The sequence below is a fragment of the Anarhichas minor genome, unplaced genomic scaffold (genome assembly GCF_050575085.1).
Source record: "Anarhichas minor isolate MPS153535 unplaced genomic scaffold, ASM5057508v1 ptg000067l, whole genome shotgun sequence".
Lineage (NCBI taxonomy): Eukaryota > Metazoa > Chordata > Actinopteri > Perciformes > Anarhichadidae > Anarhichas > Anarhichas minor.
The window spans coordinates 1,321,143-1,465,321 of NW_027466513.1; the positions used below are offsets into that span (position 1 = coordinate 1,321,143).

Genomic DNA, 144,179 nt, shown 5'->3' on the forward strand with positions numbered 1-144,179 from the left:
CTTTAGGGGCCGCAGGGATTTGGACTCTTTTGCATCAGGAGCAAAGCAGGAAGTCGAGTGACGTTGTTATAGAGCAACAAGGTCGGGGTGGATGGATGGGTCAAAAAAACGCCTGTTTCCTACCAGCAGTGAACCATAATTGCGACAAAGTTCCCTTAACTTTAACAAAGTTAATTAATCTTAAAAGTAATTGTAACCCAAACCATTATCCTTCCCTAAACCTAACCATGTCATGTTTGTGCCTAAACCTAACCGTAACCAAAGAGTCAGATCATGAAAATGTATTTTTCCGATAGTGAATTGTAACTGTTTTGGAAGGCAAGAGACAAACAATGTCCTGTCAATAGTGGGGTATCTAAAAAACCTTCTGAGGTTTATCCTAACTTATTTTACGAGTTCATATCATGTTGAGTGGAAAGTTTGAATCTCCAGAGTAACAACTAAAGCCAACACGTTTTATACAATATATGCTGAAATGCAGGAAAATTCAGTCTCCCAAAATGTAAAGTAAAGCACAAATACATCAAAACTGTGTTACAGGATTTGGTAACTTAGTAAATATATCTAATAACTTCCCTCCTCTTATCAGTCAGAATGAATTAGCCTGTTCGTCCTATTGTGTCAATAAGTGTCGGATGGATTCTTTCTGCCACCAGGAAACTGCTGACAGGAGCCACGACAGTGCTAACTAGGGCCTTTATAGATGCAGGCTAATGGTTAGCTTGCCCTGATAACATCGCCGTTTCAGCATCTTTCATGTGTCGACAGGAAAGAAGACGACTGACAGAGCGCAGCACTTCTGTTTCCTGCCACTGCTCATCCTGATCAGCTGTCAAACTTTAAAGGAGTTTAAAGAGTGTGCTGGCAATCAGACGTGAATATTTCATGATTTATGTAATCATTTATCAGCTTTCTCTGTTCATATTGCTGTTGTATTTCTCTGCTAACAAAATGCCACTTTCCACAAATATCGAATTTGGGATTATTGATACTTCCTGTAAAGTTTAAAAAAGCATTCAGAGGTAAATTAACCCTAACGGTGTTTTGATTCGTCATGAATATCCAAATAGCAGCGTTGTGCCTACAATGGTCAATATGGAAATGTTGACTGTCCATTTTGTGAGGCATGAACATTTGTGAGCATGAAAAGGTTGAGAGAAAGGCAAAGACTTTTTTTTTTCTGGAGAAGTGTGGAAGACTTTCGGGAGGGAGGAGGGACGGAGGGGCTTGTGCTCAAATCCCCAGAAAATTCAAAGTGAGAGAGCAGAGGGGGTGGATCTGCTAGAGGAGGAGGGTGGAGGGGAGGTGGAGGGTGATGTATGGAAGCGTAAGAGTAAGAGTTTATTCACTGGTGTCTGAGGGAGCCTTTCAGAGCCACTGAGTGAGTCTCTATAGCGGGGCAATCAACCATAGGACTAGGAGGCTTTATCTCAAAAATACAACCCCACCTCCACCCCGCTCCACCCTTCAAATGCACACACACACACACACACACACACACACACACATGCTCTCTCTCTCTCTCTCTCTCTCTCTCTCTCTCTCTCTCTCTCTCTCTCTCTCACACACACACACACACTCTCTGGTACCTGTGAGAGCCTCTCATGTGCGGCTAAGGGTGTCATTGAGGGAGACAGGAGGGAGAATGGTCCGAGAGGGACAAACAATCCTGAGGAGTCTATCATTCTGTGTGGTGTTGTCTTAGGGCCTGAATGGAGCCAGTGTGACCTGCCCACATCCACCACCACCGCCTCCTCCTCCTCCTCCTCCGCCTCCTCCTCTCTTCTCCATCAACCCCTCCTGCTCGCTGCCAACTACTCCACCACTACCACCACCCAGCACCCCGCGCCGTCCTGCAGATAAGTGCCTTATCGTCAAATGCTCTTTTACAAACAAGCGACTATCTCTTCCAGCCAGGGTTCTCATTTTTATGCAACCAAAACAAATCACTAATCCAACATATTTTCAACTAGAGATGTTTAGATCAAGTCCTTTTGGCCCCAATCCCGTCCAGAGTCCCTTTATGTGTGTTTGTGTTTGTGTGTGTGTGTGTGTGTGTGTGGGGGGGGGGTATCTGTATAGTCCCATTTAAATGTTGATTAAAAGAAAGTATGCAAAGGTGTCAACGTGTGACACTGGAGCTAATTTCAAATAATAAAACATGACAAATAGCAATTTTTTAGATTATTTTTCGTTTGTGTGTTACATTGTTTTCCAAGACACCATCTTTCTCCCTTAAACTATCTGTGAGTAGATCTTCCATTTAAAGAATTAAGGTAAAGCCTAATCTCTGAATGGGGTAAATATAAATTCAGTTTTACAACTTCTTCTGTGCATCAGATTCCGTAGATGTTAGGAAGTTGACAATATTGAGTTTCTACATTTAAAAATAGAACAGACCTTTCAATCAGTACTCAAATACACAAGAGTTAAGAAGACTTGTACTCACAGTCGATGATGCCAAACATCACATAATCACATAATCATCAAGGACAGTATATCTAAATGCTCATTAGAAGCTTGACTGCAATTACAAAGAAACCACATTTAAGGACTTCAGAGGATAAACAGATATTAGGCTCCTTACTACCAGACTTGTATAGGCATTAATCATTTGCTATAATAAAGTGGAACTAAAAGGAACATTTTCTCTTCTTTATTTTTTTTATTTTTTATTTTTTACAATAACCATGATATTTACATAACCTAAGTTGCCTAAACTAGTGAGTGAACAGTGAGTAAGTTGTTTTCAGAGCCGTCATGCGAGTCATTTTGAAAGGCACTGACGGAGACTTCTCAAAGAAAACAGATTATAAAGTTGCATTTTTGACGCCATTTCTGATCAAGTCTGAACAAATTTTGGCCCCAAAAGTCAAAAATTTCCATCGGGCAGAGACTCCTCAATCAAGCTCCCCTGTGTGGGAAAGACCGGAGATCCATGACTCATCCAAACACATGGTCCTCTGATTCCCTCTGACTCCCTCTGGCTGATCTGTCTGCAGCATCTGTTGGTAAGTGCACCACACAGACAGGCACTGTGACCGACAGCATTGTGTAGATGTGTGTGTTAGTGTAAATGACACCAGAAGAGAATGCGGGGGGGGGGGGGCACCAAGGGTTGGGTAAAGGGGTACAGGGAGGGAACGGGGCTGGTGGCCGATGGGGTAAGGTGGGGGGGTACGAGGGCACCAGAAGGGCGTAAAGAGAAAGGCAGAGAATACAGTCATTACCCACCCAGGGCTATTCCTCTCTGGCCCATTAGTTGCTGGCGGCCGTGACCAATTGGGTTTTGTCGCTCCTAGCAGGGTCATCCAGTGGTGGTCTGGGCCTTTTCTATAATGGACGCTCACTCAGCCGTCCTCACACAAAACCTTTAAGACGGAGAGAAATTCTCTCCCTGACTCTCTCTCCTCTCCCTCTCATTTTAAAAAGACCCAGTCAGGCAAGAAAGAGAAAGAGTGAAAAGTGATCATGAAAAGAGATTTGTTGCGATGTGAGGCGCGCAAGGGAAGTGATCGTTTAGCCACACGTGGGGTGAAGGGACTCCATGGCGGTGGGTCTTGTTAACCCTCTTGACTCGTATGCCAGGAACCAAATCAAATTGTTCCGTGCCTCAAAGTCTGAGGACGTGGTTCCTTGTGGGAAAAGCTCACAACTTCACAACTGGCGGCGTGTGTAATTTTCAAAGTGGAAAGGAGGAATTTGAATAGGCCACAGCAGATTATCCAGTGTGTATGAACACTGATCCTTGAACTCAGATGGTTAAAACGGTGCCGCTGAAACAGGAAAGCTGTTTCTCTGCATTTGATTCCATGTGGTGGCTCAACAGAAACAGGTGTGAGAGAGGTGGCAAAGGCTGGAGGTTAATCTTTAAAGAAGCTGAGAAGTATTCATTTCATTTACCAGATTCTCAAAATGAACTAAAGCTCTTTCTTCCATGCTGATTTTTCCACCATATTGTCCTTTGAAATCCTCCGACATCTAGTCCATCGAGAAATGTAACGTTCCTCTAGCAGCTGAAAGACACTCATCTTCATCTTCTGGCTCAAAAACACACCGCCCCGCATTTTGGAGATTTGATGTTTCCATGCAGGGATTTGTACCGTTACAACACAAATGATTGCGTGTACATATATGCATATTCCATCAAGTTGTGTATGTCTGCTTGTGTGTGTGTGTGTGTGTGTGTGTGTGTGTGTGTGTGTGTCTGTGGGTGTGTTTTTTTGTCCAGTCCGAAGCTGAATAAAAGGCCAGTTAGCCACCTAGCGGGCTACTAATTCTCCATGTCAAATACAATGGCTGCAATTATATGGTAATCAGTGTTGGTGGCTCATACCTTTCTGCTGCTTTCTGTGAGTGTGTGTCTGGCCAAGCTGCTCCTCAGGGAGACGGTTAGTCACGGCTTATTATTGACCCATTAGACACCCGTCCCACTGCCAGAAAGAAACCAGTCGGCTCACAGGCCGCGCTGCATTCACTGAACAACAACAACGAGAGGGAGACTGAGAATGAAGTTAATCATTTTGTTATCTATGGGCGAAATGAATGAACTCATCTGTGCCAAAACTGTGATTCAGATTGTTATCTTTAAAGAACCATGCCAGTGGGTTTGCATTTATACAACGTAGCTAACCGTAGCTTAACTGTTCCAGACATCCATTTATTTATCCACTAGACATGAGAATCAATGTGCAAACTGTTTAAACACTTGAACTTGTGCAAACCTTGAAAGTCAACATCAAGTCTAAATTAATTTTAAATGAAAATTAAATTATTAAAAAGAGATAACAGTGAAGGCCTGTTCAAATTATAATGCACGTTAAGCGCATTGCCACTCGTCCAATTGAAAGTCAAAGTGTAAAGGAAAAGTAAAGGAAAAGATTTTCTCGGATAATAGATAATATGGTTGTTTTGATTATAAATCTAATGGAAATTGATTTGAACCAGGATGTTTTTTTTTTTGCTTGCTCGTTTTTTTCTTGTTTTGCACTTGATTTTGTTGTGATGAAGAACTCTGTCAATTCTAATTAAAATAATAATAATAAAAAAACAACTCCATTAAAGCTCATTGATGATGTAACTTTGACGGAAATAAAGAGACTTCACAATGGCGGCTTACCCAACTCGAACAAGTTTTAAGAGTGTGCTGATTTATTTTCATACAGAAATGCATGAATACCAACGGCTGCCTGGAACTGCAGAAAATGTGCATCTAAAAAATATGACGAAATGCAAACTACAGAGTTAAAACTTAAGGAGCTAAAATGTGCGTACACACTGGCCCTTCCACTGGCGCTGCAGCTGCAAATAAAAATCAACTTTGCCAGATTTTGTTTTTGTGTTTAAACAGTCTTTGTTTGTGTTACGGTTTACACTGCAGAACGAAGCGTTTACTACAAGTTAGAAGTAGATTATCATGCAAAGCACATTCATAACATGACGCAAGCCTGTGAAGATATTCTCTTTCAAAACATGCCCTCTCTTTGTCGCCTCCTCTCTTCGTCATATAATCGACAAATGTGTTGTTTTGATATAATCCCCCAGATCTGTCAACTCTGAAGCTTGCCCTCTGGTCCCCCATCCCTCCGCCCGAACCCCCCCCCCCACCACACACCCACACAGACCCCTCTGCCACCTCCTCTCCAGTCCCCACCCCTACAAAGCAAAGCTCTCTTTGTTAACCTAATGTGCTTTTACCAGTTGCTTTCTGCCAGGGAGACATCTGCTGTGTGCAACCAGTCAATATTGTGAGGACAGTTCAAAGCGGCCAGTTCATTATCTGTGTCAGCTTAACAACCCAAAGGTAGCGGTCTAAGGGACACAGGGAGGAGGAGGGGGGGGGGGGGGGGGGAGGAGAGGAGGGGGACACAATGTGTGAGGATACAATAGACTCCTCATTAACCAGTGATTTATCATGATAGGATGCCCGGTTCAACCTTTGCCCCCCCATCCCTCTGCCCCCACACACACCTCTAGAAAAAGATCTTATTGTTGGAGAAAAGAAGAGAAGACTGTGAAAGTGGAGTTGAAAGTGGAATGATATAGTTAAAATGTCAAATGAAAAGTAAAAGTGAAAGAAATTCATCCTCAGCTGAAGTGTGTCCTTGAGAGTGTGTGAGAATGAAGGTCGGTGAGGAGCAACACACACAAGCATCTGTGCTTTTCAGTTTTTTAATGGTGAAACTAATAAAAAACTGAAAAAAGCTGGTAACTTTCTCTAATTGTCACTTTTGCCGCTTTCATTCCATTTTGCTTCTCTCTTATAGTTTGTAACAATTTACCATGAAAGACTTGGATGCAGTTTTTGACTTCTCGGATCAACAAATTCTCACCCTTCTACTATTTTGTGAGAAAAGCCAGCTGCCCCTAAAAAGTCAACTTTATTAAACATTACAGACAATCTGATTCACAGCGTAAAAATTAGCCTCGCAATAGACACACCCTCCCTTTCCTGCGAGGCTTTGTGAAAGTCAAATCCCTCGGTCATGATGATATCATACATGTCAGAAAGCCTCTAAAAGATGCTCCATGCATGCATATGCAGGGAGATCATAGTCCATCCTCAGCCGCTCTGCCCTCACAGAGACAGAGCCTCCTCTTGCACATAAAGGCTGTATAATGAGCGTTTAATGTATGGCTTCTCAAAACGCAAGAGAAAAGGGAATATTCAACGTGGCCCATGTGGTGGTTTTGTAAAGCTGCTGCAGGAACACACCTCTTTTCAATTTCTCCTTTTCCATCCTTTCCATGCAATCCCCCCCCCACCCCCCCCCCCCCACCCCCCCACCCCCCCCTCCCTCCTCCTCTCCATCCCTCCCTCCCTTTCTGAATCCATTTGCTTAAATCAATCTCACAGGAGGCGGTCGTGGATAATGTACCAGCCAGGGTTTGTAAACCGTTTTGTTAACAATGCATTCTGAAAAGAAAAGAAAAGAGGAGGAGAGGAGAGAGATAAAGCGAGACAGGGAGAGTGAGAGAAGGAGAGAGGCAGAAACGGGCAGAAGGGTGCTGAAAGAGGAACAGTTGGGTGGGTGTGGTGCGCGGCGCTGTTTGGGACAGGCCCCGTCGACTGGTGACACCCCTGTCCCATCTCCTCCTCCCTCGGCTAAAGCCTGCATCCGCCCAATTCGGTCCAGTCCTTGCTTTAGTCACACCACCTGCCTTCACCATTCTTCACCATACACCCACCCGTTCGCTGACAGGACGAACAGACGGCATAAACCCCCGTAACTCAGCCTAAACGCCCCGCTCACATACACACACACACACACACACATTTAAGTATACACAGTGACAGGATAGTGTTCCCTTTATAGGATTATAGTGATCAATAATGAGCAATGAGAGAAGATCATGGTCAATTTCTCAATCATGTCAATATTCTGCTCAGTGGAGACAGAGAGGGACACATGTGACTACTCTGAACAGATCCATGTAGGAGTCATACGGACAGTACATTCGTATTATTTGTTTTTACCTTTACTTACAACTCACAAAGGAGTGTGAGCGCTGCCATAAAACTCAGCTTGCTTCTGTGACTTAAACTGCCAAGAGATTTCACATCCTAATAGCCATGACACCAGATCAGGATAGCCTTTAAAGTTCCTCATATCCACTGAACTTGATTTCTTTATGAATTTAAAAGCACAGCAGCTGAAAAGAGCATCTTGACACAAAAGTCCCAGAGGATAGACCTGACAAGCATTACTAAAAAAATTACTTCGAAAGTGGTTCTCAATGGAAATAATAAACAATAAAGGGAAACAAACAAATGACATCATAAACGTACTAGTCCTTCTTGCACCATAAACCTGAAACAAAACAATTGAAGTTTGAGACTGTCATTCCACTGAGGACTTTTCGTGTAGAAGTACTTGCTTGCTGATATTCCTAATGATTTGAGCTTGCTTTAGTTTGTGCGTGTGTGTGAAGGCCGTTTTGAAGTTTCTCTTGCAAAAGAGATCTTGATCTCTATGAGATTTATTCATGACTTAATGAATACATATGATAAATACAAGGATGCAAAGTTGCAGCCTTTGTGGAAGTTTGTATTGTTTATTGTTAGCTTTCCATCTATTTGTTTTCATCAGTGCAAGAAAATACAATGTGGATGCAACATTATAGTAGCAAACTTGGCAGACCTTTGTGTTGGACCTTCCAAACATTTAAGACTGAAGACTCACAACCTTTGAAATGCAAAACATCTCAATTTCAGATCAGAATCAAAATCTAAGATCAGCCGATAATTAGGTTGAGGATGATCTGCCATCCGCCAAATCCCAAAACAGACAAAAAAACTGTCAGATCATACAGAAAACATGGCACACACACACACACAGACACACTCCAGAGGTCTGTGTGTTGTAGAGTTGTACCAGTTACGTACTGTTGGCAGGAGCGGTGTTACCTTGGTGATGCTGCTGAGACTTTTTATTCTCTTCTCACTTCAATTTGGATAGTTAAAGATTGAAAAAAACTTAAAATGTGTCTAAATATACTACAAAGCAAGATGATCAGTGTTAATTCACCTCACTCACATTTAACACAACAAAAACATTCATGATCACTGAAAAATCTAACAAAAAAGTTTGTCTGTTCATGCTTTATATATGAAAAGGGTCAACTGCTAATGTACAAGTTAGGAGTGACACATCCTATTAGCAGGGACCTGTTCCTCCATGTTCTCTGTGCCGAGCTGCTTTGCCTATCAAAGCCCCTTTTAGCCTGAGGAAGCCTGGGCCAGTTTGACACCATATTCCCATGGGTCCCTCTCAGATCTCCACCAAAGCACCCATTACTGGATCATAAGCTCCAGAATCAGGCCATACTGGACAGGAATCCCCAGTAGAGTCTCGCAGATCGGGGCTGATTTGCAACATAAGCCCCCCTGTGATTGCCCATTAGCCCCTGTCCCCACTGACGGCGGCTAGCAGGGTAGCATGTGTAGCTCTAACCGGCTCCTGTGCATTGCCATTGAAGGTTCGCTGCCACTACTTTCCCTAATTGGCTGTGAGGGGTATTAGGAGAGGTCGTGGCTTCAGGGAATTGATAGTGACATCTGATCTGATGTCCACTTAAAATGAAGACGATGTTGAGTCATAGTGTGCTGACAGAAGAGGATCCCCCTGGGATGCAGCTTAAGATCTGATGATTGATGGGTTATTATAATACAATAATACAAGCCCCCTGTGTCAGGACTGATTTTACTTTACGTTCATTTTCTTTGGTCCGCGCCACAGTTGAAATTTGCACTGTACTGCAGTTTAACATTTGGTTTCTGACCAATTAAAAGCGAGTCAGCGCCTGTAAATGAACTTGGACTGATTCAAAATGAACCTACTCCTTAGACAGCATTTCTGGTAACCTGTCATTCTGTCACAAAAAATATACAAAATCTGATTCCAGCTCCTCTTTAAGGATATTTGAAGAAATAGCTGAATATTAGCGTTAGTCTGAAGCATATTGCCACGTCACCATTTCTCTGTAAGGAAATACGTTATGTAGAAATCAGTTAAATTGTTGTAAGAGAGAAGCATGGCCCCTCAAGCAAAAAAAACAAAAGAATTTCATGACTGAACTACATGTGCGCAAATTCATGGCACTAGAAATTGATGGTAGAAGCCAAACATTACAGACCAAGTCAATAAAAACAATGAAAACCAAAACAGTTACATTTAAATATGGATATTCTCTTACATACTCTACTAGGATTGGGACACTCAGAGGATGACAATGCATCAATTTCATAGCAATCTAATACATTTGGCCCATGTATTAGTAAATTAGCAGTTTCAAATACACCCTCCCCCTCAGGTAAAACCTGTGTCAGCACTTTTGCCGTAGTCTGCAAGCTGCCAACTCAGCTGTATCCATGTTGACAGCCGGTGAGAAGCCAGTGAAATGCTTCCAATCTCGTATATGGCAACTTTAAAAGGCCGGTGTTTACATTAAGACAGCTCAATGTGTTCACAGAGAAAGAAAAAATTCAGGTAAGAAAATATTGATGACTCGCTGATTTGGGCATGAAACGTTTGTACGCACCCAGCGTTGAAAAGTACACACTGTTTGTGAATGAGGCCTATTGTGCACACATTTTTACTTTTAATTAATAAACTGGCATCTCCTCATTCATTTCCTGTAGCTTGGTATATTTTGTTGTCGCTGCATCAAAGTCTTGGGAAGAAGTAGAAACTCACATTTGAAAGCAATCTGGGAGAGTTTTTCCAGAGTTAAAATAGCACTGTTTTGTGCTTCCCTCACAGGTATTAAACAAAGACACAAGACAGAAAACAAGACAGAAAACATCAGCAATTATACAATACGGTCATTAAAGGACTTTTTTTTACTTGTTGTAAAAACGCAAACCAAAATAAGACCATCCATCGAAATGAGAGTGATTTATTTCAAGGAGGTGTGCCTGTATCATCTTGCACGGAGAAAGTTTAGCTGACCCGTGAATCTATGTAACTGAACAGCTGTCTGCTTCAGATTTCTTAAAAGTCATCTGAACAAGAACACTGAATCCTTGGTCGTGTAGACAGAAAGCATGACTGGGTTTATCAGCTTTTTGAATGTATAGAAATATAAGACAGATCAACGTATTGCTGTGACAACTGCGCGGGGGATGAAAGGAAAGATCTTGCATCCTCGTATTCTAAATGATTTAATTCTGCTGACTGTGTGAAAAATGTAACACATTCGTGCTGTGAGGAAAAACGGTGTTTCTCTTAATACAGAGCCTGTGCTCTTCTGGTGTTGCTGTGCATGTAAACTCATCTGATTTCTCTGAGTAACGTTTCTTCTCTCAGCTTTTGGTCCAAGACAAGTCGGCCACTACAGAACTTTCATCAGTTGTCAATCAGATATCTATGTTTCTTTATTTTAATAAATGCTTAGTTTCCTCCCCAGCTTCTATAAGAAAGACTCCAGGAAAAAGCATCTGAGAAACGTTGCATGTAGCAAGTGCTGCAGACACTGGGAAGGTCATACAATGCAGGATTCGGAAAAAAAGACTGCAAGAAGACTACTTATCGTACCTGTTATTTTGTGTCTGGCACTATTGAAGCAGCAAGAAAGACTTCATGTATCTGTTAAAAACTGTACAGGTCCACCACAGACCACAGAAGATCCACTCTGAGCCCTTCTAGTCACAGTCAGTCAGAACAGAGCGACGCATGAGCCGAGCTGCTCACAGTTTGCCTGCATGAGGTCTGCAGATCAGAGCCAGCAGACACCGAGTGTGGTCCATCGGCGGCTCTTCCTAATCAACCCCAGAGACCCCGGCCTTTTAGCCGCCAGCCCTCAACATGTCTCACTGTGTTTACACACACTGATTAGTTTCGTAAGTGTGCAGAATGTCCCGAGGACGGTGATCTCTGAATCAATGTGCCCCTCAGTCCCATCCTTTATCCTCCCCGTCCCTCCGTCACAAAAGCCAGAGATCCTCTTGGAATCGGTGAGAGAAATTAGAGGATCAGAGTCGGCCAACTCCTGAGCAAACAGACTGAGCTAATGGACCAGCCGCTTTCTCCTCCCCTCAAATTATTAGCAGAGCGAGGGAATGTAGCCAGTCCAGTCATGATGTTAATGCCAAAGCTCGCTAATCCCTTACACACACACTGGCCTCGCACTTGCCTTGATACACACACGGCTACTGGGTAATCACTCCACCACCCAGGCAGTGGGAGAGGATGGGAGAGCAAAGGAATGAGACGGAAAGTGAACACATACACATGGCCGAGTTCCCAGGGGCCTGGCAAATGTTGTAGGTGTGCAATATGTGAGGAAAAATTACAAAGGAGAGGATCCAGGACATTGTTCGGCGTCTGAAACTTTTCTCACAGATATTTTCATTTGTCATGGTTGTCCTCATGTGAGCTTGTCCGCAGGTTTCAAACTCTAATTGTTGTGGGATTTCAGAGGTTTGGTTCTTCTATTCTGGTAGTTTGCTGTGTTGATTCCAAATATGTCAACTTTGAGCCCCTTGAATTTCACAAAGTTAGAGCTTTGAAGCAATCGAAAAAGCCTTTGGACTCTTTAGTGGGAACGTGACGAACACACAGGTAACTCAAGACAAACTCTTCCTCCTCCTCTCCATCAATACATCACTGTGGAAGCCTGTCTCCTCCAGGTTTAGGTTGGCAACAGCTGGCTAAAGAAGAATATGCTAATGCCAGTTCTTGGGAGGAGTACTTTGGGCTTATGAGGGATTAACGCTTGTTGGCCAGCCCTGACTCCCTGCTGAGCGAGCACGCTAATACAGGTGTTAGTAAACTGGCATTAGACTCCAGCTAATTAGCTTCCATTCACGGAGTGATTGTCCAGCCAGCTCTGCCATTTGTAGTGGTGTTTGCTCATCGGCAGGGAGGTCTCCGTGCTGTGGTGGGTCCGTTATGATCCGACATGATCTCCCTTCTTCCGTCTTTCACTCTCCCTGTAGGCCACTGGACAGCAGGGCCCATCCGAGAGACAAACTCAGTTTTAGAAGAGCCAGAGAAACAGAGGGGAGCAACACACTGAGACAGTGTCCATCACAAAGTATAATGATATGAGAATGCAACTTTGTTTTGGCCTTCCACCCTAAACCAACATTTCCCAACATTTGAAACAGTCTTGTAATGTAAGTCAGTAACACAATAACATCATTATTACACCTAAAGTCCATATACGATGATATTAAATTACTGCCAAGCCCTGAGTTTAACCAAAGTCTATGAGATGAACACTTAAGGTGTTAGTAGTGCTATTTTTCTATTAACTTGGTATGCCATCGTAGACAGCAAATTTTAGGCGAATTATCACTTTTAGATTTACAGACACTTATTGTGGCTTGTGACGATCAGCTGCTTAAATCTAACCTTTGATCCGTGTCTCTATCTGACACTATTTCAGTTAGTCTTGTCACTAAAAAGACATTTTCAAAGGGTGCTACAGGGCTCAACATCCTACGTTTCCTAACACAACGGTTTGTATGATATCTTACGAAAAGTTGTTCCTCATTTGTAATGCATTGAATGCTTAGCAACACCTGTAAATAATGCTAATTACATCCATACAGTATTTTCAAAAATAAACTACCGTCTTCACAGGAAACCACTTTGTTAGGTCGAGTAGAAGATTGTGGTCTGGGTTCAAATAACTGCGGAGGGGGCTTTACTGTAGTATGGAAATTACGTGACAAATAAATCAACGATGACTTCTGGTTTCATAGAGGACATGACCAGCGGTCTCCTGGGTCCCCTCTTTATACTCATTGGTCCACGATTACGTGGATTACATACAAATAGATTTTGTGGGATATATACAAATTACAGTGCATTCGTTTTTGTAGGTATAGCCACGAACAATGTATGAGAACCGCCTGCAAAAGACTACAGGGTCAGAAACTGTCCTTAACACATACGAAGCATCATAACTGCAGTTATTATGAGGATTTCTGCATTTTGTCTTCCAGAGAAACAGAGTAGCATGTTTTCTGCAAAACAGGAAAAATGGGGTAGGTCTGTGATCCATGCGTATTATGCCATTGCCGTTTATTACGACAATTGTTCCCTGTTTGCATGCGTGATGGTCAAAATGAATATGGGAATTGAAAGATGGGTATTACGTGCCCTACACTGTTGCTGGATGTGGGAAAGAGACTAAAGGTTAGTTGGTTGACATTCTCGAAGCCATTCCGCCGGGGATATCGGCAGTTCAAAGGAGTCATTAAGCTTCACCGGTCCTGCCACAAAGGGGAGATTTAAGACAGCAAATAGATCTGATAGTGAAAACTCAAAGCCAAACACAAATATCCACTAAGAGGCTTTATGCCATTATTACCTCATACAAGACCGTACAGATTTAACTGTTTCAAGTAAAATTTTCTCCTGGGAAACTCTTCATAACTAATAATCTGTCCTTTTCATGTTCCCCATCGAGATAAATGATGAGCGTAAATGAAATGCAGAAAACAACCAATCATAAATATTGACATTTCATTAAGCCTTGGTGGTCCTGAACTCATGTGATAAAACAGTTTTGACTGAAAGAACATATCGGGTAACTATACTTCTGAAATATATCTAACATTGAGAAACGGGCTAGTAAACCCTGACTAATGTTAGCATAACCTCCAACGACTGAGAAAAAGAAATCGCCAGTCAATTAGTCGACTGACTCTAACAAAGGCATACTGATGAAAAGGACTCAGGGGCCAATACACATCCATTCAGACAAAGGTTTGCAGCTCAGCAGCAGAACAAAGTCTGTGTTACACTTTCAGTGCCTGTGACACAAGTGCATATTGGTGGGAAAAGAATGCACGACTTTGGTGTCAGAGTCGCCCAACATCAGAGTACATGATTTCAGCAGACGCTTACGGACACAAAGACATATTTGTAAGAAAGCAAAGCATTAGCTGGTCAAAGTATGGTGTGATTGTCTACAATTTGTCTAAAATTTCACTAGACTGTCATGTCCTCGCAGGATAGAATCTAATTTTCTGGTTTCTTTCCCCCCCCCAGCCTACATGCTCGCATATAGCTTATTGATCAATATGCTTATTGATGGCCAATATCAGTCAAACAAGCTTGGTATCATCAGACTGGTTTTACAGCCTCAGATTTATTCTTTAATTTTTGTGTGTATAGTAATAATATATAGGATAGTAATAATGTATTTTCACTTTCTTAAGATTGTGCAAGTAAACAAGAAATATAGAGGTGTAGTCAGGTGACATGGCAATATTCTTATTCAGGTAACTTGCACTTTGATGTTCGTCTGACTCTACAGATTTGTATAGCGTTACAATTAGCCTCCCATTGGCCATCTATTGTTCAGCGTCAGTTTGTAGCCCCATGTCACTGACTTCCATTGGAAATGACTTGTTGCTATATCGCTCAAGGTGTGAACAGTATATAACGGAAGAAAGCTCGGACAGTGGATGTGCAAGTGGCTCTGTTTAAACTAAGATACAGTGAATGCAGTAAAGTGTTCACACGTTTGTTGGCACAGACCCTCACAGGCAGGGAGAAAGCATCATTTGAGGAGCATTCTCTCCTTTCCACTCTTCACATATTCTGGACAGCCAGCATATTTGCAGATGATGTATAAAGGCTTGGATTCTTCCTTCTACTTGGATTTTAAAAAAAGGAAAAAAAGAACAAAATGTGTCTGTTTTCATTTGATGTTGTACCTCATGAACAACAACTTAATCACAGTGAACTTACAGCATTCTTTTGGTTGATCAACAGAAGTCTCCACAAGAAAGTAATCCTTCAAAAACATCTCATCTCACAAACCTCTGCCTTCCTTCATTTGTTGTTGAAAAAGCAGTTTATTTCAAGGTGCTTCATACGGTAAAGTTTGTGTTTTTCAAAATGAAATGTTGTCTGCACACATGAGGGAAACAAACTAAATCCAGAGTCATTAAGACATTTATATACTAAAATAGACAGATATGCAGATAGACTGACAGACGTAGTTAGTAGTTAGCAGCAGGTTGGCCAGATGTGCAAGTGTAGTCTTATCTCTACCTGCTGGGAGCTGCCATGGCCCCCAGACTCTTTTCAGCACCATCTATTGAAAAACAGTGATAATCTGTTTGCTCCTTTAATGAGCCCATTGTTCCTCAGAGGAGGGAAAGCAGGTCTCATTGCTGCTTAGCTGCGGCTCTTTGAGCAGGAAAGCTCCTCTGAGCACCAGTGATACTCCGCTTCGCCTCGAAACATATTGGGAAGGTCTGAGCCTCAAGTCTGAGCCTGCAGCAAAGCCAAACCTGAGGAAGACTCTGAGCCTCTGTCCCACTGTGGAGTCACTTTATTGTACTGCTTTTTTTTCACCGCTGATCACGGGATCTGGCAGCTGGTATGGTCCTTTTAACCCCTTTAACTTTTGAAGTTTCCTTTAAATTGAGACAAAACTGCTCCCACTGTAAGACAGTATTTTGTAATTATATATGATAATATTTAAAAGGTACCATGACTCGATTTTTGTATGTTATTGTATAACAAAACATACATTTTACTGTAGATAAAAACGATGATACAATATTACAATTTGCAACAAGACCACTACAGTTTACTTGGTTCTATTTTTTTCAATTCTTGCTGAATTCAATTCTAACTTTCTAATAACAGTACACTTTTTTAAACTGTGTTTTACTGTAAACTACATCAGTGTCTTTTTAGAGGGGGAAACAAATACATTTTAGTGCACGTGGACATGGTATCCAGGTGGAAATGAATTAAAAATTTAAAGATTTTAAATTTAATTAAACTGACAATCTGTATATTTTTCCAGAGAAAACCTGTAAAAATTAATTTAAAAATGAGCCTCGTGTATATTCTGTATCTGCTTGTTCCAACAATTCATTGAACGCACATACCCTAACTGTAAATCCTGTAAAAAAAAGTGAAAACCTAAAACTTGAAGTTTACAATCTTATTAGTGACAAATTATGAACTATGCTTAGCAAAATAAATGACAAAAAAAGAACGTTCTTGTTGCTATTTTACTGATAAAACTTGACCCGTAACAAGTTGACAAGAAGCACACTATGAAATATTCATGGTTCTGTTATCATTTGGACGATAAAACACATTGGAGATTAATTACCATTGAAATGCATGACGATAAATGGATATCTCAGCAGAAGGTCATCATCTTGACTATTGTGCGCAGCAGCTGCATCAGTAGACACAGCAACAAATAATGGCAACAGTCGGCTCTAATGATGGAGACTCCTCTCATAACACACGCACACACATCATAGGTACGAACCCTGCATCTTGATCAGACAGTGCCTGTCTAATTGAGCTAATCCCCACTTCAGGATCAGCTCTGTCCCCTGAGGTCTGAACCTACACCCTGCCAGTCTCCTGCTCTCCCCGTCTCAGCTTAAACCTCCTGTCCCCTCTGTGGCTCATGTGGACTGCAAAGCTGTTTATTGGGAGACAATGGGCAGCAGATTGTGCTGTCAGGCTCCATTAATTTCCATCATTAGCATCACACTCCAGAGTCTGTGGAATCAGGGTCCAAAGCCTTAAGCCAAGTTTGTGTACAGCATGCATGTGTGTGTGTGTGTGTGTGTGATATTTATATACAGGCATTCATGTGTATTCATGTGTTTCATTTGGATATATCCTTAAAATTCCAATCATATCAGTCGGTTTTACAAATAAAAATAACATTCAATAAATCATGTGGCACGATATATATCAAGAACACAAAAATGTGTCCATATAGATATGAAGCCGCAGAACAAATGATGGGAATACTAACTAAATCTGATGAGTTGTGACTCCTGATAAATGCTCATTTTAGTTAAATGCCAGAGAGCGCAATCAAATGTCATGGATTAACACGCTGACCTGTCAGAGGTCTCGACTGCTGCCTGAAAATGCTAACAAGCTTAAAACAATGCCCTACAGCAGAAATATAGAATTGTTTTTTTGTGTAAAGATGTAAACAAATCGGAGTTTGTGGCTGACTGAAGCGTTTGGAGACCCCAAGCTAGTTCAGACATTTGCTCTTCATCTACACATTACACTTTTCATCAATTAAGCTTCATGTGAAAGCTACTTTATTTGCATTTTGCACTAAAAGATTTAAGAAAGCTGAAGTTCAAAAATGTAAAAATGGAGAAACTTGGAAACAGATGTATGCACATTTCAGGAGGAAAGAATAAGGACTTTTGTAGTCAGTTTGTTTAATTCCCATTTATGTATATACTGTGAGCGGACTATCATTACACGTCTGAGATTGTTGTTGGACCTCATATCTTCACAATAAAAAGTTTGATAATGTTTCTATGACTAAAATCAATGTAGATACTGTACAGCTGAGGTTCAGCCAAATCTCCCAAACTTTGTTGAGCTGTGACTTTCCTTTGGTTGGAGTTTTATTGTTTGTGCATTTCAGTCTCTACAACAGAAGTTGAATGAGACACATTTTTGGTGTGAAGAAGCAGTCCTACTACAGTATTCTGCAATTATGTGCCACGGTCTCTCTAATCAGGTGCAAATCCATCCATCCACTGTTCTAAACTGTGTGTCAGAACAGCAGTGACAGAGACCTCAAACATTATGCAATGCTGAGGAAATGCAGGAGGGACTTTGATTGAGGTATTAAGAATGTGAAAGCCCAATGAAAACCAACTCTTTATGATCCATATGTCCTTTAGTGCGAGCTAATCAATGGTCAAACGCAATTGACCACTGACCACCATTGGTATTTCCACCTCCAGCAGCGGAGCTCTAAAAGGAAATTGAACCACGTTTCTGCCACGCACCCACTGAGGCATAAGCCTTCTTACTCCAACTTCCTGTCTGATCAATGTGAGAGACAATGACTCAACAGGTGCGACAGACAGGAGCCCAGCGGCAGCTTTCCTCCCCGCCGCTAGGCCCAATTAGCACCCGCGGCTAAGGAACAAAGAGGCGACATTTCATTTCAGCAGAGTGCCAGTTAAAGGCCTCTTCTCTCAACCTCAGCCTCTTTTCTTTCTGTCTCTGACTGCTGACAAATTTAAAGGATCAGATTCATCCCTGGCTCTATCATATTCTATTCTATTGGGTCGATGCCTTGTGTTCGAAGTGGCAGGGGTGTTAAAAACATGGGGTGTTGATGAATTCATTGCATGTGACTGGACTTGCTTTCTTTGTGTGGAGGTTCTGGCTAATGAACCCCCCTGATGGTCTGACAAAAGGCAAATACATTTTTCAGGGTTTGGTTAGCACTCCGGGTCCAGGCTGGATTTCCTGACCAAATTACACACAAGTGCTGCCATCCCAGACAACTTTTCTACTTATTTTAGAAAGAAAAGATTCAATGTATCCTAAACATGTTAAAAAGCTTTTCATTATTATTTTCATACAGTGCCCGATGTGTAAATGGCTTTTATCAGGATGTAAGTATGGAGAGCCATTCTCTGTCTCATGGCTTCAAGACCCTGCTTTCAGTATAGCTATTATCTATATTTAACATATTTTAAATGTTTTTCTGCACATATTTCTATGTAAAAGAAGCTCTTATTTTCCAGCAAGCATTTTGAGTGTGAACCAACCAGTTGGTATAAGAGACCACACTGGCTGAACAGCATCTTGCATTTAGCTTTTGTGAGACGAAAGAGGTTAGAATGAGTATTAAATGTATGTTGAGGGTCATATTTTTCTTTTATGTTTGAATCTCCTTCATCTGCTTTAAGAGAACTGTAAGTAAAATATTTGTATTTTAAACTCAATGTTGGTCTATTAAGGCTGGTCCAGCCTAATGGAGTTATTACAAATGACATTTAAAAGAAGAGGACAAACTCTTGACTTTCTGCTACATAAACTAAAAGGGTTTGATGATAGCAATCAAAATCCCTTAACCTACAGTTTTAGTTTGTTAGTTCCCTGCAACTATAAAGCTAAGCTCTCTGCAGTGGTAAACCAGGAAACCTGGGTGCAAATTAGAGTGCCGTATGCAAGGGTACTTAGAGCGCTGTAAGAGATTGTCTCTACTCTGTGGTATTGCTTTTGTACTTCTTCCACCACTGGGCAACATGCATCTCCATAACCGACAGTGAAGAAAGACACAAAACCACCATCTTAATGACGGATGGGGAAAATACAAGAAGACTGAATGAAAATGGTATTTTGATCTGTGCAAAAATACGGTTGGGCTTGCATTCAATACCTCGCAAAAAAAACACTTTCCTAAGGGCAAAAAATTAATTAAGTTATCTGACTTTTATCCTTAATGAGGACTGTGGTAATAGTTTACTATGTGATGTTTACGCATACACAAAGTTGCAAAATGCCCGGTCACGCTTATACACAAATTCAACCCCACTTTAAATACATGTTTGTAACTTTCCCTTGGAAGATTTGCATTATTAATCTAATATTGAGAGATAACGACGGTAAGTAGACTGTTACGTATGGTTCTATGTCCTGCTGTGAATGTTTGTGCTTGGGGGTGTGTGTGTGTGCATGTGTGTGTATTCTGTGTCTTTTGACTTCTAGGTGCAGCTCCCTAACGAGTGATTGAGGGCACCTGGATGAGGATGTGGTTTACCTATATAAGCACCTCCTTGCTCCGCCCTCGCTCTCTCTCTCATCTGCCTGGCACCAGACCCTGGTCTGCAGTGGGATTTGCACACTACAGTTTACTTGTGTCCTGTAAATAAACTGGCAGCTGTGGTTGTTTTTAACGTAACTTGGTGTTGTGTCCCTCCTATATGTTGCGACTCCCGAGCCGGTCGTAACAAGACCAAATAAGCAATTTAGTGCAACAGTTGGACACTAATTATGTTGTAATGGGCCATGATATTGAAATTAGAGTGGTTGGAAAATAAATACATAAAATTGTATTATTCTACGGTTGTAGGATATTCTTCTAATCTATTATATATATATATATATATATATATTCTTGCAGTTTTTTTTTTTAAATGCCAAGTGCGCATGCGCAAACGTTTTCCATGGTGGAAAATGAGGATGACTGTCTTGCTGAAGTTCAAAGATGTCTCCCTTTCTGTTGAATTAAAACTATAATACCAAATAAATAAAATACATAATTAACACTATTGCCATAAACTCGTGCAGTCTGTCGTTGACGGTGACGAGAATTGATACGTTTTCCCTCAGCCTATCAACGAGGCAGAAAGACAGCACCGTCTGTGAAGATGAAGCAACCAGGAAGTGTTCCAGCTATTTATCCATTGCTCCCAGCAACGTCTGTTATGAAAATACTAGACACTGCCCTCGGAAAAGCGACCGGGCTGTTAACGGTCTTTATTGTTGTCATTGCAGCGGTTTTGAATTATTTCGACGACCCTGATCCGGTGAAATACACGAGGTAAACACCGGGCGGGGGTCTTTAGTCAGCCAGCTCTGTCAGCTGGACTCTGCACACACATGCGTTAATTTAACTGCTAGCTGCTAACACCAGGAAATGGCTACAGGCAACGTTACGTCAGCTAAATGCGAATATGAGTAATGTTAGCCACGAGAAAAGCAACGACTTTATTACATTTTAGGAACGTTCCTCCCGGGGGTCTCCATGCTTTAACAAACAGGTGCATTTAAAGTTACTTTACTGTTTGGAGAACATACTCACCGTGTGAAACAAAACTACGACTGGATTCTAAATTATAGACATCTTCTCGTTGATTCGTCGTAAATCGTGTCGACTACATAAGAGTTTTTATTATTTTATATGGTCGATTGCTGCCCGTCCATTTCTGAAGTTAGCGCAATTCATTTCCAATTGATTGTCCAAATTAGTATGTGAAATCACGCCTTTATGCCAAGATAGTCAATAAACAATGTTCGCGCAGCATGTTTCACATTTGCATACATTGCCTGCATCTAATACACTTTGTTTGCGTTGAGCATTACCTGAACTCGTGCCTAAGAGCAGCCTGTTTGTTTTTGGCACACGCAGCATGGCGGAGGACATGAAGACTCTGGAGGAAAACTTCAGGCAGCAAAATAAAAGCTGCTTCATCCTTGGTGCCTCTGGAGAAACAGGCAAGAAGTTGCTTCAAGAGCTGCTGGGGCACAACATCTTCTCCAAGATCACCCTCATCGGGAGGAGACGGCTCTCCTTTGAAGACAAGGCATATGAAGACCTGGTCAGTGGGTTGATTCTCTAGTCGGTTGACAACATTGTCTGAGATTCATCATGTTGAGAGTGACATTTTCTTTTGTTTTCTATGCCTCCAGCTACAAGAGGTGGTGGACTTTGAGAAGCTTGACGATCATGCTGCAGCCTTCCAGGGCCATGATGTTGGCTACTGCTGCCTGGGAACAACCAAAGCAAAAGCAGGGACTGTAAGTTAAACATTACAAATCAAACGCTGATGGATCATTAGGATTTTACTGTTGAACTGTGGCACAAGTTACCAAAATACCTCCATATTCTCCGTGCAAAGTATTGTCAACTGTAGAATGTTCTGCTCTGGACATAGCTGGGTCACGACTATTAAAAAGGGTTAACCCTAACCGTATGTTAAATTTTTTATTTTTTTTAAAATATATATATAGTAAGAGTTTTAAAATCCTCAAATATTTATATCATATTGTCTTCAGAAGTTCAGTATTGGTCGGGGTGTATGTCAAAGTCATTTTCTTCTGTTACTTCAGGAAGGATTCATCCGCGTTGATCACGACTACGTCCTAAAATCAGCAGAGCTCGCCAAAGCAGGAGGCTGCACACAGTTCCACCTGGAGTCCTCCAGAGGAGCCGATAAAGACAGCAGCTTCCTCTACCTCAAAGTCAAGGTGTTTTATTTCCTTCCTCTACTGCAGGCCACTTACTGAAGTCTTCCTCTTTCTCTTGCCCGTTTTGTCTCATTAAATAATGACGTTGGACAATTACTGGAATTTTTTTATTTTTTTTCCCAGGGACAAGTGGAAGCAGAGATTGAGGCGCTGGGTTTTGACAGATATTCTATTTACAGACCAGGGTGAGTGAGCTCATTTACTGAATTAAAATAATGTTTTAAGACTTTCAAATCACCATTAACCATTTGACACTAATAATTAAACGCCAAAACACATCTAATTGTTGGCATGGATTAGGACATCTGATGGCTGTTCCCAATGCAAAGGCCCGGTGAGCAGAACAAAACAAAATCTGGATGGACTCTCATGTTCATCCGTGGCTTCATTCGCATCATCACTCGAGAAGAGGAGTGCAAACATTATGTTTCACTTATGTTTCAGGGACTGTGATTGAGGTTGTTTCAACTCCTCCCCTGCTGCTAATTTGGCAGTTTGACATGTTAGAATGTGATTTGATGCACCGATCGAACATCACGTTATCGTATAATTTAGCAGCTCATTTACGATACTGCACATGTTGCAAACTGTTGCTACGCACCTGTTAGCAGCTGGTGGGCAGCACAGTCCTTCTTGGCTAAATAACAGCTAAGGAAAGGGGCTGTTTGGCTGCAAGCGGTGAAAGTATTCTAAATAACATTTAAAACGGATGTTTGACTTTTTAGGTGAGCCTTTCTTATAGGTGGCTAAAATACTTCTTCTTTTTTTTTTTTTTTTCTCCGACAGGGTTTTGTTGGTAGACAGGCAGGAGAGTCGGCCCGGTGAGTGGCTGGCCAGGAAATTCTTCGGTGCCTTTTCTGCTGTGTCTTCCACGTCCATGTCCATCCCAATCGAAGTGGTGGCTAAAGCGATGGCGTCAAACACTCTGCTTCAACCTGAGCAGAAGTCTGAGATCCTGGAGAACAAAGACATCGCCAGTCTGGGGAAAAGTGCAGAGAAGTGAGAGAAGGAAATACCCAGAGGTGAGAACGATGATTCCCATTTACACTGATCAATTCAAGCAGTAATTTCCTGGTTGGACTCCTTGACATCTATATCTGACTATATGGATGTCAAGCCTTTTGCATTAGACACAAGACACTGAGGCAGTGCACCACACAAATGGGTGGTCATAGTCTCCACGTTATTAATCCTTTTTTGTGCAAGTACTAGTTTGTTTTTATGTCTTCATCTTAATGTTATTGCCCTATTTAGCTTCCATAGAAATGCTCTTCTTAAAAATTGCTGGGTGGTAAATATTGGTGCTCAGAAGTGGTTTTAAAATCCAGTTTTTCTGTGAAGTCGGATTAAAGATTCGCCACTAAAGGAATCACTGTTGCTTAAACAAGCAAAACAAAGGCTTTCAGCTGATTCATGATCCAAATTCCTAAAGCTGTACCTGTGCAAAGTTAAAGCGTAACTTTGGTATTTTTCAACCTGGACCCTTTTGTATTTGTGTCTAAGTGATTAATGGGGACAATTCTTTTTAAAAATTGGTCCAGTATTGAGCAAGACGGCGGGCGCTACATCTCGTTCTGCTGCAGTGTTCTCGCTCGATACTGGACCAATTTCAAAACTCTCCATTAGTCACTTAGACACAAAAACATGGGAACATAGGGTCCAGGCTTAAAAATACCAAAGACGGGTCAGAGTTCACTGTGATGTTCTGTGTCACCTGTATTCAAACTGCTCATTTTATTCTTCTCTTTTCAGGTCATTTCAGCGGATAAACAGAGACGACTCCATACTGCAAACACTGTTCAGGTCATCATCATCATGTCAAAGCATTTTCACATTACTTCAAATGTATCCATGAGGTTTTCAATAGTCAGAAAGCCTTACAACTGCCTTAAAGTAAATGCTTGAGTTTATTCGACACTAGATTAAAATATTGGATGGATTTAACATATTTTCATTATAATTATTTTACTGTGTGGGTGTTTAATTTTTAATATTGGGTAATATCAGATATATGCGCTATACTATATCTGTGCACTACAGCATGTAATATATTGGATGCATATCACCATATCTATGCTATTGTTTTTCCTGGTAAATTCTGAAATATTAAGACTCTTTATTTCTATTTCATTTATTGTTTTATTTCTGTTTCATAGTTGTACACAACTGTCTTCTACTTTAATACATTTTATTTCCTTTTTTTCTTCTTATACTTGTGTTTTGATGTATGTTGCTCTAAGTGAAGCACTTCAAATCGCCTTTTTTGAGAGATGATTTTCAAATAAACTTGCCTTTTCTCCGTGATCTAGCAGCGCCCCCTTGTGACTGAATGTGGTCACACTCATTGGGCTCTAAATACTGGTATGATATAGGGGTTGTTTTTTATTAAGTAGCTTTGGTTTATTTGCTGCTAAAAACATACAGTAAAAAACAGTCTATTTGAGGTCATCTTTGTAGCAAGACAATGGCAACACCAGTAAGAGGGTGAGGCCTTATGGTTAAGCAGATGTATTTTCTGCAACTTATCTGTATTTGTAGCTATAACGAGTGTGAATGTCAAGGTTATGATTAAAATATCCAAACATACCGTTTTCTCCCCCTACAGATTTTAAAGCTATGGGAGCTCTGCAGCTTGTCCACAAAAGGGTCGTTGAATAAATATTTTAAACTCTGCTGGATTTGTTCTTCTGTTTTTATTTAAAGTTAGCTAAACATCTGTTTTTCCTGACTATTAAAGTTAAGTTATTGTGTGTAACCACACACATAAATATAACTTACACTCACCAAAAAATACATGGAGCATTTGACAATACTTGATGTTTTGAAGCCATTTCCATGTTTTATAGAGACTTTGAACTGCGACAGTGACCCAATTGCCAAGTTGCTAACATTATGTCAATGGTTGCAACTGATTTTTTTTCGGCTAAACAATTGAAATTTTAGCCCAATCGATTATATTTTATAATCACTTTGCATTTTATTTAGATATTTTCTCCAATGTTTTGCCCATCAAGCTTAAGTCCACACACTACAGCTGTAACGCTAAATGTTTTCTTTGCAATTAATCCTTTATTGCTGAGCGGGTTCAAGGTTGTGCTCAGAGTTTTTGCAATCAATCTGTAATACAGTTGGAGATCTGCACTGTTCCATAGGTGACAATAAAACCTGTTAAATAGTGTGAGTGTCGTAAAATTATACCTTTCACCTTCATGGGCAGATAAAGTATCTAAGATCAGCAATTCATAAATTAAACTCTGGCGACATCTTGTGGTCGTTATCTGTAAGTGTCTCTTCTGACTCGGCCCGGCCCCCTTCTTTACGTCACCAAACGTCACCAGGAAGTCCACTGTAACCAAGGCGGCATCATGGCAGAATACACAGACCCACGTGAGTTTGGTAAATAGCAAATTTAAAACCCCCCCCTAAAAAACTATAGCTGGTATAAAAGCATGCGCTTATTGTGGCTGGCGAACCTTTCTATTGCGTATTGTCAATTTGTTGCGTCACACGATGCGTTAGCAGCCGTTTTCCCAGCTGTAATGGCTGTAACGGTGATGCTAACTCTTTTAAATAATTAGCTTTAGCCAAAGGACCTGTGTGCAAAGCGGCTGTAATGAATGAGGTTTCACTTTGACAGGCGGCGATGGAGCTGCCGACGAGATGCCGGAGCTCTCTGACGGTGATGATGAAGACATGGATAATGATGAAGAGCCGTGGCAGTGGGAGGAGGAGGAGGACGGTCTACCGGTTAACGTCACGTGTCTGTTCTGTGACAGGTGAGAGAGCTTTGTGTTTTCACATATACAGTATCAGACGGACAGTCCCAACTGTTTGTCTTCACTTTCAATAACTATACAATAATTGGATATCCATACTAAGTACTTATAAATACAATTCAAGGTTTACTTCTAAATGTTACTACTACACTGTACTCTTTTACCATGCAATAAAGCAAGGCATCTCAGATGCTGTTTTTGATTTTTAAAGATTTAATATGTGTAAATGTATATGTTTTATTTAAACAGATTTTCCTACCTGTGTCATTTTGTGTTTCAGGTTGCTGAACTCTGTGCCTGCCACCCTGCAGCACTGCACGGATGAGCACCAGGTCAACCTCGTGGACGTGATAAGAAAACACAGTAAGTAGAGTCAGAGGCTCTCCTGCGGCAAAGAAGAACCGGAGGATCCTTCGGTTCTGTTGAAATGGCTCACCTTCTTTCCTTTTCTCTCTCGTTAGATTTAGATGACTACGGTTACATAAAGATGATCAACTTCATACGGTCAACAGTAAGTATTGTAATGAGATGTGATTTATTTATTCAACATTATATTGTTGAGTTTCATTTTTGTATTCATGGGGCGTTGGAATTGTAAATATTTCATTTTAAAAAAACATCAGAAAACATCCACTAAAAGATAATTAAAAGAACTTAAGAAAATAAAAAAGTATGATAGGATTGCTGATTTATTTTTTTATAGAAATGCGATGCATCCGGTCTGACGGGGCTGCCAGACGCTCCTTTACCCTGGGAGAGCGAAGACTTCCTGAGACCAGTCCTGCAGGACGACCTTCTGCTGCAGACAGGTACAGCCAGTGTGGCAGTATTATGCTGAAGTCTCATTCTCAATAAGCAGTATCGCCTCCAAGATTTAATGGACTAAGCCAAGAAAATCAACGAGGCTATGCACGCTTTGCACACTCATCGCCGAGGCTGATATCGAAACAACTATGCCCTGCAACGAAATCTACACCGCACACTCGAACCTGACACACACGCACACGCACACACACCACACTAAACCACACATTTGCATTGCAGATCATTTGCAAAAGCTACACCCATGAAAGAAGGCCTGACCAGAAACGACTGTATTCAATGGCAATATAAGAGGAGACACCTAAGCAATATTTTTCTGAATTCATATTGTAAATAAATGTTTTACAGTTTGAATCATTAGCGCTGTTGGACAAGAAACCCCTTAAAACTTTGCTGATGAGGCTTTCAGTTGGTCTCACGAACTCCTTTACGTTTTATTTTAGCCTTTGATTTTCGAGTAATTGCCTGGAGTTTGACTAAAATCCTCATCAGATATGTCAACAGATAGTACCAGAAGAAGTTCATAGATGTTCCCAGCACCACGTGGAACTAGCTTATCACTCGCTCACATTTAGCACGTTGGTACTTGTTTGCAGTTTGTCCCTTTTTTATCAGCAGTGGTCCAGAGGAGAGAGGTGTAGAATTCAATGAAAGTGATTTGGACAAAGTGTCGAAAGAGGTTGAACGAAGTGGTTCAGGTTGCTGTTCTTTTGTAGATTTGCGGTGCAGCCTGCTGCTTGTCTATAGACTCTGCAGTCAGTGATTTGTTTCTCAGAATCCTCTTTGAAAAGCCCCTCAGAGAAGGAGCAGCTTTAGTATTCTGCGTCGGTGCAGAGAGCTCTAGTGGAGTGGCAGATATTCCGCTTGAGAAAATGCAACGGTGATGAACCGTATTCAGCCCCGCGGCCTGTTTGCAGAAACCGGCCTCCGTGCCTCCTCTGCGGTGCACATCTCCGCTCCCAGAAGCAACACTCATTTCTTGCATGGAGTTATTGTTTTCATAAGAGGTCTTTAAAACTACTGGAAGGTCTGAAAATCAGAATTTAGGCAGATTATCATTTTTAGATATGACCTGAATGGATTTAGTCTGATTCCACATCCACTTCACTTAACCGACCCTCCAAGGAAAATGTAACAGCCATTTAAAATATAACACAACTCATGCACGGCATGAATTTACAAAATTATATATATACAATGTATACTATGTTTTTAGTCACTGTGGTGAGCCTTGATGTTATACATCTCTGTTTGTCTCCCCCTCTCTGTGTTTCTGACAGACCTCGAGGAGCTCTGTGAGGGCTCCAGCCTGTCGATGTGCCCGTCGTCTGGGACCAAGTCCCATGATGCACTGCAGCAAAGGGCCCTGGCCGCTGAGGAGAGAGCCCGTACTGCAGAGGAGGCGCTGACCAGAGCCATGGACGACCTGCACAAACTCAAGTCAGTGAAGTTTCTGCATTTTTTACTTTCTCTGTATCACTACTATGTGTGATATGGTTGTCATATTAGTTTATTTCATGTCAGTCCTGGGTAGATTTTCTTTTCCTTTCCATGTTCTTGAGAGCTTGCGGTGTACTCGGTGTGGCGCTCTACTTCTGCACTACCCTCCTGAGGCCAGCAGGGGGACACAGTGAACCCAGTATTGCAGCAACATCAACTAGAGTACCTTGTTGAAGAAGTTTGGAGGAAGGGGAAGGATATAAAAAGAGAAAGGAAAATTCCACTGCAGCATGGAGGTTAAAGTGAGGAGGGGAGGTAGGAAAGGGGGGCAATAAGGGAAAATTACAGAAAGAGTGAGGTTGGGGCGGTTGGAAGAGAGTTAGAAAGATTAATGCCTCCCATCTCCTCCATTTACTGCTACGTCCTGCATGAAGGTTGTGTGTGCTTTCTGCTTTTCAGCTCGCTGCTTTTGTCCCAATAAGAGACGTTAAAGGCAGATATATCTGGTGTGCTTTCAGGCTCCTGGCTCAGGGTTTGGTACTGAACTCAGGGACGAGCAAACCAGGCAACCTGGGCGCGGTGGCCGAGCTCCGAGAGGACGAGGACGAGGCCTACTTCAGCTCCTACGGCCATTATAGCATCCACGAGGAGATGCTGAAGGTCTGAGTTGTGCAAACACACATAGCACCAACCCACGCACACACTGACCAGGCCTGCAGGTCTCATTACTGTCGTGTGACTCGCTTCTCCCCCGGGCGCAGCCGTCTCTGCAGAGCGAAATGGGGTTCATCAGTGTACGTCTTGGCTGAAAGATTTCCATGTAGCACGTATAGGAAAAATCATCATCTTTATGCACACATTGGTACTGAGGACAAGACATTTCCTCAAAAGTGATAAATCAGCAATAAGCGCTGAGCTCTCATGTGAGACACCGGCAGTGCCGCTGCATGGCGGATGCTCCAAACGTGGAAATACATCTTTACGCTGCTCAAGTGCTGAAACCTGAAAGTGTCAGCAAGCTGGGGGGGCTTTTTTGTGTGTGTGTGGGGGAGGGGGGGGGGGGTCAGCTCTGTCTCCTCCTTTCCTGTTCTACTTACCGCAGTGCTTAGACATATCCCTGTTGGCTGTCCTGATTGGTGCCAAGCACTGTTAAGTTTTGCGTCATTTGTTCCTGCGTCAGGCTCTAAACTCGCATCAGAGCCTCAGGAGGGGGAAAGAACACGTGAGGCGGGGGGGGGGGCTTTGCGGTAGAAAGTGTTTTCAACTCTTTCACAGGTCGTCGTGGAGTGCATCATCTATGACGTGTGTTTTAGAGACCGTATGAAAGGACGTCATGAATCCACTTTAAATTTGTTCCTGCTTTAATATAACAACTGGATGCTGGCCAATCAGTGGGACGAAGACGTCAGAATTGTTCCATCGTAAACCGACCTCTTTCGCTTGCTTTTGTGCTAACTTTTAGTTTAAGCGAAGACTTTTGGTGTCCCCTCGAACAATGAATTGTCTTTATACCGAACTTCGTATTTGAATTATAGCCTTCATTTCACAAAACATTGTCTTAGAAAACAGGTTCAGATTTTACATTTTTTGTTTATCTTAAAAACAATACCCATATATACAATATGTACAATAACAGAGTGAATTGTTTGCGATAATATTTCCTCCCTCACGCGATCACTACAACACTAATGTAAAATCCAAAGTCTTTGTTCTTTGGAGAAATCCATTGAAAAGATCCTCATCTGCTATATTGTGATGCAGCATAACTTATTAGCATTTATTTCACTGGTCCAGCGAAGTACAATGAACCGTGAATGAGTCTGTGGTTATCAGAGTAACTTTACTGAGGAGTTACTAATTGAAAACTTCCTTTTATGTAAATATCCTCCAAGAGCTCAGTATTGAATAAGAACCTCCTCAGTTCCACGGTGTCCTGCACTCAGCCATGTTACTGTCACGCTGAGTGTTTGTGGGCAGATTTGATTGGCAGGTTAATTAGCGAGTCCTGACCTGACCACTACAAATGCTAGGGTCCCTCCCGGTTGTATTTATCCCATTCCAAGAATCCCCCACCGTCTGTTTTGATCTGCTGTTATCTGTGAAGCAAAAGCTTTACATGCTCTGAGTTTTTTTTTTTTTTTCCAAGGTGGCTGATAAGGCCGCTGTATATCACAAGAACATAACATAACAACGTAAAAGTCGTAGAACTCCAAGAATGCAAATCATCTTTAAAAGGCGACATTCCCTTAACCTTTAGAAACCCTGCAGTAAATTGTGTATTTTCGTCAAACACGTTAACATGTTTTATTCTGTCTTTCAATTATTTTACTGTCCGTGTGTATTGTTCCTAAGTTTTGAATATTCTCAGCGCTCAACAATAATGAATGTCTGCTCGCAAGTCATAAAAAAAATAATTAAACACTTTTTCCAGGGCTGATGATGGAAGTGGCTACGTAGTGAGCCTGCTCGCTTCCCTGTTAGCTCTGTTGAGGCTCTGCACATGTGCAGTACCAATCGGACATGTGACAGCGGCGGCTAAAGATAAAGTTCACGAGCTGAAGCACAAGCGAGCATTTCAATTGTCCTGGAAACAGGAGTTTAGTTGGGTGGCATTAGAGAATGTGGGCAAAACTCCAGTTTTATTTATGATTTAAAAAATGAGAATGAACTTCTTCTTCTAGTCTTTGTTGTTATTTCATAACTGCTAATAAATAATACAGATTTTATAGGGGCAAGATAAAAAATTGCTGACATTGATCCCTGATTCTCTCTGCAGGATAAAGTGCGCACGGAGAGTTACCGCGACTTCATGTACCGCAACCCCGAAGTGTTCAGAGACAAGGTGAGCCAAATGCAAACAGATATGTGTATTAATGTGTGTGTGTACAGTTTTTGCAGGGTAGCCCGGCGGTTTAATGTACAGCCAAGCCTATTAACAGAGAAAAGGCGTGTGCGCTTTGCAGGAAAGACATTAATAAGGGGACGGTGTCTGATTTAAAACACAGTGTGACTTTATTAGCTCCTTGAATGTCGACTGCAGAGTGCTGATAACACACGCATGCAATCCACCACCAAACCCAGAACAACCCCCCCCCCCCAAAAGCCCTCCCAACTGGCCCCCACTCATTCCCCTGCAGAAAGCAGCAGCCTGTATCATGACCATCCATTATGTGGGCGGCTGCTGGTTAGATGGGATGAGGCTGTAGAGTGGGGAGGCAGGTTTTGTTGATGAGAACGTACATTATCCCTGTCACAGCGACGCATTCGGCAGAGAGGGAAGTGTCACCTTCTAACAGGAAGTGCTAGACGGAGAACAAGCCAGGATGTTTGAGTACGGTTAAAGAGAGGCTACACAGAGTACAGGAAGATGGAGGAAAGAGAGGAGTTGTGTCAGCAGCGTGTCGGCGACCCTCTGTGAACCCATAAAGGCAGCGGGATGCTTGCAGGCAGGTTAAAGTGGCCTTAAATAGAGACGCACATTAACACCGTGATACATATAGAGGCCATATAGTCATTGCAGCTGTGCCTCGGCCGTTTAACACCAGTCGGGGGCGAAGATGAACAAATTAACTGTAGCCTAACCTGAAATAGAAGTGACTCAACAACAATGGCTTGATGAGGGGAAAAAAGATACTTTGGGGAGCAGTTAAGGTGCTGAAGACAGCATGCCAAACATACAGGCTGTTCATTTTGATGACTTGGTACAAACGTGGAAGTCAAAGCAGCTAGAGGTGACTTGGATGTTGAAGTTCATTTTGTCAGCCTCCCTGACAGTTGCTGCTTGTTCGTTTGTTCGTTATTTCTACATATTTTGGTTTTCCAATGCAAGAAAAATGTTTAAACGTAGCTCCTCAGAACTGATTTAAGCTCTTGGCTAAAATGCTTTGATAGATTTATAAAGCATACACAGTATACTGTATTAACACGTTTTTCTTATGCATAGCAAGTGTTGCGGCTCCTCAAAGTTCAAAGCCAACAGTTCCATTTCATCCTGATGAAGTTGCCTGGATTTTCAAATCAATTTGAGTGTTTTTGTCGAGCTCTTTTTTTTCCCCCCAGTGTTCATATTCTGCCCCTCTCCCCCACCCTCTCCCCCTCCCATCCTGCAGGTGGTGCTCGATGTGGGCTGTGGGACTGGCATACTGTCCATGTTCGCTGCCAGAGCTGGGGCCAAGCAGGTGATAGCAGTCGACCAATCGGCAATCATCTATCAGGCCATGGACATAGTCAGGTGAGACACACACACACTACGGTCAGTCACTTTTTAAAATTTTTTAAACCTTTGCCTCCACCCAAATACATTGGAGGTTAACGGAATCTCATGTATGTTGCTTACAACAATGAAAAACTCAACAGGAACTTGTCTTTCAGTCAGCAGCTAACATGCTGGCAGATTAGCTCACAAGCTGTAGTGCTAGCTCGGTCAGACGTGACCCTCGCCCTGCACGTCATAGCAGTCCTTCAAGAGTTGGGAAAGAGACGTCGGTAATTCGGCAGATTTGTGTTTTAAGGTAAATCAACTTCCCGGTATGAACACTTGAATATCCATCCATCCATCCATTTTCCACCGCTTATCCGGGGTCGGGTCGCGGTGGCAGTAGGTCAAGCAGGCCGACCCAGACCTCCCTCTCACCGGCAACATGTTCCAGCTCATTCTGGGGGATCCCGAGGCGTTCCCAGGCCAGCTGGGAGATGTAATCTCTCCAGCGTGTTCTGGGTCTTCCCCGGGGTCTCTTCCCAGTTGGACGTGCCTGGAAAACCTCCAGTGGGAGGCGTCCAGGAGGCATCCTAATTAGATGCCCGAACCACCTCAGCTGACTCCTTTCGACGCGAAGGAGTAGCGGCTCGACTCCAAGCTCCCTCCTGATGACCGAGCTCCTTACCCTATCTCTAAGGCTGAGCCCGGCCACCCTACGGAGGAAGCTCATTTCGGCCGCTTGTAGCCGCGACCTTGTCCTTTCGGTCACGACCCAGAGTTCGTGACCATAGGTGAGGGTAGGAACGTAGACCGAGTGGTAAATTGAAAGCTTTGCCTTCCGGCTCAGCTCCCTCTTCACCAAGACGGTCCGGTGCAGCGCCTGCTTTACTGCTGCAGCTGCACCGATCCGTCTGTCGATCTCCCGCTCCATCTTACCCTCACTCGTGAACAAGACCCCGAGATACTTAAACTCCTTCGCTTGAGGTAGGCACTCCGTCCCCACCTGGAGGGAGCAATCCACCGGTTTCCGGCAGAGCACCATGGCCTCAGATTTGGAGGTGCTAACTCTCATCCCCGCCGCTTCACACTCGGCTGCAAACCGTCCCAGTGAATGCTGGAGGTCACGATCCGAGGAGGCTAACAGGACCACATCATCCGCAAATAGCAGAGAGGCGATCCCGAGACCCCCGAAACTGACGTTCTCCGCCCCCAGGCTGCGCCTAGATATCCTGTCCATGAAAATCACGAACAGGACCGGTGACAAAGGGCAGCCCTGGCGGAGGCCAACACCCACCGGGAACGTGTCTGACTTATTGCCGAGAATGCGGACACAGCTCCTACTGCAGTCGTACAGAGACCGGATCGCCCGTTGTAATGGGTCCGGCACCCCATACTCCCGCAGCACCCCCCACAAGACCCCCCGAGGGACCCGGTCGAAAGCCTTCTCCAAGTCCACAAAGCACATGTAGACTGGTTGGGCAAACTCCCACTTGAATATCACTTATTTAAAACCCAGAATTACGTTCCGTCCTCCGTTCATGTGAATGAGGCGTCATTCTCCACTGAGCAGCTTTCATAGGAATGAACGGGGCGCCGCCACCGCCGCTGTATCAAGTTCTCTTTACGCAACCACGGAGCAGACGGGTCCTTTTTCCCTTTGTGTGCAGCAGAGGATTGTGGGAGTAGAGGTCTGTGTGACCTCCAGCCACCTTTTTATTTGTTGCAACTGGTTGACTTCAATAGAGCTGCTGTCAGTCGTGTGGCCAGAATGCAGATAATTTACACCTGCAGTCGGACTCATTCACCACTCATCTCTTCTTCTCTGCAGGGGCTTCAGTCTGAGGCCTGCATTCACACACACACACACACACACACACATGTAGATGACCCCCTGTTGGTACCTTTTAATACAGTCCTCAGTCCAATTTCAGGTGGTGTGTGTTTCCAGGCTTCCAGCAGCTGCCTCTCCACAGTAGAGTCATTTACCTCCACCAGAGCCTCCACCGTCCCTACGTCTACCTGCAACCACTTCCTCCATCACACCCCTGCCTCTAAAATGCATTTTTGAGTTAGGGGCCATTATGACTGCTATTATTACCGTTATGTAAGAGAGTGTCGTATAAGCAAAACAACAGGGTTTGCTGAAGGAAAGGGACGTTTTAATTTTACAGCCCACTGACTCGCTGTTGGAGAGTGTGTTGGCATGCTGGCTGCGTCGCAGGTTCGCCAGCGGTGAAGTTTCAGCTAAAAGAAGATGTGTAACCCCCCCCCTCCTACACACTCACACATTCAGACACACACACATCTTGCCCTTGGCTCCCTTTAAAGCCACTGTCCGCTTGGGTTGTGATTCTTAAGCTCTTACTTCTGTGTGTGTCTGTACGTGTGCAGATGGCCTTTGTGTGTCCGCCACTTCCTCTTGATGTTAATATCAGGATTGTAATTAAAGTGGCTCCTGTTGGTTGGGCAGGAGCATCCATCTCCTGTCTCCACTCCGTCGCCGAAGTTTAAATGAAAAGCTAGACGTGACTTCCTTCCTTCACAGTCACTTCCTTAATGGATAATGTCCAAATACGGGTTTTTTTCTTCTTCTTTTTAAATGGCTGGAATTGATGGATTATCCAATTGAATGCTTTGAATTGTGGCAACAAAGTGGAAAAACATTTTACATAGATTAATGAAATTCAACTTTCAATGGTGAAGGAAAGATAGACGGACAGATTATCGGTTTGAGGATGTTCAGCCAACATTTGACTTTGGTCAAAGAATGCTGATCAGCCAGAAACGGGCACCCATGAATACATGTAATTCAGGACAACTTCGTGTGTATTAAAGTTTGTGTCGCTCATTATCCCAAATTCCCATTAACCCAAATATGATTAAAATAAAACTTAGATAGTTCATTTCCTTGTTTTTTCATTTAGGTAGCAGTTATTTTTTAAGTAATTTAAAAATAATCTTAAATCCTATTTTCTTTATTACCTTTTTTGTTCATAAAGGTGCTCAATATGAACTTCAGAGCATATCTTTTGCTTCCACACGAGTCTCAACGTGGGAACGGCTGCAAGCGGCTAACTGTGCAGAGGGCGATGCGGCGTTATCAGCTGTCGGCCATCAGCTAACCAGTGGGGCACGCTCACATGCACTGACCTGCACTAAAGGACAAGTTCAGATTGCAACACACACAGAGGGAGGGTACTTAATTCTCTGCTCAGGATGTCATTATTCCACTATACTTTTGTTATATTAATGCTCTGAATAACGTTTAGAGAACCTTTAATGTTCAAGTCCTGAAAGAAGCAATATTTGTGTGTGTGTGTGTGTGTGTGTGTGTGTGTGTGTGTGTGTGTGTGTGTGTGTGTGTGTGTGTGTGTGTGTGTGTGTGTGTGTGTGTGTGTGTGTGTGTGTGTGTGTGTGTGTGTACATATTTGGTGATATGGATATATTTGTTATCAAAAACCCTTCTCAATGAAGTTCGGAATTGTTTAACAAGAACATAAATGTCTGAATTATGAAGAAAAAACACATTTGTATGTCGTGAAGGATAGATTCACCCTCTAAAGAAAGCAATTATTCGCAAACACTGGTTTCTTATGATAAAATGTACAACCTCTTCCCCCCTTCTCTCTCTCTCTCTTTCTCTCTCGCTCGCCCCTTTTACGCAGAGATTCCGCAATACTGCCGTAAAGAAGATTAAGCCGGCTTCACAACGGCATAACTCTGCCCCAGTGTGTATTTTTAGTTAGCATGAAGTGTAACGTGTGTGTGTGTGTGTGTGTGTGTGTGTGTGTGTGTGTGTGTGTGTGTGTGTGTGTGTGTGTGTGTGTGTGTGTGTGTGTGTGTGTGTGTGCGTGTGTGTGTGTGTGTGTGTTGTCCCTGTTGTCATCTGTTACACAGATGCCGATTCGGCTCTTTTACTAACTCCGCTGACGGCTAAACGGCGGAACAACTCTGTCCCCAAATTCCATGTTCGTACCTTTTATACATAACGGCAAAGCGGAATAACGATGCAATATTCCCGCCTTTAACATGCTGTATGAAAAGGGCTTCTCTCACACATACACACACACACCACTACAAAGCCACACAGATACTGACTCTCTCCCCAGAGTCCTGACATTGTCCTCTAAATTACCCCAATAATGAGATTAGTGTTTCCCTCTTGTGAAAGGTGTAGGAGGAGGGGAGGGGAGGGGAGGGGGGGGGGGGGGTTGGATCCTGTGAGGAGGTGATAGCAGCAGTAGCAGAGCATCAGAGAGGGGAGAGACAGTTCAAGATAAGGATCGCTGCCACAGAAATGCACTCTGGGCCGCTGTGAGTAATTGTTCTGTCCTCGGTAACATTAGCTGTCATGATAATGGAATATTCACAGAGATTGATACCCACACTGGCCGGTCTGAAAGGAAGGATCATTTAAACAGCAGCACTGATCTTACAGTCCCTACCTGAGCCTGACACCTCTGCAGCCCCACAGTTACAGTTTCCCCCCTTTCACACTCTCTGCAACACGGCTCAGGAAAGACTGGAAATATAATATATACGTTTTATGAGTAGAAGTTTGCAGTATCCACATTATTGAATGTGCACCACAGCAGCAAAACTACAAGCCCACTCTCCAACCATTGGTTTACTGGATGCTAGGTATAAACTTTATGAGTCGTTTTCTAGGTCCTCAGACTCTTACATGTTTCCCACAGGTTCAACCAGCTGGAGGACAAGATCACTGTGATCAAAGGCCGCATAGAAGACATCAAGCTCCCAGTGGAGAAGGTGGACATCATCATCTCAGAATGGATGGTCAGTGCACGTTTACGCACACATGTACATACTGTGGCAGTTTGATCGTGGGAATGCACTCACAAAGCCTCATGAAATAAGTTCAAGTCCCACTCAACAATATGTTTATTCAGATTGATAGCTGAGGATGTGAATCGGTAAACGTGAGTGACTCTCCACCAAAATCATCCTGTGTGAAAGGAAAACAACAGTTCGGTCAGAAGATCATCAACTTGAAATCTTCTGTTGTTTTGATCAAAGATGATTGAATACATAGAATCTCCTGTGCACGAACATGTGGGTTCAACCAGCTCCATGTATGCGTTTGGTTTTCCGAGACCTCGTACGGTCGCTCGAATAAACGTATTTCTAGCATGAGTGGTGTGGACAGCTCAGGTCAGACTCAAACTCCTCCCTGTCGTTAAAACCTTGTGGCTTTTTTATGACACGGTTGAAGTGGGCAGACCTAAAACGATGCAGGTGGATGAATGGTCGGAAGAGGAGGCGTGTGTGAATTAAGATGTTCATAGTGGAATGTTTATAATAATGACTAAAGCCTGGCCTTCATCACCATACATTCTCAAAGTCGAATACATCGAAATTCACAGGAGACAGTTTACTTGTCGCAGGAGCAGCTCAGGTGTAGGTAATAACGCTAACGATGGCTCGTTTCTCAGTGGTTCATGTCGGCATGCATAGCTAGAGCCCTGACAATGAACATCTAAATGGAATGCAGCCATTATTCATGTTGTTCGTTATACTGTGGTAAGTCAAAGACTCAACGACAACTTTTTGTTGGGAGCTTATTTTCCATCTTTGAACTCTTGGAGCACACTCATGCATTTACCCAAAATGTAAACGCTCAGCAAAATCTCAGATTGGTCCGCTACCAGCCAATGAGCGCGCAGAATCCCAAGGTGCCAGCAGCTGTAATGCATGATTTTTAAACATGCCTTAAACGGGGCTAAACTCGACCATGAGCTCCTCTGAATACCTAACCAGGAAGAGCAGTCTTCCTTCCCCTTGATGCCCATTTATCAGGGAGATTCTCTGTGGCGATACAGGCGGGACGGCCAAAGTTGAACGCACCGCTGAAGTCATACCTAATTCATGAGCATCCCGTATCTGTCCCCCCTCCACCTCCCCCATCCATCGTGAAACCCAGGGTCACGAGCAGGGGTCGCCAGCCAGAGCCTTCCCATCCTCTCACCGGGGAAATTGAAATTGGGTGGTTGACGTGTCGGTGGAACGGTGAAGGATAGGGGGCGTAATCTCTGATGACACCGGCTCACAGAGCGCTAATAAATCTAAGAATCCTCCAGTCACTTCTCATCATGGCGGCGATGGCAGACATTTCTCAGAGTGGCCAGAACTTCCAAAGCTGCCGTCCAATCTGCCTGTATAAAATGAAGAAATGACAGGTGTCACAGGAGTAGACTCTCTGGCCAGAGTAAATGGCTTCAGGCTGTATTAAATTTAAGTGTCTGATTACCACGGGAATATTCTTTATTTTGTTTTTTGCTTCACATGCCTTGTTTTTTATTGTCATATAAATCACTTGTCACAATTCACTTCATCACACATAAACATCATTGAATTTTTATATTTTTTTTAAATTAATAATTAATTATAAAATGTTAATTTTCTCAACATACAGCTAGTGTTGGATGGGAATTTCCCACGTGGGGATGCAAGATTGAGCTCTCATTACCCACTGACTCTCTAAAATAACCTTTTATTACTAAATCAGATTTCCAATGTGTTTTACAAAAATACAATTTGACCTCATGTTAATTACCAGATAAACCTTTTTTATGTTTCTCTCTAAACAGTATGCATATAATCCAGCATTACTGTTTGCTGGTAGTTCTCTCACAGCCGTGTCAGAGCAGTGTTAAGTTACTGCGAATGCAAGCTTCAACTGGCTTTTATTGTGAAGCAATCACAGGAAATGCAAAAGTGTCACTGAGGTTTACGCATCTAAAAATGTGCAACCAAAAGAAGAACGTCCTTTTCAGTAATTACTTTGACAGTTTAATATTACAGGGAGTAATAGAACGAGAAGGAGCTGCAGCATTACATTCAATCAAACAAGTCCAATCATCGAGTATCTTTTCCTGTTTGTTTGGCTGCTCTGTAAATAGATACAACAGTTGCTCTTCTGTTTTTCTGACAAAAAAACTTCTCAATTAGTGTTTGTTACCCACAAATCTTTAGGACTTGGAGTATTCAACAGCACTTGCCATTACCACTGTAACTACGGGTGTCGCCCAATCAACCAGAACTGAAATCTGCAGGACTTTAAAGTCACGTTGATTATTCTTGTACCACCCAGTTCCTCCCTGTAATAAACCCAAAGATCCTGTTTCAACTGTAAATACGGCAAATAATGGAGGAAGACCCACATCAAGGTGCTGTATCTTTGTGACTTTGATCAGGGTCTAATACCATGGTCTGACATGGCTTTAATGCATGCGGCTGATCTAATCAGACCCTGCTCAAATTACACACACACACACACACACACACACTGATTGGAGGCTTGCTAAGGTTTCCTACAGAGAATGGCCAAATTGGGTCAAAGCAATGGCAGGGATGCACACGAGGGAATTCTGTAACTAAGAATAGATTAGCATCCAGCATTTCTTCTGTGCAGAGAAGTTGCTGGCTTTGTATTCCTTCCTCTGGTTTGAAGGAATATTGGATTGGCGACATAAAACTAAAAGGTATGAGGGGGAAAAACTCAATTGGAAACCAGAACTGAAGACTGAGAACATTTCACACAGCCCCACTGTAGTTAGTCGAGATAGAAAATGTATTATAACACTTTGTTTGTTGTCACTGAACAATGTAATTAATCTGAAATCTGTAAAATGAATTGGTCTACAAACCCATGCTCTGTGGATCACGAGAGAGAGCCTTGGGCTTACTGTGGCAAAGAAAAGCATCAGTCCTTAAAAAAAGCAAAAACTAGATTCATCTGTCATCACGTGTGTTGTGATTGAAAATGTTGTTCTCTGGCCTGGAAAGTAGTCTGTATCGAGTGGAAGGAATTCAGTGACAAATGTTTGAGACTTTGAAAAGGTATTGCTTCCAGAGAGACTGTGAACAAATGTAGTGGATCATTTCAAAAACGGAAAATAACTGTTGAACAAAAGGAGAGTTTGTTGGGTGGGATGGTAAAAATATCATAGCACTCATTTTTACAGGCAGCATAACGATCCACGATCTTATCATGTTTGATGACATTTTCACACGTAGTGATGGCGCTGCTCTGCTGTGTGCAGAAACCATAGAGCTGCAACTGATAGAATGTGTGCTGTTGCTCGAATGATCTACTAATTATCTCCCTCTTTAATCTTTAACGTTGATATACATGTTTGTCGAAAATTTTGATATTAAACATATTTGGGGTTCAGAAATGTCGAGATTCAACGTATGCGTGGTTTGCAGAAACATACAGCGCCATCATTTTATTCTGGTGTCTGGGTTGAAAGTTAACACCACAATACAGTAGATGACTTACATTAGTATGTAGTTGTAGACACGTATTGACATCTGTAATACTCACATTTTATATTGGTGCAAATAAACAACAGATGTTGAAATTGTGAAAAAGGGTTTTAAAAAAAGAGATAACCTTGCAAGTTTCATCATGAAGTTATAAGTTACTTATCTGACAATTAATGCTGTTTATGAAAGCAAAACGAAGGATTTCATCACTGAAGTGATGAGCGAGCGGACCGGCCGTGGTTACAGGGCTAATAAACAGAGATGGGTGATGAATGTCTTGTATCTGTGGTGGTGGTGGATGAAAAGGGGGAAAATGAGTGTCTGTCTGTTGTGGCAGTGTTTGAGAGACTGCCTTTAGCAGCACCACTGTCATTTCATAACTCACAACATTGATCGCTTCTCTTTCTCAGCACACGGAAAAAACAAACCGTCCAGAGCAGATAAGAGAGTGGGGGGCTGACGGGGAGGAGGAGAGCCGAGTCCGCCGAAGGCTAAATAAAGTCTGTCACTCCAAGATCAATCACAGGTGATGGGCCTGCTAGCTCGATAGTGTTTAATGGTGCCACGGACGCTCAAATACGGACATGAGAGTACTGCTGTCAGAGCGGAGTTGGCTTTAACAAACTTTAGTTACATAATAGGAACAGCATTGTGAACTAAAGCCTGAAATGATTGACTTTATTAAGTCATTTCTGTACAAGATGCCTCTGTTTTTGTTCACTTGCAGTTATGTTCTAGACTAGGCTTCACTTAGAAACGGGCCAAGACCGTCCCTCTGTGACGGTTGTTTAGGTCCGCACCAAAGTACGATAGCTGTCTTCACAACTGCCCAAAACAAGCCGCACAAACTTTGAGGAGTTTGAGAATGTCGGTTTGCCACGAAGAGGGACCCGCATGGAGTATAAAAGATCCAAGCGTTTCCTCGTCACGTATTTTGCATCAGCTGATTGTTTGTGTGACCGTCCTTGCGCAAAGTATAACCCAGGCTTAACTCCGAGCATTTGAATGTTAAAACCTGATCAGTCTTGAAACCAAGTCAGTATCGTGCATAAGAAGACATTTTGAATCGTAATCTGCACAAAATGACTTGGATTCTCTACGTACCACACAAAAAGCTCTCTGTGTATTTATTTCCCACCTACTGTAGTACAAATCCACTCAACCTTTCTCTTGTCCATATTACAAAATGTCTCTGGCAACATGTTACATTGGGCTAAAGCAGTCCTGGCCATATTTTGTATTCACACGTTCTCTATTTCTGCTGTCCATCAAACCTACATAGGTAATACGATCGCCCTTATAAGTGCCCCTGCCCAAAAACTGAAGATATGGACTGAAATATTTACAATTATTCTTTACATGTGAAATAAAAACTGATGATACAGAAAACTATGATAAACACTAAGTGTTGTTGTAGACTTTTACTGCGGATGCTGAATCTGCATCATATATCATGTTCTTGATATCAGTTTGGGTAGAGAGGCGAAGGCCGGTGTCCCTAAACAGTTTGAGGTATGTGCTAACTCACCTTGGAGAAACTCTCCCAGAATGTCAAATTGGTCTTCAGCAACAGTGTTCACTTTCATTCAAAGGTGAGAAGAACCCTGAACAAGAAGAGTGTCAAAGAGAACTCTGTTGCGGAGGATTTCTCTGATATTTTACCTTGAGGGGAACATAGTTTGACTACAAAACAAGTATCATTGGAGCGCACACACACACACACACAAACACACAAAGTCTGAATACTTGTGTGTGGTAGAGGTGTGAAGTCAAATTAATGGCAGCTCTTCCTCTTTAGCCTCATTATCAGTGCTGGGAGACTCACCTGCCCAAGAAGAGGACGGTAGTCATCAGTCATCCTGTCCTTCAGTCTGACTGACTGTCAGTCACACACTCGCGCACACACACACGCACAGACACACACAGTTAGAGAGACTCAGGAAGTGGTTTTCAGCCAGCTGCCTGCGTACCAAAACCTCTGATGTCCACACACTCCTAAAAGTTATTAGCTTTGGTTACATGGACACTAAATAATTAAATTATATATATAAATGACCATAGAAATATGAAAGATAATGATTTTGTTTTCCTATTAAACGTATTATCAAAGTATTTCACCACCTCTCTCAACCCGTTTGGAAACCCCTTCTGATCGGACCACACTCTTCAGATTGAGGTGGTTACGTGATTATTCTGATTGGAATATTATTCTGATTATTAATTGAATATTAGGCAATAAGCACAGCTCAGAACATCTTCCTGTTTAGTAAAATGTCAAAAAATTAGGAGTAAAATCTAAATGAGTTGCTCATTATACAATGTTAGTAAATGACAACACAAGAAATGGTTAAAGCAAAGTTTAAAAACGATCCTCAGTCATCCATCTCTCACATCACATAGGCCTATATGTTCATAAATGTGACAATCCACAACAAGTCAGAGAGACACGTTTCCTGTTAGTGCACCACCTCTCTGTTTTTATACAACTCTATTTTTCGCCCTACGCGCCTAGTGAAGCATAGGCATATGGCCATATAGGCAGCCATTTACAACGAGCAGGGTGGTACATAAAGACCTGCAATGCAATTCAGTATTATATTATATACTGTATGCATCTAAAATGCAATGTTGCATTTCACTCATCCCGGCAAAACATCCGCAGGAGAAGAGTGACTTCTCTCTGGTTTGAATAACAATTCTACATGCAGAACATGAACTTGACGACCTGAAATATCCCTCAAACAGACATTCTCATAAACCCAACCCCACAATCCGTCGACATTGTTTTTGTGGAGAGAAATGTCCTCAGTGTTCCCCTCAAAATGATGAATTTAATAACGGCTTGTGAATGCTTGGACAAGTACACCGCCGAATACAAGTATATTAGGATTTTTATAGGCTATGTGTCAATTCAAAGCTATAACTTTTTTATTTCACAAAGGCAGGCATTGTTTTGTTATGCGGCTCACTTTGACCTTAAAACAAAAATGAGTTTTCATGTAAAGGTGCCTTTCCCAAAATCCAAACGTTGGGAAATGATGTGTGGCTGTATTCATGTCATCATTATCTGGTCTTGACGTCTGCAGCTGACATGATGGACTTTCCCTCCTCATTACAGCCACCATAAAGCCTGTAAAACCTAACAAGACTTTTAATTAGGTCGTGCTCTCTTTATCTAAATACTAATGAACAAATTAATGAATAAAGACTTTGTGCTGCTCAACTTAAGGAGTGACTTCACTATAATTCACTGCCTTCTCTCGTTGAAGGTTTGCACATTGATGCGAAGACGCAGCTGCACAGCTAATGCCTGTCTTACAAGATAGAATTTGGGAAATAAAAATTTGGTAGCATGAAATTGGACAAAAGAGACATGCGTGTCCTAGTGAAAATGTGCCATTTTCCATCAAATCGTTCATGTCATCAATTCCTTTCCATACATGATTGAAATGTTTTCCCGGCCATGGAAATTATCGTTCCATCTTCTAAAAACACACAATGTTCTTCTCATTGATTTCAGGAGAGCCGCTGCTTGTAATAACCTTGTAGCTATACTGCAAATTACTTTGCTGTTACACTATCTTTCCCCTCTATCTCTCATTTGCATGCCTTTAAATGGAAATTAGGCTGTTATTGGAACCCGCACAATGTACACCCACCGAGCGTTAACGCACCAAAAATCTATTACTCGGGTGTGTGTGATATGTTTATGCTAATTTGGAGTCGCCCGATCATAAACTAGCATAGAGAAGTCTTGTTGACGGAAGAGGCGCTGCCTTCAGTATTCAGTGAAGCCTGGAAGTGCTCCTGGAAACACACACATTCACGTGTGCACACCAACTCGGCCCTCCTGGGACTGGAAGTGATGATGATCTGCAGTAATTGAGTAAGACGTATGTTGAATGCAGTAGGATAGAGGAGGTACTGGAGGGCGGAGGAAAGTGTAAACTGCTGACACAGATTTTGTTCCAAAACGCCTCTTGGTACCTATAATTGACAGCCTTTCAGTCTCCCATGGGTTGATGGACATAAAATCTGTAAATTGTACCACACCAACACTCTGCCTCCAGCGACTAAAGACAGACAAACATTGCAGGAGTTATTGTAAAAGTTATATCTGTAGAGTTTATAAATACAACTCAAACTTAATAGCATTTGTGTAAAGTTAAAGGCAGTGACAACTCCAATATTCTACACATAAGTAACACAGCTGTAAAAGTGTATTTGCCGGTTTTCTTTGTGTGTGTGTGTGTGTGTGTGTGTGTGTGTGTGTGTGTGTGTGTGTGTGTGTGTGTGTGTGTGTGTGTGTGTGTGTGTGTGTGTGTGTGTGTGTGTGTGTGTGTGTGTGTGTGCATATATAGATGTGTATGTGAGAGTGTGTGTGTGGTAGCCAACTCGAGAATGTGTTTTATATGCTAATTCTGTTAATGTGTATAAGCTGCTCCAGCCCGTTCTCATTAGGATTTCATTAGTCCCTTTTATGGAAATGCACAGCGACTATACTGCAGAGCATCGCCTGCACCAGCCAAGCTGCCTGGCAGTAAAGCTGAGCTGCTTCCTCACACTAAAGCCCAAGTTATACCTTCCACGTCAGAGAGTGCGCAAAGTTCCGCTGGGGTTAGTGTGACGTAAATTTTGATTGCTAACATTAGCAGAGTACGTTAGCACATTATTCTAGCATTAGCACTTCTATGCTTTTCAGGCTACTAAAGGTATACTGAATAAATGCTGCTTTTGCTTTTTAATGATTGTAAAGGTAAATAAAGACCAAGACCTACCCGGCTTTAAAGTAACAGGGTTGTTCCTTAATTTCATTGTCTTCTGTCTCGTTCGCCAGGTGACTTTTACGCTGTGATCCGTAGGCTTTAGCTTCTATCTTTATCTTTTTAATCTGTTTTGGCTGCTGAATCAGTTTGACATCCTGGATAAATCCTTCAAAGACATTGTAGACCCTTTTGTCAGTGTCTCTCTGAAGTAACCTTTTTGTTTTTCCAAAAATTTGATCATATTTAGTCAGGGAGTGCAGTTAGTGACAGTGTGGGCTCCATGGTAGCTCTCACAGCTTGACTGAGTCGCAGAGGGGGGTGGTGCTTAGTTGAGGTAATTTTCAGCAACATCAGATGTGTAGTCTTATCAGGAGCTTATCTACAGTTTTCTCGTTTAGGATGTCGGTGCTACAACTGAGTCCAGAATGTGGAATAGAATTGACAAACTTCACCGGTCAGACGGGGATAAAACGTAAAGAGGTGACTCATCTTCACACCGCCCTGTGGCATTTTGCTGAATGTGTAGTATCGGTAGGAATTATTTTAAAACTTGAACTTTTAATTAAAACGCTGAGACGCTGTTGGTCGGAGTTTGATGAAACTGTGAGGGATATTACATTTCAGCGCCGTGTTCTCGTAATTAGAATATCAGCACTGACTGGCCCGAAGGCTGAAGCCGAAGATTCAACTTTTAGTGACGACACATGGCTCATGATTACCTGTGTCGTTCAGGAGTCACATTAACACTGTTGGATTGTTACGGCAGATTTTATTTATGTCAAGGTGGAAGCATTCTGGCAAGATCTAATCAGACTCGGACAAACTTCAGTACTTTTAGTTCCAGCAGTCCTCGCATCCCATTCTAATGGCACGGACTGTGTTTTGGGTAATTAACATTGCAGATGTATAAATAAAGGGGGTGTGGTGCATGCTGCTGGGAGGACATGGAAGGCAGCAGGGTGGGGGGGGCAGTAATCCTGGAGCATTGTTGACAATAAAAGTAAGGTGCAACTCCGCTTTCAGGCATCTCTCTCTCTCTCTCATATCCTCTTCCCTTCAAGAGAAGCAGTGTGCCGTGAAATTGGGATCTAAATTACGAGGCTAGTGTTCTCTGTGTGAGGGTTTTAAAAACGACCCGCTTGGCTGCTAAGGACATCGGCTGGACCACAGCAGTCAGCAGCAGACGATTCGCCGGCCCGACTTCGGTTCGAGTCCGGTCCACTGTCGTCGATAGACAGAGAGAATGTTTCCCTTTATCGCCTCACGGAGGATGAGTCGGTTATATCAGCTTCATCGCTGTCATCATTATCAGCTGAGGCCCATAACAGAGATGGTGACGATTTTGGAGTTGGTTATAAATCAGGGCTGCTTCCCCTGTTTGCCTGCCGCTTGCTCTCCTCTCCTTTCTCCAATGAGAGGTTGTCTTTATTTGAATAATAAGCTTCTTATCTCGGGGAATTACTATTCTGCTGGCCACTGCATCCTCTCTACATCACTCTGTCTCCCCTTTCCCCTCTCTCCTCCTCTTCTACTTACCCTTAATCATACCCACCCCCCCCCCCCCCCCCCCCTTCCCTCGTTCAGTACTTATCTTTTGTCCTGGCCCTCACCTCTCCTTGTCCCCTTCGTCCCCCAACTGAAGAGAACGTAGAGATATTGGAATCTTAAACATAACTCAGGCCATTCTGTTTGCTTATTTTTCCACACTAAAGGCCTTCACACACCGTGGGATGTGACACTTAACGGCATGAAAATGCGAAATATTCGCCTGTGAATAATTCACATCAAAACTATTCATGCTGGCAGCAATGCAAATTTGCAACAGTTCCAGCACTGTTTCAGTAAAATAGATTTGCGCAGAGGACCAACTACTGAGATCCCTTTGACCCGGAGCAGCGTCTGGCACTCTGTCGGAGGTATATCGGTATGTAGCCTAAGCTACTGTGAGCTGTTTTATTGAATTTCCCTTTAGCGAAATGTTCCCTCTTGTTAACAGTTAAGCAGTGAACTGTATACGTCCAGGGCTTTTATTGTGAAAGGTAAGAACGAAAGTAGAGGATATGGTCTGCGTTTCCTTTGTCAATATTGAAGAAGTAAAGTTTCCTGTCTTGGTTCAGGTCACAGAGCCTCTGTGTTGTCGTACGCTATAATGTACACTCTGAACATGTCCATTCCGCACAACGTGATTGGTTGATGCCTGTATTTAAATAGATGAAGTTGCTTTTGGTGACGGTGTTTTTGTGTGGACAGTTTGCTGGTAATGGCATACTTAACCTTTTAATGTAGCAGCCAGTATCAAGTATATACTGATTGAGTATGTAGTATGCAGTACGTGAGTATGCAATTTCGAACACAGCCTTGTTTATAACATTTGTGAGGATCTGACTGCTTGTGTTTGTTCCCCCTTCGGCCCTTTATTTAAGAGATGTTGCCATGTTCTAAGATGTTTGGTAGGTATGTTATCAAAACCAATAGAACCGATGGTCTGACTTACTTATGACAATAAAATCCAGCTTGTTTATAATTAGTCTTCCCTCGAGAATCTCTTATTTCCTCTACTCTGGACCTGTAAAGCTGTACAAAATACAAAATAATAAACGTTGTCAGATCATGGATAAACTGACGATTAAGCGCTAATGTGATTTATTCCAGAATTAATGACAATGTCAGATGTCCCATCAGAACTGCACCATAAATCCATATCAATCCATGTAAGGCTTCGTGGATCCACAGTGAACATGCAGTCAAATTTATCATTGTGAAGGAAAATGATGGGAACCAAATATCCAGATTGAAAATTGAAGGGGTTGTACTTTCGACATTCTACATGGAGCTTTTGCTTTGATCGTAAAACACAGATGAAAGCATTGATGGGTGTTTTTGTGCCTGAAGGAGCCAGTCAGTGTTGAAATAACTGATACGGGTCATCAGTTACAGGACAAATGTACATGTAGTGATTTGACTCCACCTCCTTGTCCCAGATGGAGATATTCCCTCCCATATGTTTGAACCCGCCCAAAATGTGCACATAAATACCATATTGAAGGGGCCAGCGTTGCAGCTCGGGCTTATCCGATTGGTTGGAGAGGTAGGAGGATGAAAAAGCCATTTGTCAGCAGTACCCGCCAGTCAGGTCGAAGCCAACATGATGTGGACAAAACTCAATTTCAGCATTAATGGAATAATCCCACGGTTAATGTGCCACCTACTGGAGCAGAACAGGAGCTCAACCCAGGGTCAAGCCTTTGGATGTTGGGTGGCAGACCACGAAGGGCACGTCGCCTAATTCACAGTCACGGCTAATTCACATTTCCACCATAGTGATCTTGAATTAAAAAATAATTGGATTGTCCAGCTGTTCTGTAGTCTTCTCCTTTGCACACATGTTATTACCTGCCTCGAACTGTCAGTCAGCTTGTTCCAGAAGATTCTTCGGTAGTAATGAGTTTTTTCCTCTCTTTCTAGGGTTACTTCCTGCTGTTTGAGTCCATGTTGGACTCTGTCCTGTACGCCAGAGACCACTACCTGGCGGACAACGGCTCAGGTAGGTCGCATCTTCTCCTCACCACAAAATCAAGGCAGCACAAAGGGTTGTTTACGTCAAAGTTGGCGATTATCTCTCAGGTACATGATATATGCCACGTAAAAACTGCACAGAAAATAACTTTTCTCCTGGCATTGTCATTGAATTTCTCCATAATGTAGTTTGTGAATGAATGCTTCATTTTAATGGTGTTCTGCTTTGTTAACACTAAAGTGACGCCAAAGCCACCTTCCACCGTTTGGGGGCATAAACTTTACAAAAGCTCTACAAAACCCACTTGCGTCAACTTCAAATCAATCAAAGGCTCAGTGCGCCAAGTTAACACAACATGATGTGAACCAACAGCATTGTAACCAATAGACAGCATTGTAACCAATAGACAGCATTGTAGACCATTGACAGACAGACAGACAGACAGACAGACATGTGTCTGTCTGTCTGTCTGCTTCTCAGTCTCCAAGGGTCATCCCCTCCATGCCACTGACCACATTTAATGGCTTGTGCCAAATGTGACCCAACTAAGGAACGGTTCCACCACACTGCTTTTAGTGGCTCCTTGGGACACGAGGGAGAGGTCACACTCTCACACACACACACACACATGGAATGACCCCACCTATAGAGACAGATCTGTTAGTGAGGGAGACTGGACAGGCGAGGGTGTGACCGGAGTGAGGCAGAAAGTGACAGGTCAGAGGACATCGTATGGTTCGTCATGAGCCTTTAACCCCGACGCTCCCAGAACTGGATGCTCTCTCCGGATCTACTGCCACTCAAAACCAAGAAAAATGTCAGGTAGCCCCTTCCACTTCCCCCGATGGCGCTGGTTTGATATGGGAATGTAAATATGTTTTCTTTTAAAGCTCTACAGCCTAAAACAATCATTACATATTCCCAGTACAAATGATAAGTCCCTCCAGGTGGCTTTATTTTTATTTATATTGTGTTAGACCGCGTCTACCGAGATTATTAAACTTAAGTTGGCCAGTTTTTATGAGCATTATTTTCACACTTCTCTGAAGTAGCAGTGTCATTGTATAAGCCAGGACCAGGATGATCGTCTCTAGTCCTAACCCTGCGTCACTATTGTTGAAGGAGTAACGTTGACAAGCACTTTACTTACAAAAGTACAGCACATGGCTGGAAAAAGTCCCAAAAATAGTCCAATAGTTTGTCCAGATAAACTACAGTCTGACCAGTTAAAGATTCTGCTTTCATGTCATTGGTTGTTGCAGAAGCTAACAGAAACAATTCTGTTATCAAAAATCATAAATTTAGCTCATTGATAGTTTCACTAATTTGATCAATTCAGTTAATTCCCCATGTCTCATTCAGCATGCATGGTGCCTGGCACTAAACAGAGGTTAGTTACCTGTGTCAATACTACGAGTGGAGGCTCCTCCATGTTGTTGGTTGTTTTTTTTCAGAAGTAAACATGCCCAAGGCGGTATTAATGTGCAAATCTGTGAAGCGAATATTCCTGCATTTCAGTACAGCCAGACCAACCAACCTTACAAACCTTTTTAATTTATTGAGTGTTGATCCTAATGCAATTATTGTGTCACATTAGATTCATCAACTTTTTTCTGTCGTATATTTTCAGATTTTGAGTGAACATTGGCCGGCCCTGCAGCACTGCTGCTGTAAATGTGTGTTTAAGCTACATAAGAAGAGAGTTAAAGTGGCTCGCTCATTCTCCCCACTACATTAACCTCCCCCTTCATCCTTAAATGTGTCCCTGCATGCCTGGCACAGCACAGCGTCCAGGGAAAAGGGATCTGTTTTGTCCCATGCCCGCCCCCCCCACACACACACACACACAGTCTTTCTCTCTTTTACAGCCGACCAATGGGGGAGAGGGAGATAGCAAGAGAAGGGTGGGGGGGTATGACAAACGGGCTGTGAGCAGCGAGTCGAGAAGGACGCAGATGTCAAAGCCATGAATCTGGGGACGCCCGTGTACCCCCGCTCCTCCTCCCCTCCTTTCTCTTCGTCTTTCTCCCTTTCCATCCACACCACAGCACTCCTCTCTGTCTCTGTCTCCATTTCCTTTTCAGTGTGTCTCAGACGGGCCTGTCCCGATTCTGCCCAATCAGCAGCTCTCTCACCCCCCCCCCCCCCTCTCACCTGGCCCTCGTAATTACTCACTCGGTTCAGTAATCGGAGTATAACGAAGTGACAAATCTGCTGTATGCGTGTGTGAATATGTGTGTGCACAGTCATCAGGTACGGTGACACTCACAGGGTCACGAGCTCGCTCCAGCTAATAATGACAGGGCCATGAGTTGCCCATCACTGAGCTGTCACCATCCATTCACACATTCTATGGTCCGATGAGTCGAAGGTGACTGAGCACCAACACACATGCCAGGTAAAATGAATAAAACGTGCTCACTGGAAGGCTTGTATTTTTTATAAACTATAATAAGTAGATTCCTCCTGATGGAGGATAAAAGGTTTGGGCCTGCTTGGTTGTTGCAGAAGTTAGAATGGATTCCAATTCTCTGGACTATTCTTTGTTTCTTCTGTCCTTCTCTTTCCCCTTTTCTTCTTCCCGTAAAACACTTGTATAACTCTTGTTTTTAAAAAGTTATTCAGGTCCGCTCTGTACATCCGTCCGGTCCGTTCTCGTGAACGTGCTATCTCAGGAATGCGTTGAGGGAATTTTTTTTCAAATTTGGCACAAATGTCTGCTTGGAGATTTTGGTGGTCAAAGATCTCTGTGACTTCACAAAACACGTTTTTGGCCATAACTTAAGAATTCATTCAAGTTATATTTTGAAAGAAGCCGCATGCATGTAATAAGCGAATAAATGTACGTGTTGCTAGACTTTCGTAGGAAAACGCGCGAAAAATGAGATATCATACGAACTGTTGTATGAGAATACCTTGAATTATGACAATTTCACACAAATATCTATCAGGATTAAATGATGGAGTGAGGCCATTTTGGACAAACATGGATGTAAACTGCAACATGACTGATTGGCGGAGCAATACAACCTTGAGTCGGTAATCGTAGTCTCATTAGAAGTTATCATGATGCCATGGTTAGATATACTCGCCACTACGGTTACCTATGCTTTTCTTTTTTTCTTACTCTCCTGTTATGAACATCTATTCTTACCTAACTGCTACTAGTAGCAGTAAGTTGTATGTTAAAATATTAAGTTTGATATACCCTCATGAGTGTATTCTAAACTCTAGTTTCGGCCCGAGGCCTCTGAGTTGTCTAATGTTACTTCACAGTAGGGGTACCAATGGCTTCAAGCATCTCAGCTCTGGCTTAATCACCAAGCATATTACCCACACAAAGGAATCTATTCAGATGTGAAAACACAATGAAAAGGACATTAAGGCTCATGTTTAATGCTCATTTAAGACATGGATAATGTTTATTCAATAGACAGTATTACAGTATGTAATATGAGCAGCTTCAATAATCACTGCCTATACTCAGTGCTTTGAAAAATGAAAAACTAGAAACACAGTTCCCCAGTGACTGACTGACATCTTTTAAGAAAAATAGTTTATCCGAAGCTTGTTTGACCAAAATACATCCAGGGTGATTTTGAGCAGCAGTCATTTCTCTGAGGTGATGGAGACGCTGTCATCTGTGAAACCTAGTGTTTAACTCTTCTGGCCACTGGCACAAGCTTCAAAACCTTCCAAATGATTCCAAGTCACAAGTTTCCCCATCAACTCAGAATGTGTTCCACTCCGAGTAACGCACCTTTAGGACATGACCACATCAATTTATTGTTGAGAGGCTGTGCAACTTTCATTAAGACACCTACCGGAAGTAATGAAGGGGATAATGGACAAAACGATGGTGGTTGCTCTTGTCTTTGTGTTTGCCATTTTGTATCTCCTCTGTTGTAATTTAATTTGTGCAGCGGAGAAAGTTTACTCATTCAACTTGGAGTGCCTGTGAAGTCGCTCAAAATGCCATTTAAGGCTCATAGTATCGAGGCGATGCACACCTGCCTGCTGTGACCATCACATTGGAAATGCACTAGATGTATTTATCAAATCCCATATTGTTGCATATATGACTCCAACTTTGTAGCTTTGGTCTGGGGAAGGACTTTTCCTGTTTCAATATGACAAGACCACCATGCGCAAATCCAGCTCCGTTAAGAAATGCTTTCCTCCAGTTTTGTGCGGAAGAACACGACTGGCCTGTGCAGAGCGCTGGTCTCAAGCCCATCTAACACCTTTGGGATGAACCAGAATACCAACTTGTGCTTGACTTCACTGATGCTCTTGTGCTTTAGCATGAGCTCTTCTTATTTATATAGGGAGCAGGTCCTCTTCCACGGAGCCCGCCATGTTTCTACAGTAGCCCAGAACGGACAAATCCAACACTGGCTTTTAGATAGGACCTTTGCGTTTTTGCAAATACAGGTACCTGTTAAATGCCACTAAATCCTACACACTGGACCTTTAAGAGTGCTGTTCTATTATGTTAGCCCAGTGCTCATGGGTCAATGAAATCTTTAACAATCACAGATGGTAATATTTGGGTGTCCACATTTTTGCCATCTAGTGTAAAGTATGAAGTATTAAAGTGGGACAAAATGACCATCAGGCCTGTTTTGTGTTCAAGTGATGGATACAGTCATTACAGCAGCCTCATGGAATTGATGCAAAGCTCCACGCCCCCAAGATGTTAAGGCGTTCTCTGATTAAATCCGTTGAATGGTTTTCAAGCCATTACATTTGTTGATATTAAGCTTGTCTCAGCACTGAGAGAAGTTTATGGGACCAGAATTTTCCCATGATTAATGATCTTTAGTTTAGCGGAAAATACATCCCCAAAGGGATGCACTCATTGCTGACCAGGCTGCCTTGCAATAGTTGAGCCCACTTAAACAAACCTCCAAAAATATGGACTGTGGTGCATTTGTTAGGTGTTTCTTTTTGATGTGTAGCGCATTATTTGGAGGTTCAAGCAATATTCAGGTTCAATTCAAGTGCATTGTCAAATTTTAGAAATAGACGAGAGACCATCTTGAGACAGGATCACACCTGCCATGATGCTACATCGGACCAGGGGCATAAAACGGCGCCATTGCATGGTGAAAACAATACCAACCGGGCAGCCACACGCTGCCAGCTCCCACCAGCTCTGGACAAAGCCTCTCTGCTGGTCGTGGAATTTTTCATTTTTTTGGCGGAGGCATTTTTTTGATGGCTGGTGTCCAGGGCCCTCCCTCTGGCTGCCGGCCGGCTAACATCGCTAACAGCACTGCCAGGAGTGAGCAGCACCAGAGGAGCTGTTGTAGCATGTCACAGGTGGTCTCCCCCTGCTCTTCTAACTCTTTCTCTGTCTCTGTGTCTGCCTCCACTTTCCCATTTTCTCTTTTATCTGGTTCCTCTTGATGAGGTCGTTTAATGGTGAAATGAAGCCTTTTTATCACACTGCTAACATACCAAAGCAAACTGATAAACAGATTTCTTCAATAAATATGTCGGTGACGTGAGCAACGGGAAGTCACCCAGGTGATTGCAGTGCAAAGAAGGTTGTTTAGGTAATATGGGAATATACGGTAATGTATTCACCATCTAATGTATTCCTCTCTTTTCTCCACAGTCTATCCAGACCTTTGTAACATCAGCCTGGCTGCAGTTGGAGACGCACATAAGCACCAAGACCACATTGCATTCTGGGATGACGTGTATGGCTTCAACATGGCGTGCATGAAGAGGGTTGTGTTGCCTGAGTCTATGGTGGAGATGGTGAAAGAAGACACGCTCATCTCTGAACCTGCAGTCATACAGGTGAGCATGCTTATAAGTGTTTCACTTCTACATTCAACCTGCAATGTGGTGGCTTTGGAGGTCCAATAATAATACTGATATTTGAAACCACAAGTACACAAAATGTTTTACTAATATTCATTATTTTTCGAAAATGACAATAAAATGCAACAGTGATTTTTTCTAAAATAATAGAAAATGTACTTGTATATCCTAACACTGTAAGTCAGGCTAAAGTTGTCCTCCGTTTAGCCCTGTAATGAACAGTTCAGCTGAGGTCTGAGATTTTTTCTTCTTCTTCTTTTTGGAAAAAACATTTATATTGATTGAGTATTGGTTCCCAACTTGGGGGTCTGGACCCTTTGAGGGGTCGTAAGATGATTACTGGTGTTGGAAATAATAATTTAAAAAAACTTCTGCTCCAAAAGATGTTTTTAAAGCTAGTATCTAATCTTTGGTTTGTTTTTGTGAAATACTGTGTTTCATCTTCAGGCATCTAAAAATGATTAAAATCAAACAACCTGAGAAGGCTAAATCACTCTTCTATTGACCTGCTTACAAATCGTAGACAATGCAAACGGGGCTGAGGGATTCACTATTTACCATTATGATAAACAAAATCATTTTTAAAAAGTTATTAAATGTTCCTGCCAGAGGTTTCACTGAGACTAAACCTTTAGCACAGACTCTTGAGGCTTTTTTTCTGTTGCAGTGATCAGAGTGGATCTTTAATTTTGTCATCTGTGGAGGACACCAACTACCCAACATCTGATATTTAACACCTGTATCAGCTGGACATATTTGCAAACCAATATGTCTGATCCTAATGTACAAGGATCTTGGAGGCTACAAGTCGGAGAAATAGAGTTTGTGGGGCCCAAGCTGTTAGGCCACAGACAGGGAATGAGAGCAGGAGTTAGCTGTGGAGAGAGAGATAGGGCCCTGTGTGTGTGTGTGTGTGTGTGTGTGTGTGTGTGTGTGTGTGTGTGTGTGTGTGTGTGTGTGTGTGTGTGTGTGTGTGTGTGTGTGTGTGTGTGTGTGTGTGTGTGTGTGTGTGTGTGTGTGTGTGTGTGTGTGTCTCTATGATGCTGTAGCACTGGGTGATTGATCTGTCTAATCCTTGTTTAAGTTCCTCTTAAGGAAACTTCATTACTCTCAGCCCCCTGTGGATAGAGCGGTTTTCACTGACGGCAGAGCTCACACATAACGCAGAGATAAAACAAACACAGTCCAACACATATAAGAGCACAGATACCTCTTCTGAATCTTTCTGTGTAAGAATGCTCTCCCTCTTGTCTCACACGCCATCGTGTGTTTCTTCGCCGGTTGGCCCGCTTGCTAAGCAGCATGTCCTCCACCCATCTGTGGATGTGATGAATGAGGGGAGAACTTGATATAATGGAATTTGAATCCTCTAATCGATAGTTTCTCCCCTCCAGTGACAAATAGACAGCCCCGCTGCCCAAATTACATGGACTCTCATCTATTGCCTCCCGTTGATACGATCCAATAACATTCCATTAAGGCTGGCTGCTACTCCGTAAAATTGAGAGCCCTTCCATGGAATTATAAATTCCAGCAAAACAGATGAGTTTTGTTTTTTTCTCAGTGGGGACAGATAGCAATGTTCAACTTGAGGAAACTCGCAACCGTTTGTACTCTTTTATTGCAGCTGTTTTCTGTTTGTTGATTTGTGATTTAGTAGAATGTAGTTATTCTATTCTATTCAGATGAAAAAGTGTGTTTCCATCGACCTGTTTTTTTTGCACATTTGTTAAATTGTCCCATAAAAAAACTAGAAGAAAAATTGAAATGTCACAAAAACGTTTTTAGGCTTGGCTGAGGTGGGAAAGTTGATGAGTCGCATTGATTACCAGCAGGCTGTCGTTCTGTTCTTACAGATACTTGTTTTTATCCCCCAAAAAACGAGCATGGAACTATTGATGATAAGAAGACGTAGAAGACTATTACGTACAAGACTCCATCCTTTTTTTCTGTCACGGTTTACACTTAAGGTCAATTAAAACCTGCTTTTTTTTTTTTGTTACAGCTGCGAACCAACTGTTCGGGTTGCGAACCAAATTATTTTTGTTGATATTCTCAGAGTAATTCAAAATTAGGTGCACAAACCAGAGACGAACCCCGTTCCATGTTAGTATTAGTTAGTCTGATGCTTCAGCCAAAACAAAGAGCTGCTTCTTATTGTCTAGTAGTTTATTATTGCTTGATCACTGTTCATATTGTCATCTGTATTTATCTTCTTTTTTTAAAGTTGTGCATTATATGCTGTGTTTATTTCTGTCTTTCAACAGACGTTTGACTGTAACAGAGTGTGTCTGTCTGAGCTGGAGTTTGATTCAGATTTCAGCCTGAAGATAACAAACACCGCCGACTGCACAGTAAGTACACACGCATACAGACACTGCCCTCTCGCACACTGATGCATCCATAATGCTTTTGATGAAAATTGAAGAGTTTGTAAAATTGATAACGAATCGCAAAATTGATCTTAAAATTATGATCTTTGAAATATATTTCTCTGATAGAATGCGGCGCCTCTGCAGTAATCAAACACCACCCTTGTTAAGCAAAAGGTTAAAGATTAAAGATCCAGTGTTTAGGATTTAGAGGCATCTCTAATCACACCTCTCTTTCCAAGCGTGTCGGGGAACTACGGCGGCCTTTAGGTAACATGTCAAAGGCCCTCTGTAGAGTCAGTGTTTAGTTTGTCCATTCTGGCTTACTGTAGAAACATAGCAGACTACGTGAAGAGGACCGGCTCCCTCTGTAGATATGAAGGGCTCATTCTAAGCTAACGAAAACACAACGGCTCTTAGTTTCAGGTGATTTTACACTAATGAGAACATAATAATGAATATTGTATTTAGTTTCTGCATATTGATCCCCCAAAATCCTACACACTGGACCTTTTGTAAGGGGCTACACAAAAAAATTACCTGAAACAAACATTTGCCCACCCGCCATCATTTATCAGAGCCACTGTGTGAAAGGAACAAGGCAGTACAACCAGCAGAGACATCAGTCAGCTCATGTTGATGGATCGTGTTCCTGTATTTAAGAGGATGTCTGTCAGTGTGATATTTAATAGAGTTTCAGATTGAATCAGAGCAAGGAGGCTAATGTGACTTTGAATTACATGTCATACAACATAGTGGATGTTCACAGCCTGTTTGCCCCGTCATTCTCTCAAACACACACTCGCTCACACAATCACAAGCCGCCTCTCACGTTGGAGCCTTAACTAGTCGCAGTGTGTTAAAAACACATGTTTGTGTCGCCTGTTGACTCCTGTAGGGGGCGGCTAGGGGCGGTAAAGCGGGCCGTCCTTTGAAGGGGGGAGGGGGGGGTTTGATTCCCGGCTCCTACTGTCCGCAAGTGTCCTTGAGCGAGACAATGAACCCTGAAGCTGCTCCACGGGGGGCTTTACCGCAGCCCACTGCTCCTAAATGCTTTTGATGGGTTAAATGCAAAAGGTCAGATTCTATGCATGTACCTGAAAGTATGACACGAAGGTAATTAAGTTTTACGTCCGGTTTCCTCCATCCACTGATCCGAAGCGGAGTTACTCTTCATGTTTCAGCCTTGTCCACTTGTACGTACTCGTCTTACGACGCACTATGGATTTAATAACGTCATAAGTCCTCAGACGAATAGGTAGCCATGATAATTTATTCAACAGATTGTTTGTGACCTCCACAAATCTTTCAACCGTTTGGGAAAACACAGTCATGATAAAAATTAAAGAAACGGTTTGGATGTTTAGAAGTAGGGTTGTATGAGGTAATTATTCATAGTCAGTGTGTTACGCGGGCAAAAGCATGTACTGCTACGGATGGGGGCAGCAGCTAAACACATTTTAGCTAGCTAAAAAGAAAATCTGTGTAAGTGTACGCTATACTTAAAATATTTTTACCGCTTTATCTTGCCGTCAGACAGCCCTTCCAGATGGGGAACTGATGCAGTTCCATATAGGGCCTCTTCAAAGCCACCAGCCTCCATTGAAGAAAACAGTCATTTTACCCCGCAGAGCACAGGAGCTGCTGCTCTACAGCTGCATCCATCGGTTAGTTTGTTTGTGTTATTGTGTGACTTTGGTGAATCCGAACAAACGCTTTGAAACACCAAATACACACAATACCACAAACGAACTAACCGAGCAAGGCAGCAGTAGAGCAGCAGCTCCCTTGTTCTGCGAGGTAAAATGAAGGAGTCCTGATTTGAGCCGTTCTTCCTCTTTTATTTACATATTTGATATGCAGGTAATCCTAACGTAACTGAAAGTAATCCATAATCTGGAAAGTTACTTTACTTTAATATTGTGATTCTTGGAATAGGTTCCTGACTACATTTTTTTTAAACAGCTAATTAGTAATTGTATTGTCATCGTAAAAATGTAGACATGATTACTGTGAATATGATGGATTAATCGTATGACCTGATAATGCGCAACGTGTTTTTGGTGTTTAATCAGTCATAGGGGGAAACAGATTAGGAATCTTTAATTACCTAATTTATGCTTTCTAATTAATAACACGTGTGCATATATTAACAGAACATAGTGTTAAAACTAAAATAATTTGACCCTGATAACCGACAACACCCGCAACATATTCATGCATCTCTGTCCAAAAGTAAAACTCTATTAAACCAGAGGACACTTTTATTCCCATCCCTGAAAATAAATGCAGTTAATTAACCCAAAGACAAAAACCAGGAGTCCCATGTGAGACCCTCACAGAGTCGTGTTGTGTAGGTCAGTTTGACCAACGACAGCAACACTAAATTAAAGTGTATGTCCTCAGTGAGGGTCAGCTACAGGCACCAAAGCATGGAGAATGGTTTATGATTCTATTTGGTGAGGTGCTGGCAGCCACCATAACCCCCCCCCCCCCCCCCCCCCCCCACTCCCCTCCAGGCCATCCCCACCCACTTCCCCTGAACTTCTTCCAGCGTCTGAGCCACATTCCTCTCTGTAGTCCCGGCCCACTACAGAACAGCCTCACTACTGCAGGCTCTGGCGCTCTGCACCGTGAGAAGTGATCCGTCTGTAGAAAAAGCCCATTGTGTCGGAGCAGCTTTGTGTTGTGCTGCAGTGTTACTGCACTGGTCTGGTGTATTGGTTTAATGGATAATCAATAGGTGGTTATCATCTGGCCCGCGCTCACGGGGTAAGGCCGGTGAATTTAATGGGATTTTTCTGCTCTGTAATTGAAAACATCCAGTTTCTGTATCTAGAGTATAAGTCCAGTCATGTTAGGGGTCCGGCAGCAAAACAGATTATGGGATCACATGCTACGGAGGTGTGATTATTTTTATTTTGTTTTATCGTTTTTAGGTGCTAACCACTCTTTCCCTGCTTTTCTTCCTGCTATTTATTCTAACCATCCTCAGTTATTGTGCTGATTTGCAAGAACATACACAAAGACACACTGAATGTGTCTTTGTATCTCATGTGTGTGATTCATCATTCAGTCGTGCTATCAGACTGCTTTTATCCTGGCGTCTCTGGCTTTTATAATGCACGTATATTTTAGAAAGTATCCACTTGTACACATTGTAGATGCTTGCCTCCTGCATCCAGCCTGCTCGCCCCAGGATTTACAGATGGATTATTGACCTGCAGGAGTTAGTGTGTGGCTACCATAAAGATACTGATCTGTAGTCAGTATTGGCTGCAGCTCCTCAATAGCAGTTAAGGTTAGGATGTGTGAAGGGTAAACCGCTCCTGGACCAGTGGATCGGTGAGGGAGTGCTGCTGCGCCTCTCGTCCTGTGATGGAGCGCCTGCTTTTGTTCTCCTGTCGACAGTCCATTCATCAGCTCAGCCTGCCTAACCTTGCATTAAATGAACAGCACAACCCCATGTGTCTGCGCCGTTCACACACAAGACAAATCCTTTTTTTTTTTTTTTTTTTAAATCCCTCCTTTCCTCGCCTCTCTTATGCATCTCACATGCTCTGCACCTTGTATACATCGTGTCTGCTTTTGCAATCCGTGGTGCCTAATACAGGATATGTGCTGAAACTTTCATTAAAACTTGGATCAGAAATTCTCTCAGGGCGTCTATACCCATGCCTTTTTTTAAATGTTATCCCCACAGCGCCATGATCCACTTACCTCAACTGTAGAACAGGTAGCATAAAAGCCTCGTCCCTGCGTTAAGGCTGAAAATTATGTATGCTGAAGGTGTTGCAGGAGAGAATAAGTTTCTGTCTGTAATTAATTTTAACTCTGCTGTCTCACTGCTGCTGAAGTGGCTACTGTAGCGCTTCAGAGGAAAATGTCCCCGCAATCCATCTCTAACCTGCTTTCCATCAAATTTAAATTGTGTGTGTGGGGGGGGGGGGGCTTCTAGAGGGTCGGGCCAGGCACTCGTCAACTTCAAGGACGACGATTTTGAGCACATTAAGAAGAGAATGTTAATGGAAAAATCCACTCCAACTCTCAGCAGTACATACATTCAGAGTTCGCTGATCATCTGACTGTCAATAAGAATTGTTTTGGCAGGCAAGTTCCAGTGGACTATCAACCAACGTTCTACATACTGATTTATGTCAACGTCCTTGAAGTTAAAGGGGAAATGCACTGATTTTGAGCTTAAAAGTCGGTTTACACACTTCGGAAAAAACTGTCTTATGTGTACTAGTTGCTGAAATATATTTAATGGTAATGCAGATTTATTTTAAATGTGTTTTTCCTTGGTAACTGTAAAGCATTGGTAACATTGAAACGTGCTATAGGTGCTACCAAACTGTCTGCGGTTAAATTGCATTGTGGGTAATTTAGATGCCAGGTTTATGGTTCTGCGGCATTAGACTTGATTTGTTTTTAAGAAACTGTCCACCTTGAATCCGACAATGTTTAGTGCAATACTAAATCTATGGAGACTCTTTTACTGCGATTATTTGCTATCCCGCGGAACACACAACCCAGGCACTGCTACCAGGACGTAATCCCCAGAGACCGAAGTTGGAAAAAGATATTTCAGAAATTATTTTTTCAGAGCCAGCATCTAGTGGCAACTAGATGAACTGCAGCTTAAGATGGGTCACTCAATCAATCAATCACGTTTTATTTACATAGCACCTTTCAAGCAAATCAAATGCAATTGAAAGTGCTTTATAGTAAATGATTGACAAATCAAAAGAGACGTAAGCATTTGGACCAGTTTTACCAGTTATACACATAGAAATCCATCTCAGAAGAGACATAGGACAGGGTCTTAAACACACATCGCAGCTAAAACTTCAACAATTCATTATCACCCTGTCATCCAACATGAGCTAGATGCATCAATTTGAGGCACAGTGAAGGTTGTCTAAAGGCATTGTGAAAAATGTGAGCAATCACTAAGAGGGATGGTGGTTACACTAAATAAATTCCCATCAAAGGTGCTCCCAGGAATTTACTGAATATCCCAGATTATTGATACAACATAACAGCACAAGCACACATGAAGGTTGACCTGCTCTCTGTTTATCAGCAGTGGTGGGCGAGCTGGGTTATCCTCATGTTATACAGTGCTGGTCATGATAACATGCTTTCTCTGTGTTCACTTCCAGTAGCACTGAAAGGCTTTGAGGTCTGAGATAGAAATTTAAATTATGTTTTTTGGAAAATCTGTAGGAGGAATGTGCCTGTTGTCTTGATGCCAGAGTTTGGGTTTCCCAAATCTCTATAACAGAAAAAGTTATTATGACCATTTGTCATAAAAAAGGGGGAAAAAAATGAATAACAGCCAGTTTACCAAAAGCTAAAATTTCACTTAAACTTGCAAAATGCACACTTTCACCTTAACTGTGTTCATTGCTTCAATTCCTCGAGAGTACATGAACAAAGCTCAGCTGACCACCGTCAGTTTTGCACAGCGTGAATCTGGATCAGCTCTGACTGTTACAATTCAGTTGTTTTGTGTGTATAAGAGTGAAGAATGGAGGTGCGCTGCAGCCGTGTCCGATTCCTGCTCCACCTCACTGGAGTGGCAGCAGTCGGGTGGGGAGGCTGAGAGGAGAGATGGGGGGGGGGGGGGGGGGGGGGATGGAGGGGAGGGGGATTCACACCAACCCGCCCGTGAGGTGGTCGTGCTTGAAGCCTCCATGCCTGGATAAACCCCATCAAAAGCGCATTAGCCCTCTCTTCTCCCTCCCCCTCCCTCCCTCCGTTCCCTCCCCTTAACCCCCCCCCCCCCCCCCCCCCCCCTCCCTACGTCGTATAATAGTATCTGGCCGGGCCACGCAGCTCGCTGACACAGCCGGCGAAAGGGGAGCGATGATGAATTGCTCCCTGTTGGTGTTATCCATGATGATAATTATTAATTTTCTCCCCCCCGCTCTTCCCAGAGAATGGGGGCCGGAGAGCTTCAGTGTTGCGGAGCCTCCTCCGTGGGCCGTCACGAAGCCCACTGTCATCACTTATCACAGACAGAGCCGGGGCCCAAGGCTAAACGCTGATGAAAATGAAAAGCGCTCATTCTGATTCGTCCTGTTTTTGGTGTGTGTGTGTGTGTGTGTGTGTGTGTGTGTGTGTGCGTGTGTGTGTGCGTGTGTGTGTGTGTGTGTGTGTGTGTGTGTGTGTGTGTGTGTGTGTGTGTGTGTGTGTGTGTGTGTGTGTGTGTGTGTGTGTGTGTGTGTGTGTGTGTGTGTGTGTGTGTGTGTGTGTGTGTCTCTCTCTTGTGTTTCAAGTTTACCCTCTCTTTTCCTTGCACTCTCTGTTTGTCTCGCTTGCCTCTTTAAACCTCCCTCCCTTCGTCCATCATGGGATGGGAAATAGAGGCCTTAATCTGTCAGGGGATCTTCTCAGATACAATTTAATAACAGGGTTGTTCAAATTACCATAAATTAATGGAACATACATTTTGAACATAAGTCTGTGAGGGGGCACAATTTTTTATTTAAGCTTTCTGATCATTCAAGCACAAGAGGACAACCGGAACCGTGTTCATATTTTTGGGTTTTAAATCTTTGTGTAATGTGAAATGCGTTGCTCACGGCAGTGTTGTAGTCTAGACCCCCCCCCCCCCCCGAACCGAGACCAAGTCATGACCAAGACCAGAGTGTATCGAGACTGAGACAAGACCAAGACCAAGGCAGGGCTAGATCAAGTCAAGACCGAGACCAGACCAGCAGTGCAACACTGCACAACACATTTTACAATAAAATGTGGAACATGCAAACTATATTTACTTCTCACATTGATCTGAAAGATCCACATTCACATAAAAGCAACCACAGAAAACACATTTCAAAGATTCCTCCTCATTCACCTCTTTTATTGCCATTTATATGTGTGTATGTACGAGTGTACCATGAGAAATGCCTTCTATGAGCAATCACAGTGAGGATGTCAACAAATACATCAGACAATTCTCTTTGTATGAGACCGAGAAAAGAGGGGGAGTAGATATCCGGTTGATTCCAAGACGAGACCTTCAAAAAGGTTTTTTTTTTACTTGAGTACGGTCTCGGGTGCAGTTTTTAGCAAACCAGCTCAGATAACTCGCTGTACGCTACCTGCTTAGCACCAAACAGCGGACAAATTTGGCAAATTAGCAATGAGCAAGTGAAGAAAGTGGAACATGTAGCAGCTAAAGACCCTGGTATTTTTCTGAGGAGTTGTGAAAACTAGAAGAACTATTGGTCTTCATCAGGTGGACAGAAACATCAGTGAATGCTAATGTTGCTCTGTTTGATGGACGTAGATAGAAAAACATGTTTTCTAACATGTTAGCCATCACAACTTAATGAGCTGCGATAGGTTGAAGGCTGTGTATCTATCGGCTTTAAGGATATTTAGCTTCTTTTGTAATGCTCACTTTCCATACATCGATGTTTGAGACAGTTAGGCAAAAGTCAGAAACACAATACTGCAGTCCATACGTTTTTTTGCAGGTGTCTTTAAATAGTATAAAGTGAAGATAGCTGCAGCTGAACTCCTTCTGCTGTTGAAAAACTGTTTTTAGTTCCCATCTGGAGGGAAAGTTTGAATCGTGAAATACCTGTTTTACTGGCTGTTGTAAAAGCTATCATTAAATTCTTTCAAAGGGCCCCGAGAAGTTTGATCAACTCCCTTTCCTTCAGCCTGTTTAAATCAGGATGCATTAACAGCCGGTGATCAGCTATAGGCTCGGTACAGTCCGGATCAGATGTGAGTCATCAAGGTCTTTATTGCTTATTGCTTAAACTTCCACATCTTTGGTGTTTTATACATGAGGCAGTTACAATACTTTTTTTTTCTTTCTTTCAAATGGGATTTTAATGGAGAAGCTCGCCAAGCTTCTCCTGTTTTTTGTTTTTTTGTATTTGCAAGTTTCACTCAGTGGCCTACATTTTAATTTGCCCGTCTCGCTGCTGTGTGTGAAAGTTGCACAACGTCGAAGTGACAATCAATCTCGCTTACGAGGCGTTGTCATCGGCGAGGCGCATTGAGGATGATCTCTGCCTCCCCGGCGAGGAGAGGTGAATCCGCTCTGCCTGACGAGTAATTACGGCTAATTTCCTAATTACCTCAGTACCGAGCGTCTCCGTAGCGTTCATTAAAAGCCATAATTGCATTGGGTTGACATGCTCTTTTATCCACTTCGGGTTCTTTTCTGGCGGTTTAGTTGTGAGCTAGCGTTCCGCCCCTGCCTGTCTGAGTCGATAAAGGTTGATTGAAGCCTCTGTGCGGGGAAGTGTCGAACACGGCTTCTGACGGCATTCCGGATTATCTGAGTCTGCATGTGTGTATCTTTGTGTGTGTACGCTGTATGTAGATGCATTGTAAAAAATATATCGCTCTTGGCCAGTTTTACTTGCAGAAATTATTGAATTTCAATTTGGGAGACTTTTACAGAAGCTTTGAACAGATGCTAAAAACCCTAAAGAGGAAACCCTCTCCCCAGCTTTCACATTATATTACAGCCCCTTTCCCTTTTCCTGCTCCTTCCCTTGTTGTTCCAATGCTCTGTATGTCTTCCCCATGTCTGTTTTCCTGTCTTTACCTCCTTTCTTTCCTCTCCTCTGTTCCCTTGTTTTCCTCTTTCCCCCTCTTCCATTGATTCGGCTCTTCTTTGTCTCAGAGAGCTGGCCTCCAAGTTGTCAGCTGCGTCAGGATTAAAAGCTATTAGTTCTGCATCATTGCCACTACAAGTGCGCTCCTGAGATTGATAGAGTGCCTCTCTCCTCCTCCAGCGGGGGGAGAAATGGGAGGAAAACAAGCCTGGGGGGTGGTTTTTACCTCACATATCTGACAGCGGTCACCTACAGGCACTCTGGCACTGGACTCTCCCTTCAGTTTGTTGTAGATGTGTGAATTGGTTTTCACTCAGTTGTGTTTATTGCTCTGTAAATCCACATCAGCAGAGAGTGTATTTCATAAAAGACTACATTTCCACGCAGGCATTTAGTGAATTGGAAACCCCAGTGTGAAGGAAAAGAAGTCTGTCACATCTAAGACTTAAAAAAGCTTTAGTGAAGCTTCGGACTGGCTAGTTTCTTCTTCTGTGGTTTGCCAAACTATTATCTACACAACAATGGATTCCGTGGGCATTATTCAGATGAACACGCCTTCCTATTCATTTGGACTAAAAAACACATTAGTGTTTATTTTCCTGTACCCATTCCTCCTCTGTGCAGACTGTTTTCACATTGCTGTCACCAAAATAGCCACCTTTGCTAATTTCATGTAACACGTTGGAATTCTTTTTTTTTTTTATTGTCAGCAAAATTGCCTCGGTGTCGTTGGAGGCAGCCTCATAATTTATTTCTTTTGTCCGATGACAAGTCTCCCAGATGAGGTGGAGCGGGAGCACATGGGAGCTGTTGTTGACTCAGCCTGAAGGAGAAACCCAGTTGGTTTTGAGAAGGAAGGAGGGTTGAAGAGTGCAGTTCTCACATGAGTCGTATCAATACCCATGCTCTGTAACAGAGAAGCCAATACAGTTACCAGACCATACACACACACACACACACACACACACACACACACACACACACACACACACACACACACAATGACGTGGTAAGCATGGCAAGCAAGCTAATCTAAATCCTTGTCTCCTTGAAGGTAGGTAAGTACAGTAAAGATAACTGTAAATATTTGAACAGTAAAATGTGTTCCCAGTGTGGTTTTACTGCCTTATTCCTCAACTCATTCATTATTTTGCTCATTAAAACCCTGAGACTTTGTTGTGCCTCCCGCCTCTCTCAGCGCTGCGTGCCAAGAGTTGCAGCGTAGTCAAACAAATCCAGGGGTTTATCGTTCTGTCACATTCTAACACGCCCCTCATATTTCATTGCAGGCAATTGTCGGCTACTTTGACATTTTCTTTGACAAAGGCTGCGGCAACAAGGTAAGCGACGGCCACAGCCAAGCCATTTAACGGAAACTCAATTATGTTCACGCTTTAGCGTGTTCCTCCTCCCCGAGGCGTCCGCTGGCAATCGACATGCGTCCTAGCCGACTGCTGATATAAGCACTTACCCAGCAGAGCCGGCCAGTTGGAACAGCCGATGCCAAGCTCTGTGAGCAACACAGATATGCCTTTCGTTTGCACTTCCTATTGTACCTGAGACTCTAACTGCATGCTATGGATGGTCCACTAAATGTTCATCCCCACTAGCACCTAAGGCTGGAGCAGTGTAACATGGTACTATCTGTTTGCTTCATGAACACAGTACAATTCGGTTTCATTTATAATGCAGAGTAAGCTATAAATGGTTTAGTTTAAGCGTGGATTGGCCCCAACAGAAACCATGAAATAGAAGATTGGTTCTTGTGCAGATTTATTTGAATCCCAGCAAGACTCCTACAGAACCTCCAGTAAGCTTTCCTTGTTTTGACACTTTTTATAGTCTGTTTTTTTATAAATTAAGAATATCTTCAAAAGTTTAAACCGATTTATAAACCGATTTCATGTCCCGAAACATCCAAAAAGTGGTTTTGTGTTTGCGAAATGCTGCAACATGACAAAGTGTTCCGTGCTGTAAGGTAGCACCAGTTTGTGATGTTTGTGCTCTTGTTTTTTTTCACATATTATCACACCAGGTGATGTTCTCCACGGGTCCTCAGGTCACAAAGACGCACTGGAAACAGACAGTCTTCCTACTGGAGAGGCCTCTCTCTGTCCAAGCAGGTCAGTGAAAACACTCTGCAACACTGTTTCTACATGCACAGGGAGGTTTTACACTTTTGTCCGCTCTCACGTACATATTCTTAGCCCAAGAGGAGTTTACATGCGTGGTTGAGTTCCATTTAGGTTGTATGGCTCTATTTTCTTTCATGGTTTTATTTGCCTCTCTGGCGGTGCGTCATAGCGAGCTGCGGCAGGTAATCTGTCTGTGGTGGAGATGTAGTCAGGCTGGTTGACACCCGTTATCTGTCACCCACAGAGACGGCGAGGGATCAAAACAAATCTCATTCAGCCATCGGAGACAGCATGTAGAACTTCATCTGATTGCCAGGTTGCAGGCCTCTGAATCATGACACGCTACCAGAGCAGCGCTTTGTAACTGACCAGTGAAATGTAATCGCTGTATCAGCACAGTTACGTGTTTTGAGCTGGTGCAGCTTGCTGTGACGCATAGCAGTGTGGATGTTCTTTGAAACAACTGTCAAACTCCAGCAAACATAACAGTGAAAATGTCATCAACCGGCCATGAACGTGGAAACCTTAGTACATATATTTTTTATTGTAGTGAAGAAATAGTCGACAGCTGTGGCATTGCCAACCTGACAAGTACGACCCAACAAATCCAATCAACTTAAAAAAAAGTACACGATGTAAAATCACCCGTAAAGTCTCGAGTTGATGTCTAACACGGTGGACTTCACCTTAAAACGATGTTAAAGACGATGTTACTTTTAAATGAAGAAATTGCTATTCCACTTACCATTAGCAATAAAAAAGCACCCTTGCTCAATTATACACTAAAAGGTTTTGCTGCCACAGCATTAAACCTATTTCATGCTCATTACGACGGCGTGCACGGTCCCAGCAAACGTGTGGTCGTTCATGCTGATTGCAAACAAACACGAACGAATCTCCTCTCTTCTGTAGTCCTGCTCACTTGTTGTAGACGAGTCTACTTTTTTGAAAAGTGATTGACAGCTGCTCTGCCTGCAAGAAGCATGAAACCGGTTTTACTTGGTCTGAAATGACTTCTAGCTCATGGAGGCTAATACATTTGATAAATACGACTATTTAACAGACATCACTGAATCTTCTCAACTTGTTCTACTGTTACTCTATACTTTAAGCATTTACGGTTCAGCAAAAGTTACTTAGTCTGTCTTTAATAGGAAGTCCAACAAACAAACAAACACAATAACGAGGAGGCAAAATATAAACTCACATCAGCATGTTGTCCTGACTTTTCCCCTTCGAAACCTTTTCATCTCGTAAAGGAAGAAGAGTATTTAAAGGAAACACAAATGCACCACTTCCTGTGTGTGCCAGAGCATTTTGTCCCATGAAGAACCAGTCAGAGTGATTTAGATCAGAGAAGGTTAAAGCTTTAATAAACTTAAGAGATCCGAACTAACCCTTTCAGTTATTTTCAAACTTTGTTCCTGTAGAGCAGGGGTCTTCAACGTGTTTCAGGCCAAGGACCCCCAAACTGATAGAGAGATGGAGCAGGTACCCCCGACTATATATATTGTATAAAATTGTGTTTTATATTAAACTGGACCTAGTGCCATGTATAAACATACCTCTTTATTGTGCATTCAATACTAAGCTATTCAAATAATACACAGGTTCATATATCCATGTTTTTATTTTAAACATGTGCAAGGTACAGTGAGTAGGGGGGCCGTGCCACTGCCTTTTATAAACATACCTTGTCAACTGATACCAATACCAATATCAACATTGTCTGTCAATTGCATGATAATCATGCATACAAGCTATTCAAACTGATGTTTTCATTTTAAACATAAATGTGGAAACCAAAATGAGTGATGGCCTATTAGTGCCACTGCCATGCATAAACATACCTGTTATCTTTCATACAATACTGAACTATTAAAATAATGGACAGATTCATGTTTAGAGAAAACTAATTTAAATTATTATTTTTTATTTTTTTTAATTGTCTCATCAACCAAAAATTTCGCGGACCCCCTGTTGAAGACCTCTGCTGTAGAGGAATGAAGCAGCACATTTTTATTTTGTGCAAGAAGAGAAAAGCACCAGACTGATATTGGTCAAAAAATAAAATATAGAGTTTATATTATACTGAAATGGACGATGGATAATGTTCTGAGAAGACACATTTTTCCATTGTTCTCCTTTTCATGTATTTGGGGCCTCTTGAGGTCCCGGGGCCCCTCAGCAGCAGCTTAGTTTCTGCTTGTTTCTCTGGGAAAAAAACACTCGTTGCTTGTTGTTTTGAGACGGCGCAGCAGCAGAAGAAGAAGAAGGAAACGTTTCCTCATCCTGGACGGAGCGGCGAGCGGACAGACGGCGGCTCCGTGCTGTCGGGGCTCCGCCACTAATTGTGAGGGAGAAGAAGATTGTTTTGGCTATAATGAAGGATGTGTTTGTTAACCTTGTGACTTTGCTGTAGATTGGGACCTCATTGTGTGCCAGCTGAGCACTGTCTTGGAGGTGATTTGAGCTTCTTACAGTTTTGATTAAGTAGAATTAAGCCTTAGATAAAGGTAAAAACGGCCCATGGGAGTCATGTGACCAGATTGATAAATTCATGAATGTTGTAGCTGAAGCAATTGTCATTGTTGGTGTTTTTCTTATCACTGTCAGCCTCTTAGATTAAATTTGAGATTGATGACAATGAAACCTCATTAGTCACATTGTCAAGCATCTGCTGCCACAGATCCTGCGTCCATGCTTGTACTCGGAGAATCATCCTTCTTCCAGGTCTTTGGCCTCGAAGGGTCGATCCATGATGGAGATGGATGTTGGAGGAGTCGGTTGACGTTCGGTGTCGTGGTTGGATAAGGAGGACAGGATTAATAGAAAACTATAGTGGATGTATTTAATGAAACCAAGCAAAAAGCTTTAATCGTGTAATCCTATAAAACACTCTCACCTATGAGTTGTACAGAAACAAACATCCAGTCATTTATTGGCTCAATGTTACAGAAAGTTAACACTTTCAGCGCTGTGCTGTTTGCTGACAAAGACACTGATGATGTAATGTCAACAAATGACACGTGGAGTATCGATAGGCGCACACATGAGTACTGATAAGCAGTATACTGCAAAAATTAAACTCTAAGTAAGATGAAATATCTTAAATCAAGGCAATATATGCTTGTTTTTTGTCTGACACGATATTTCTTCTCACCAGGCAGTTTTTATGTTCGAGCATTTCACTTGTTTCAAGCGTTTCAGTCCTTAATTATCTTAATAAGGTATTATAACTTGTTACTGAGATTTTATCACTGGTTCTGAGCAAGTTAATGCTTGAAACTAGAATTGCCATAATTATAAGGCTGTTTGATCATTTGCCTGATCGCTGACGAGCACAAAACTGCTTTGTCCAAGTCAGAATTTCTTATTTCAAGCATCATAACCTTTTCATCAACGACCAAATGGAATTCATTGTTTTATTGTGAATCTTACAACACAGCACTGCAATTATGTATTCCTGTAAACAAAATACAGTACAGAGCAAAGACAGTACTTAACAAAGTCAAACTGTTGCTTTAAGAACAAACGTTCTCCTCGGCCTGTCTCCTCCTTTAGCGAGTTGAAGTGAGTGAGCGCTGTGCTAACATCTCATTTGGAATATAAAGGTTGCCGTTACATCCATCTGGCCAAGATGTGGTTATGAACATGAGCATAAAATGCCATGTGATAATTCTGTACATCTAAATGGACTCTTAATACATTTGATCTAACAGACATTTAAAACAACCTCCAATAAACGCAGCCAGTATTATACCAAGATTCAGATGATTTACTGTATTTACAGCTATCTTTATAATTACGTATTTTCACAGCCGTATACTTCAACAGTTTAACTACAGAAATGATGTGTAAAAGGCTGAGGGTTAACCGAACCCTTTTATTTTTAGATGGAGCCATTATTTTACTTGAAATGAGAGAACATTTATTTATGTATTATTTATAATCCATCCAGTTAAATTGGACAACTGAGAATAATGATTGTTAAAATATAATTGATGTCTACTTTCTTTATTTGATTTGACAGTTGTTGACTACACAGAGACGCTATATGGCACTAAATAGCGCAAATTATATATTACCTCAGAGCTGTCCAGGTGTCTTCTGTGGAGTTGTTGAAAACAGTAGGTGCAGGTACAAGTAAATTCAATTTATTTTGTATAGCTCAAAATCACGAATCACATATTTGCCTCAGAGGGCTTTACAATCAGTACACATACGACATTCTCTGTCCCAGGACCCTCACATCGGAACAGGAAAAACTCCCCCAAAAACCCTTTAACGGGGAGAAGAGAGGAAGAGACCTGTGGGAGAGCAACAGAGGAGGGATCCCTCTCCCAGGATGGACAGAAGTGCAATAGATGTCATGTGTACAGAATGAACAACATTTACAGAGTTACAACACATTCAATCCACGAAAACCTGCGAGGTGGGAAAGCACAGAGAGTGAGTGAATGAGAGCATAAAAACACTGTCTTAATGTACATCGGACACCGGAAGTACCCTAACGCATGTTTGCACATGATTTGAAGACTGGCCACCCCCCCTATGACACTATTGAAACAGCAGCCCAACACAGCGACATGTCACCGTGCAGGACTTAAGACTGTCTCTCCCCGACAGTTCACGCTCACTGTCACGATCCGAGCAACCAGGGAAATTACTCTTGCATATGTCACAACTATGTTAGAGGCAAGACCAGTGTCCAGATATAACGATGATCCGTAGAAACCTGTGAGAGAAAGTACAACGAGTGAGTGAATGAGAGCATACAAACACTGTCCTAATGTAGGAGGTTAGAGTAAATCCCAACATTTTACAGAGTTAGTTCATTATTTTACAACTGTACGTTTATAAATACTATATTTCAAAATATCCCTCCTATAAGCAAAGCTCTCTAAGTTTTACTGTACTTTACTCTCAGTAAATAATTTTAACAATTTGATATTCAAGGAGGGATTTGTTAATCCTTAAATCATTATGGTGGCACCAAACATACTAAGCTAAATTACGAAAAATACTAACGGACAAAATCTATTCTGAATCCAAAGTTACAGGTCAGATATGCTACTGGTTTACGCGACAGGAGTTTGGTGAGAGTATATTACCCCATCATCCTACATCGGACACCGGAAGTACCGCTAACGCATGTTGGCACATGATTTGAAGACTGGTGGCCCATTATTAACGCTGTTCAAGCGGCAGCCCAACACAGCAACATGCCAGAGTAGATTATCATTTTCATTTAAATAATTGAACTGGATTGAATGCATATTAATTGCAAATAGAAGATCAATTCTAACAGCTTTAGAGTAACAGTGGAAGTTAATATGAAGCCATACAGTAACAGGGTTCAATGAAAACTAATCACTTTATTTTGTACAGCCGATAGTTCTCACTACTCTTACTATCTTTGTTTTTATATGACTAAAACTTTTGAAAATGAGACCTCGGTCTCTATTGATTTTGTCTAAAAAAAAGGTTAATAATAATAATGATTTAAAAAAAAAAAAAAAAGAAAGAAGCTAACTAGCCAGCTGTTCAACTAGAGCTGAAATACTGATTAATCACTGAATAATAAATTCGTTTTTTGCTTAAAGTAAAATTGTCCTATCACTTAATTTGATTCTCAGAGTACATCAGAATGCTACATGTTAAAGCTCATATTTAAAATAAAATTCTCGGAGCATTCGGGCTTGTCACCTTTTTCACCTCTCATGAGTTTGCAGGTATGAAACTAGTTACAGGACAAAACTCTGCTGTTATTGGTACTGTTGTAATGAATCATAGCAAACTGGTATAATGATCCCTTTTTCTGTGTATGTTGTGAGTGTGTGTGCTACTGCTGTTCACTCTGGCCGTCTGTGCGCGTTATCATAATGGGAATCGCAGATGTGTCTGCTGATGTGGGGATGGATGATTCCGGGGGCCGGCTGTCCACCCGCTGACCAGATATTAGATGGGAGTCTGCTGTAATAAATGACCAGCGCTTGATGTCCGGCGGCCCTTAGCCACGCTCAGCCGGGACGATAACGGCGTCAAAACGTCTGACGCCGCTCAAACGCTATCGCAGGCTTCCGTGCTCCGCCGGGTCAGATAAACGCAGCTGAGTGTGAGCGCTGAGGACGACAGAATGCTAACACAGTGCAGACGTGAGGAAGCCACGGAGCGGAGCGGACGCGGACGCGGATTTCATTTGATTATCTGGCGCAGCATGTCGGGGCTCTGTTCCCTGTCTCACTTGTGCGGAGCGGAGAAACATAATGAATGCAGATGCGTCCATACAGGGCTCCAGGGGTTCACCAAATGGTGTGATGGAAATGGAAGCGAATCATTCGCTGTGGCCTTCACAGTCACCATGCAGAGCATCGGGTGGGTCAGACAACCGCAGAGGCCGCTGTTCCTGTGAAACCAAAAGTCAACGTTGACTTATTGAAGTGTCCGTCCGTTACCTCAATAACGTAACAGACTTATTTTAAGCCAACAACAATAATGTTGTTGCATTTTCTTTTCTTTTCTTCAATTTACAACGTTGACCACGTATTTAAAACTGCCACCGTAATCCAGGAGAAAAATACGTTCCCCCCGAAACGTAGCTGAGAATGCAGTTTAGTTGTATGGGAATGTAATTTGTAGGAGACGGGGCTGCACATGCTGTCTTACAAACTCGTGCAACACATACACACAATTTAAAACTGATTTTTCTTTCTCTCCCTTACTCTCTCTGTCTCTCTGTCTCTCTGTCTCTCTCTGTCTCTCTCTCTCTCTCTCTCTTTTTGAACTGTGTGCCTCATTTTACAGTCAGCAGAGCATCTGGGCTCTTGGGGTTGCTTGGGGGCATAGTGACAAATCACGGCATTAGCCAACACACACACACACACTCCCACACACACGCACATGTTCACAGCCCAAGCTCACAACCAGCCGGTTTCTGATCCAGCCAAGTCTAGCTTAAACTGACGTGGAAACTGTAAAGATCCGCTCAGTCTGTGCTTTATATGTGAGCCGCACCAAGTGCGAGGAGGACAAGTTTATCAGAAGAACAAAACGAAGGAGGAAGAGTGCGAGTTGAGGGAGTGAGCGGCGTGTTATTGATGAGCTCGCTCCACCCCGGCACCCTGACGGTCCCCAGCCTCCTCCAGGGGCCGTAAACCAGAAATTGAGTTTTTAACAGCATTCTGGCTGCCTGCTAGACTCCTATGGTGTACTTTATAACACACACAAACACACACACACACACTGTTCCTCCACACACTCAAATTCACAAGAGTACTTGAATGCTTCTATACTAAACTCCCCTCTGGCTGTAAGAGAAAACTTCCTAAAGTCACCTTGAAGATCACCAAACTCTTTCCTACACTCACACACACACACACACACACACACACACAGTGGCCTCTCCTCCTGGGTGTTGACTGAGAAGCACATTCAGCTCTGATCGGCTGTGGTGAGGGCCGGGCATAAACATCCAGCGGTTTGTTTTTTAATACCGACTGTGTCTGTGGTGATTCATCACGGCGAGAGACCGAATCCCATTTGATGTGTTTGTACGAGTGCAGCAGTAATTAACTCCGAGGCTGCGCTTCTTGTGGGAGGTGCCGGCAGAAGAGAGAGAAGGCACGCAGCAGGCTGGAACAAAACATCCCTGCAAATCCTCGCGACTGGCAGCGTAATAAATTAAACAGCGAATCATTTGTCATGCTCTGGTGTGTTTGTGTAGCTCCAGTATTGAAGAGGAGGGTCCTTTTTTTTCACAGCTTTACCTCCTTAATGTACCCGGAGAAAGGAGGTCACTTTTTTTTCTTTTTTTTCTTTGCAAGAAAAGTCCCATGATCCTCGAGGTGAGGCGGTGGCCTGGTTACCTGCGCCGTGGGCGTTTGTTCCAATCAGGACTCTCATTGGACAATGTTTTTTTGTTTTTTTTGTTCCCACCCACTTTCACGAGTCACCTCCTCTGTCCCGAGTGGTGCTGTGGCTGTTCTAAATCTCCTCTTCTCCTCCACCCTCACCTGTCCAGGATCACATACTCGCTCACCCCCTCCCCCCTCGTTGGAACTCCGGCGGTCCTTGAGCCTGTCCAACCTTCAGCTTCTTCAGCTGTGATTCAACGCACTGGTTTTGTGTCTGCACAGTGGTGCTTGGGACACAACGCCCAAATCTGCTTCTTAGCTCTGCAATGAACAGGAAAGGCCTGAGATGTAAAAATAAAATAAAATAAATGAAGGTATACTAAGAGGGAGGATGTCAACGAGATGTGGCCGTGAGCATCGCTGCAGTGCCAGGGAGGAGGCTGAAGGGGAAGTCAGTGTGTCTTGTCCGAAATGCTCTTGGTATTTTCGATAACCGCGAGAGTTCCCAAGAGCATCTTCACTGAACTGTGTGTCTGATGTTAACACTCATCCGCCAACTGACAGCAAAAACATATGTCTCTCCTTGCACTTTAGAGAAACTGGAATGATTTTGTTGAATGCGCACTCAGGATGAACCAGTCCTGTGTTTTTACACTCCTGAAATAAGAACATCGTCGTATGTTTCTGTGAAAATGAGTTAGTATTGAAGTACTTCAGCTCAGTCCACACTTACTGTAGGAGAGTGAAATGGTTAAAATGTAGATGGCAACAGTTTAACTGAAGCACTAACGCGAGCCGTGTATTTCCTGTGTAATTTCATGGAGAGAGGCTGCGTCGGGCTGTTTCTTGTGCTTAATGACACTGGCATGTTGATGTACGACATCGTGGCGAAAAGCCCGGCTCCATTCCCCGGCTCATTTCCACACATGGTTAACTCTTTCCTCCAGCATCTGAGTGGCCGGTGTACTGAAGCCTCCTCCACGGGGAGTTTGGTCTGACTGATTACAGCCGCGCTGCAGTAGCCGCACCGCGTCTGAGCAGACAATACTTTAATGTGGAACACGAGGGGTTAGTCGGACGGTTCTCTGTGAAGTTACTTTGTGGGTAAACGTCTTTGCTCCCACACCTCTTTTTTTTTTCTTTTTCTTTTTCTTCGGTCACCAAAGGGCAAGCAATTATTGCTTTAACCTTTTTATTAGCCTTTCTCCAAGTTGAGTTTGACTTCAGCCGTCCGCTGCCTCCCATGAGCTCTGTTGCTGTTCCCACTATAGCTGGTGCGAAGTTGAGGCTCCGTGTGTCTTTCCTATGAAATGAAAGCAAATGTAGTTGTTGTTTTTTTAAGTATCCTTGAGGCCCATCATCACCAGTGTTGCCACACAGAAAACACAAACCAGGCACATGTCCTTATCTATTACTGCTGGGTTTGACCCAGTTCGTCACATTCGCCGTAATGTTATTGGGACAGCCTCGGACATTTCTATCTGTTGGGGACAGTAAACAGCCACTGGTCAAAGGCTCAGACAGTGTTTTGCAAGTTATTCAAGAAAGCCAGAAATCGAACCGTTCTGTTTGATCAGGACTCTAAAAGGGACATACCATAAAAGTCTCGTATATAAAATATACCGCTCCCCATCTGAGTATCTCCACCCACGACATGAGAGCTACGTTTGCAAAGGTGCACCATATATCTTCCAAAAGCCAATCGGAGCTTTGGGCTATTTTGGGAGGGGGGCCTTAACGAGACAGGATGAATACAGGTATATTCAGACAGACAGTATGTGAAAAATAATATTTTTTCTGTTCTAGTAGAAACCCAAAAACCGAGCACGATATGTCACCTTCAACTTTGATTCTCAAATGATTTCTGTTGTCCGACCGTGCTTTCAGCATTTATGAAATACAGCCAAAACACAGCATCACTTTGGTCTACTGAAAGTAATTCACAAAGTTATTAAATCTATTAAGACATTTCTATTAATATCATAACCTCCAAAGCCCAGAATGAGGACTGAATGCTTTGGAACAACCTGGTTTCCTGGTCCTCCCTAATATTATCTGCCATGCTTGAGATTTTTTACCAAAGTCCCGATAGAGTTTGTCGTTTGCGTGTTTTTGGTTCGGTTACTTGTTTGCTTTAAATGCTGTGAAGCACTTTGTTATGTTATTTTGAAAAAGAGCTTTATTAATAAAGATTGACTCTCCAGTTTGTAAAGTTTGTGCTCGGAGTCTGCAGCACCTCACTAGCAGAAGGACTTCATGTTCAGCACCCACCATCTGAAATGTACCCACGTACATGCTCATTGGTCACACTCTGGTTTTCTGGTGAAGCGCCCCCACAGTGTCAGCGCCGCGTCCGTCTGTCCTCCTCTGCAGTGGACCGGCGGACCCGGAGAGCGGCGCCAGCACCAAAGACTCGGGCGACAGCGGCGTTGGCATGGTAACGAGTGAGACGTGACAGCAGCGATGGCGAACGCTTCGATGGAGAAAAGCGCCACAGTCAGCATTTTCTCTCGTCCTCCTCTAACCTCCAGCTGATGGAGAGCATGTTGAGGGGGGGGGCTTGTTTGCCGTGTGGGTAAACATTCATTTGCCTCCAGCAGTCAAACGTGAAGTTAATCAGAGTGATTATGCGTCATAATAATCAGCGTCCTTTTTTCCCCGGCCTCCCCGTTCGCTCGCGCGTCGTACCATAGATGCACTTCCTCCTCGCTGCCATCTAGAGACTTCGGCGTCGTCTGCGCGTGCTCTTGCACCACCATCTTGCTTATTAACATACATTAAACCACATTTCCTTTACACACTTCATCATTTCTATAAGCACCAGTGGGTCTCTGCTCATGCTGCAGAGGCCTGATCTCAGCAGCACTGTCCTGCCGCAGGGCATCAGGAAGACTTTATTTTATGAGCAGTTAGTCATTTCTCTTTTATTACGAACACACTGATCGATGTTGTCTGCCTTTTTTTTTTTTTTTAAGAGTCTGATATAAAGGCAAAGACGCTACGGTCAAGATATACTGATGACGGTTATCAGATGGAAATCAAATGATTAACAGTTTTATTTACTTCACCTTTCTCTGGAGGTGAACAAAAACTAAATCCAGACACAACCTGTTCCATCCCAAAGCAAATGTAACTGGTTTCAAGGAGAGAGAAAAAACACAAAGTTGATTTTATAATTTATTGACAACACCAATGACACTGTTACTTTAGGTGCCAAGCTGTTAAAGGAAATCACTGAGCCTTCTTTAAAAATACAACTCTACATATGTGACCTGTTTTTAATCATTTCAGTCGGAGTCATCGGGCTTGGAGCTTTTGTTTTTACCTCTAGCAGACAGTGTAGGGATATGTACTGCACATATCTTTTTCTGTCCTGTGAACCATCTGCAGTGCATACGATCAGATTGTAGTTTGATCTTGAGACATGAAAACAGGTACAGTATGTCTTTATATGGCATGTATTAATCATATCAACGACTTGTTTATCCCCAGTCCAAGGTCTTCTGGTTGCCCCCCCCCCCCCCCCCCCCCACAGACTACCGCCACCTGCTGGTATGGAGAGTTATTTCCTGTCATGCAGGCGCTGAGCGTACGTGCTAGTTGGCCGTTGGCTGTGGTCTTTGCAGTGTGTTCAAGTGCAACTTTATGGCCAAGACACGTGAGACGACGCTAGTCCTTTGATGACTGTCTGGTGTGTCAGGGACTTTGTTTGCAGGCAATCATTTTGAGTCTATCTTTGTGGAAACTCCACAATTTCATTCCAAATAAAACCTGCCGCAGTTGCGTTTTTCATCCTCACACCTTCACACACAGAGGGAAGAGCTCTCCTGTCTCCAAAGTGAATCAAACCGTGTACTGATGCTAGTATTTCTCCTTTCCTCAGGGGAGGAGCTCCGGGGAAAGATCACCGTGCGGAAAAACAAGAAGGACCCTCGCTCACTGTGGGTCACCTTTGACCTCGGAGACAGGAAGCAGACTTACTGCATGCAGTAACGTCAGCCATCGCGTGATAGAACATCCAGCAAACATATTCCACTTTTTAATTGACCGGTCATGTATACACTTGATTTTGATGTTTGGAATGTTCGGATTGTTTCTGTGCCTTGTAATAATAAAGACATAACGTTAAACATAAAGATTTTCTCCTTGTGAGTGTGTTTAATTAAGCAAAAGTCAACATGATTAGACTTGAATAGGATCGTTTGTAGATGTCTAAGTTACAGGTAATCGTTGTTTGAAGGCAGTCAAATTACGATGTGAAGCAACTGCATAGAAATGTCAATTTTATTTTTATAGCCCAATATCACCAATCATAAATTGACCTCAGGGGGTTTTACAATCTGTACAGCCCACGACAACCTCTTTCCTCTCTGACCCTCGCTTGTATGCCACATATGCAACCTAGATGTCTGGAAATCCTTAACTTTTAAATCCAGTTACGCCCAGTTTTATCATTAAATGTCTTTTAGACCTGCAAATTACAAAAAAAAAACACATTTACCTAGTCGGCCAGACCATGTTCATCGTGCACCATTACGCTCGTGCGTCTCCCGTCTGATCAAAATGTCCAACAAAAGAAAAAACACTTGGAGGACCTGGCTGCCAGCTCTCCTTTTTAAAGAGATTGTATGCTTTTGCCAAGTATTTCTCTTAATGTCCCTCCATATCCTCTTCCTTATTGTCCCACTTTGAACTGCGTGATATCTCACCGGGGACGACATCCATCTTCCATGAGTTTACTGGGACAATGCGAAATTAATTTTAAGCCTTAAAAAGGCTGACTGAAGCCTCTTTACATGCTTCATTAAGCAGCTCTGGTTACAATTAAAGTTTTTTCTTTCTTCCTTCTCTGTCTGAGATGATGAAAGAGTAGTGGTCTGTGAGGAGGAGGAGGAGGAGGAAGAGCAGGCTGAGGGGCTGACTGTCTTATTGGTGATTTGACAGTCGCCTCCTCTGATGTATTTCTACAGCTTCTGTGTCCTCTGCTTTTACATTAATACAGTCTGCTCTGACAACAAACAGGGCGTATTCTCACAGGAACAGCCTTTTTCCGTACTGATTTTGTGGCGCTTGAAGCTTTTAAAAGTGCTTTTGAGAAGCTGCCTTTGTTCAGAATGCAGATGTTATTTATGGTCATTGTCTAACAGGCAGCCTTCCATTTACTGAGGCACTTAGTGAAAGACTCGATTTTATTATTCTATCTATTTTCATGAATAGTCGATTTTGGTCTATATATGGACATTTATTGTTCATATAAAAAGTCAAAATACATGCAGCATTTTTGTGTTTTTTTTAGCTTTGCATTCTAGTTTCTCAAACAGACACTTTGTGTTTAGATGCAACATTTATTTAGTGCGTTTCTTTGGGGGGGGGGGGACATGTTGGCTTACTGCCTGAACATCTCCTGACACGTTGTGTTGTAAATTGAGAACAAAAAACACCTTAAAGGAATTCGCTTCATGTTCTTGTTTAAAACGAAAATCCTCAAATCCCCCGAACATAAAGTGTGAGGCTCCGTCAGCCAGGACTGATGATGATGAGGGTAATGATGATGATGATGAGCCGTGGGCCCCTGGGCCCCTGGGTGACCTCCTCACGCTGAATCACTGCTTTCCAGGCGCTTCAGATGGATGCGGCTTCTTATCACTCGGGCGACAGTGGGAGTGATCAATTAATTACACGAGCTCGTGTAAATAACGAGCACGAGGAGAAACCCCTCCGCGTTAGTTCGGCTCGCTGATCAGGGCTTAGTCTCCAAATTAAAAAAAATGAGAACGATTACAGATGGGAAACCAGAATCATGAAACCAGCAGAGCCTTGTTAAAAACATTCTTTTTTTTACAACCGTTGTTTTGGACATTCTGCTGCAGAGACAGACACGTGAGCTTGATTTAGCTGCACGTGTGTAAAGCTCTGCAAAACCATGTTCTGTTACTTATTGCACTTAAAATCCTCGTGAGAAACCAAACTAAGTGTGCGTGCGTGCGTGTGTGTGTGTGTGTGTGTGTGTGTGTGCGCGCGCGCGCGTGTGTGTGTTCAGAGGACTCTGGAAGACGAGCATAAATCAATTACAATTATTCTCTGTTGACAATGTAATTAAACTGGAGGCGGCGGCTAATACTCCCGCTTCAGCCTCTTATCTGGCGCGGACGGAGCGCAGCGGCGCATAGTGAGTGAAGGACGGCCCCGAGTGGGACTCTGCGTGTCCCGGTGTAACCACAGCTGATCCTAGCAGGGACACTGCTGGGATCTGCAGGAACTGCAGGAACACCCCTCGGCTGTCGTGAAATCAGCGCAGGTTAAAAACAATCAATTATAAAAACAGGACAATCAGTAGCAGACAAGTGCATTGGCCACTTTAATTCAATGAGCCTTCAGAAAAACGCAGATGAGGATTTGGATGAAACATTAGCCTATATTAATTAAAGTTGTTTGTTACTTTATTACACAGGCCCATTGGGTTTGTGGTGGTGCATTAATATGATACAGATATTTTAAAAAATAGTATCTGTATTTAATGAGATATTTATCCTGTCTTGTAGCATATGCTTTAAATGGCATAAAATAATTCTAATTATTTTAGATAATAAATATGAAAACACCAATTAAATAATCTAATGGTAATATAATATTACGAAAATTATGACATTATTACTATTATTATTTGCCCACCTATTTGTTTCGCTGATGGCCCGTAACATTAGCTAGCTAAACAGCGTGGTTGCTAAGCAACTAACGGTCTGTCTTCGCTGAAACTCGTTCATAATTGGAGGTCTGAGATTAGCGTCCAGTGTTGACTCAGCCAATCAGAGACGGCCGGAGCTATTTCGCTTTATTAAGCAAAAATATTTTAATGTTGCCGCAAAGTGTCACGATTAAACACTTAACACGAAGTCTATTTTCCCTTACGTGTGTTTTTAATGCAGGCCAATGTAGCTTCCTTATTGAGGCCTTAACTGTTTATAACGAACGTTTTTAAAGTTATCCTCAATTGATGAGACAAACGAGGTCGCTTGGTGTCTTTTTTAGTATTTTGGTAAATCACATTCAGGACTTTCATACCCGTTAAAAATGGAGACTTGGAGGATGGTATATGCGCAATGCAGTGTTTTAGAATCTATGGCACCTATTTTCTTCTCCCCTCCACTGTCACTGCTTCCAGTCCAGCTCCAGTGGTTCCTCCTGACACACGTGATTTAAGGAGAAAAAAAAGAGGCCTCGTCTCTTGCGTAAAACTTTAACAAATGAGTAGCTTCATAAAGACCTCGCCCACTTTTCTTTTTCACTTCAATCAATGCTCCTGTCGGTGACGCACGTAGAGCCTGGAGCGTGTACCGTACGTGCGTAAAACCCATGTAAAAACTATTTATAGTTCAGACCACTTATAGCACATGGTCTTTAAATGTCTATTTAACTTCTACAACTTAAATTTATGTATGCATATTTATGGTATGTTTATGTATAATAATATTTACAAAGAATACCAGCCGTATTTGTAGTATAACTCAAATAAACACGTCTCCAATAATGCACTCTTTGCTTTCCTATTGTCCCCATTTGCAGGCCTAAATGCTGATGAAGGTGAGGAACAAAGTTTTTCTGCATAAAACCAAGAATCGTGTGCACCGCAAATGCCTCTTTCTGAGTGGCTACTGTAATTGTTACTGTACCAGAGAAACCCGACTCAGTAGCACAGTGCAAACATTATTTAGACCCTGCATGCACCCTGATGCATTAGATCTTCTCCAATAACAGCCTAAACCTGGAAATCTTTATCCCAAACGAGCTGCGTTTGCTCGCGTGGGATGCTTCCGTGTACGTGTGTAAAGCATCCTACACACATCCCCCAGAGATAAGTGTATTAATCAGCGTTGGAGAGCCCGTCCAGCGCTCACGCATGCCGTGCGTAACCACAACGCACACAATTCACGCACGCACGCACACAAACGTCGTCTTGGCTCCGGTTGTCCCTTTAAAATCCGAATCCGAGGCCAATGATTTATCAAACTCCTATTATCAAGAAAATGTCACGCGAAGGGCACCTTGCGCTGCACTGACGCAAAACTCCGGTCTTTCCCACGGAGCTATAGAAAAGCTTTGCACTTGGTGCTTTTGCGCGGCGACAAGCAGTCTGCTTCCAGTCCTCTCTGCTCGTCTCCTCACAGCTGTTTCCAGCCTGCCAGCAGACACCTGCAAAAAAACATGGTAAGTGTCCGAAAACACTTTCTTTGCTTTTCCACCTGCACTTTCATCTGTTTAGTGGACTTGTTCTGAGCTGATTTCATGTTAATTTGACACTTTTCTTTAAAAAAGCAGTTTGCCACGTTGCGGTTATTGTGCTGTCCTTGGTGCTGAAATGCAGCTGCGGCTCAACATTAAACTTAACATTAACTTTTTTTTTCTCCACTTGCTTCTGTCACCAAATTGGCTGGTTTTATATCTTTTAAAATTCTGAATTCTGACTTTTAAAAAGTTTTAATTGGGAACAAATGTTGAATTTTAGACCACTTTTCCTACTTTTGGATTATTTGTGTTTTATTTCAGGATAAGCGATTACAACCAGATGTCCTCGTTTTTTCTCACAACACAACGATGCATTGATCAATCAACATCTTTTTTTAAATAGACCCACATCCCCCCCTTTTTTTTTTTAGAACCTGGATGCTTTTCCGGTTGCTTTCCCGCCCCCGTCACCGCTAAAATGTCAGGGAGTCATTTGTAATTCCGCCGCCCCGGGTCCGCTCGCTGCTGTAACGCCGGTGATCTTGCATGCCTGCCGGGGAGAGCGGAGCCACAGAGAGACCCGCAGCAGCTTGCCTATTGCCCATAAAATCAGTGGATGTGTGTGGCTGAATGACATGAGGGGGGAAATGGGGCGTAAAATTAAAGAATCTTGCAGAAAGCGAGAACTGGAGAAGCAAAGCACCCCCCCCTCTCCCTCCCTTCCTCCAACACACACACGCACACACCAACACCCCCCGGTAGACTAAAGAGCAGCCAGAGCCAGAACATGCTGCAGAATAAAGACAATTGAGCAATTTTTTAGTCCCATAGATGGGCTGCAGCGGCCTCGCGGCTTCATGGTTTTCTGCCGTTCTGCTGCATTTTGTCTCGCTGATCTTTCGCTCCCATGTTCCAGGATCTCTCTGACCAGAGAGAAATGGCCAAACAGCCGGCCGGCGCCAGCGCTCCAGCCGGCTACATCCCGACGCAGCAGCCCGATGGAGCTGCGGGATTTACAGCAAACAAACCGGACAACACGGCCGCGTGCCCGCCGGCCACCCCCCACCACCACCCGGCGCCGCAGCCGCCGCCTCCGTGCAACGAGAGCAAAACTTTTTCGAACACGGAAAATAAACCGGGAGAACTGGACAGCAATAAAGCGTACGGGACGTTTAAAAGCGCCGCGCCGGCGGCCCCTGCATCCGTGGCCGTCAACTCGGCCTTCAGGAAGGATTCCGCCGGTTCGGCCCTCGGAGGGTCCGCCCAGTACGGCGACCCGCTCCGGGCCGCCGCGGAGCAGAACAACACCGCGGGCAACTGGACGGCTATGAGCCAGACCACCATCGTACTGGGAACAGATGGGAACACGTCTGTTCAGCCCGGCGCCGTGGCGGGGGTAAGTCAGCTTAAAGGAACCGTTTCCTTAACGAAGAGCGGCTGGTCTGAGAGCGGAGCGGCTGGAAGCAGGTGCGGATGTTTCCGCGTGTCGCTGACTGGATTAACCCCAAAACAGGGAAGGTGCAAACCCCTTCGGGGAGCTCTCAGATCAGGGCTGCTGATGTGTGATGGAGTGAAAGAGGGGGAATCCAGAGTCTGTGGTGCTGAGCTGTAATGTGAATCCCTTAAAAAAATGTGCAGGCTGGTTTTGTGTGTTTTCTGCACAGATGTGCTTTAAAAAGTGTTGCAGCTCGACAACTTCCGAGCTGAATCAGCAGAAGCTTGTGGCCTGACAATCGGATCAATCATGAGGCCATAGACTAGACCGATCGTTCATTATGGTGGTTTTTAAACTAAATGTTATTTAGCAATCCGAGAAAAGACAATAATTGATTTGATTATTTTCTTCCCTGTTGTAATTCAGGCTGTATTAATATTCCCACACAGCAGAGCTTCTGTGTACATGTGGGTGGACCCTGAGCTATTTGGCGTCCCTGCTGCGGTCCTCTGCACCATTCTGATCATGCAGGGATCAAAACTTTCAAACCCGCTAAATATTCGGAAACGAAACGAGCAAATGAATCCGTGTGGTGGATGATCAGATCAGCAGTCAGTGCAGAGGGAACCACACTACTAGTGTTTTTTTAAAAAATATATAAACCGATTTCCGGTGATTTGTTCTGCCTGATTTTTGATCACAGTTACAATGGTACCACGATTTGTGATAAAGGGGAATCAATTACGCTCTCGCAGTGTTTTTCGGTGTCCCCCCTGCGCCCACAGACACACTTGGTATGGCCCAGAAGCCCAGGTGTTACCCGGCAGACAGCACTGTAGTACATGAGACTGCGGATTGTTTCCAATCCCCCGCGAGGGCAGCCCCCCCCCCCACACACACACACACACTCACACACCCACCCCTCACACATTCTCACACGTACTGACGCACACGCACGCAAACACACACTCACACACACACACATATTCCCATGCATGGTGTTGTTTATGCATCTGAATATTCGTGCAGTTTCTTTTATGAATCTGCTCAGATCCCGCGGTGCAGCTGTGGGCTAATTGTGCATTTCTGTTCGTATTTGCTCACATTATATTAGTGGACCATTAGCAGCTTTTTTAATCATTACATCTTAGATTTAGGAGGTGCTTTCAAGCGAGGTTGTGGCAGTAATGGGCCTATTGAAGAGGAGTTTAATATACAGGCTTGTCATCGGAAAGCTGGTGCTGATCTCTGATTGTCAAACACATCTGTAACTGAGAACGAAAGTATCATTATGGAGACAGACAGAAATATTTTGTGAGGAAAAAAAAAAGGAAACTGCACCCAAAAACGTTTCTGTTCTCTGATGGGATACATTTGTATTTTTCAAAAAAGGAAATGTTTCTTTTGTTAGTAAAATGTATGTGTGCTTTTTCTCAAAAGAGTTGCATATTGTTGGTGGTTGTTGACTAAAGAATAGGTTCAGATTTCGTTATTAAATCCTTTCAGACCCAGACGCAGTGCTTTTATTAGTATTTGTTTAATGGTTAAACTTGGAGTGTGGGACAAGGCTATAGGTTTTATTCTGGAGAATAAATATTGTTTTTTCCCTCTTAGACTGACGATGATGACGAGAGTGGAGATGAGAATAAGGTCAGAGGAAACTGGTCCAATAAAATGGATTTTATTCTGTCCATGGTTGGCTACGCGGTGGGACTGGGGAACGTGTGGAGGTTCCCTTATCTTGCCTTCCAAAATGGTGGAGGTAAGAGTTTTAGGTCAATGCTTTTTAAACACGGAAACAAACCACAAATTCAGCTCAGAGAATGCAAATTGTTACCTGGTTTTAAGTCAGGCAGGGTTTGAATTATTTCCTATTGTGTTTTAGATGTTTCCTCCAATAGTAGGCCTTTAACCACGAGAAATTAGTACACAAAAAATGATAAATAAATAAAAAATCGGTTGTACAGGTGAGATTTTGTTCAGTGATTATTTCCATATGAAAAAAAACAAAAAAAGGAATAAAATGCACCACAATAATATAAATTGAACATAAAAACAGCTGTATAATATTAGTAATTCATAATAAAGTTCCTTAGATATGTTACAACAGTCATTATTATTATTAGTGTTAATGCACTAATTTGTTCAGCTATGCCTGAAGCCATTTACAGCTCATGTATGTGTTTAATCATTAATAAATGTAGCTAATGATCCACACTGTGTGCGTTGTTTAAACATAAACAGATGAGACGCAGACACCTGCAGCTTTTTCATTTGCGCTGATATTTCAGGCTTTTCCTGCCTCTTAAAGTGCGCTCTGTCAGCCTGCTGTTTCGTTTCCATGCAGGAGCCTTTTTGATCCCCTACCTGATGATGCTGGGCATCGCCGGCATCCCCATCTTTTTGATGGAGGTGTCCCTGGGCCAGTTTGCCAGCCAGGGGCCCGTGTCCGTGTGGAAGTGCATCCCAGCTCTGCAAGGTAAACTGCCACAAGTAAAAAAAAAAACTAAAAAAAAACGAACATTCAAAAATAAACCTCATATATTATCATCACGAGTTCTCTACTTTTCTTAAGAGTAATTTATATATTTCGTCTCATTTATTTATTTTAGGTTGCGGGATTGCCATGTTGATAATATCTGTCTTGATAGCCATATACTATAATATTATAATGTGCTGGACACTGTACTACCTGTTCGCTTCGTTGAAGGGCTCACTGCCATGGGCTAACTGTAGGAATGAGTGGAACACGGTGGAATGTAAGGACAAAGACATGCTGCTGTTAGGTAAGACGCACACCTTCACACACACACACACACACCTTCACACACACACACACACACACACACACACACACACACACACACACACACACACACACGCACACACCAAAAGCACCTCTCTCTCTCCACAATGCGCAATGCGTCATGACTCCCTCAGCTGAGGTGTCCTGCAGTATAATGAATCCTGACCTGTGATCTCTGCGGTGTTTTCACTCCTAAAAAAACACTTTGAAACCAGAGCACGTCTTTTATTTTGAATGATGCAGGCCAATCATATTTAAGGAGGCCCCCTGTGTGGCAGATTAAACTTAGAAAACATTTTATACAGTTTCGATTCTTCTTTTTGATATTTTACCTTTTAAATCTGCAGTGCAGCTGAAACAGTCTGTCTTTCAGCTTTTAAAAAAAAAAAATATTTTTATAAAATCATGGTCTCACTGTGAGTAACATGTGCGGGCAGGGCTTTGATGTCGATCCGCGTCGAATAAATATCGAAATTCCGTTCTTTTCGTGTAATATCTGCTCTGAGCGATTCTGTGAATTCAGCACAAAAAACTGCTTGCTTGACAAATTTACTGTACAGTCTGAGCTGCTGCAGTGCTGCAGTGAGCCCCGAGACTGACCCCTGCTGGCCGCTACACGAAGTACAGGCCGCCCGTTCAGCGCTGTGGTCGCTCTGCCACTCTCTCACCCTCATGGAGGAAAATATGTTATGAAGGAGAAATATTAGCAATAATATAGATCCGTTTAATGGACATGATTGATGAAGTACCCATGCAAGACGTGGTGCATTAATACGTCCACATCATATATTATATATTGCATATATCATGTAGTGGGGGTGGACAGAAATACATGAACATCTTTACAATCTCATACAACAGCCCTGCAAAAATAATAGAAATACTATGTTTACTTAGTTTTTATTTTTCCCATTTTTGTGTCAAAAAAGACGGCTATCAAGTCGGATTTTTTTAAAGCTATATTTTCATATTTTCTTTATTATTTCAACCCCATTTAGTTACAGAAAACTCTGTCTTTCTCTGCCTCTGAGTGTTTAAGTCATTGCTTTGTAAAAGATAATATGCAGTTGTTTTTTTTGTCGTGAATTTAGACAAATACATTCTCAGTGGAATTACATGTGTTCTGCATTAAAATGCCTTAAAAGCAGGATATAAAGAATGTAAGATATACAAATATATATATATATATATATATAACTCTTGTCTTCACATTCTGATGTGTTTGCATGAACAATTGTGGTTTTCTTATCTAATCTTTCCTGGAGCATCTGAAATGAGACACACATTCAGTATAATCATTTCTGTTATTCACATCTGGCCGCTCGGTCCAGTTCTCACTGAGGAAGTCTCCAGACAGGCCTCCTGTCAGCACCTCCTCTCTCCTCAAAGCCAGATCCATCTGTTTGCTCTCAGTGTGAACAGCTGAGCGGACAGTAAGCTCTGTCCCACAGCAGCACTCTGCCGTGTCTCTCCCAGTTGACGTGTGTTGGTTTCTGATTGGAACAGACACGTGCATCCTGCGGGACAGAAACATCACCTCCATCAAGAACTCCACTTTCTGTCTGTCCGAGAACGCCGTGGGAAACCTGACGAAGCTGATAAACATGACCGTGGACAGCAACAAGACCTACGTCAGCCCCAGCGAGGAGTACTTCAAGTGAGTGTATGAGCTTCTGGCTGATGAAAAAACGCCTTTTAAAGTAGTATGAGGAACACAAAGTAGACCTGTACAGTTTGGTTTACGGTCTAATTTACATTGTTCTTTATATGTCCACAGATGAGACATTAAACCAAAAATATTTTCAGTTACTCTCTCTTGGTCGTGAGGAGGACCTGTAAATCTTTGAATTCAACACACACACAAAAAAAACTAGAGTTTTATAAAAGTTTCCCCTGTCAATGTTCTGCAAAACATTTCCTAGAAGTGTTCTTCTCTTTAAACAAGTGCGTAATTCGCCATTGTAGTAAAAGTATTACCGATCATTTCTGTTAAAACGCACAAATATTACAACTGCAACTCAACAAAATACAAAACTGCAAGATATAATAACGCAACGATCTGCAAAAAGAATAAAGATGAATAGGTTGATTTGTGTTGAAATAATCTTACTGCCCTATTGCGTTATGTTTAAGTTTACCGAGATGTGTTTTCAGGCTGAGTTTGGCTGTTTGAATCACACCTGCAGGTACAATGTGTTGCACATCTCTAAAGGAATCGAATACCCAGGAGACATCCGCTGGCCTCTGGCAGGCTGTCTGCTCCTGGCCTGGTTCATCGTCTACTGCTCTTTAGCCAAAGGAATCAAGTCATCAGGGAAGGTAACAGCACGCACAAAAACTCCTCTTCTGCTTTTTGCACCTTTTTTGTTGCCAGCTGTAGAAGAAACAACCTGTGGGGGGGGGGGGGGGGGGGGGGCTTCCCTAACCCTTCACAGATGAAAGTGGCCCCTAGTGATGAAATGTGGCACATTTAAGAAGTGAGCCCTCAGCAAGGGAAAGCACTCATGTTTAGATTGGACAGCTCTTGATGTTACCAAGGGTTTGCTTCTCACAGCTCGTTGTATTTCGAATCGACCTCTCAGAGAGTAAAATGCCCAGATTCATCCACAGCCGAGAGAGCGTTGTTCCCTTGTGAGTCTGTGTGTTTGTATGTCCGTGGACAGAGGCAGTCACAAATCTTACCAGGTTTGTAGTTGAGATCAAATTGAAGGCCGGGTTCGAAGATGGTTGTGGTCTGAACAAGGGTGCTAGAAGTAACACACATAACACACATAACACACATTTCTGCCAATAGATCTCCCTAAATGCTCCACACTGTTCCTTTAAAGTTGTTCAAGGCCTGAAATTAATTATCTTTCAAATAAGAAGCGAACAAAACAACACATAAATACTTTTGATAGTGGTTTCTAGAAAATGTGTGTATCTATTTTCCTCTCTTGAAGGAGGACAGGCAACATGCAGAGGAAACGTTTGACAGTTTATTCAGATTCTTGTGTAATGACGCCCTCTACTGGAGGTAGAGGTGACACACACTGTGGCAACTTTTAGAGACCTCAGTTTGCACAGTTAAAACTGCACCAATAGATTTGCATGTTTCATCATGGGAAAACATGGACATCTTCAATTTTATGAGGTGGTGAGTGAGTTACTTATTACATTACAATGCAGCTGCAGAAATGCTTTGACAACTCTTATTGTTGGTGCATCAGGAAGACGCTTAATTATGATCATAATCTATATGTGGGGAAAATTAAGGTTTAAGTCTATTATGACTGTACCAAAAATTGAATATGGCATACATTGCAGAAAGGGAGAAATAAGAATTCAATATGAAATTAAGTAAATCAGACACAAAAGAACACAAAATAAATGAATGTGTGTGAGATGACGGAGTTGACACACTGCTACGTGACTTCACACTGAATGCTCTCTCATAATAATCAGAAGCAGCTCTCTCCACAGCTGCTTCTTTTCAGAACCTCTGATTTCCAGTAATTCTCCTCCTCTCTCTCTCTCTTATTTGGTCTCCTCTCTGCTCAGGTGGTGTATTTCACAGCCACGTTTCCCTACGTGGTGCTGGTCATCCTGCTCATCAGAGGGGTAACCCTCCCCGGTGCCTTCGACGGCATCCTCTACTTTATCACACCGAAGTGGGAGAAGCTGAGCGATGCAAAGGTACCCGACGCCCACGCGTTTAATTCACCCGTGATGTGCGCTTTGCTCCGTCCTTTCCTGCTCTTGACCTGCAGCTCTCTCCCCCCCCCCCCCCCTCCTCTGTCAGGTGTGGAAAGACGCAGCCACTCAGATCTTCTTCTCTCTGTCGGCGTCTTGGGGAGGCCTCATCACTCTCTCTTCCTACAATAAGTTCCACAATAACTGCTACAGGTAAACACACAAAAGGTAAACCATGCTTCTGGCAGACACATTCAAACTGTCTCCGTAGACACTGTATCTGTCCTGTACGTCTGATAGAAATGTCAATAATAAATGTCACTCTTTGCAGCCTGCAGTTCAGTGTTTCTGTCATTTCCTCTCACCTGAAGCATTCCCCCGCTGAAATATTGTTGTGTTTTATTTATCACACATCCCTCACTCAGTTCAAAACATATATTAAAGGTACTTTTTATTGTAAACACCTGAACGCACAAAACATCTCTCTTGTGTGCTGAAAACAGATTTGAAAATGAACAAATTTAAAGAAAATATTTTGTAGAAATATATTTCTTTCATGTGAACACAACTCAGCAAATGAAAAAGATGCGTGAGATCATTTTAGATATTTATATACACACACATAATTATCTTTATATGTGTGCATATTTTCTGCAAAGTTTTGCTATGAAAATACCTTCAATAAAGGTGTACACCTTCTGTAAATTCCCCACAGCTTTTAGAGGTCTCTATGTGCAATATATATTCCTGCCACCAGATGGCGCCATTGTGCCATCACTTGTTATATGTAGCATGTTTTTCTGCGTGATTTCAGTTACTCAAGCAGATTTGTGCTTATTCGGCTTCTGTTTCTCTCTTTCCTCTTTCTCCATGCAGTGATACTATTATTGTGACATGTACAAACAGTGCCACCAGTATATTTGCTGGGTTTGTCATCTTCTCGGTCATTGGTTTCATGGCACATGAGTTGAAAGTGCCGATAGAGCAGGTGGCAGATGAAGGTAAGACACCAAAGCGGCAGGCAGCAGCCGCTGCTCACTGAAACACGCCTGAAAGTTTGACCTCATGATCTGCTGTGGAGAATGTGTGTGTGTGCATCGTTATTTACTTGTGTGTGTGTGTGTGTGTGTGTGTCAGGTCCAGGCATAGCGTTCGTGGTGTATCCGGAGGCTCTGACCAGACTTCCCCTGTCTCCTTTCTGGGCGATCATCTTCTTCCTCATGCTCCTGACTCTTGGCCTGGATACCATGGTAACCACTGCTCCCTCAATCTGTGTGTGTGTGTGTGTGTGTGTGTGTGTGTGTGCTTTTTTATGTCTAGAATTAAGTAGTTCCTATGTCCTTATAATAAAGATGAGGAAACTCTTCCAGAGGATAGCTAATAATGCCAGCTTTAAAGACACAATCTGACATTTAGGAATTAAAAGCATGTATGGAAAAATTCAACATCACTGTAAAGAAACCTGTTTGTCATCTGAGCCAGATTGAAACTAATTCTCTTTACATCCCGACAGCAATCAATTAATCAAAGGCTGTGACAAAAAAAGACACAAATCTGTCTGTCGCAGCACTGTAACAAGCCCGTCCAATCAGTTCCTGCCTGCACGCACTCTGTTTTCATTTGTTTACATGTTGTGTTGTTAGCTGCCAAGCTAGCCGCTAGTCCATCCAAACATCAGTTGGGTTTTGTTCATGGTAGCTTGAAAGCTAATTATATACAATACAGTATAGTTAATATGTGCAGTGGTTGTTTGTCAAGAAATAGCTTGTGTGCTAACGCTAAGCGTTCAGAAATCCACAATGTCTTCTTTCAATTCCACGACTTACGACCTACATCAATCCTACGACCCACATTTAGAAAGAAGATACAGAGAAACACGAGCTACTTTAGCTGCTACATGTTCCACTTTACACTTTAGCATCTAGTTGCTCAATTTGTTTGGTTCTGTTGTTTGTTGCTGGACAGGAAGTGTACAGTTGGTCTATCAGGACCTGATCAATACAAAACAAAACAAGAAAATCAGCTAAGACAGACACGTTCTATTGCTGTAAAAACAAAATATTGGGTTGACAGAGGCTAACAATTGCAGCTGCAGAGTTGGGGATAATTCTCTCTTGGTTTGTCACAGCAAATTCAGATTATGCATGTTCATGCGATTTAATTTCAATATCAATATCGTTAAATTAAAAGTAATGAAAATGGTCCTTTAGTTCATATTTTTTTTAAAGCATTTGTAAATTCATTTTTTGGGTGTCGGTTTGTGAGAGAAGACAGTTTAACTAGTGACTGCAACTCCAAACAGTCTGCTGGTTGAGGATCTCTTTAGTTTCATAACATCAGCAACCTTTATGTCAGAGACAAGAGTTTCTTAAGTAAACACTCAACTTTGGCAGCGGCATCCAGCTATGTTTAAACGCTGCACACATTGACCCAATTAACATAATTACCCATACACACCACCCACTGGGACTGATTTCAGCTGAAGTGCTGGAGCTCTCCGGGTACTTGAGCAAGAAGGGGGTCTGTGTGATTGGAGTGAGCGAAATTAAGTTGACCTTAAAGTCAACAACACTGACGTAAGTTTAAATACAATTAAAGTACTTGCGTTTTTTAGTCAACATTTTTCCCTATTTTCTGACATCGTGTAGACTAAATAATAAAAACGGCTTTAGCCAGTTTAAGGTGAATGTACACTAATGAAAACACAAATTAATATAATATTCCATTTCAGCTAATAGAGCCCAGAAAATGCTACACACTGGCCCTTTAAATGATACATTACGAAACTCAATATACAATTAATTTAGATTCCTTATCTTGTCTTTCTATTATTAATCAATAATTGCATTTTAAAAAGGAATCACAAAATGTTTATTTCCCAAAGGATTACTGTTTGCTATCTTAATTTTTTTCTTTTGGAAAATTGATTGAAAACCATAATTTTATACACTTTTAAAACTGCACTAACTAGTTTTTTTTTATATTAACAATGGATCAAATGCGTATTTGTAATGTGAAAGATGTCCCTCTTCGTGACAAGCCCACAGTGAATTACCACCCAACTCTGCTGCTCCCTTCAGCTCGGAAGAGCGTTTTAGTGTCTTTCAGCTAACTGTTTGTTTTTTTCCTCCAAAGCCTCATCACCTGTGTTTTGGGGCTCAGGGGAAAGAGAAAGTTTTTCTTTCATCACAAGGTTGTTGCTTCGAACCCCTTCTTTTCCGTTCCACATATCGAAGTGTGACACTTAACCCCAACTTGCTCCCTCTTTACAGCAGCCCACTGCTCCTAAAAAATGCTGAGAATGTGTTAAATACAGATATCAAATTAGATGTTTTTATAAGACGATTGTAATAAACATTACATTTATTTTATTATTCTTTTTTTCAGCAGCATGCGGGCTGTAATCAGATAAACCCACTGTATACTACCTGCTCAAGACCAAACAGCAAACAAACAAAGTTATCAATTAGCTAATGAATAACATTTAGCTTCCAAAGAGCCACATATTTCCCTCAGGGGTTGATGGGGACCACATTGGAGCAATAAGAGAGTGAATATTGAACCTAATCCATGTCTCTAAATGAGAAATAATGTTGCTTTGTGGCTCCTGGATTTGCAAATTTGTTTGCCACGATAATTAGATATTGTGATATTTGTTATTTATGCTCCGCTACACTTCGAAGTTAAACAACTGTAAATGTGTCGGTTACTTCACTGATTGATTCCCGATGTAACTTCAGTGAACAAACACTTCAGTCTCCGGGATGTTTTCAAAGTCCAGACCAGCTCCAGATACAATCCTGGGCAAAGAGTTCCAGATGAAACACCAACTCCTTTAAGTGCACCGCGATGCTCCTGGGCCGAGCGGAGGAGCAGAGGGCACAGCGGCGCATTAAGACTCAAGTCAACAGTAATAGTAATGATGATGTTACTTTGCCTTGGCAGCGGGCAGCTCCGAGGGGAGGGCTGGTGGCGTTGTTGAAGAAAGGAGCTCGACGGTAATAGGCTTGGGATGTTGATGGGAAATTAGTTTTGGGAGCTCAGGAGGAAGTGGAGGAACGGAGGGGAGGCAACGGGTTTCTACAGTACGCACACACATACACAAACTATACCAACCTCCCGCAATTTGCCTGATTGTATATTCATCCACTGCTGTCCTCTGGGTTCTGAGCCCATTTTACCATCATGTTACGTTTGCTAATGAAATCTGCTCCTCCTCGGGATTAGGATAATGTTCTTTATTTGTTTTGGAAATAAATGAAATTACGGTAAAATAATGTTTATATTGAATAAATCGTAGACGAACGGCTCACAACACTGGATACTGAATTTCTACAGCGGCACCTGCTCTGATTCAAATGAGGCAAACCTGCTGACGGGAGGCTTTTCAGTTGAAACGCTGCTGCACACGGGGCACTTTTCAGTAATTCTGCATTGGAGACAGCCAATCAGGATCTGCAGAACTGTTTTTTTTTGTTTGCTCAAACATATGATTAAACATGGAGAAATTGACTTTTTCCCTTCCTTATCCCCTCTTCTCTTTTTCTTCCCTTTCTCTCTTCTTCCTCCCGCTCATCTCCATCCCCAGTTTGCCACCATTGAGACCATCGTAACCTCCGTGTCAGACGAGTTCCCCAAATACTTGAGGAAACACAAACCCGTCTTCACCCTGGTCTGCTGCTTCTGCTTCTTCTTCCTGGGCTTTCCCATGATCACAGAGGTACGACACAATAACACACATCTATGTACGTACACACTGATGCAACCCCCCCCTCCGCGCGGGGACACTTTTTGAGCGTCCTGCTGCGACCCTGTCTTTGAATAAGACGACAGGTTTCTGCATGTAAAGCGAAGCCGCGGCCCTCAGAGGGACAGGCTCAGTGAGTGGAACAAGAGAGGCTGAGTCTTATTAAAATCTCCCCAGACAGCTTCAGAGGGCAAAATCCAGCCTAAAGCTGGATTCATACATGTCGTTTCTTTTGATCTGGTACAAGTCTGTGTGAAAGTTATGGCCATGGACAAGTCAGAGGGGAGGAGGGGAGGGGTGTCGTTGTAAGATGAAGCCTTGCATTGTTTTTGGTAACACTTTGTTTGTGTGTTATTGACAGAGTGGGATGTTCATGCTGCAGTTGGTGGACACATTCGCAGCCTCCTACTCTTTGATGATCATTGCGATCTGCGAGCTGGTGGGGATTTCGTACCTCTATGGTGAGTAAAGCTGCTCCTGCTTCATCTCAAAACTGAAAGTCTGAAGCCCTGCTAGTGGCCACTCGAGGGTGTAATGTTAGTGTTACATCCCATAATGTGGAAATGAACAAACGCCGTTCTGACAGTTTTGTTGTTGTCTCTTTGTTAAAAGAGTAAAACGCATTAGGATTCATACTGAGGATATTTACACCAAATTGATGCTGATCTGGTTAGTTTTTGTCAACATATCTTGTTATGGAGCTAAAAGTTGGAGGGATTGACTGAACGATCCTTAGAATCGGTTGTTTGCAGGTCAAAATAACAAATATCAGATAACCTCGATCACACTTTTGATTATGTCCCTTAAAAAAACTTTTTCCGTTTTGAAGATAAAATTCTTTATTTAGATTAGAAGCAATGACCTATCTAACATTTGCAGCACGATAGTTAGACCCTTGAAGCCCGGTGAAGACACTTTAGAACTGTTTTCACAGACTGCATAGTCCTCCTTATAACTAGTGAACTCCCTTCGACATGTACATTCAGTGGAGTGACCCTTTAACGATTTCCTAAACCTAAAGTAATTTCATCAGTTAAACTGCTGGTTTTGGTGTCTTGACTTTGTCTAGGGCCCAATCCCAGTGCTTCCACTGGTAACCCCGTGTTTAACGTTACATTGCCGTAAAATGTGGGTATTTCCCTTGGGCAAAGTCTGCAGAAATGCGGATTTACGGAAAGGGTTCATAAAGAGCTAAAAATGTCTGCAAGACAGCCCTCAAACGCTCGATGATTTGACAGTGGGACAGCCCTAAACCCTCACGGACCTGTGGGAGCGCGCCTTTAATATCCGTGGGTCCGTGAGTGTGGAGATTGGGATTGGGCCTATGTGTAAAAGGTACAACGTGTTATTCCAGCCGTGACCACTAGGGGTCTCTGTTGTAATGTATAAGTCACACAATCACGTGCGCGCACACACACACACACCTAAAAACACACACGCAGGCAGAGAGAGCTCAGGTGTGTGTCAGAAAGGCCGTTACCAAGCAGCCAAGCGAACGGCTCTCCTCCAGTTTGTCAGAGCATCAGTTCAGGTGACATATTGAAATGATTGTGTGACTCTGCCTCTTCATGTCACTCAGTGTTATCCGTCAATAAAGTCAAAGAGGAATGAAGCCATCTGCTCCCGGGCTTTTTCTCAGGGACGACAGAAACCGATACACTCTCTCTCTCTCTCTCTCTCTCTCTCTCTCTCTCTCTCTCTCTCTCTCTCTCCGTCCCTCTCTCTCTCTAGTCCTTTTTAATGAACCTTATTAAACCCAGGTCACTCTCTGTACACCCTCAGTCTGACTACCTCCCATGTTCTTTTATTTCATTTCTCTTCTGCTTCATTTTTGTCTCTGCAGGGCTGCAGAGGTTCTGTGAGGACATTGAAATGATGGTTGGTTTCCAGCCAAACCGATTCTGGAGAATCTGCTGGGCCTTTGTGACTCCAACCATTCTGACGGTACGTTTCTTTTCGCTCATCTCATTCTGTCTCAGACACACACACACACACACACACACACACACACACACACTCACAAAAACACATATTGTAAAGTCAAGACAATTTTATTTATATCGGCCTATATAACAAATCACACATTTGCCTCAGGGGGGCTTTACAATCCCTACAGCACACGACACCCTCTGTCTTTTTCGACCCTCGCTTCGACATGTGCGGCCTAAAATGTTTCCATTTTCACTGCCGCCTTTCAAGTCCATTGATTTGCAGTCGGAACGGAACAGAGGAGAAATTGCCCCTGCTGCACAAAAAAATGGAAAATGATTTCTTCCTTCCAATTCCTGTCACGTCACCAAGTCTGGAGTTGTTTTTGTTTTTCAAAAGGGTACCTTGCCAAATAGTTGGTGTGATGTCAGTTCAGCTGCCGTTTCTAGAGAAACTGTGTATGCTGCGTATTAGAGTCTGTACACTCTAATGCGAAGGGGTTTAGCAGCATTCATGTTAGAAATTGTAATGGAATCCACTGTAGCTCTAAAGCAGAGGTGATGATGACAAATGGAGCAGCAGTCGGGCCGCTGGTCATCTTGCTGCTCTCTCTCTCTCTCTCTCTCTCTCTCTCTCTCTCTCTCTCTCTCTCTCTCTCTTTCTCTCTCTCTCGCTCTCTCTCTCTCTCTCTCTCTTTGAGAGATCAGATTTCCTCGGGGAGCCCATTGATGCACGACCCCAAGCTAATCTATTTCTGTCTGCCTTCCTTTTTTTCTGTTTGTTTTCATTTTCTTCCACTTATTCTAATCCTTCTCAGACAAATTTGCTGTAGATAGGAGGTATATATTTCTTTCCAACCCTGTCCCTTTTTTTGTACTCACTGCACATATAGTAAAAAGGAAGGTCTCATTTACACCGTCATCCATCCTCTTATTGATATGGAACAGTGGACACAGCTTTAGCTGTGTGTCCTGACTGAGTCCAGTACAGTTAATTGGGAAGAAACCTACTGTACAGTCCTTGTTGACTACATCAGACCATAAGTCCAAAAATGTTGGCCATTATTTCAAGATTTACAGTCATTTTTATTCTTAGGATTTACATCTGACGGATGCAGAGATGGCAAGTTATTTAGTGATCAATTACAGAAGTAATCCCTCATATTTGCTTTCATAGTTTAGCCTCACACTAGCTTTGCATGAGTGATTTGTTTCCCTGAAGGCTTGTGGGGTTTTCTGACATTACTTGTATTGAACTCTAGTAAACTTTAACCGTGTGTCCCGTACATAGTGGTAGAAGTTATGAGGAGCATGAAGTTGGAACACAACTTGCAGACTTGTGCGTCAGTCAGTAAAACCAGTCCATTCGTGACGGTCCCGTTCCAGAACCGGAGGTCATCTTGGTTTTTCTCTGCAGCTTGACAGTGACCTTCAGACAAAGAACTTACGAGATGTTTCTGTGGGACCAAACTGTCCAAATGGCTGCAAATGTTTTATAGAGTTCTCAAAAGGAAACTAGTGCTTTCAAAATCTTAGGAAAAGCTACAAAATAGCTACAACTATAGAATTATGCATTTCCAGGTTGTGTTGACAATTTACAGCACAACCAGGCGGCAACCTTCGGTTCTGACAAGTGAAGCCAATGCTGAGGTGCCTTAAACTTACATTATTTCTAATGGCCAGCAGGGGGCGACTCCTCTGATTCATTCCCTCAGTAAACGGTGTAATTATCAGTTTATGTTCTCAATCACTAGTTCCAAGTCTTCCATACAACATGATGTTCATTTAGTAAACTATGGTCCCATTTAGAGTCAAATAGGCCATGAAGCAGAGTATGCTTTAGGGCGGGGCTTACTGTGATTGACAGGTTCCCGCTACCAGACATCTGCGTCTCTACGTCACTCCTTTGCAAAACAATTATGATCACTTCCCTTCACTCAAAGCAAAGACGGCGACGGCCAAAACTCCGAACTCCAGGCTTCAAAACCGCAGTCCACAAACGACTACAGTCTATGAGCACAACATGCACAGAGTTACAGCTTTACACCAGTAATGAATAGTATAATACTGTATATACTATATAATGCTAGTATTGACATATTGCAAATGATAAACGTGGGTATTTTTATACATTTAGCAGTTTATTATACCTGTGGAGCTGACCAGTACAACCACAGCCTTAGCTGTCGCCACTCAGCAGCGTCACTGAAGCATTAGCTGAAGCTCGAGGACACTGCTGCAGTAGTTCTTGAAGGTAACAGAGAAGGCATCTGACCTAACGCACATTTCCTGGATTCCCTGGTCTGTGCAGGGCATCCTGGGACTTAGTCTGTACCAGTGGAAGGGGATGACGTACGAGGACTACACCTACCCCAACTGGTCCATGGTTATGGGCTGGCTCATGGTCTCCTGCTCCGTCATCTGGATCCCCATCATGTTCGCCGTTAAGATGTACCTCGCCCCCGGCACCTTCAGAGAGGTAATAATGGAGACAAAGCTGTGACCAGACATTTTTTCATGTACACACACACACACACACACACACACACACACACACACACACACACACACACACACATCCTGTCGGCGAAATCAATATTCTCAACCTTCGCTCATTAGCAGGGAGAGGCGGACTGCTGGTTGAGTATTAATTTGACCATTCTTTTTCTGCGAGTCCATAGGTCCCTTTTAAATACTCAGAATGATGGATGATGATGATCGTGGCTTTATCTCCCAACGTCTCTGTTCCCTCAGCAGCTCTCACAGCTGCCTCAGTCAAAGGCCGTCCTCCAACTTCACATTTAAATCTCTTTCCTTTCTTTGACTGTAAGAAGTACATGATCATCATTGTTTTCACTCATACATTAGGGCAGGGGTTCTCAACCAAAATCCATTTTGTGTCACTGCATCCGAGGGAAAGTAAGCTACCAGTGGCCAAACGTGTTTGTCTGCACCTATTGGCGTGGTGAGATTCAAACTTAACTGTAAATGACAATACAAGCGGAGTGCTTGTTCAGAACACGTTCAGAACAGGTCGAACGCTCGGCCTGTAGTGTTGCTGCTTGCAGCTTTTTTCGAGAACCGCTCATACAAACACCTTCACACCGGTCATGACACAGTTGCGTCACACACCCACGTCTATTACACGCCCCGAGGCTACTCACGGATCAGTGGTGAAATACACTCTGGTTCAGGGGGAAAAACACCAGGGGCAGACTTTACCGATGACAACCTGGGCCTGGGGCCCCCAACTAGATATGAAAATAATTGAATGATGTTACTATTCTAAGTGATTGTACGCCAGAGTAACTTACAAAGGGCCACAACAGCAGTTAAAAAATATGCGACTAATCTATATACTACTTACTGTGTACTTCTACATCGCAGTCATACTTTTACCTGACAGAGAAATGTTCTGTTAATACTTAAAATATAATGAATTATTATTCATAAAACTATCCAGCATTATATTGGAATTGATAGCTCTACCTTGAACAGACATGAAGTTATTTATGCAAGTAAATCTATTTCACACATTTCAGACCCAGAGGCAACCCTAAGTGCTTCACAGATTACACAATAAATGCATACAAACAATAAAAGCAAGCAAGTACTTACTTGCATTTAAGAGCATTTAAGTGCATTGTGCTGATAGCGCCTCTATTTCACTCTTCACTTGAAGTGCAAATTTGAATGCAGTACTTTTACTGTTAAATAAGCTATAAATGGAATTCAGAGCACATCTATGATTCAGTCAGTGCCGGCCGGGATTCCCAGAGCGCCGTTCGCTTGTCTGTTCAAAGTTTAATACTGTTGAACATGTCACGTGTCCAAATTGCACCAAATTTGCCACTGGGTCACCAGCAAAACACCCGCCCTGTGTGAAGTGAATTCAGATGAGCAGCTGTCGAGATACGCGGAGAAAACGCAGACAGACGAGTGGATTCCTTGCTTTATAAAACAACAACAACAAAACAACTCAACCTGTTTTGATGCTTTATTGATTTTGAGATGAGGCATGAAATCCGTCTTTACATCAGGAGCTTCAACAACCAAGCTATTGTTAGAGACAACAATTCTGTGCCCCACCCCCCCACTTCAGGTCAGACTTGATGTATCTGCTCCTCCCGTATAAACCTCCCCTGTGTGTTGCCTCTCCTCTCGCAGCGCCTGAAGCTGGTCTGCTCCCCTCAGCCCGACTGGGGTCCGTTCCTGATGAAGCACCGCGGAGAACGCTACAAGAACATGACCGACCCTCTGGGAACCAACTCCCTGGGCCTCAAGCTGCCCCCCAAGGACTTCCAGCTCGGCTCCTACCAGTAGCAGCCGCCCGTGCAGCACCGCACGCACCACCTCCAACCCCTGCAGGGAGCACCGGGAGCGGGTCAACCTCCATCTCTTGTTCTCCCTCCTCCTCCTCTCTCTTTCTCCCGTCCGTACGTCACCCTCTTTGTTCCCTGTCTTCCCCCCTGTATCATGGATGTGGAAACAGGCCCCCTTTCCTCTTCCTTCTCTTCTTCTTCACCACTTCCTCTCTTCTCTCACGGAGGAGTGGAGTCTACTCCTCCGCTGCTGCTTTGTACTCGGTTAACGGGCTATCATTGCCCCCCACACATGACCACTGATTACTTCAGAACCCTTCCCAGGGATTGTTATTCCAAGAGAAAATTGTGTCATAAAGTGGCACAGCTCAGACTGCACTTGCAATATTAGACTCACCATAGCTGCTCCCTATGGAGTCCTGTATGTATGTGTGTTTGTGTGTGCGTGTGCTCTCATATTTGTGTGTAGAGATAATGAATCATCTTGGTGCGAGCAGACACAGGAAAACAAAAAGAAAATTGAGCGACAGAGAAGCAGCGTTTCAACGAGCTCGGCAGGGTGTTTTGTTCCATCTGTGTATAAAATTTCCAACGGCAATACAAATAATATCAACTGCCTTGGGGAGAAAAAAAAAAGCAGCAAAAACAAAAAAAAAGCACTGGTGTCACATTTTGTTCCTATCCAACAGTATATATGTATATTCACTCTAGCTACTGCTCAGTTGCTCTTGCTTTGTCAGAATCTGCAATGTGTGCCTCCTACGTCCCAGTAGAGTAGCGGATGCATCCTGATTACCACTTTCAGATAGGCCTGGATGACTCTGCAGTATGATAGAAGCTTGGATCTAATTTATCTCTCCGAGTCCGAGGGACCATTTGTGATACCCTCTCTCTTTGTCTGTTTAGTAAGTGTTATTCCACCTCGTATTCTCCTCTATTGTATTATCCTAGAATGTAAAGGACACATTCCTAACGTAGGAAACCACTAGAGTCGTCTATCCTCCCTCTAGTAACATGGCCATTTAACCCTTTTAAGTCTCGAAGATCTGACCCGATAGTCACTCTGTGCATATATTTTAGACGCCGTATTTATCTCTGTATGTGTCGTGAACTTGTCAAGCCATTTGTGAAAACCATCTTTACAATGTGCATCACATCAGTAGAGTAACAGTATAATATATATATATATATAAATAATTACATGCATATACAGATATATATAAATAGCCTTCAGCCGAGGAGAGAACTAGAAACATAAGCGATTGAGAGTGTGAGTGCATTTGTGTGTGTGTGTTCATGTCTCTCTGAACACCACGTTTCTCTTGCTAGCTGTGTAATATCTTGTACAAAGTGTACACTTCTTTAAAAAAAAAAATGGCCTCCCTCTTTCCTGGAAGTGTACTTTGTCTCTTGTTGTTTGTGGTAGACCTCTGGAGACCTCTTTGCCATTTCAGACTTAAGCCTCTTGCTTCTCTGTATGTCCACGTGAAAACAGGGTCTCAGGTATACTCGATTCCATCCGACTACCCCGGTAGTTGCAGGAATAGCAGCATTCAGTGCATAGGAAACACAGAGTAGAGCCATCCTTATGCTAAACTATATTGGAAGCAGTGTGCAAGTGTGTCGCAAAGGAGTGGAATCAAGATACTACTTCCTGATGACCTCACTGCAGCATCACTTTGCTTTTTGCTTGCTGTTGCTTAAACGCGCCTTGCGATGATTATAAGGGTGAGTTAACCTATTTTGACGAACTGCGTGCAATGCTAAATCAAGTATCTTGGTTTATCTAACATAGTTAGATGGAAAACAAAAGTAAGAAAATCTAATTTCCTTAATAGCCTTGTAATCATTTTAAATTCAATGGCACTTGAGCCAGTTTGTTGACCGTCGATACACTGACCAGCTTTATTTTACATATGCAGAAAACAAAAAGGCTTGCAGGGACCTTCTGGTCACCTTTCTGATACTGTGGCCCATCACAATCAGTCAAATTACTGTAATTTAGAACACAACGTCCCTTTAAGTTGTGCTGTCAAGACATCATCAGCACAAATGAGCTACTGTGAGTGTGTTTCAGGTTGTGTGTGTGTGTGTGTGTGTAAAAAGTAGTCTCCAGATGTAACAGCGCAGCAGCCTGAATGAACAGCCCGGTGCAGCCCAGCAGGCGTCCGAATGGCTTTGCAGCCTTTTTAAATGTGACATGACAGGCAGACAACTTTTACTTCGTGGGCTGCCAACCAATTATCGACACAGTAACACTATGTTGCCACTCAGAAGCAATTAGTCCTTTCCACGCTTTGACCAGTTGGATAAGTTGCATAACAAGTTGCGTAACCGATCGGCTTTGTTATGCTTTTAACGCTGCAGGCGTTCACTTGATGGTGTTGAGTGGTTTGAAAGGAAGTTGCAGATATGGATGCAGTTACAGTCGCTCAGAGGTTTAATTAAGGGTCTCCCGAACCATTTCAGGTCATCATTGAAAATGAGAATTCGTTCTCAATTGATTTTACCTGGTTAAATAAAGGTTAAATAAATAAAGGTTAAATTTCTCTAAGCCATGTATTTTCATGATCTTGACATGAAAATAGCACAGATATGATTTTAGAGGTTGTAAGAAAAAAAAAGCATAATCAATTAATGAGCACAAAAGCCCTGTTGTTAAATAGCTTGCTTATTCCACTGTGTTGCTTTTGTTAAGACTTAGTGCGTTTAGCTCTATTTGTTCAAACGTGATAACAATGTGTGTCTGTGTATGCCCGTGTGTGTGTGTGTGTGTGTTTGTCTCTGTATTAGTTTTTACTGAACTCCACTAAACTGTCAGAAAACAGATGTTTGCATGGTCAGTCTCAGAGTAAATCGCTGAAAGAACCAGAGGAGATTTACAATATTTCCTTTTCCTTGGATGCCTCGGCCCGATGCTCCCCTTCCTCTGTTGTGATGGGCTTGAGGATCTTAGACCACCAATTGTGAACCTGAGCTGATTAAAACTGTTAATGATGTGCTCAAAAAGAAATCAATCCAATGGCAACCATTTACTTGAGAGCAGGCTGGCATTTAAAATCATGTGTTGGATGTAGTGGACAGTATGCTCTTTTGAGTAAGACTTGAATGACAAAAGCCTTTTCATGCCCTGAGATAGATTTGAATGATCTCCTTTATGGCCACAGATAAATAGCTATAAGTTCTGTGTTTTGTCTTTCCATTTCTACTGGACTTTTCTGCTTTTGGTTTGAGGAAAAAAACAAAAAAACAGCTAAAACCACATTGCGTCATAAAATATACCACCGAAGAGCTTGCATGTGCAGTTTGTGTTGCTGTAACCTAATGTCCATGTATAGTAATCCTTCTCCTTTCTCTCTCAATAGTACAAGTCGATGCATGTTTTCGTCAGGGAGCTTTTTGTTCTACATAATGTTAAGAAACATAGGGTTGCACTTCTTACAGAGAAGGACGACAAAAGAAAAAAAAAAAAAGGAAAATTAACTGTCAATTTGCTTTGCCTGCAAGTCAACTTTGGGCAGTATAGGTAACCAAAGAAAGAGTACTGTTGTAGTGAAAACAGAAAACAAACTTTAGAAGAAAAAGGGAATGTGTCATCTGCGTATAGGAGGTTGAGATACTGCCATTCATATCCCACGTAGTGTTCCTCGATGTTTGCCAATACGTTACAAAACATCTTCAGGTAACCATTGGCCTTATAGATGTCCTCTAATGGTATAATATTGTATGTATTTCAAAAATAACACCACAGAATAGCTTATCGTCTGTCTCATATGGTACAAGTATTCCTATTGTTATGTCTGTTGTGTCTTTTTGGCACTTTATTGTCTGACCTATGAATGCATAGGTTAAATTTCTAATTACTTGAGTAATGTCATATATTTCTGCGTGTTCTATGTGAGGTACTGCTGCCTATGGATATAGATATGTGCCTCCAACAACCCACGACGTCTTTTTTATTTGAAAATAGAGAGTAGATATACAATAAAAATGTTTTAAAATAATGAAAAAAAGAAAAGGATATATATAAATCATATATGTGAAATGCATTCGTTTATTTTCAGTGTCATCAATCTTTGAGGCCCTACCTCAGATTTTGTATTTATGTATAGAAATGCAATTGGATTATATTATCTTTGCCAATAATAATATATCGCTATTATATCATGAAATGTATAACCTATGAATCAATAAATAAATGTTATTGTTTTCTTTGTTGTCACTGTCTTTAAGACAAGCCTCCTGCTGTGTAAGGGGAGCTATAAACAATGACGACAAGGATATTACGAGAAGATAATAAGTCACGTCTCTGACCTGTCAATCAACTTTTATATTAAGCTGCTAAATGACTGAAGGCATCGCGGCTGTTTGAAAAATGTTACATGCTGTTTGTTGTTTGCAGGAAAATCATGATCAAAGAGGAGATGGAAAAGGAAGACGCTCCTGCAGGCATTTTGTTTGTTGGTCCATAGCGTGCGCTGCTGAACACCACTGACTGTGACAGACAAGCCTGCATATTTCATGTCAAACTAATTTGCAATTTAAATTAACTTGGGTGGCGCACACCGGTTTGTACAATACATCATGTGCACACCTTCTTTGGGATGAAAATAATTCCAAACACACATTTGACTGTACATAACTTAAAACAGGATGTGAGGCTAGCAGCTCTGTGGAGCTGTACTTAGTAACAGAGGTGGTAAAAGCTTGTATGCTAATGTTTAGGTGGTAAATATCAAGTATTTTCCAGAACTTTTACTAATTAGCACAAAAAGCAAAGAACAGCTGAGGGGCGTGCCAATGTCATTAGTTTTGCACGTATCTGGTAATACACCTGCAATTTTAAACGTCAGAGGATCACCAAAGTCAGCAGGAGTCATCCTCTGGGGACCATGCATATCTGTACAAAATGTAATGGAAATCCATCCAATTGTTTTTGAAATATTTCAGTCTTGGACCAAAGTGGTGAACCGACAGACCAACTCTGTCATTCACAGCTTATAAAATGGGGGAAAAAAAACAATTTCTGAATCGGCGTATGGCATTTTAAAGTATTTCAATTCTTTTTAATTGGTTCATACCAATTCCATTGTGATAAACAGCTTGAGTAAAGTGCCATATCAGGGGAGCTGATCTATGAAGTCACTTTGTGTAGTTTTTGGTTGAAATAAAAACCTTCACACTCTTATCCTGCTGTGGCACATCTGCCTACGGGAATAGTTAACAGCAATAAGAGATGGATCACACCCACACATCCATGTCAGTCAACACTCTGAAAACACTTAACCGACGTAGTTTCACTTTACACTTCTGTCATACTGTTGAGGTAAACAGGACGACGGCTCTTTTTACTGCTCATGCACAGCGTTATGAATCAATCAAATTTTCTTTGATACATCAGCTGTCCAGCATGAAGCAGAAAAAAAAACATGTACCTCATTATATTTGGCCTTGTCCTCCCTGACAATCTTTTGTTCCACAAATCCCCAACAGTCACCCTACAGGAGCAAAGAGACTCTTGTTTCAGGAGAAATTAAACGTGTGATTTCTGCATTTTACTACAGAACACGCTGCATGACTATAAGATCCAGCTCATTATTAGATTTTAGCTGCTGCAGCTTTTTCACCAAAGGGGTGTTCATTCTGAGTCGCTACATGAGTCCTGAATTTACACCTAGAACTTCCCCCAGCTCCTTCCGCTTCAGCTGTTTGACAGTCTACCCGGAGGATGAGCACTTACATACGGACAAATTTGTGCTGAAAGGCAAAAAAAAAAAGCTACAAATCTATACGACAGAAATTGAACAAAGTTCCGTTATTTACCCAACTAACACAATTTACTTAAATGATGCAATTTACCCAGATTAACATGGGACTATAATTATCAGGGGATATTCATTAGAAGATCCAGAGAACAAAAGACCTGCAATTATTACAAATCAGAGGGGAAATTCTGTTTTTTAAGATATAGCTTCATTTACCATCTGTTGAACACACTTAGACCTGAAAGTTTTGTTGAGGAAAAGTGCTGCCATCTGCGCTGTCAGCCCCGTCCTTCTCTTCTCAGCCTGCTAATGTAAGATCAAAGATCTCTGCGGGAGTGAAAAATAAAGTTTGACGTGTTCAAGAACACTTTGTCTCCTTTTCGCAGGTGGTGACATTCAGACATTTATCATTCTGACCGCGGCAGTCTCGCCGACAGCCTGTTTGTTTACTTCACCATCAGTTAAAAGTTACCAGGCCCCCGGCTTGAAGACGCCAGACCCTGCTCACAGTTTCCTGTCTGTATTCAGCTGACAAGAAAATCCTTCATGATTTATCTCATCAGCTGATGAAAGCTGATGAGATAAGGCAGGAAGTGAGCTGACCTTGAGGAGCAGAAAACCTCGCCACCACACCATTAGTCATGCTTTTGTGCTTTTAAATCCCCCTTTCTGTGTTACCATGACAAATAAGAATGCTGCTGAGACAAACATGACATGATTAAAGGATAGCTGTCATTGTGAACTTTGCTAAAATGATTTAATCACTGCTTTAAATATTTAATTGTATCTTATCGTCTCTTTCTAATGGCCAGCAGGGGGCGACTCCTTTTGTTGCAAAAACAAGTCCGATTGTATAAAAGTCTATGAGAAAATGACCCTACTTCTCACTTGATTTATTACTTCAGTAAACATCGTAAACATTTCCACCAGGACAGACGAGTCAGATAAAGACAAGATAATTGTTTATTATTAACAGATGACATGTGATGATAAAGTCTTGACAGAGTCTTTGGTGCTTGGAGTCTACAGGGAGATTTGAAATCGAGCAACAGCAGCAAGATAAACCCCCCCCCCCCCTGTGAAGTCCAGACACTGGTGATGATGGTGGCAGATAGAATGATGAGTTGATGAAGCGGATGAATCTGCGAAGACTGGGCGGTGATGGGGAGGTGGAGGGGCGCATAACAGCAGCATGAACGTACTGAAGGTAGAGAGACAATCATATTTAAAAAGAGACAGCAGCAAGATGATAGGCTAGCGATGTAATTGTTTCGTTGTGCTATTGGATAGAAGAGACCAGCTGATCCAAACAGCCGATATGGAGCCGACATGCGTGAGGAGTGCTTTAAATATTTAATTGGATCTTATTGTCTCTTTCTAATGGCCAGCAGGGGGCGACTCCTTTGGTTGCAAAAAGAAGTCCGATTGTATAAAAGTCTATGAGAAAATGACTCTACTTCTCACTTGATTTATTACTTCAGTAAACACATTAAACATGAGTTTATGGTCTCAATCTCCAGTTTCAAGTCTTCTTCAATACAGCATGATGTTCATTTAGTAATTTTTTGTCCCATTTCGAGTCAAATAGACCATAAAGCAGGGTATGCTTTAGGGCGGGGCTACCCTGTGATTGACAGGTCACTACTAAGGCATGGTCAGCTCTGTATGTTGCCTATGTTAAACAGCGTTCGGTTGTACTTAGCTAAACCATCTCGTCTGGTTGCAAAAAGATGCAGACGGCCTGAATGCCAAACTCAACAACCAATGAATGATGTTACGGTTGCTACACTTCTTACTAACAGTCTGTGGGTCTATTTGAATGATCTTGGTGTGATGCTTAAAGTAACACTTGTGAGATTTCTGAAGAGGTGTATGCATCATATATGTCACGGTATATGTAAATGGAGATGGAACGCAGCATAACCTGTGCACACACTGAAGCAGTTGCGGAAGAAGAAGTTGTATAGGCATGTTAAGGCAGACTCTTCAAATTGACCATATGTGTACATTTTGGTACCGTCTGTCAATCAGACCTCTATTCATGTTCCCATTCAAAGAAAACAAGGCATTGGTTGATTTGACCAGCGCATGCCTGTGTTTGATTCTGCCAAAATATATACTATGCACTCTGTGATTCAGGGCAGTTAGATATGTGTATGCAGTGAATGTATCTGCATGTGTATATATACAGTATATACTGTATGTCGGCAAGTCGTACCGCTTTAAGGACAACAAAATGTATTATATTTTGTTATTTTTCACTTTATTGAGAAAAATTGTTATTGCAATTCTCTATACATGTTGTATTTTTCCCAATCAAATAAACCTGAAATCCATCCCCCAGAAATAGATGTACTTTCACTTTTAGGCTGCAAATAGGCTGTTCGATACTGGAAGAGTGCAGCGTGCAAGTTCTCCTCCACACCAGACAATTTAATGCAAACAGCTGAAATGGCGTCAAAAACGAGCCACAGTACCTGGAGAAGCCATAGGCAGCGTTAGTGTGCCCTCGGTCGGAAAGAAACACAAAGGTAAGACATGATGTATAGGTTATGGCTGCATGATGTGATGTTTTTTTTCCTGTTTGGCTGCAGGTTCTAGTGAGTTTAGGTTGTCGCGTGATTTATACTGTTGGAATCTGCGGAGTTTCAGCTTTCACAACGAAATATCCTCTGCATGAAGTCACGTTAGCATGAAGTAGCATGAGGTAGCTAACTTGCAAGCACCACTACGCACCGCTAACATGATTTTGCTGTGTGCTCGTTTAGTTGCTTGGTGTTGGAATTGCGCTTGGTTAAAGTTAAAGTTGCATCCGAACTGTCGTAGACAATAGAGTGCCTGTACTTTTTTATTGAATTACTTATTTATTTATTTGACTTTCTGCTCATAAAACATATGCTCAGTAATTGAATAGCAGTGAATTAGAGAATGCTTTCCTGTCTTAACGCACTTTAAAGCCAGTGGTGAGTTAATTGTTTCCTCTTGACTTGAGGGCATCATTCACGAGACACACTGTGTGAACGTTGCTTTAATTTGCACCATTGTCAGATTCAGCGACAGACACACAGACACTTTCTTCCCCTTTCTTTTGTCTTTGTTTGGCTGTTTGAGTTGCAAACCCTCAGTGTTGTGTCAATCTAAGGCAACACCACAGAGCAGCGGATGTATTTTCTGAAAACCCACCACATGCAGTGCACGCCCATGTTTTGATTATGATTATGGTATTTACATTTAGACTTAAATACATACTGTAACGTCCCATCAGATGAAAGTTCAAAAAACCTTTTGAAAATGTGCATCCTAAAATAAAGTACTTCATTTTAGAAAAATTAATTTAACTGATTCAGTTTATTCAGGGTGGTGTGTTGTTAACCAAGAAAACCATGATATTATATTTTTTTTACATTTGTGTGCAGGGACTTTATGTGTGGTTATTAAACCACTTCTTTCAGCTCTATTCTCTCTGTTAACATCATTGTTGGTGAGTGAATTCATGTGTTAGCATTCTGATCATATTGGGCTCTTCTGTTTATTTTTCTGTGACTTCATTTTGGATGTGAGTGGGTACGTTTGCTCAAAAGGTGTGTGCTTTGTCTCGTAGTGGCGCTTATCATTGCTGCTTTTAATAATCGCCACGGTCTCTGAACATATATGAGATGAGACATACTGGTTTTAAACTGCCCGTAGGAAGAATGAAGATATAAGAGTCTGTCCATTCTTGGTTAAAGGCTCTGGTTAAACTGTCCACATTTCTCTTTTTGGAGACCACCATGTGAAATAACTGCTCTCAACTCACGTAATTCTCCTGTGGGGTCTCTCTCCACATCTCTCCCCTGTGTGTGTAAATCTCACAGGAGTTGCGATGCTTATCGGATTAAACATATTTGATTGTCTGAGTAGCATCACGTGATACGATTTACAACGCATGTCATTGGTTGGTGCCGTAAAGGCTAGAAAAGCTGCACCGGGTAAAATAGAAGAGCTCCTTCAAAAGTAAATAAGTTTCAGTTTCAGGTCCTGACAGACGGCATCGTTGCGTAAGCTTGGGGCCCACTCCCTGGTTCCCCCTCAGGGAAACATTATTAACTCTGGCAGCACTATTGCCAGTTTTCCGCTGTTGGCACCGTTAGCCGCTGGCTCAGCCGTTGCCCTTATTAAAAGGCAATAGACGTTCTCAATTTTGTGTTTAGCACCTATAACTACTTCTCATGGCAGCCTCCAGCTTCCATCTAATCTGCTTAATGATCACGCTATCTAACACGTAGCCCTTCAGGTATGATAACCTAAGCCGTGATTGGCCTGCTGTGGGGTAAAAGGCTTTCCTGATGTTTGGATACAATGATCACAGGGTCTTTCTCACTTTTGTGTCAAATCAAAGCAAAGAGCTGGCCATTATCGATAGCCTTTTCAAAGGAACTAATGTATTTCAGGGAGGCTGCACTCTGAAGTAGTGAAAGGTTACTCTGTCTGAGTACCAGATACTCACCTGTTTGAACCCATCTTTTTGTCTCCGCCACTTACATTCTGCTGTTAGAACAGCCCCCACTGTCCTGGGAAGGCTTTTTAGAAAAGATTTTGGAATCTGGCTGCGGGAATTTTATCCACAGGTCCCGAGATTGGGCAGTGATGTTTTCGTTGAAAAGGCAAGGCTTGTAGTCTGCGTTCCAGCTCATTCGAATGGTGTTTGTCGGGGTTGAAATTGGGGATCTGTGCAGGCCAGCCAAGTTCTTTTACACTTAACTCTGAAAACAATTTCTTCAGTCATGAGAGGACTTGATCAATGTGTGCTGTAGCATTAAGATTTTCCTTTTCGGACCTAGAGAGTCTAGCCTAACTCAAAAGCCTGAGAACATAACTACACAAAAGCTGCATTTAAGCAACACGTGTGCATAGAGTGCAGGAGGAATGAGTCGTAAAACCCAGAAATAAGTTACAATTTCTGCACTTCTGGTATTTTTGAATGGGTTTTTGGTTAGATGCCCCAGTTAAAGGTCTGTGGTTAACAGAAGCTTAAGAGATTTTAACGTTTTGTTCTACGATATAAAATATGTCAGTTAATACCCCCACCTGCTAATTTTGAAGCCTTTACGTGTCTTGATAAAGACTTGCCAACAAGTGGCTAAATGAGACTAGAAATCCTCATCACACCGACTAGTCTGCTTTCACAGCCTCCTCGTCTGCTGATGGCATTCACGATTCAAAAATCATAAAAGTGGTGATCAGTTTTGAAGATTGTCTTGCTGAACAAAACATGCAAGTGTAATAAACTTGTTTGCCACAGAGCTTTTTTACTGCAAAAATGCAGAATCCACTAAAAAAAAAATCCCTTTGTGTTTTATTGTTGAGGGAACCAGTGCTTCTGGGGTTTTGCCTACAAAAATATGTCCTCCCTGCAGCACTCTATAGCTTACACCTGAATACATTATGCCCCTTTCTGGGGGAATCTATAAGAATACATATAAGAAATCATCAACTGAAGCAGGAGTAGACAGGGTGGATGGGTACAAGATGAGTACAAAGGAACATACACAAAGTAGCCTAACAACTAGAATCCAGTGAACATCGCAAATGTAACGGTGTAAGAGCGTCTGACAGCTGATTTCCTCACAATGTTCGTAAACAGACTGTGAAATTGATGTAGCAAGAATGAATTGCAAATCAGTCAAAAAAGAGAAGAATAAGTTGCTCTTAAATCAAAGTAATTAAGAACATAACGGTTTTAAGTAAGCAGCTTGGTTGGAAACGTACTTGGCAGCATGTGTATTACATCATTGTGGTTTCTCCCTGAACATGTACCCACAGTCTCCTCTAAAGTTGTCCTTCGATCTTTGTAGATATAATCTCCACTGTGTAAATGAAGGTTTTTCGCTATGCGCCCTCTCTGCTATTGTTAAAGCCATATCTGAGCTAGCCACAGCCACTCGGCTGGCTTCATTCTGACTGCTGGTGTTTAACCTGCAAAGACCCTGGGCTTGTGGGGAATGGATTGTTAAAGGACAGTAAAACCAGAGGTTGTTAAAGATTTATTCTAGACAAATAGAGAGAACAGCATGTCACAGTGAACAAAGTAATAGCTTGTACGTCTGGATTTTTAGTCATTTGCATTATTACAAATGCCAATGTGGTTGTGAACGAGGTTTTCTTGCTCTGAAGGCAGTGTTGTTGTCTGCTCTGTGGGGCGCCTCCTTCTTGCTTCTTTGTTTATTTCCTCAGATAACTTTGCATATTTCCTATATATATATATATATATATATATATATATATATATATATATATATATATATATATATATATATATATATATATATATATATATATATATATATATATATATATATATAAAGAAACAAACAAGACGGAGCGCTCAGCAAAAAGACGTTGGGTGCACCGTGTTTTCTGGCGCCTACGATCTCTCCTCATTGGAAACAATTGAAAAGAGACGCTGGTGCTTAGAAAAAGATGCCATGTGGACACAGGCTCTTAATCTGTAGTGCACGTGACATTGGGGCCGTACTACTGTGGGATTGACCCTCCTGTTTCAACTGACATGTGTATTGTCTGATGAGATGATAATTCATTAATTTCCTTAATTTCTCATATTGACAAGACCGGTCAATGTGACGTGGAAGTGGAGCTTTGTGGAGACAGTGAGCTGTGGAGAGTAAAAAGTATTAAAGCTGCGTTACATTGTGATCTGTCGAATTGAAAATAGTGTGACGTCTAATGCAGGCAGCCAGCTCAATGTTTCAAAATACCTTTCGGGCCGACTTCCATCATCCATATTTTGTTACATCTGTGAGCTGCTTAAAGAGACCTAAAGAAAGCAGAGCGCCTCAGATATCTAAAAATATGTGTTTGCCACTGATCCAACAGAGCAAGACAGACATCTGAGGTCTGTCGCTGTGTGTAATACAGCCCTTCAACAGACTGCACCTGCTCTGCTGACAAGAGCATATTAAATCTCAAATAAAGTCTCCTTTAGTAACAAGAACAGAGGTGCAGATGTGCCCATCTCATGCCGCGCTCAAGCCGTTATGGAGGTCAGTGCTGTGCTTCATGCTGTTGTTGTTTTCTGAACTGTGTGTCGAGATAAAGACAGTCTCCTGTGTCTTAAAGCGAGGCCGCTACAGAACTGTCAGGCTAGACCACATCGCTTCTTGGTAACTAACACGGTAGTATTTTCCAGCAATAATCCTGAAAATTGAAGAAGGTATTCTTGATCCAAACGCAAATTAAACGACTGCTCCGCCAAGCGAAATCAAATTATACGATCCGAGGCGTCCTTCCAATGTGAAATAGACTGGCAGCGCTCCAATCATTGGCAGTGACAGTGCAAATTTACTGAGATTTCAAGCATTAAGCTTTCATGAAGTTTATAATGATTAGTTCTGAAGTGGTCCAGATTTGTCCCTGAGAGGGTTTAGACAAGCATCATGACGAGAATCAAGTCTAGACGGAACAATTGTTTGTAAATCCTTTGGCTTTAAAATGTTGAAACGGTGTTCAGTGAAACCCCAAAGGATTGCCTCAGTCTCTGAAATATCAATAATACTTCCGTAACCTCAGTCACAGTGTCATGTCTGACTACTGCACAACTGTGATAACATGTTGTATGGTCAACATATGTGCTTTGTGTGATAATTCATGCAGGCAAGTTTCATCAGTAACTTAAACAACGACCAGAGAGCATAAAGCTTAACTTTACACATGACACCCGCTAGCACCATGCTGCGTCTTGTCTTTTGGATTAACAGTGGTAACGTTAGTTGTGCCAGCGGCGCTAGCGGCCTCTTTGCTAACAATCCCGGAGACAAAGTTGCTGGACAATGTTTTCCTGAAAATGTCGGCCATATTATCTGCCCAAAGAATTGTTTTTGTTGCTGCTGTTTACATTCCTTATGATGCAAATTCAAAAAATGTTCTACAGGGAATGTACATTTTGTTTTCTTCTGTTTGACATGTTTTTCTTGCAAATGGGCTACAACTGCATTTCGTTGCACATCCCTGTGTTGCACAATGACAATATTTCAACAACGAAATCCCTCTGTTTCATGAGTACTTGTTCCTTCCATAGTCTCCTCTTGTTCGATTGAGATAATTGAGATAATTTTGCTCATTAAGACTGCTGCAGTATTTCTTTACCCACAGTCAAACTTGGTGTCAGTAGGCTGTGCAGCATTATTGGCACCTTCCTCAGCAGCTAAAATGCTAAAATGCTGCCTTCGGCAATGGCCTCTTTTGCCTATATACGGACGCGCCGGCGCTGTTTGCAACGACCACTGCTGTAATGCTTGATTGCGTGAATACAAACCACAATTGCCAACTAGTCTGGACTGCAAGCATTACCAGACGCCTTTTGGGGGGTTTTGTGTGTCATGCTTCATGTCAGCCAAACAGACCGTAGGACTCCCACCGGCGGCTAACGGCTAGTTCTCCTCCTGACGACTTAAGACATAAGTCATTTTGTTTGAGTGGAAGAGTTTGAACTCTTCCTGTGGCTGCTGACGCATGGGGCATTTAACCATGAAGCAATATTGTCAGTAAACAAGTACAAGCTGCTGAAAATAAAAGAAGATGTACCACCTGAGGCCTTCTTCTTTGCTGGAACTAGTAATTACAATGATATTAGTCTGAGTGCTTGACACGTCTTTTTTAAGTTTTATAAAGGTTTCTTTTACAAGGGTGTTTGTATATCGTAAACACATCAATAAATCCTTTGTTTCCGAGCCTTTTAAAAACCTTTCCATCTGCAAGTGAAATATAATTTAAAAAAAACAACATAAACATCGTATACTTGAAGTTTTTCTGGTCAGATAAATTACAGGTTGTATCGTGTAAATTCATATGCTCTTCCATGCACACTTCCAAGGGAATGATGATTTATGGTTGTACAGCCGAGCCAGGGGTGTTTGGAGAAAAATATGCCAGGGAAAATAACAATGTTATCCTTTAATGAGCCCTTCAAAATAAATTGCCTTGGCAAAACAAGAATGTTCCCTCTCTGGAACTGACAATTTTGTCTGTGCTTGAAAAGCCTTGGCAGTGTGCAAGTGAGTGCTTGTATTTGAAAGTAAACAACAGTTAATTAGTACACAATGGTCTGTATCGTCGGTAGGAAACGACTCAACGATTTTTGGAGGAAAGGGGTATAGGCCTTTACACAATGTGACGAATTATCGACACGAAAATGCGAAAACTACTCGGCTGCGAATATTTTGCATCAAAACTATTCATACCGGCAGCGATGCAAATTTGCAACTCTTTCAGCACTTTTTAAATAAAAGGTTCAAATAGATCAACCAATAAATAGATCGGACCAACCGGGATCCTCTTCGCCCAGAGCAGCGTCTGTCTGAGGTAAATTGTTTGTTACCCCTTTTTTCCGTCCTCTCCTGTCCAGATTTGTTGAGTGTGTACCCGTTGTAACCTCAGTGTCCTGCTCTTAGCTGACAGCAGTGGAACCTGCTGTGGTCTTCTGCTGCTGTGGTTTACTCAAGGTTCCACGTGTTGTGTGTTCAGAGATGTTGTTCTGCACGCTAGCACTGAGGAGACGCCTGGTTATTTGGGTTCCTGTGGTCCTGACAGCTTGAACCAGTCCAGCCAGTCTCCTCTGACCCCTCTCTTTATCGTTCGTATCCACGGAACCGACGCTCACTGGATGGTTTTGTTTTTTCCTCTCATTCCCACAACAAACTCTGAAGGCTGTTGCGATGGAAATCAGGACATCAGCAGTTTGTGAGCTACTCAAATCATCAGCAATCGTTCCTCGGTCAGAGTCACTTAAATCACATTCTGATGTTTGGTCTGATTAACTGAACCTTTTCACCATGCCTGCATGCTTTTATGCATTGAGCTGATTATTTTACTGATTACAGAATATTTTGTATATTTTAAAGATAATGCATCTATCTGGTGCACTTTAAGAGCAAAATTAAGAGGCTAGATCTATGAAGAACTCTGTGCTCTTGTAATCAATGTTGTGCTCCTGCTTCAGCAATGGTGGAATGTAATTAAGTACATTTACTCAAGTACTCTACAAAAGTTTAATTTAGTCATAGTAGTACATGTCTGTCTGCAACTACAGGGATGTCAGTGACAAGGACTGCAGTGCAGAATGTGAGGGAACATTCCAGATGATATGGGAGAGAAATAATCTGCAAAAATACAATTCAGTCATGCAGTGTTTTAAGAATGCTTTTCATGCTAATTTATTCTTTACATGTTATGATATTAAAGCATTTTAAATGTTCTCTGCATCTATAGCAGGTTGAGAAACACATCAGAAAGGCTTTCCTTTGTGAATATAGGTAAAACAACACAGGCAGACAGATTTGCTGTTGCGACAATGTTGTCTGAGAAAATGAATGTATGTAACCTAAAGGTGAGAACGGTCGGGACGTATACGTACGTGTTGATGGATCTTTAGCACAGACCGCATGTGTGGTTGTACTCTGAGAGCCCCTACAGCTGTCATTTAGAGGCTTCGCCGACAGATGAGCTGAATAAGTGTGAGGAAGGCATGTAGTAAGGTAATTAGTCGAGACAATGTCATTGCTTCACTTTGTGCCGTACACCATGAACCTCATGGTAGAACATCTCTTGAAATGTTTTCTGTTTGTATCAGCTTTTCTTCTTTTTTTTTTTTTTAAAACAATTTTAATTAGACTTCTAATAGAATTATTATGCTGGCAACCTCACATGTACCAGCAGGAAAAAACATTGTCCAACCTGTGAAACTGATGCTCCAGGTAGATTAAGAAATAATTAACAATGTACTTTTGCCATATGGTGAGAGATATCCGAGACTTACTTCCAGTTCATTATCGGGGAAATGGTTACAGATGCATGTTTAATGAAGAATTATTGGCGTCCAAAATGATTTACACGTGTTGGTGGAAGCTGTATTGCACTAGTTTTTATGGCTACATCACAGTGAAAGCCTTCATTTGTCACCGTGAGGTCCAGGACTGAGGCAGATAACATCCAATATCCAATTCCCTTAGGCCCGGGGCTTTACTGAGGTGTGTGTGCGTTTCCTTTAGAATTAGCACCCGTGTATTACGGTGCAGTACTGAGCAGCAACAACAGAGCAGGAGAAATCAATGACCTTCTTGCCCTCGTGAAAGAAGTGGGTTAGCGAGGTCATTCATCAGATCACAGAGGTGGATCAAACAGAGCATACAGCCGTTGGAGACATGGTTAAGACGCAGCAGACCTTTGAACCTCACGGTCTCCATCATTTTGTCTCACACAAAATACCATATTCTGAGAGCACAAGCTTTACAGAGGTCGGGTTATGTAGTTATTGGCACACAATCTCAGTGATAGTAATATTTTCTTTAAATGGTAAATGGACTGTACTTGTACAGGGCTTTTCTCGTCTTTCCGATCACTCAAAGTGCTTTCACTACATGCCATCATTCACCTAATCACACCCATTCATACACTGATAGCAGGGGCTACCATGCAAGGTGGCACCTGCCCATCAGGACTAACTAACATTCACACACATTCACACACCGTAGCTACGGGAGTGATTTGGGGTTAAGTGTCTTGCCCAAGGACACATCGATATGCGACTAACGGAGCCGGGGATCGACCCTGCTCTCCGCTGAGCCACAATCGCCATTTTGTTTTAGTAAACATGGACACACATGATGCCTTTGCTTATGATTGCTTATGGACATGTTTTGACTTAAATCTAATAATGTTTTCCTGCAATGACATTAACATTACAGCATCGTCCGTGATAATTCTGGTGGCATACGTTTTTAGTTTTCTTTTGAAAAATGAGACATTCCTGATAAAAAAAATTGGCAGTTTTTGTGCCGCTTTCAGTTTATTCAGTCTCAGTCTCCTGTAGGGGCTTTAAGTGGACATGTATACAGAAACACCAGCAAATGAATTCAGTCTGAAGGAGATGCCCTCAGGTACCTCCGGGCCCTGAAGTTTCGGACGTTTCCTCTGTCTATCAGATTAGGGAAAGCTGTCTGTAGTAGCTTAATAGCCTGCATACATGGAGTGTCTGGCTGTATGGCGGGATTAAGTTATTGATATTGTCAGATTCTGGTGAACATGTGGCGTTTTAAGTGTGATGAGAGAACATACACACACAGAGACACTCGGGTTCTTTAAAAGCTGATTACAGAGAGCGCTGACAATTCAACAACTCAACTTGCATCCAAAATCCAATTTGTTTCGTACCTTTAAACGTCACGTTGCTCTGGTTTAAACACTACTGTAAAAGTAAAGCGGAGAGCCGTTTGTTTTAAATGTCAACTCCACGTTTGCCTTCGCCGTTTTTCTTCAGTCATAATCAAACGGAAGGTGGCTGGTACATTCCACTCTGTGACTTGAGCCAGAGGGCATACAACAGAAATCCGATGGAAGTTTTGACATAAGAAAACTGCCTTTTCTTTACCACCACATCTCCATCCTAGCATCATGTACAGCTTGAGAAGCACAATGTCTAAAAGTAGCTGTCAAAACACAAAACAGATTCAAAAATAATGAGTTGGTACAGATGTTAACCGGATGTTTTTAGTTTAGCTGGCTGTATGAAATCGCTGTGCATTAGATGTTTAACTTTGCTTGCCTTCTTGGCCAGATGGTCATTGAGAAATTGATTTTTTTCTCAATGGATTTTATCTGGTTAAATACAGGTTAGATTAAATTATGTTCAGATGACTAAAATGTAGAATCAGCTGCTCACGTACAGTTTACCGCTAAAGGAGGACTTTCAGTAGGACTGCCCGACAGTTTGCTTTCACCTGAAAGCCCCCGATAGAGTTTGGATTATGCATACATTTAATTTGATCGCTGTGTCCCTGAAGGGAAATTGTGTGGACATTCTGTGCACAGTGTACACAGTGTACTGTGTGAAATGTGCTAATTACATTGTAATATATAACCTTGTCTTGGAACATTATTTCTTGCCATCACAGGCGGAATGTGTGAATGGAATCAAATATTTGTCCGCATCGGCGCAGAAAGGGGTGTGGGCAGACAGAGGACAACATCTGTCTGCTGTATTATGGACTCTTTGATTTGTGCCTGGTCCAGATGGGCCGTCGCGCCTCGTGGTTTCACACGGCAAACGCTACAGTAACAAATGACTCGGGCTGTGATCCAATGATGGGGACTCTCACTAGGACAAACAAAAGGCCAGATGAATGGGCATCTGTGGCTGACTGCGGCAGTAGATTGCCCCTCCTGTCCTATGAAGCCTGGCGAAGGAAAACTTTAAATGTCAAAAACGTGAAAGAACGAGTGATGAGAAAGTACTAAAGTGCAGGCCAGTTATTGATACACCCCGAGTGTTATAGCTATTTTTTATACAATCGTTATTGATAGAGTAATGTCATTTTCATAGCTGAATTTAGAGTTTCTAAATCAGATATGCTTTATTCTGAACCTAAAAGAAAACCTGTTTTTAAGGAGCAATAAAGGATGATCTGTCCTGAATGATGACTGTACCTCACACCCGTTGTTTTAATAAAGTAAGTCAATTTGGAGTATTGCTGAGGGTGATGTGTGAAAGTCCTTATTGTACCAGGGAGCCACTGAACAGTCAGCGGCTAGCAGCTAACAGTGCTAACTGCACTAACAACGGCAACAGTGGGGAAAGAGCTAACCGTTTTATCCTAGGGGGAACCAGGAGAGTGGGCCTTATGATTCAGCAACAACCCGTCCCACCGCCGTGGGTCAGGGGGACGGCATTATCCGCTGCATCCAGTCTATGATCGCTGTGCAGTGACTTCAGCCAGAGTTTGATGGGCAGACGGTTCATCCAGTCACCTGCGTAGTATTTTAAGTGCCTGCACTTTCCCAAAATAGTTTCCAACGATGAATCTGTGAAGTCTCAGCTTTCACAATGACACACGTGGAAACAAGAAGTAACAAAATCTCCAGTTTCATGGCTCCTTCTGTGTTGGATTTCCTGCGCCAGTTGTTATGGAGTGGGCTGATGCTGTCCAGCTGTGTTGAACCCACCAGCAGCAGCTGGATTGTAGCAAGAGAGGCCTGCAGGAGTCCTCCATCTGGATCTGATGCACATCTTAAAGCAAGAGAGAGCATCTGACACACTTGTATTATAATTATACAAGCAACAATGTTGTAAGATGGAAAGCAATTTCATCAGTGTCATATTGTGTACACAATTAAAGTTTACAAAATTCGGCGGGGCTTCTTCCACCTGCAGAAGGGAGAGAATGTTGCCATCTGAAATTAATTTACTCATGAATGCAGGCAGCTCCGTCATCACATAAAATCCCCATTGTTCCCCCGTGTTCTCTAGATTATTCTGTCAGATGAAATAATTATTTATCGTTACGATCAACATCAATGTGGTATTATGAATATTGTGAACTTCCAGCACTCAGGGCGGCACTCTTTATTCTGTGTGTGTGTGTGGATGATCCTCTGAATCCCATTCTAGCACTTTATTATTTTATTCATGAGATCTGCTGATACATTATCAGGGTTGGATGGAGACATGTGAATCCATTTGGTGCCGTTTCCTCCGCTGGAGGTTGATCAGTGGCATTGGGCGTGCGGGCCATTGTCATGTTTCAAAGTGCCTGTCGTGGCTTTGCTTCAGCGGAGATCTTCATTTCCTTTTTCGCTTGTGTTGCTTGTTCCTGATGCTTGTCTCCTGTCTTTTGCTTCCTGACTGGAATATTCATACATTTTTAAATTCTGTTCCCCTTCTTTTTGTTGTTTCCTCTTTTAACTTTTTGGACCAAACTGAGAAACATTTCCATGTTTTGTTCTTCCCTTCTCTTCATCTGAGAAGGATTTTTCCCCATCATGAGTTTTTTTTTTTTCCATCCCTACTCAGAATTAATAATTCATCCGTACATAATTATGGAGCAAAACATAACACACCAGTGAACTGCAGATATACATTTTTATACATTCCATGATCTGCAGTACTTTGTGCAAGTTGAACATGTTTGTGATCTTGAAACCATTTAATGCTACTTTCCTGGAGTTGCTCTGTAAGAATCTAATGGCTTTAAATAAATCCGGTTGCATATTTCCCAGGATGCAAAGCTTGCTTGATTCGATTTTTGGAAAACATTTCCATCCTTTATTAATAACTGAAATGAAGAAATACTTGCCGTATGCCATATGAGTAAGTTGTCTAATAAACTTATTCTATTAAAACAAATGACGAGAGCACAATTGAGAAACCTTCTACCTCTATCCATCAATTAAATTGAAATTTGTGTCCAACAGAGACTTTTATTTATTCAATTAACTGGATTTCAGTTTTTCAAGTGGAAATGCCAAGCTGGCCTCATAGGTTTGCCTCATTAAGAAAGGTTTTTCAAAACAGGTCCATCTGCTGCATCTGCAGCTGTCATATGTTAATTAAATCCATTGAAGCTGATTTCAAAAACCTTCATTAATTACTCCAGTAATAGATGAACCCAACAATATGATTATTGGAGATGTCTTTTTATGCAACGCTAACCTTTAAGCGGTTGTTTCTCTGAACAAGTAATCTGTTCTTCAAAGAGTGCTCCAGGAAGCGTGTGTGCTTTCTTACAGAGAGTTGGATGAAAGTTGTATTGTATCTGTTGTATCGTTGTACACAGTAGTGGCCAACCTCTCTAATGCAGCATCGCTAAAAAATCCTTTGCCCGGCATCACACACATTCATGACAAAAAGAACAGCTATGAAACGTTGAACACATGTTTCTGAGCATCGCAAACAATGACGAGTCAAAAGAAAAAGCTGCATCACAGGATGTACGGTTGAAACACGTGAGCGAAAGCCGTGGAAACTTTTCCGGGACCCAGTGGAAATCATGGAAGCTTCACATATTCTCTACCAATTTCTCGACAGAAAAGAGATATTACAGAATTGATATTTGTCTTCTCATCTAATTCCCAGTGAGACATACTTGTTTCCCCGAAATGTCAGAATATTCCTTGAAGCTGCTGCTCGTCTTCCTTCGTCTCATTGCGCAGAACTCTTCTAAATTATATCAGAAAATGTAACTGGCCGTGCAGAGACGGAACAGAAAGCAAGTGGGGGGGAAAACAAGAAATCAGTTCTCTATTGTGTTGCTGTTTGCATCTCTTGAGTCATCAATGCAAATTGCACAGAGAAGAAGAGCATTATTGGCCTTTTCTCCTTTTCCTTCTCAAACAGTCATAGTGTGAGAATCTCATTAATGCCCGTTTCATCATGGCTGGTATTTTTTTTCCTTTTCTTTGCCCTCATTTATAGAGGTGTAAATCAACCCCTACACCTCAAATCCACCAAATTGAGCTCCTGATGCCGTCTGGGCCCCAGAGCAGTGAACACAAATGTCAGCTAGATTACCAGCCTAATTGGCACGCCGTTAGCCGTGCTTTCCGAAGCAGAGATCTAGCCTGAGAGCTGAAATACTGCAGTGAGGACAGTAATTCACAGAAGCCCACATCTGAACCGAGCAGAGCAGCGAGGGGGAGGAATCTCCCCTCTCTCTTCTCGGTTTCATATTCTGCAGACACGGATGCACATGCATGCATAAACGATGACACACAACAACACACACAGGATGTTGAACCCACACCCTAACCCCCTCCGATTTGCGTGCTTGGTCTCCTGAAATTTCATGAAATGAGAATAATTCCTAAAATAAATGCAAATATCTGCCCTGTGTGGAATATAGAGAAGGAAAGGTAATTTGATAACTTGTTCCAGGCAGTAAAGGTTATAATATTTGCCTGAATTACATTTTCAGTTCAACACACTGTTTAATAAAACATTTTATATTCCAAAGACACTTGTTCCCGACCTCACTAATGTTTTTTATTTCATATATATTAACTGCAATGTGATGTGAAATGGGACACTTGCAGTAATAAACTCCCAGAGAAATATCACTAACTCTGCAGCTCTTCGGAGCTTTTTAACCTTTTTTTTTAGCAAATTGTTTTCTTTGTGCAGTAAATTAAATACACTTCAGTCTCGGTACACTCATCAAGCCCATTGCAGCAGCGGCAGACAGCTGTTTTCAGCAAACAAGTTCTGATAAACCAGCTGTACGCTAGCGGACCAGCACCAAATAAGTGCTGCAGGGATGACGTATTTTAGTAGTATCGCACTGGTTCTCTTGAAAAAGGCAATGTAACATGGGATTATTGCAGAAAATATATTCTGTGGCAAACAACTGTTCATGATACTGACATTTTCTTGTTCAGCCAGATAATCTTTACAAAACAACACCCACTTTTATGATTTTTGAAGTGTAAATGTAATTGCCAGATGTAAAAAGCCTTCATTCGTCACCAGCACAAAGCTAGATTTGGAGTGGAATGACGTTTAGCTTCACGCGAAAGCTTAAAATTCCCGAGAGGGGTAATAATTGATCTCTTTTAAGTCGTAGAACGAAACGTTAAAATCTCTTAAGCTTATCTACGGATCTAACCAAAAACCCAATAAAAAAACGACAGAACTCATTCATGCAGCACTCTATGACAGACGGACACAATGAGTAGCTATCTGGAGAAGGATGAAGAGCGTTGGAAGCAAACGATTTTAGAACTAAATCCTCCCACGATGCATGCGGTGATCCTGTTGTCGGTGCTTCAGAGTCAGTCTGCACATTTCACAAAGTAGGAGACTGTATTGTGTTCGTACAACAATCCACTTTGTCAGACGGCAGCGATGGCAACGGGCTAAGTCCCATCAGCTCGTTTGTCAGGGAAATCAAAAAGAGAGAGAGAGCTGTCAGGGAAATTGCCTCGTTAATGCATTACAGTTTGCAGGTAAACAAACTGACGCGGCTAATTTGATGCAGCAGATTAATCCAGTGATGCTGGCGGCGCAAGGCCACGACGCAGATCTCAGTACAACAAGCTTCACTTCACATGTTTACCTGTGAAGCAATAGGAAGACTGGGAGCAACACATGACGCCATGTTTCTGGTGGGCAGGTTACCGGGATGCTCGGCTGTATTTGATCAAGTATTTTCACTAACTGTGCTGTGACTGTAAGTGGTTAATCAAAACCAAGTTTAAACCTTCTTCATAGTCAAATCATTTATGTTCGCTTTTGGGACAATAAGGCACAAACATTAGAGGAACTCTAGCAGAAAGCAAATTCACTTCCTCTCAGGGAAACATCTATTATTTGTACAGAATTCAAGAAGAATACCTCTATTGTTAGATATTGGTTTTATGTCTATTGGGAGAGAACAAATAATGTTTGCATTGTTTGAGCAAGGGAGCAAGCTCTTACAAATATGAAAGTAATTGCACTTATACTTAAAGTGTAACAATGGATTTCTTCCATTTGGCTGCTGAATGTCAGCGCTAAATGGCTGCACTAGAGGAATCGGCCCTCCTGCTAAAGATGTTTAGTTCGCTGAAACATTTCCTGCTGTCGGGCTCCATACCGAGAATCTCTTGTGTATAGGAGCCGGGGTTAATGCTGTCACAATATTGGAACAGATAGACACTGATGCATAACAGGACTCAAACTACGTTTAAAAAAGAAGTGCTGTCTGTACTTTGATATGCTCATTGTTAAAGTACATCCGGTATATGTTTATTTGCCTTTTATCACTTCACATCTTCCTGTGTAGCCTGGCATTTACAATGGCTGAGTACTTCTCTGCAGGTGTTCTCGTGATACCAGCGTGGAAGATTAGACGATTCTTTGTCCTCTCCATTACCTGCCACTTGTGGTGTGTGTAGGTGCTCTCAGAGGTTGTAGCCTCTGACCTCTGTATTAACAGAATCACCAGGCTCTTCTCAGCCAAGCAGGACCAGTAGCCCTCCGGTTCCTCACTCATCTGTTGGGGTTAATTATTAGTTTATTGTGATCATCAGAAGTATGAAATGACAAGTCCTCTTTCAGATAGTTTCGATGACACTACAGCCACCGACCTGTTTTTAAAAAATGAATCAGTACTTTTATGAAAATAATCTGTACTTAAGAACAGCAGTGCTTAGAGCTAAAGGCTAACTTTGGCCCGCTGACATACTCCCAGTGACAATGCTCACATGGTGATGTTGTCTTAAATGTCTAAATCATAAATTACACTCATTGTCTCGCGCTGTAACCTCGGCTGCACCTGCAGGGATTTGCTGCCTCTTCCCACAATGCATTTGCCCAAGCGAACAAACCGGCCCATTACCCCTGAAGTCTCTGCCAGTTAACAATCAAACTCCACTCAGTAATTTCTGAGATCTGATTGAACAGCAATTTTGGTGTGATGCAGACATCAGCAGTGGTTTTCAGACTGCTGTTAAATGTGTAGCAAGCAACAGCGGGCAAAAAGAAAACCATCCCGCCTGCAATTTACTGAGTTGTTATGATAAAAGTGCACTTTGATGCTTGTAAATAGAACAGAGGCATCTGTACTGGCCTGTTTGGCTAACATTACAATAGGTGCAGGAGTTTTCACGCACAGTATGTTACAAGTTGCCGTTGTGTGCTGACAAAAAGACCTGCGCTTTTTGCACGATAATAACAAAATCTCACAGAGATTTTCATGGAATTCTTAGTGAGTAGAGATTGGAAATGAATCATAATATGGAACCGGCCCCACAGATGAATACACCTGCGCACAGAAATAGAAGCCACAGTTCACTAAACTAGACGATCTAGTGATTTTTGTTTGTGTCTCTGTTAGTGGTTTAACGGACCACTGTCGATCCGGGATCCATACGGATCCCCCCTCCCGGTTCAGCATGCATGTGAACCGCAGGTTAATTACACAGTTTAACGTTAACCATCACAGTGGGAAATCAAGTTTTACTGACGATTGTTACCCCCCAATGTTCAGTCAAATATCCGATCAGGACATCGGCATTTAAAAAGAAAAAAGCCCTATAGACGACTATAACAAAGTAAAAGGATAGCATTTAGAATTGTTGTTGGTTTACCCAGATTTCAGAGCAGTTAAACAGCTGTATAATCAAACAACAAAGGGATCAGTATCTGGCAATATGGATCATCAATGATCGGCAATTGGTATTGGCGGCAAAAAAACGTAACCATGGATTTCTAAAAATTATATTTGCTTCTTTTTTTCTTTTGTGCTGATCCGATCTGTGACTCTGATCCGTGATACGCTCCGATCCGTGTGTTTTATGACCCGTTGCACCACTAGTCTCTGTTCTGTGTTCACTCATCAACAACACATTAAAAAAGCAGATTGCATACTGAATCTGCCGTCAGTCCGCTGACAACAGAAAGAGTATATTATTCTCCGTTGCTAAGTCATGGAGGTTAATTGTTTGTTAAACGACAGCACTATGATTCTGAATCCACTGAAAGGATGGATTTCTTTCTCAGACTTTGGAAGAATGGCAGCGTGAGTCTCCTACAGGAGTGGCCATACAATATGTGATGTGGGTGTTATTTACATGCAGGCACCGCTGTAGGGGATCTGAAAAATGGAAAGATGATGTGGACAACACGACTGACCAGACACAACAACAGCATACAAATAAATGGCATCATTAATTCTGATATATCCAGCTGCTGCATCCTCCATGACCCTCGGTGGACACACGGTCTTGCAGAGAAATTCTAAAACAAAGCCAGAATAATTGTTTTAAAAAGTTTATTCTTTAACATTTTCTTTTTTTCAGATTCTTCCTTAAAATTTGCCCCATATTTTTCCAGAAAAAAGATCACATAAAACTTAATTTGCAATAAAAAAAATAACACAGGCTTGGTTTGAAGAGCAATTTAAATTTTGCCTCAATCTTTATTTTTTAAACAATTTAAATCCCAAGAGCTTTCAAATAGAATTTTAAGTGTGTGTATCAGATTTTATAACAGGCTAAAAATATAGCTCTTCTCTCCCTTATGTTATTTTCAAGCCAACGCCCCCTCATCCTTTGTCTGAGACTATGGCATGTTCTCTTTGATATATTAGCTCTGACACCCGGGTCATATTTTCATTAATTAAACATGGCTTGTAATAATTTCGTACTGATAGAGACCCATTTCACCACCGACTTTAGGCACACAAGATATGCCTTTGCCACGTAACTTAATTAGAAAATGATAAATGCCCTAGTAGTGTGTCCATACATTTTCTAAAGGTCAGGGGCACCTTTGTCTTTACTCATTTTAATCCATCACACATTTGCAAAGGAGTTGTTGAGCGTATGGAGGCATTGTCTCCAACTATTACATCTGTGTGTCTTTTAGGTCCACTACATCTTTAACATAATGGGGACCGCTGATTATATTTGTGTGCATGTTTTTTAAATTTTATTAAAGGTGCAATGTGTAGCCACAGGCTCCAAACAAATAGGGGTCAGCAATTCACCTGTGCTGCTGGGTCCAAACAATGTAAACAGCAGGGCAGGAACATGCAGAATTCTACCAAAGTGCTGAAACTCTGAGAGCCGGTCAAAATAACTCTGCTCTCCTAATAATCCCCACGTGTGCGTCGGTCTATAGTTTCCCATCTTTGTGTTTACTGAGACTTCTACGCCAGGAGGCAGCGGTACTGTAGCAACTCAAAATCAGCCAGCACAAACCCCGGTGCCGGGGGTCTGATCCCAGGGGACTGTCACGGATCCTCCAAACTTTCGGTTTGAGAAGTTACGCAGGTTTTAGACCCAGCGGCAGCCTGCTGTGACTCCCAGCGTTTGGGTTTGCACTGGGGACCGCTAGATGCTACAGCTAACCGCTAACTGAGGGTCCGTCTCCCAGAGCCGCTGCTTGCCCTCCTCCCAGTAGTGTCCTGTAGTCTCTCCTAGGTTTTAGTAGATATCCCTGCAACACAATAAATACACGTTTTTGACACAACGTCAACACTGCAACCTCTTCACATTCTGTTGATAATGCTTTAAATTACAATTCTGGCCGTATCTTACACATTGCACCTTGTTAAACTTTAGAAAGTCCCATAGCATCTGGTGAAGCTAAGTATTGCTGCTCAGACTATGAATGTGAGAAAGTAACCCCAGGTCACCATTCATTCCAGACTACAAGAGTGTGATGTGACTGATACCATCCTTTTTTTTTCTTTTGCAGTGACATGCCCCCTAGTCAGTGCTTGTTTTGTGCAAATGAGTTTTACAGACTTTCAAGGGCTTGTGCTTTTTTCTTTTTTAATTTCCCACAGAATGATGGGCGATGCCCTGCTGCCATCACTGCATGTCTTCTAATTTCCTACTGATAAAAAAAACATCACAAGAAAATGTCAAACTGTAGTCTTGTCTATTCATCAGCTGACCATTTGCAGGTTAGGACCATGATAATCAAAGCAGCTTGGCTTACAACTTGCATAAACAAGCATGTCAGACTTGTCTTGTGATTAGGGACACAGCACAATTGGGAAAACTGTTTTTGTTTTTTTGTTTTTTTGGTAAGGCCTAGCTTAAGGGCTGCTAACTGTAGCTGATACTTAGCTGAAATCAGCCTGGGGCCACACCCATCGCAACACATTTAATGAATATATTTGCGAGAACTTGCTCACCTGGTCTGCTGGTACCAGAACACAGTTTGTTATGCAGACCAAGCCTCAGGAATGGCACCAGGATGTGAAGCGTATACTTAAAACAATGTATACATTTTTTCTTTGCGTGATGGTCCAAATCCATGTGTCAAAGTTCACCAAATTTGCTGAGCAGGTAAAACAAACAGGATACTGCTGTTTCCATCCTGTTTTTTTTCTGACAATGATCACTATCTCCCCTAAAGAAAGTCGTTTTTGTTCAAAACTTAACCAAATAGTAACTTTAGAGCTAGACATGGGAATAGTTAAATAACATCTTTTTCTAACGGTCATTTGCAACTGTGTTGGAAGGCTCTGATAAAGATGTTGTCCTGCTGAATGGAGCGACAGATCAGTAAACGGTCATATCGATCACTTTGGAAGGCGATGACAAATAGCCCATTCTACTGTTCAGTGTGGAGGGCTTGTGTGGAGGGACAGGAAGGTATAAGGAGAGGAAGGGGTTGATGGCCATGGACCAAAACCAAACGAGCTTCTCACTCTGTTAATTTTGGATGTCCCTCTGTCCCATCACTGCCTCAGTCTCCCTCCTACCCAGTAATCCCTGAAAGAGAAGCATGCCAAACACGTGACTACAATCCCCACATACATTTTCTTCTGTGAAGAAAAAGCCGGATTGTTTTACCATTTGCCAAATTTTTATATTTCTGGTGTGACTGTCTTGATGATAATGTTTCTTGAGAAATCATTACATATTTAACACATGACTTCAAGAAATTTCGAAAAAACCTTCATGTTGATTCATTGCAACTGAAGAATCCTGTCACATGAGAAGAATGGAAGTCTAGTATCTAAAGTTTTAATGGAGCTTTTTCACATTTCTGTGTGAAGCTGTTTCTTGCTTGCAGTTGGAAGGCCACCCATGAGCCCGTTTTGAGCAGGTCGATTGATTGCTTCAGCCCCTAAAGTGCTGCTTGCAGCATTGTCGAGAACCGATCCTCTTTCGTTGAACAAAAGGGGACTGCTGTTAGGGATGTCACGAGAACTGATACTTGGGTCCCCAAGTCGAGGCCCAAATTTTGAAAACGTAACCCTGACGTAACGGTACTGCAGAGAAACGAGTACCGTTACGTCAGGGCTTGAGATTATTGGCGTCCAAGAGACAATAGAACGTGTGTTTGAGACGCAGTGCACCCAATATCGATGCTTCCAGGGGGTGCACCGTATTTTTCCCCTGAAAACGGAACATCGTGAACAACAAATGCATGCTGACGATGGACGAGAGTTAGCTGAAATTAGCTAACGTTAACGGGAGTTGCCATTGTTTTTACATTATGATACGTTCAGTTGCTATTCCGTAAAAATGAGTATTAGACAAAGGTCAATTGTAACGTTGTCATGATGTGTTCAAATGTAATCTTGTAAAATGTAGTTTTTGGAGTGAAACTTGAAGAAATGCAGTTTTTTTTGTCACAGCAATATCAAATAGATGTTAGAGAGGGAATGACCAGTGTGCAAATGGTAATAAAGGAGCGCATGTATAAATATATATTGTTTTACTTTTGTTTTTTACCATGGTGCCGTGGTACCTTCTAGTACTCTACATGTACAAACAATTTGTGTGATGTATAAAATTACAACAGAAATGTCTACATCACCCAGAGAGGGACCTTTCGGTTTGGGTATTAGCTGGAAAACTACACCGCCATTGCCTTTGGCTTGGGTCATCTTCTAAACAATGAGACGACATCTGTTCATGAAACCTGTGCATGACATTTACAAAGAAGTGTGAAATGTGTAGGTAGTGCGAGGTGGAGTCGGTGCTTTGTGTTCTGAGCAGAGCAGTGACTCCAAGCCATCCATCACTGTAAGGGATTGTTGTGCGCATTGACATTTTATATGCTGTGAAGGGAGCAAAGTGGGCTGCTGTTGCCTGTGATTCATTCGTGGTTGTTTTTCATCGGGATCCTGCAGAGGAGTGGAGGAGCCAGCGCTTTGTTTGAATGTCAGCAGCTCAGACGGAAAGAGACTGCTGTGCCCACTGAGCTATGTACAGTATGCCCCCATGATTATGATGGATTGTCCACTGTGAGTGCACGTTTATGAATGCTAAGAGCGCCTTTTATTCTGAGTGCATGTTCTGTAAGTCGGGCTGTCACGAAGAATCCTGAAATGCTGAAGTGTTTCATTCTGATCCATATGGAGGAGATGGATGAGAAGACGGAATTTAATACTTTAAAACCGCCCACAGCTCAGGCGATAATCCTTCTAATTCAAGTCTCGCATGAAAGTTTATTTGGGACTTATAGACAATCTCTCATAAGTCATGTCCTCACTCAGTCCAGGCCTTGTACTTGACCTCATGGCACTTTCATCGATGATTTCCTTTTATATATTACAAATTATCGAACCACTAAAAATGCAGTATTGCAGCTGTTTGAAATTTAAATTGTCACTTTTTAACTAGATAGGTGTTAATTGTTTTGTTGTACTTGTAGAAATTTCATCAGTAACACCTCAGTGTTTCCCTGCTGTTGTTTTATTACATTTTATTCAAACTTTTAACAGTTAAGAATTGTTTTTCTAAATATGAATTACTTCTCCTGTGCGTTGTCTCAGACGTGTAAATGAAGCGTTAATTATTTAGAGAGATAGACTTTAGAGAATAGCGACGTGCCAACCTCCTGTAGTGTTACATACAGCCTGTTATTTTGCTGGATTTCTCTCCATATATTTATATGCATCATGTATTATAACCAGGACTCGATACAAACCAACCAAGCTTTTCTAAACAAGAGTTGGTGCTGAATGTGAAATGGCAGATCCACTGCTGCCTGTTTGTGGAGCTCAGCAACAGATGAGTGTCTCTAAATGAGGTGAGAGCTGTCGGTGTTCAAATATTTTACTGTTAAATAGACTGAACAACTAGAACGCCACATGTTTTATTGATATATCCATAGCTCTGTGTAGATGTGTAACGTTAAACAGCATGTCGGGCATCAATAAACATACAATTAAATACGGGCCGTTCACTGGGTTGTTGGTGAATCAATTTGGGGCACTTAACGTACGGTCGGCTCAAATTCTAGCTCCATAAGCATTCAGCACATTTCAGTAAATACACAGTTACTTGTTGTTACTGTTCTGGCACAGTCCTGCTATCCTGCTACTGAACTAGTTGCTTTGGCTACCCTTTCTGTTTACATGTACGTCCCAGATTGTGCCTTTTTAGAAAGACTTTGACAACATCTCCCTCGGTTTACTGTATCCTCTCAGGCATGGGATGATGAGAAAGAAATCGGTCCGCTTGGCTGGGTTTGGAAACGCTTCCTAATCTTGGAAGAAACCTGTGAGAAAGCAGTGTCTTCAAAGGCCTCTGACAAGGGTTACTGCCAGCCTGCCGACTCAGCACAGGAGTAAAGGCTTCAGTCCTACTTGTGTGGAGTTGCTGTAGAGTGGCACTTCTCACGTCGGTCAATATGTTCCTTAGAGCCACCACACCGTCTTTTCGACTCTTCCTGTTTAGCATCATCACAGCTGTGTTACAAGGAACTTTCATTTTGTGTTGATTTTGGCGGTCCTGTAGACCAAAGTGGTGTTGTTTCCAAGCACCAGAGTCCCTTCAGAAAGCCTCTCTTCTGCCCCCCCCACTCAGTCCTGGGTCAGGTTCTCCTGGGACTCCCTTCCCTCCAGCGGAACCGGCAATACATCCAACCATCAATGAGCGAAAGATAGAGAGTTTATCAGCAATTCATTTCTATTGGGCGCACGTTTTAATTGTTCCTTCATCTCAGCTTATATTATGTTTCATGCTGTCCAGAGACGAAAACAAGCATTTGCATGGGAGTATCCGAGATGACGCTGACAGCAGAAACAGCTGATCGTGTGTCATGTGAGTTGATTGATTAATTGTTGTTGATTGTTTAATGTTAGGCACCACCCGTCATGTCAAATTCCTTGTATGTGCAATAAATGGTTCTAATTCTGATTCTAAATTTTCGCTATGTCATAATACTGTGTATTTGAAAGGGTGTTCCCATAACCATGAATATGCCCTGAATAAACTGCCAGTCTTAAATAAAGCACCATTTTTGATTTGGTCTGTTTTCTGTCTGGAGGGAACCAATTTAGTCATATTCTTCTCCCTGTGCAGAAAATCTTTTTTATTTGTGGCCCAAAATGTTTTAGTGCTCATTTTAATATCACTCACTCATAATACACCATAAGATTGGTGTTATTTTACTTTCTTGTACTGCCCTGAAATGGGGTGAAAAATATCTCTGGATTCTTCTCTTTCACTCAGATAGCATCTCTCTATATAAACTTCTGCTCATAGTTATTACTAACCTTTCAAAATCATTGCATTTAAATGTATCTAATTTTGTACTGAAACACTGATAACATAATGGAGGCTATCTACATGGATCTGAAATTATTGATACAAAAGCTAATTAAACCTCATACTCATGTTTAATATTCTCAAATTTACATCTAATTTATCCTTATCTCTCAAATAAAAAAACATGAAACCACTGCAATCCTGTCCCATAAATTAAAGGTGCTTAATACGAAATTCAAAACATAACGCCACACGGCTCTCAACATGGCCGCCGGCCTGAGCTAACGGTGCTAACGGCGCTAACAGTGCAAGCAACGGAAGCAGTGCTAACGATGTTAACCTGAAGGGGAACCGGAGCGTGGGCGTTATGCTTCCGTGACGACGCTGTTATCAGCTGTAAGCTAGCCAGTGGGGCGCGCTCACATGCACTAACATGCACCACAAGGCACACACGGCCGGCCCGGCTATGTCAACAAATCAAAGCACAGAGAAACTGGGATTACAACACACTCAGAGGGAAAGTGACTTTTCTGCTCAGGTAGACATTACACATCTATATTGTTACACAGCAAATGGTAGTTAACTGCTGTATTAATGTATATGCATTCATGAAAAAAGACATATCTATAATCTTGCAAGTGCAACGACATAGCAGTAGGTATTGGGTGCGCGGACTGTGTGGGCGTCTGTAAGCGCATCTGTCATTTTGGTTTTATGTGCAGCAGCACAAAGTACAATATGGCTGGGTCAAAACTGAATATAGATTGGAGGGTGTGTGTTAATAAATAAATAAGTACGCTCTCAGCCACTCACATCTCTGCTCTCGTCTCACTGGCAGGGCACATTTCAGGGTCAGGAAAGTCGGGAACATACCAAACAGTCGGAGCGCTGCTTGTGCTGATTATAGACTTAGTTTACAATTTTCACTCACAAATATTCCTGCCTACATGTCTGGGTGAACCCCGGCGCACATCACCACGGAAACTGACATATTAACTGACAACATTTATTTTGTTATTGTGCTGAGTGTCCTTGTAAATAATGACGTGTCTTACTTAGGTAGCTCGTGATTAAGAGAAGCGATTCACATTGTGGTGAACGCTGTTTTTTTTCGATCCTCGGGGGCATGAATCAGTGCCATTTCGCTGGCTGCCTCCGTCCACTGCCTCTATTGTTAGTGTGGCCATTTTGCTTCGCCTTGTGGAGCCAAAGTACATAAACACCATTATCAGAGGAGCAGTTGGAGGGAGTGTGGTGCTGTCTAACAAACAATGGCCCTGTGGAATTACCTGCCACGACTCATACATGTCGGGGAGCCGCTATCGTCCTCCTTTAGACCTCAGTCTGGGAGCCCTTAAGTTTTTGTTGTGTTCATTTGGCTTCTGAGTGATTGAGGAGGACCTGACTACAAATTAAGAATGTTGATTACTGTAATTTGTAATCATTCCTCCTATAATTTCTGCAGTGTGCAGCAGTGCACAGAGGGAGGTCCATGAACAGAAACAATGTCCCATTTTTGATTTTAATTCTGTGCGTGTATTTTCTTGGCCCGACTTTGAATACCTTGATTTAATAATACAGATAATTAATTAGTGGTATGGTGTTAGGGTTTTATAAAACCAATTAAAGTAAAATTGAGGTAATTGTGTTAGCCGGAAAAGTACACACAATTTGCATCTGTTTTAAGCCTCTGATGTGAAATGCGTGTTACTCCTTGCAATCAGACATCAAGTTGTTTTGTTTTTGCGCAGCTTTTATGCTCAGCTTTTAACTCTAAAAGTTCAGAGCAGCAGACTTTCACTCGCATAACTATAAGCAGATCAGATGAGGACGTTGTTTTTAATCAGAAGTCCCAGCTGCCAGGTTGTACAAGGCTATTACCTATTCAGTCGGCCCTGCTCAATGGCTTGTTTTATACTGCTATCATTCAAGGTTATGCTGAACCTGATTTGTACTGTCATTAAACGGGTTCTGTTGACATTTCAAGTACTCTCACTTTATGAAATGCCCTCCTGTGGAAAGAAACAATAACTTGCGTGAAGATTATTGTATGGTGATAGTGCAAGCCGTGAGATGTGTTGTTTGAAGGTTCAAGTTCAGTAGAGTTTAATCAGATCTTAGGATCACAGTTCCTGTTTCATCTGAAATGATGCATTATTTTAACAGCTGTTTCAGTTTTTCTGGTAAGAGTTTCCAGTCAGACATGATATCTCACAGTATTTGGGTTTGAATTGCCCCAAAGCATTATCGATTTGCTAGTCTTCTGTATTTACAAGCTTTCTTTCTGCATTAGCCCTCCACTCGGTTTCTGCTGCAGCTCAATAATGTAGAGTTGAGCTAAAGTTCGTAGTGATAATTTAATCTATGTATAATCATCAAACTGCAGAAAATAAAAGGCACACGCAGATTTGAGAAGAAATGTTTTGACACCTGAAGCTTCACTGCGTGTCGTCGTCTTAGGCTATCTGTATTTCTGGCGCTGGGACGAGCATTTGGCGGCCAAAACGGCTAAACAGACAAAGTTATTGTGGTGAGATTCTTTATCGTTACGCACCACCTCCCATTGATTTTCTGTGAAGAGCACTGGAAGGATGTGGTTAAAACAATCGCACACACACAGACCGTTTGTGTATACAGTGAATGTAACTGGCAGCCTTTTATTGCTCTCCCTGTAGCCCTCCTCTGGGACAGGCCTCTGCACCAAGCTCTTTCACCTACCAAACGATAAGAACTGGAAGCAGTCAGCACTGCATCTGGATCTTCATGACAGTGATCCACCCTCAAATGACCAATTCTGAGAGGCATTGGCAGAGCCCGGTAATCTGGATGTACTGTTACTATTTAAAAAAAAAAAGAACTATATCTGAATGTAATATATTCCATATTGGTCTTAATGTTCTTCTGCAGTGGCAGTTGCTGCTTGTTCTAACCCTCCTGTCCACACATACAGACTCAAAAACACGAGACGAGACATGATGCTCTTTTGAATTGAACCTAAAAAAACCACCCACCAGGACTCAAAAACTCGTTGAGGCTCGTAGAAGAGCGATATAGGGAAGCTGAGAAAGGTTCAACTTTATGCAGGTGTCCACGAACATGCAGGGATGACAACCAATCCTTGTTTGGATTCCCTCATGAATCCACCTTTAAACAACGGCTTCCCACAGTAAAACTTTAGCCAGCTACCAGGACTTGGAAAAGAAAAAAACGATGGATGGAAACACATCACTTGGGAAACTTACTGCTTTGTCTTGTACCAGTGTAGTGGTGCAAGACGGCGCTATTAACTGCCCAAAGAGATGATGAGATTGTAAATTACAAACATGCCTGCAAGCTTCAAACTCATAAAAGGCAAGAGAGAGCCCACCACTTTGAATCCATGTGTGAACAAGGCGTAGCTCCTTAAAGGGCCAGTGTGTAGGATTTAGTGGCATCTAGTGGTAAGGTTGTTCGCTTCGCTCAAAGGCCATCTTTACCATAATGACACTACTTTAAGAGTAACGGAAGTCAGACGGCGTTTGGCGATACGACGCTTTCGCACTCTGTGGCTCACAGTTATCGCAGTTTCACAAGCATGTCAGAAAACTACGGTGGCCTTCAGGTGATGTAAAAACACAAAAGGCCCTCTCTAAAGCCAGTGTTGGATTTATTCCGGCTGCTGTAGAAACATGGCAGTGCAACACGTTGGACTCCGCGAAGAAGACCTCCCTATGTAGATGAGAAAGGATCACTTTAAGGTAACGAAAACACTACGATTTCTTAGTTTCAGGTGACAAATGAAAACATAAAAATATATATTATATTTCATTTCTGCTAATAGAGCCACCAAAATCCTTCACACTGGCATTTTAAAAGTGTCATTAGCTGTTTCTAATTTCCAAGATTACATCAGTTACTAAAATTAAATAAGGCAAGAAAAAAGGAGCTGAATGTCATGCAGAATTACAATTTGATACGCTTTATAATCAAGATTAAAATGTTCACATTTCTGATCTTAGCGACTACTAATGTTAGTCTATAAAATATAGACCGTACCTGCGTACACAAAGTAAAACAAACTAATGCCAACAGAATTTAAAAGCATCACCGCATCCAGTCTATCACTGTAAACACACATGGAAAGTAGAAATGAACAACCAAGCACTGTACATGACCGTGTAGTGGTGCAGCTAGTATTCCCCTCACTCTAGCCCGAAGGGCGTAGAAATGTTTCTCTGAGCGCTGGGGTTGACTAGCTTGCAGGGAAACGTGTTTCTTCGTGTAGCCTATTTTCTCTCAGCAGTTGGAGGCGACTCTGTGTGTTTGTGTGCTGTGATGGTGGAGTGGAGCGGATGCTGCTCTTTCTTTTGCTCTGAGATTTCGGCTCCCAACCAGCCCCAGTGTGCACTCCCAGCGCTGCGGCCCTGAATGGGAAGCACCAGCAGCCCCTCACTGCGAGGTGCACACCTCACAAGCCTGCATTGACAGATAAGGCAGAGCGGCTTCGGTCAACAACAGAGCGGCACAATACAAATGCTAATATCAAACTGTAGGGTTGTACCAAGACGGGTTCCGCTGAGATTTGATTGAATTCCACCTCAAGATCCGACATGGCCAAATCAGATCCCCGCTGCTTATCTGTGAGAGCCTTGCTGATGGCTAAAATAGGAAATGATAATCATTGTGGCCTTGGTCAGCACAGGGTCCAAGTGCAAACATCTCCTTCTGGGTCCTTACGGAGGAACAAGCTGGTCCTCGGGGCCATTACTGGCTGTCCTCTCTTTGTTCCTAATGCGTCTTTTGTGTCTGCTAGAGAGAAATGTCATTCTTTAAACTCTGTCCCTGCCTTCTCCGTCTGACTTTTTAAACATATTGAAGGTCACTTAAAGGGCTAACTTAATAAGTGAACCACAGGTTCCCGTGTCTCTATAAAGTAGAGCCGAACAGGCTGATATTATCGGCTGATATTATCTTATCGCAGATAAATCGGCATTGCCCCATATTGTCCGATATCAAACACAGATTTTTAAAGAATCTTAGAGAGCTGCATGGGCGTTTCAGAAACTGTATCATTACATATTTTATCCAGAAGAGTGCACTCCTACTGATACCGTGACAGTCCGGCTGGCATGAAAAGCAAGACGGGTGCTGTCTGCAGTGTCAACCCAAGGTTTCACAACATAGAGCACAAAACCTCTGCCAGTCATTTGTGAGGAGCTCTGGATTCAAGGGATTGAACCAATCCCAACAGAGACCACTTGTGGATGCAGTGTTTAAATGAAGGTAAAGCGTGGTCTTTACTCACTGCAGTGAAGCAGGCACGAGGTGAGCGCACAAGAAAATGAGTGCAAGTGGTAACTAGAAAAATGAATCTAAACTAGCGTAGCGTTCATCCCATTGGAGAGATGGGCCCAGTCTCCACACTCACCGACTCCCGCAATTCGGTTGAGGTTTAGGGCTGTCCCACTGTCAAATCGTCGAGTGTTTGAGGGCTCTCTCGCAGACATTTTGAGCCCTTTATGAACCCTTTCCGTAAGTCAGCATTGGATGCAGACTTTGCCCAAGGGGATTACCCACAATTCATTGCAATAGGGCGTTAAACACGGGGTTACTAGTGGAAGCATGGAGACGTAACAAAACAAAAAAGGACGGCACATGGGTGTTCAGCCTGGCAAATTTAATTTACACAGAAACATAACGGATTAAAGATGAATAAGAAAACAACACATCGATTTATTTATTTAAATTATTTATTTATTCATCAAATATTTCATTTTGTCATTGAAGCTGTTTTGACAAAAACGAGTAAATGTATTATTTGAAATTACCTCTCATCTTGTGAGGAAAGAGCCTGGAAGACGTTCAAATCAGGGAGTACAAAGTACAAAATAAATACCCACAATTGTACATCATAATCTTTGACGTTGTCATGGTAACTCGATATGTTGCAGAGTAGTGCTGTCCCATTCGTATTTACACCATTTCAAGCCCTCACAGTCTCTCACACTCAACCACTTACCAGGTGACGTCAGTAAGTCACTGAGGGTTCAACAATCTTAAAAATGACGGTCCAACACAACTTAACTGTATTCTCAATTACCTTTCGATGGAAATGTATCAGAATGTCCTGCTTCTCTCTGAGTGACACCTTGAGGTGGTCTGCTATTAACCTGTCGTGAAATGATTTTGTAACTATGCACCATTTCCTCTCAAATCTAATCTGAAATAAGACAAATTGACTCTTTGAAGTGCTTTCATTGAAATGCTACATCAGAATGTCCTGGTTCTCTCCGAGTGACACCTTGACTATTAAATCACAAATACTATGTTAGCTTTTGTAAAAAACATCACGGTTTGTCTTGAATTAAGTACGTTTGCCACATTATTTAAATGATGGAATTAAAATAACATTTGGTTTCTCACGGGGACACAAATAGCGGCCTCATGGGTGAAATCCTGTGTTTGTTTGACCCATCTGTCCACCTCGACCTCCGCTGCACGGGGACGTATTTGTGATACATCAAAAACAAAGATAATCTGGGAGAGTTGCCCTCGAAAGAGACCAATCCTTTTTTCTCATATTAACCCCCTCAACACATAATTGAACAGTACTGAACATAGTGTAGATGTAAGGTAATTGAATTACAAATATCAGACCAGATAATGACTAGTATTGTGATTTGGATAAGTAAAACGTTTGACGAGAGATCACATGCATTATCACAGTTTGTGGGTATTAAAACGCCAACTTGCTGCATCATCTCGAGCTGTCGTTAGAGGAATGGTAATGACTTGTATTGAGTTCAACACAGCATCTCTGTCTCTTCGCTGCCTCGGGCTGGAAAATGTCAGTATGTTAAGAGCCTTGACTTCTTGCATCTATAATAAACTCTTGCTCTCATTACTCGCAACACTTGCAGAAAGATTCAAGTCTGAGTTATTGGCCCAAGATGAACATAAATAAATGTCTGTTTCAACAAACTTTTAAATCAGTCATTCTGTCAATACTAATTTGGCGGCATATTTGGAGCTGTAATGCAAGGAGTTCCTGTTTTATTTATTAGTACAGTCTCAATCTTTGGTGTGCATCACTCTTCGGATGGTGTTTCTGCTGGGATTTCCTGTCAGTCAAACAACGTGGGCATGGACTGTTGCATCTTTCTCTTTGGATTTTCTATTGATAAAGTTTGAGTTTCTGTATTGTAGTTTGTGCTCGGCCAAAGAAGAGCCAGGGAGAATATACTACTAGCAAAGTATTATGTGCACAAATGAAATGAAGTGAAATTAAAGACACTTTTATAAGACTATCCTTTCTCCATGTCCCTTACCTCCATGTAGCTCAGGGAAAACTTCAGAGCACACTGAAAAAGCGATCCCTTTCACATTATAGTCATTTGATCCAGTGTTATAACCTTGAAAACGAATGCTACTACACGTCTCCCTGATGTGTACACAGCCCACTGCTCGCTGCCACATTAGCCACATCAAGTTTATACGGTAATAATATATTAATATTATGTTTATAGCTTGTTGTGCTACCCCTAATAGGCCAAAAAAACTAACAAACAAAACCAAAATAAAGGTCAATGAATGCAGTTTTGAATGAGTCAGACTACAGGCTACGGACATGGAACAGAATAATTCTGCCACAGGTTTTTACCAGTTCCCAGGTCCTTGTCTGCAAAAACTGGAAGCATATATTTACGCTTCTGATGCACATATATTAACAAACTCGCTCACAGACCAAAAGACAAACATCAGAGTGGCTGGCACTAGTTGGCCCCTATCTGCCCATCGGTGCCAGTGGCAACCGGTAAGAGAGAGAAAGCTCTGTCGCTATTCAGCTAAACTTTCACCCATTTTCTAAAGTTTCTCCTTAGAGTTTGCTTCGCCGTTGTCTTGTCTTCTAGCACAAACAAAATACCACAGAATGATGAGCAAAACAAAATGTCTCGGCAGCAACTGCAACTTTATCTCTTTATCTGTTTTTTTCAAAGCATACAACAAGACGGTTAACGCATCTTGAGAGAAAACGGTTGGCTAGTTTGTTTTGTTTGCCCCTCTGTGGCGTGTTTTTAGATTATGAAAACAGACTGCTGATTATAGAAGATATTTCTTCTCACACAAACACAGAACATACATTTCAGCAGTCAGCCCGGCAGACTGCTGTAGCGTGTGCAATCAGCTGAAGTGCAACTTATAACAGAAGAGAGAGAGTGTGTCAGCCTGTGTCGGCGCCAGTTTTATGTGGTCAGCTTGTCAGGACCTCGTGTTACTGCGGTCTGTTTCGGAGAGGTTGAGACGTTCTCATTAAAAGGTTTTCTTGTCTTGCTGCAGCGGACTGATGATTATGACCTGGACACCAGATTTACTTCCTTACTTCCTGTAAATCTGGTGCCCAGGTCACAGGGATTACTTTCCGTCCTTTTGCCAACAGCGTGGAGACCGTTGCACTTAGCATGTTCTGGCAGAAGAATGGGCGGCACAATATATTTCTATGAATGTCAAAGAAAAGAGTATCGAAACAAGCATTTATTTCTTACAAAAGTGTCACATGTTATTACAGTATAATACACATACTTTTTGCCCCCCCAAGGTTGTTGCACTGTGATGCAGCTTGTTGTTTTTGTTCATCATTACTGCAGACAGTTTGCACTTTGGCTCTGCTCAGTGGGCACTGTTAGGGGTG

General features: G+C 42.3%; 3 protein-coding genes across 5 annotated transcripts; all 3 read left to right on the forward strand.

The window, feature by feature from the left end:
• The first annotated feature begins 20,653 nt into the window (after positions 1–20,653).
• On the forward strand, positions 20,654–24,923 carry htatip2 (HIV-1 Tat interactive protein 2). Of its 2 annotated transcripts, none has more exons than XM_076078774.1 (7): positions 20,654–20,823; positions 21,412–21,601; positions 21,693–21,800; positions 22,113–22,250; positions 22,374–22,435; positions 23,037–23,272; positions 24,003–24,923. In XM_076078774.1, exons 1-6 carry the CDS (start codon positions 20,708–20,710, stop codon positions 23,251–23,253), a joined length of 831 nt encoding a protein of 276 aa, XP_075934889.1. In that variant the 5' UTR covers positions 20,654–20,707; the 3' UTR covers positions 23,254–23,272; positions 24,003–24,923. The 2 variants fall into 2 exon arrangements, with proteins under 2 accessions (XP_075934889.1, XP_075934890.1); XM_076078775.1 differs by lacking the exon at positions 20,654–20,823 and adding an exon at positions 20,893–21,043.
• Positions 24,924–25,585: 662 nt separating this feature from the next.
• On the forward strand, positions 25,586–79,983 carry prmt3 (protein arginine methyltransferase 3). 2 transcript variants are annotated; one of them, XM_076078785.1, is made up of 16 exons: positions 25,586–25,637; positions 25,888–26,026; positions 26,307–26,389; positions 26,488–26,537; positions 26,730–26,835; positions 28,129–28,288; positions 28,807–28,948; positions 31,065–31,130; positions 32,398–32,519; positions 37,184–37,283; positions 49,007–49,085; positions 54,682–54,869; positions 57,161–57,247; positions 67,146–67,196; positions 67,892–67,979; positions 79,731–79,983. In XM_076078785.1, exons 1-16 carry the CDS (start codon positions 25,616–25,618, stop codon positions 79,838–79,840), a joined length of 1,593 nt encoding a protein of 530 aa, XP_075934900.1. In that variant the 5' UTR covers positions 25,586–25,615; the 3' UTR covers positions 79,841–79,983. The 2 variants fall into 2 exon arrangements, with proteins under 2 accessions (XP_075934900.1, XP_075934899.1); XM_076078784.1 differs by having other exon boundaries at positions 25,592–25,646.
• Positions 79,984–85,397: 5,414 nt separating this feature from the next.
• Positions 85,398–102,981, forward strand: slc6a5 (solute carrier family 6 member 5). Its single transcript, XM_076078611.1, has 15 exons — positions 85,398–85,487; positions 87,120–87,267; positions 87,853–87,984; positions 88,118–88,291; positions 89,818–89,968; positions 90,498–90,630; positions 91,852–91,986; positions 92,093–92,196; positions 92,860–92,984; positions 93,121–93,233; positions 96,572–96,703; positions 97,092–97,191; positions 98,574–98,674; positions 100,970–101,137; positions 102,826–102,981. Exons 1-15 carry the CDS (start codon positions 85,398–85,400, stop codon positions 102,979–102,981), a joined length of 1,962 nt encoding a protein of 653 aa, XP_075934726.1.
• Positions 102,982–144,179: the final 41,198 nt, after the last annotated feature.

Excerpts from the sequence above, each read along its gene's own strand:
- htatip2 (XM_076078774.1), top strand. The coding sequence starts at position 20,708 with ATGAAAATACTAGACACTGCCCTCGGAAAAGCGACCGGGCTGTTAACG. Across the intron at positions 21,801-22,112 it reads CCAAAGCAAAAGCAGGGACT|GAAGGATTCATCCGCGTTGA; the intron begins GTAAGTTAAACA and ends CTGTTACTTCAG. Across the intron at positions 22,436-23,036 it reads TATTCTATTTACAGACCAGG|GGTTTTGTTGGTAGACAGGC; the intron begins GTGAGTGAGCTC and ends TTTCTCCGACAG.
- prmt3 (XM_076078784.1), top strand. The coding sequence starts at position 25,616 with ATGGCAGAATACACAGACCCACGTGAGTTTG. Across the intron at positions 28,289-28,806 it reads GACGACCTGCACAAACTCAA|GCTCCTGGCTCAGGGTTTGG; the intron begins GTCAGTGAAGTT and ends GTGTGCTTTCAG. Across the intron at positions 32,520-37,183 it reads CAGGCCATGGACATAGTCAG|GTTCAACCAGCTGGAGGACA; the intron begins GTGAGACACACA and ends TGTTTCCCACAG.
- slc6a5 (XM_076078611.1), top strand. The coding sequence starts at position 85,398 with ATGAGCCAGACCACCATCGTACTGGGAACAGATGGGAACACGTCTGTT. Across the intron at positions 87,268-87,852 it reads TGCCTTCCAAAATGGTGGAG|GAGCCTTTTTGATCCCCTAC; the intron begins GTAAGAGTTTTA and ends GTTTCCATGCAG. Across the intron at positions 88,292-89,817 it reads CAAAGACATGCTGCTGTTAG|ACACGTGCATCCTGCGGGAC; the intron begins GTAAGACGCACA and ends TGATTGGAACAG.